At 42.9% G+C, this 115,094-nt stretch overlaps 3 protein-coding genes across 15 annotated transcripts; 1 reads left to right on the top strand and 2 right to left on the bottom strand.

Moving 5' to 3' along the window:
- The first annotated feature begins 13,744 nt into the window (after nt 1-13,744).
- KLRG2 (killer cell lectin like receptor G2) lies at nt 13,745-44,871 on the top strand. 5 transcript variants are annotated; one of them, XR_014016690.1, is made up of 5 exons: nt 13,745-14,603; nt 18,168-18,269; nt 27,133-27,236; nt 27,711-28,428; nt 29,219-29,431. XR_014016690.1 is itself a non-coding variant. In XM_081244478.1 (5 exons), the coding sequence occupies exons 1-5, from the start codon at nt 13,820-13,822 to the stop codon at nt 27,829-27,831; spliced, it is 1,257 nt and encodes a 418-aa protein (XP_081100604.1). In that variant the 5' UTR covers nt 13,745-13,819; the 3' UTR covers nt 27,832-27,962. The 5 variants fall into 5 exon arrangements, 3 of the variants coding, with proteins under 3 accessions (XP_081100604.1, XP_081100602.1, XP_081100603.1); XM_081244478.1 differs by lacking the exon at nt 29,219-29,431 and adding an exon at nt 18,986-19,131 and having other exon boundaries at nt 27,711-27,962; XM_081244476.1 differs by lacking the exons at nt 27,133-27,236; nt 27,711-28,428; nt 29,219-29,431 and adding exons at nt 18,986-19,131; nt 44,773-44,841.
- On the bottom strand, nt 44,695-102,247 carry LOC308622828 (putative RNA-binding protein Luc7-like 2). Of its 9 annotated transcripts, XM_081244479.1 has the most exons (12): nt 101,793-102,247; nt 98,752-98,835; nt 88,892-88,962; nt 87,232-87,326; nt 68,424-68,522; nt 65,595-65,705; nt 61,736-61,879; nt 57,447-57,623; nt 55,711-55,802; nt 53,471-53,500; nt 49,635-49,826; nt 44,695-45,983 (listed from the first exon to the last, which is right to left on the bottom strand). In XM_081244479.1, the coding sequence occupies exons 2-12, from the start codon at nt 98,787-98,789 to the stop codon at nt 45,806-45,808; spliced, it is 1,227 nt and encodes a 408-aa protein (XP_081100605.1). In that variant the 5' UTR covers nt 98,790-98,835; nt 101,793-102,247; the 3' UTR covers nt 44,695-45,805. The 9 variants fall into 9 exon arrangements, with proteins under 9 accessions (XP_081100605.1, XP_081100608.1, XP_081100607.1 ...); XM_081244482.1 differs by lacking the exon at nt 98,752-98,835; XM_081244481.1 differs by lacking the exons at nt 98,752-98,835; nt 101,793-102,247 and adding an exon at nt 91,650-91,738.
- A 6,073-nt stretch (nt 102,248-108,320) lies between these two features.
- Nucleotides 108,321-111,066, bottom strand: FMC1 (formation of mitochondrial complex V assembly factor 1 homolog). Its single transcript, XM_081244488.1, has 2 exons — nt 110,786-111,066; nt 108,321-108,610 (listed from the first exon to the last, which is right to left on the bottom strand). The coding sequence occupies exons 1-2, from the start codon at nt 110,921-110,923 to the stop codon at nt 108,407-108,409; spliced, it is 342 nt and encodes a 113-aa protein (XP_081100614.1). The 5' UTR covers nt 110,924-111,066; the 3' UTR covers nt 108,321-108,406.
- Nucleotides 111,067-115,094: the final 4,028 nt, after the last annotated feature.

The following is a 115,094-nucleotide window of genomic DNA, read 5'->3' as shown; positions in this document are numbered from 1 at the left end:
CCAAAGGATTCACGATGTTTGTATTTAAGACAGAAGCTGGTCCAGCGCCCTCTCTCTCTCTCCATTTTTCCATCTCTCTCTCTCTATTTGTCCAACCTGTCTCCACCACTCTACCCTATGATAAATAGATGACAAATCGATATTAGATAGATACATGCACATCCATAGTACACGGTAGGGAAAGTTCTCAGTCTGAATTATTATAACAGGGACAGCCAGATATCAACTTTTTTAAAAAAATTATTTTATTTTATTTATTTATTTTTGGCTTCGTTGGGTCTTTGTTGCTGCGCACTGGCTTTCTCTAGTTGCAGCGAGCTTCTCGTTGCGGAGCACAGGCTCTAGGCGCGAGGGCTTCAGTAGTTGTGGCTCACGGGCTCCAGAGCTCAGGCTCAGTAGTTGTGGCACATGGGCTTAGTTGCCCTGCAGCACATGGGATCTTCCCGGACCAGGGCTTGAACCCGTGTCCCCTGCACTGGCAGGTGGATTCTTAACCACCGTGCCACCAGGGAAGCCCAATATCAACTTTTACAGAAATAAAAGAAGAAATTTTAGCAAACTGTTTAAACTATTTTCTTAAATAGATTTCCTTCGCAGCCAGAGATCTTCAGTAGCCTCCGCATCCGACATCAGTTCTTCACCAACTGATGAATTTGGCTTTTATTTTGGGGAAAGAAGCCTCTTTTTCTCTACTTGCTTGCATTTTTGCTTTAATGTCTTCTAGCAAGCTGGGGTGTTTCAATGCACATGGACAGCACCTGGGAATATCTGCACCTCACTCTGTGCTGTGACCACCTCTATCCGGCCATCCCTCTCCTTGTACTTGACAGGCTGGCAATCATGTCACACTCATTACCGTGCAGAACTGGGTAGGGTCTGCCCAAATATGCTCGCTGTTTGGAAAGCATCTGCATGACATCACCAAGAGTGAGGCCTAATGAAATCCCCCTCCCCAGCCCAGCCTTCTGCACGGGTGTTAGTGACAGTGTGTCACACTGTCATGTGCTCCTGGTCTCCCTTAAAGGCTGTGGTCTTTACCAGTGTTATTAACCTGGGCCAAGGAAGAACCTCACAAATCCTATTTCTGTGACCATGAGGTGTGCTAACATCAGGCTGGCAGGGAAGAGGCAAGGCCAGGACTTGGAGGCAGCATGTGGAGAATCCCTGGAGTCTCCCTCTTGAGGAGGGTGGGAGTCCCTGGGAAGTCTCAGTGTTTGTGTGAGACCCCTCCTCTTTCTCACATGGAAAGTCCTTGAGTGTCTGGAACCCTTCCAATATCTGAGACAGGTCTCAGGAAGCAGGCCCACCTATGGCTGAAGGTGGCTGAAGGGGCTCAGGGGAGGCAGGTGAGAGGGAGCCATCACAGAGAACAGAATTGAGATGGACCAGGGCCTAGGAGGGCAAGTGACTCCATGCCTCCAACAGGCGACCCCACGCCTCTGACAAGCAGAGGTAGCCAGGTCAGTTCAATCCCGATAGAGCCAAGTCCAGGGCCCGAAAGACAGTCAGGGGATCCCTAATGGGCTGTGGGATTGCTGAGACCTTTCGTCTGACCTTTTGTCCTGAGCGACCTTCGGCTGCCTGCTGGCTCCAGTACCACCATCTAGCCTAGCATCTAGCCCAGCATTCCCACCTGCCTGGGAAGACCAGGCTCTTTGTCCGCACTGAGGTCTGCACTGCCGGGCCTACAGAGGGTAGTTGGGGTCTTACAGGGAGACCCCACATCTTCCTCTGAGATCGGTCACCCACTGGGGCCTGGGCACAGGGTCTAGCAGAGGGTCTCTTGACCAGGGTGTGCATTCAACAGCACAGGCCGTGAGCTGCTCAGCCCCGGGTGCCCCTCCTCTGGACTCTGACGTGAGCAGCTTGAGCGTCCCTGGAGTTGAGCATCTCATCACCACTACTCCTGACATAAAGAGACAAAGCTGATGTGTACGAATAGTGTGATGCGAAGTTAGCCATCTCACCTTCCTATAGACTCATTACCAAAAACGAGAGGTATTTTCTGCTTCTTCCTCTTCAGAGGGCGGTTGGACTTGTTGTCCTGGAAATTGAGGTGTTTCTAGCCCCAGGAGAGAGTTGAGTGCTTTCATTTTTAAAAGCCTAAACTCATAAAATAATCATAACGCAGGAGGTTTAGGATAGAGGAAGACTCCAAGGACTGAGTCCAAAAACAGCCCAAGGATGGAGGAGACTGGGTGGGGACAGGTGTTCCCACAGTGCCAGAGACCTGCCCTGGAGGGACAGGGAGTGGGCAGGACCTCAGGCAGGGGAGGGCATAAGTGGATGCATGTGGAGGCTGGCTCTGAGAGGTGCAGCTCTGGATGGCCGGCCAGGGAGGAGGGAGTCTGTAACACAAAGGCTGGATTTGTCAGGGTTCTTTAGAGAAACAGAACCAACAAGGATATGTGTGTATATATATTTCATATGTATATATTTCCTATTTGTATAATTAGGAGCTGACTCACCCCATTATAGAGGCCAAGCAATCTCATGATGTGTAGTTGGCAGGCTGGAGACTCACTAGAGCTGATGGTGTAGTTCCAGTCGGAAGGCAGGAGAAGACCCAGGTCCCAGCTGCCTGCACCCACATGTGAAGGGTGGGGGTAAGCCTGGTAAAGACCAGCACCTGGAGGCTACATCTGTCTCAGGCAGAAGCAGCAGCCCAATCAGGACCCAAAACGCAAGAATGGGCCTCCTCTTTCAAGGCACCAATAAATCCTGGGGTCCTTGTTTAATCTGCTTGCGAGAGGGGCCCCTGGAAATTGACTCATAGTGAAGTTCTCATGCATCTTCATAAGTGACAGCTTGAATTGGATATAGTATGACTTAGGAAAATAAAGAAAGGTGACATTTCTTGCCCTTGAATGTTGAAAAGCATATTACTACCCATTCTGAATTTTTAGGAGCCCTGTCCATCACAACAGTGATACAGAAATAAGAAAGGAAGTTGATAGGATTCAACTAACAAGTCATTAATCTCTGCAGCTATTACCTAAGGTGAGGGGTTGAATTTTTTTTTAATTTATTATTTATTTATTTATTTATTTATTTATTTATTTATTTATTGGCTGTGCCAGGTCTTAGTTGCAGCACGCAGGGTCTTCGTTACGGCACAAGGATCTTTAGTTGCGGCATGTGGACTAATTAGTTGTGGGATGCGGACTCTTAGTTGTGGCATGCATGCGGGATCTAATTCCCTGACCAGGGATCAAACCCGGGCCCCTACTTTGGGAGCGCAGAGTCTTACCCACTGGACCACCAGGGAAGTCCTGAGGGGTTGAATTTTATAGAATGTGAGACAGAGGTCAAGGATGGTAAGGATTCTGGGTATCAGTTCCCATGTGGGAGGGTATTCCCACACAACCAATCAATTCTCAGACACCAGCTGGTTATTCTACAATTTAGCTCAATTCTGACACTGTCTACCTGGAGATAGTCAGACCCCACAGATTAATGACTGAGTCCCACCAGACTGCCACCACTTCAGGTGTCAATTGAAAGTCCAGGTTGCCACCTGTACTTTTAACCAACTGGCTATACAGCAGAGGTTCCCATGACCCCATCCTTGTGTTGGATTAATTTGCTAGAGCGGCTCACAGGACTCAAGATACCAGTTTACTTACTAGATTACCAGTTTATTATAAAAGGATATAACTCAGGAACAGCCAGGTGGAAGAGATGCATGGGGCAAGGAATATGGGCAGGGGCGGCAGAGCTTCACTTCCATGCCCTTCTCTCTAAGGGCACCACTCTCCCTGCATCTCCACATGTTCACCAACCCAGTTCTCCAGACCCCATCCTTTTGGGTTTTGACGGAGGCTTCATTACACAGACATGACTGATTAAACCATTGCCCATTGGTGACTGATTCAACCTTCTGCTCTTTTCCCGTCCCTGGAGATCAAGGGTGGTACTGAAAATTTCAGCCCTCAGGACTTCCCTGGTGGTCCAGTGGGTAAGACTCCACGCTCCCAATGCAGGGGGCCCGGGTTCGATCCCTGGTAGGAGAACTAGATCCCACCTGCTGCACTAAGAGCCCTCATTCCACAACTAAAAGATCCCACGTGCCGCAACTAAAGAGCCCGCATGCTGCAACGATGATCCTGCATGCTGCAACTAAGACCTGGCGCAGACAAAATAAATAAACAAAAATTTTTTTTAAGTTGAAATTCTTAAAAAAAAAAAAAAGAGCAAAGAAAAGAAAGTTTCAGCCCTCTAGTCACATGGTTGGTTCTCCTGACAAGCAGACCCATCCTTTGGTGTGGTCCAAAAGTCACCTTATAAACATAACAAAAGACACCTTTATTGCTCTCATCACTTAAGAAATTCCAAGGGTTTTAGGAACTATGTGCCAGAAATGGGGACACAGACCAAATATATTTCTTTTTCTTTTTTTTAATAAATTTATTTATTTTTATTTTATTTATTTTATTTTTGGCTGCGTTGGGTCTTCGCTGCCACATGCAGGCTTTCTCTGGTTGCGGCGAGCGGGGGCTACCCTTCCCTGCGCTGTGTGAGCCTCTCATTGTGGTGGCCTCTCCTGTTGTGGAGCACAGGCTCCAGGCGCACAGGCTCCAGCAGCTGTGGCTCACGGGCTTAGTTGCTCCGCGGCATGTGGGATCCTCCAGGGCCAGGGATCAAACCCATGTCCCCTGCACTGGCAGGCGGACTCCCAACCACTGCACCATCAGGGAAGCCCCTATATTTCTTATAAAATGCAATATTGCAGATGGTGTTTCCCCAGACACAGTGATCGAACCTGGAGATCTCTGGGCTCTCGTCTGAAAAACCAGGCTGGTGGGGCTTCCCTGGTGGCACAGTGGTTGGGAATCTGCCTGCTAATGCAGGGGACACGGGTTCGAGCCCTGGTCTGGGAAGATCCCACATGCCGTGGAGCAACTGGGGCCGTGAGCCACAACTACTGAGCCTGCGCATCTGGAGCCTGTGCTCCTCAACAGGAGAGGCCGTGATAGTGAGAGGCCCGCGCGCCGCGATGAAGAGTGGCCCCCACTCGCCGCAACTAGAGAAAGCCCTCGCACAGAAACGAAGACCCAACACAGCCAAAAATAAATTAATAAACTCCTACCCCCAACATCTTAAAAAAAAAAAAAAAAAAACAGGCTGGTGGTCACCAAATCACACATATACCAGAATTCAAGGCTATTCACACATGGTGGGGGAGGTACTGTGGACGTGGCTCCCCGCTCCTGGCTGCAGGGAGCTCCTTGAAGGGAGGAAGCGAAGAATAGGCAGAATAGGAGCTGGAGCCATCAAGATAGATGATGGAGCCCTAGTGATGGGGCCACTCAGACCACAGGAGAATAATAAACTCTAGACCAGGCAGGATCCAGTCTAAGTGGAGGTGAGATGGTTTTCTTTTCTTTTTTAATAAGGTCTTTCCTTTTTTATTATTTATTTATGTATTTGTGTATTTATTTATTTATTTGGCTGCACCGGGTCTTAGATGCGGCTCACGGAATCTTCGTTGCCGTGTGGGGGATCTTTGTTGCAGCATGCAGAATTTTTAGTTGCGGCATGCGGGATCTAGTTCCCTGACCAGGGATCGAACCCGGGCCCCCTGCATTGGGAGCATGGAGTCTTACCCACTGCGCCACCAGGGAAGTCCCGAGATGGTTTTCAATGGTGAGTTTTCACCATGGGCTGAAGGGCTCAGCTGTCTGAGTCCATAAGAGGAAGGTGGGTGGCCAGGACCCATCAAGGCACTGACAGCTGGGCCAAGCTTGAGCATGAGGCTGAGACCTCCAAAGGGTCTCAGTGGGAAACAGGGCAGAAGGCCAGGGAGGCAGAAGAGCCCTGTACTAAGGGGTTAGACAGGGAGGCTGATGAGAGATGAGAGATGTGCCCCAAACTTAGCAGCTACCTGCACAGTAGTGTTGAGGGACCCCTTATCCTTCCCAGCTGGCCCTCTCCACCCTTTGGTTCCGGGCCTCAGTTTTGTTGCAGGAAGGAGAACGCTTTCCAAGGCCCGAGAGTGGGGTCTTTTCTAACACTCGGAAATGAATTGTCCGAGGAGACACACGTGCTGACAAAGCAAGAGACTTTGTTGGGAAGGGGCGCCCGGGTGGAGGGCAGGAGGGTCAGGGAACCCAGGAGGACGGCTCTGCCACGTGGCTCACAGTCTCGGGCTTCATGGTGATGGGATTAGTTTCCAGGTTGTCTCTGGCCAGTCACTCTGACTCGGTCCTTTCTGGTGGCACGCGCAACTGCTCAGCCAAGATGGATTCCAGCGAGGAGGATTCTGGGAGGTTGGTAGGACATGTGGACTGGCGTCTCCTCTCTTCTTTTGAGCTTTCCCGTATTCTTCTGGTTGGTGGTGGCTTGTTAGTTCTGTGTTCCTTACCAGGACCTCCTGTTGTAAGATAACTCATGCAAATTGTTACTGTCTTTGCCTGGCCAGGGCAGGCGGTTTCAGTCAGTGTTTCCCTAACAGTTTGGGAGTGGGGACTGGCAGTGATAGGTTATCACCACCACTGGTGGCGGGTCGCATGGGGCAGGCAGGGGTCCCCTGCATCTCAGGGGACTAGGATGTCTGGTGTGTCTCTATATCAAGCAGTGCTGGAAAAACTTGCCAAATTCTTGTATTTGGGAGACATTTTCTTATGTTCCACTTATTTCTCCATCCCTCTTTTTCCCTGAAAACGACTTTTTCTTTTTTCTGATTATATTAATAGTTACCACCTTTGTCTTGAAATACACATGCTCCAGCTGTTAACATCTTAGCTTAGACTTAACATCCACATTTAGTCAGCCTTCCTAGTTATATACTCTAGGCCTTTGTTTAGAGTTCGCAAGGCCTGCTTTGACTTGGGAGATACCCGGTGCCTGAGGACTTGCTAGGAAACCTCCTCTGCGGTGGGCTGATCTGGCTCAGAGGGGAGGAGGATCCTCCACATTTGGATCCTCCTCACCGAGGTGCTCCTGGGCGCTGGTGTCTTCTCCTTTTGCTGCTCTCAGACTGTGGCTATAGGGGTCCCACGCAGCCTGATGAAGAGTCTTTTACATATAGCAGCGATGTGAGGAGGTGGGTGCTGCTTCTCCTGCTCTCATGTCCCTTTGTTCCGCCCTCGTCTCTTTCTGCCCCTGTCTCCTGTTCCCTGCACTGCTCCCATCCAGGTCTTTCCGGGTGTTGAGCCCCAGACCCAGAGAGATCAGCTGGGTCTGCCCCATGTGTTACTGTATTCATCAGGGCTGTCTATTCACACAGGTCAGTTACTCACAAGCCCCAGTGCACTGCATTCAGTGCACTGCATTGTAGCAGATTCTGGGAGTGGCGCTCCCAGCAGGGGAGGATCTTTGTCTTGACATGCCAGGAGCAAGCAGACGATGACTCAGGGAGCTGTTTTCCTGTCCTGTTATGGCTTCTAAGTCTCCTTGGATGAGCTTGCACGCGTCCAGGTGGAATATTTTCTCACCCCCGTTGCAGCCTTACCCTTACCTGCTCACCTGACTGAAGGCCACCGTTTGTTCCTCCACTGGATTCACGTTTGTCTCTCCTCTAGCTGCAAGTGGATCCTTCACCAAATAACTGAGGCAGAAACAGGATGCCTTGTTGAAAGCTAATGTCTCAGAGAACAACAGGGATAAGATCGGGGTAAGGAGGTAGCTGGAGGAACTTGAAAGCGAGGCCCCGGCTGCTGAGTAACTAGGTCAACTCCTGCACCTTGGCCCCAGCCCTTGACTTGCATATGGACCAGAGACTGGGAAAGAAATCTCCAAGAGCCCAGGGGACGAGGGGACAAGATGTAGGAAACAGGGAGAAAAGACGTGTTTGGCAGTCGCAGATGCATGCCGGCATCGTGAGTCTCCCACTTGGGGGTTCTGTGACCCTGGCAAGTGCCTCAACCTCTCTCACTCTCAGTTGCCTGTAAAGAAGGAATGTTAGTGTCTTCCTCACAGAGTTATTGTGAAGAGTATTTACTCATAACAGCTGAATGCACTGTGTGAAACTTGATTGGATCCTAGTTTGAAAAAAATTGGGGGAATTTAAATACGGTCTCTGTAATATCATCGAGTATGGAGTACTTGTTCATTTCTTGGTGTGAGGATGGTACGGACTTCTGCAGAATACTATATTCGCGGGCTATACACGCTGAAGTATTTAAGGCACAAGTTTCGTGAGGTCTGAAGTACATTCAAATGGTTCAGCAACAAAAAGTACATTAGCATGGAGAGAAAGACAAAGCAAATATGATGAAATGTTAACTGTTGAGTCTAGGTGGAGGGTCTTTAAGTGTTCGCTGTGTGTGCTTTCTATTTTTCTTAATGTTTAAAATTTGTCAGAGAAAAATCCGGGGAGAAAAAGAAGAAATGAGACAAGGTATGTCAAGTACCCCGCACAGCGCCCCATTCGGCAATGCTTATTTCATAAATATTCATAATATGTCACCAGGGTGACATCGGCCAAGAGCCGGGGATGGGCCTGCCAGGTACTGTCCTGGGGTTACAGCAGTGGCTGCCAGAGGGCCGGAGACAAATAGTAAACAACGAAACAAATATGTGAACACGTTGGCCAAAGACAGTGCCAAGTGCTATGAAGACAGTCACAAGTGAGGGACCAGGGACCCGGGGGTGGGAGTGCCACACTCGCTTGGCTGCCCCTGAGCCTCTGAGCAGGTGGAATGTGAGCTGAGGATGGACCGTGCCAGGGAGCTGGCGGTGCAGAGACCTCCCCCCACCACCATCTGTGCATCCAAGGACCCTAGAAGGGCTCAGGATGCCACAGGGGGTGACATCAGCCAAGAGGGCGTGTTTGCTTCCTCTCTAGGAGCAACCAGCCATGGCTCCGTTTATGCTCTTACAACTCCTCAGTTTGCTCAGGTGGCCCGGGTACCATCAGCCTCCTGGAGCAGTGAACTCCAGGAGGGCGTGACAAGGGTGCCTGCTGGGCCACTTCCTGGAACCAACCCGTGATCTGGAACGGGCCTTAGAGGGAAACTCCATGGCCCTCTTCACAGGCCCTGAAACTGGCAAAGACTTCTCAGTAACACAATTAACGAAGTATGTTCAGGGGGCTTCCCTGGTGGCGCAGTGGTTAAGAATCTGCCTGCCAGCGCAGGGGACACCGGTTTGATCTCTGGTCTGGGAAGATCCCTCATGCTACGGAGCAACTAAGCCTGTGCGCCACAACCACTGAGCCTGTGCTCTAGAGCCCACGAGCCACAACTAGTGAGCCCACATGCCACAATTACTGAAGCCCACATGCTCTAGGGCCCACATGCCACAGCTACTGAGCCCGCGTGCTGCAACTCGTGAAGCCCGCACGCCTAGAGCCCGTGCTCCACAACAGGAGAAGCCACCGCAGTGAGAAGCCTGCACACCACAAGAAAGACCCAATGCAGCCAAAAAAAGAAAGGTATGTCCAACCTCATTCATAACTCAAGAAATTCAAGTTGAAATTTCACCCGTCAGATTAGTAAAGACTAAGGAGAATGAAAATATCAAGTCCTGGTGATGCTGTGTGGACGACCCTCTCTCATTCTTCATTTGCTCAGCCTCTTGTGGGTAATCTGGGTCATTTGGGCCCTGTCCATCAAATTTGAAATTGTGACCACCCTTTGGTTCCATTTTAATTAATCTATTCTGAAGATACCATCAAAGAAGTGATTTTTTAAAACAATGTAGAAGGATGGTCACTGAATTATAACTGTAGCATTTGCAGCGCTGCAGGAATTATGTCACGCAGAAAGAAACAACCCAAATGTCCACCAGGAGGAGACTGCTTAAATAAATCATGTATAGGTATGCATTTAATATGAGTGGAGTTTTGGAAACAAAATATATGTACGTATACTAGCAGTCGAGGTCAGTGTATGCGTAGAAACAACATCCAGAAGACTGTATATTGAAATGTTAATAACAGGTCTCTGGGGCATGAAATCCTGGGGACTTTCACTTTCTACAGTGTGTATTTCTGTAATATTTAAATTTTGTATCACAAGCATGTATTGCTGTTGTAAGCAGAAAAAGAAGGATTTTAAAGTAGACAGAAGGAAGAACTGCAGTAGATATTTGTTCTTCTTTCTGGCCAGCCAGGATCTGAACCCACACCTTGAAACGTTTGGGTAATTCACCTGCCTTAGGGTCTCCCACCATAGACATTGTAAGTGGCCTTCCCAGCCCAGGGCCATGTGGCCCTGCCATGGAAGGCAGGATGGAGATTGTGTCAAATTCTGGTCCTTACCTACTCCCTCCACCCCGCAGGGAGCCCCAGGGCGCCGGAGGCAAGCAGTGGTTGGACTTGGGTTTCCTGACACTTGCAATCAGGGTGGTAAATGATGTGCTCACTTAAGGCAAAAAAAGGGAGGAAGTGGAATGATACTCCAGGGCCCCCTGAAATCCACAGAGTTTGAACAAGCATGAAGCCACAGAAACTCCAGGGACCTGAGGAGGGGTCTGTGGGTCTTCTCTCTAGAGAGGTGCCCTACTGGGAGCTGTGACAACTCCCAGCTCCAGGTCTCTCAGGCCACGTGCCAAATTCCTGTGAGGGACAATCTGATTGGCCCAGCTGAGTGGTGGTGAAGGGTCAGGGTAAGCTGTCCCCAGGGCAGGCAGCCATCTGGACTGGTGACACTTGTTTACTAGGGCTGCCGTAACAAAGTACCACAAACCAAGTGGCTTAAACAATAGAAATTTATTGTCTCACAGTTCTGCAGGCTGGAAGTCCAAGATCATGGTATAGTCAGGGTTGAATACTTCTGGGGGCTGTGATGAAGAACCTGTTCCAGGCCTCTCCCCCAGCTCTGGTGGTTTGCCGGCGATCTTTGGCATCCCTTGGCTTGTAGACACATCACCCCGATCTTGGCCTTCATGTTCACAAGGTGTTCTCCCAGTGTGCGTGTCTGTATTCACATCTCCCCTTTCTCATAAGGACACCCGTCGTATCGGATTAGGGGCCCACCCTACTACAGTGTGGCTTCATCTTAACTGATTACCTAATTCCAGATAAGGTCATATTCTGAGGTTCTAGGGGTTAGGACTTCAACATATGAATCTGGGGCAAGGCAGGGTCGGGGGACAAAATCCAACCCATAGCATAGCTGTTATGGTCAAGGTCAGGAGAAAGATCCAGGCTGGAGAGAGTGCTGGCGAGGAGGAAGCTCTGGGAGCAGACTCAAGGAGGAGCAGCTGGGAAGTAAAGGAGACCCAGCGGAGTGTGGGATTAGGAAAACAACAGGGGCTTGAGGAAGAGGCAATGGTTGACAATGTCAAAAGCTTTGAGAGGGCTTCCCTGGTGGCACAGTGGTTGAGAGTCCGCCTGCCGGTGCAGGGGACACAGGTTCGTGCCCCGGTCCGGGAAGATCCCACATGCCGCGGAGCGGCTGGGCCCGTGAGCCATGGCCGCTGAGCTTGCGCGTCCGGAGCCTGTGCTCCGCAACGGGAGAGGCCACAACAGTGAGAGGCCGCGTACCGCAAAAAAAAAAAAAAAAAAAAAAGCTTTGAGAGGTAAAGGAAGCACTGAAGAATGTCTGCTGGATCTGGTGGCATTGGCAAAGAAGATTTGGGCAGACTAGCGGGGGCTGAAACAGACCGTAGTGGTTTAGCAGTGCTTGAGATGTGATGAAATGGAGAGAGCGTGGGGATAATTCTCTCGTTAAAGAAGGCTGGTCGTGTTAAGGAAGAAATAGACAGGGTATTGGCTGGAGGGGGATATGGGGTCCAAGGTGTGTAAAGCTTGATCATGTTGATGGGAAAGAACCAGTTGAAGAAGGAGAGACTAAACAGAGAGGAGATCATCGTGGTGCAGGCTCCCAAGAGAGCACCCTGGCTTTTTACCCACATGCCAGGCACACAGTCGGTGCTCCATAAATACTGGTGAGATGAAAGTGTGACTGCAGACAGGAGGGGGCGGAATGCAGAAAGCAGGTAGGAGGGATGGGCCAGGGCTGCGCCCTGCCGCCCACTTGTCTTGCTGCCCTCGGTCTCTCTGCTCCTGACCCCTCAGCACCAGTGCGCGCCACCAGCTTCCCACAGGCACTGTGGTCTACAGTTCAAATTCAAGATGGAATTTAGATGGCCCTGGGTACCTCTGAGTCTGAGCCCAGCCCAGGGTGGTGGGCTGTGGCCAGGGGAGCCAGGCCTTGGCATCTCCCTCTTAGGGACCGTGACACAGTGATGCACATCATATTTTCCTCACTGACTCACTCTGAGCCAAAACACTTGGAAGATAAGAAGTCTTTGATTTTATAAACTATATATGTGATGATCGTCATCCCAGGCGAAGATATTTAAGCAGGAAAGCCAGTCAGGATGCTCCTCTCTCAGCTCCAGTCCACACTGAAAATGGACAAGCAGCCCATCTCAACAGGGACAGTGGCTGCCTCTGAGAGGTGAAACAGAGGGACAGAAGAGACCTTTCCTTTATATTTTATATACTTTTTGAACTATTTTCTTATTTTTAGTAATCTTTATTAGCCCTAAAAAAATAACTTACTATATGCCATCTCTTTAAAAATTGAATTTTTATGTAAGAATATACAAAAATACCTTGTTTCTAGAAAGTGGAAACACTGCAGATAAGGTTAAGTCTCCTAGACGTTCCCCCTGTCCCCCCCAGACAGTCTACAGCAAAATCCACTAGTAGTATCACTTTGGTATGTATCTATCTTTCCACATCTTTTAAAATGCGTTTTCAGGCATACATATATCCCCACATTAAATATATAGCCTGGGTTTGGTAGAGATTAAACATAAAGTGTTTTCATATAGTGCTTTCTTTCTGCTGGACTTTTTCTCTCAGTTGCTTGTCTTCAGGGAGCATCCTCTGCAGTAGTTTACCTCCCCTCCTAAGATCCTTCCCCTCTACATCCTGCTTCCTTCCTTTCTCTCAGGAGTAGCGAGTCTGTGGTCTTTCCAAATGCTGCTCCCAAGATCACTCCAGCAGAAGTCCCTGGGGTAGAGTTGCCTGATTTGGCAAATAAAAATATAGGAGGCAGGTTAAATTTTAATTTCAGATAATGAATACTTTTAAAATACAAGTATATCCCACGGAGCACTTGGGACGTTCTTATACAAAAAACAAAAAACCTATTTTTTATTTATCTGAAATTCAGATTTAACTGAGTGGTCTGTATTTTATCTGCCAATCCTATCCTGGGGCACTTGTTAAAAACTGGCCTTATCCCCTTATGAGATTCAGTAGGTCTGGGTGGAGTCTGCCAGGAATCTGTATTTTTTTCATGGTATTCAGATTACTGGTCAGGGCTGGGAACCCTGTCCTCCACACCAGGCTGGCAGGGGACCAGGCTTCTCTCCCCGTGAAAATACACATTTTCAAGCTTATTCATTTCTCAGTCTTTATTGAGTTAGCCCAGTAGGAGTCAGGCCTCCAGAGTACATGTCCCTGGGACTTCTGCCTTGGGGGAGTCCTCTAGGTGTGCTGCTCCTTCCCTAACTCTCAAAAATCAGCACAATGGCAGAGGGCTGGAGGGGGAAATGGGTGGGCCAGGGACAAGGAAGAGAGAGGAGTCTGCGCTCTGGGCTCGCCCTTACCCGTCTCCCGGCTCTTTCTGGGTAACCCCTCAGCCAGACCCTTCCGCCCCTCTCTTTTCCTTGCGCCAAGTGAAGGCGAGGCTGGGGGCCCGAGGGGGCGTGGCCAACAGAACCCGAGCCACAGCCAATCCCAGCGGGGTCCTTGGCTGGGAGGAGGAAGTGGGTGTGGCGACGGAGAGGGGCGTGGCTTGACAACTTACAGCGACCCGTCGGAACCAATCCCGGCGGGATTGGTTGGGGCGGCGAAGCTAACTCCCTGGGCCCAGGTGCACCCCGCTCGGCATCTCTCGGCTGCTCCGCGTCTAAAATGGAGGGAGCCCGGGCGGCGTCGGGGGAAGACCAAGCCGGAGCCGAGTTCCCAATGGAGCCCTTGGGAAGCCGAGTCCCGGAGCTGGAGCAGCCCCAGGTCCCCGCGGAAGAAAGACGTCCTGAGAGTCCCGAGAGCAGCCCGAGTCTGGCTCCCGCAGTGAAGGAGGAGGCGGGCGCGGGCCAGGACCTGTCGGGCGGGAAGAAGCTGCCCTCGCCTCGACCCGCGCCCCTGCGGTTGCTGCCACCCAGCCCGGGCTACAGCGCCTTCCGCCGTCAGCAGTCGGCCAGCCCGGAGCTGCCGTCGCCGGGCCCAGCCGCGGCCGAGCAGCCCCGGGACGGCGAGACGCCGGGGGCTGAGCAGATGCTCAGGGCCGCGCCCGGTGAGCCGGCTTGGAACGCCTGGGCTCCCGTGGAACTGCAGGTGGACGTGCGCGTGAAGTCCGTGGGCGCGGCCGGCGGCAGCCGCGCGCCCTCGCCGGCGCCTTCCACGCGTTTCCTCACCGTCCCGGTGCCGGAATCGCCGGCCTTCTCCCGCCACGCCTCCCCAGCGCTCCCGCTCCTGCGGCGGACCCCGTCTCTGGGAGGCACCTGGGGCCGTGGCACGCCGCTGGCCGCAGCCCGGACGGAGCGCGGCCTCGACGCCGAGGGTTGGGCCGGTCCCGCCGAGGGGCGCGCGGAGTCCCCGGGCTCCCCCACGTGCCGCTGCCGCTGCAAGGAGGACGCCGTGCTCCACACCGAGATGGACGGCTACAAGAAGCTGTCCCGGGTCATAAAGCTCATAGGTAAGCGCGCGCCGGCGCAGGGAGCCGCGCTCCCGGGTGGGGGTCGACGAACGTGAGGCCCCCCTGCTACCCACCCAGCGTTGGGCCACTGCGGCGGAGGAAACCCACCCGGCCTCTCTGGCGTAGAGTCGGTAACTTTTGGTCTACGTAATTATAATCCAGCTTGTTGGCAGTAAAAGAATAAAACCGCTATTCTCCCTCCCCGACCCTCCAAGAACTTTCGCGTTCACTCTTAGTGTGCGCAGCGTCTTTGAGAAGTAGAGGTGGAAGGAATTCCAGGCGAGGGGAGGTCTTGCAGCGGTGACGGCGCTGGCGTGGCGTGGCGTGACGGTCTCCCGACTCCTGGCTGCGGCTCGCCGATCTCTCGCAGGCCCAGACTCCTTCTTTCCCTCCCGTATATCGAGGACAAGTTGACCCCTAACACTCATCCGTTCAGCAGCTACTGCTGCTTACTGCGTGGGGACTTCGGGCCAGACTGTGTTAGGGTGTGTGTGAGTTCTTTTGTTGCCGCGTGGGGGTTGGCGACTTGCAGGGAAGAAGAAAGAGCCTGAAAAATACAAAAATCCTGGACAAGGAACCAGAAGGGAGTGGTTGGTGAACTTGAGGGCATGGGAAAGCTTCCTGCAGCAAAAGCCCTGAAAGCTGAGTAGGAGTTGGGTTGGGGGGGTGGTAGCGCGCCTTCTGGCTGGAGGGGCTAGAGGCCTCCCCAGCAGACAGCCTGCTGAAAGCTTGACCAGTTGAGAGGAGACCGGTCAGCTAGACAGGCTCCAAATCCCGAGGGCCTCTATGCCAGGGGTTCTTAGACATGGTAGAGTTCAGGGACTCTGATCACGCAGGAACTTTTGCAGAGTTGGGTGTGAGCACATTTTCTGCATGAGAGGTGTATCGTTTTCTGGTGCTGCTGTAACAAATTGGCACAAGCTGGATCCTCAAATGGAGACTATTCCTCTCTAGGTGTTGGTTCAGAGTCACCTCTTCTGGTCCCCAAGACAAGATCAGGTGTCCCTATTCCATGCTCCCCTGGATTCTGAGGCCCGCGGGGCATGGCAGGTGACAGTCTAGGCTTTCAGTGAATCTTCAGCACCTGGCACTTAAGTACTCTGTAAATCGTTACTCAATGAGTAGCACTAACCTCAGAGTGTAAGCACATGTCAGAGATGCTTAGTCCCCAGCGCCGTCTGGGGAAGGAGAGCAGCAGTTGGATCTCAGCGGTTGTCCAGCCTGCTGCCGCCTGTCACATTGTGCTCAACACGTCAGGTGTGGGAGATGTGAGGAAACGGCTGTCCTGACCCTGCCCTCCAGCAGTCCTCAGTCTGGGCAGGAGAAAACAAAAGCGCCTGGCAGTCTGGGATGGTGCCAGAGGGGTACATTCAGAGGAAGAACGCCTGGAGGAGGTGGAGCTGGGAGAGGTGATGTCCAGCGTGGTCAGGCTCAGCCGGAAGAGCAGAGGCCACCGGCCGAAGTAGATGGACCTGAAGGCAGTGACACAAGCAGGCCTCTCACTGGCAGGAGCCCTCTGAGGCCCTGTGCTGAACTTTGTATTTGGAAGTTTGTATTTTATTTGTTTTATATAAATTTATTTTATTTATTTATTTATTTTTGGCTGCATTGGGTCTTCGTTCCTGTGCGCGGGCTTTCTCTGGTTGCAGCAAGCGGGGGCTACTCTTCGTTGCGGTGCGTGGGCTTATTGCGGTGGCTTCTCTTGTTGTGGAGCACAGGCTCTAGGCGCACAGGCTTCAGTAGTTGTGACACGCAGGCTCCAGTAGTTGTGGCTCGAGGGCTCTAGAGCGCAGGCTCAGTAGTTGTGGCACGGGGGCTCGGTAGTTGTGGCTCGAGGGCTCTAGAGCGCAGGCTCAGTAGTTGTGGCACGGGGGCTCGGTAGTTGTGGCTCGAGGGCTCTAGAGCGCAGGCTCAGTAGTTGTGGCACGGGGGCTCGGTAGTTGTGGCTCGAGGGCTCTACAGCGCAGGCTCAGTAGTTGTGGTGCAGGGGCTTAGTTGCTCTGCAGCATGTGGGATCTTCCCGGACCGGGGCTCGAACCTGTGTTCCCTGCATTGGCAGGAGGATTCTTAACCACTGCGCCACCAGGGAAGTCCCTGTATTTTATTTTTTAAGATGCCCCACTGCCCCAATTGGATAAACTAAGTCCCACAAAACCTGGCTCCACCCCAGCCATGGGGTTTGACTAGGAGGAAGCAGAAGGTGTTTCAGTTGTGGGGTGGGAAAGGTAGTTGAAATGTAGACAATGATGATGGGATGAGCAGTGAAGAAAAGCAGCAGAGGGTGTGACACTGGAGATGTCAATCCCAGACACAAAAAGGAAATTGGGTGGTAGGTATATACAATGTCCGTGGTTTTTTAAATGGAATGACTCTTCAAAATAATGAAATATTTGCCACAGACTAACCTCTGCTGTTTAGGGCTTTGGGAAATATAATGATTGAGTTCTTAGGACCCTCACACTGATTATGTGGCATTCCTGACCCTCATCCCCAAGATTTGGGTGGGTCCTGGGCCCCTTGCAGCAAGGTGTTTGCTCTGATTGATTTCACGCCCGGGTCGTGGCCGAGGTCAAATTCTGAGTGCTCAGTTACTTCAGATAGGTGTGTCTTTCCAGGTGGAAAGCTGCTTATAATTCTGGCTGTGATGAAGCATTTACTATGTTTTACTCCCCAAGTTTTCCCCTCTGACTTCCCTGGTTACTCCATCTACAGGGCAGGATGTGACATCTGAACATGTTCTTTTTTTTTTTTCTGGCCACACAGCACAGCTTGCAGGATCTTGGTTCCCCGACCAGGATCGAACCTGGGCCCCCAGCAGTGGAAGCACAGAGTCCTAACCTCGGGACTGCCAGGGAAGTCCCTGAACATGTTCTATCTCTGAGCCTTTGCACCCTCCTCCCACCTGGAGTGTCCTCCTGCCTTCCTTTCCCCTCCACAGCCTCATTCCCGCCATCTGGTCCCCTAGGTCCTTGGGCGGCTGACAACTCACATCTGTCTAGTGCTCTGAAGCCCAAAAGGCACTCTCTGTGTGAAGCTTCATTAGTGGCTTCCAGTGACCTGGAGAGATAGAAGCGGCAGCTGTGATTCCAATGTGAAAATGAAAAACACCAAGAACACTTGAGGGGCCCGTAGAGTCAGGACTCGAACTTGAATTTGGGGGTCTGTCGAACTCTGAATCTAGCCTTCGTTCCTCTCTTGTGTGGAGTTTGATCTCCTGGTACCTTTGCCTGTCCCGTTAGCTCCCTGAGTGCAGGGCCCCTGCCCCATCCTTGGTGCTATTTGTGCCCTAGGTCTGAAGCACATCAGATGCTCAATAAATGGTTCTTAGCCACATTCTTTCTTGAAGAGAATCTTATGTCTTCTAGCTATTTAAGAAGTGGAATATCTTCTAGCAGTTTTCTCCGAGGTATGAGGTTCGGACCTAAATTGAGTGGTTTATCCTGGTGTCTTGGGCCTGAGGGTGGACGATGAGGTGGGCATGATGATGGTATAGGAGTCAGCATGGTCCTGAGTTGGGACCGTCTCCTAACCTGTGTCTCCTGGTTGTCCCCTCCCCTCCCACAGGGCTGCCCATGTACATGAGGTCCCTGCGCTGGGCCCTGGCAATCATGGCCGTGTTCCTGGCGGTGTCTACGGTGGCCATTGTGGCCCTGGCCTCGAAAGCAGGTATGGCGCCTCCCCATCCCCTCTCCTCCCCTGCTCCCCCAGCAGGGTGTCTAGTCCTTCTAGCTCCTTTGTGAGAATTAGAAAAAGACACGCCCTCCATGCAGATGCAGCGTGAAGACACAGGGCTCGGTGAGCACAGGTAAGGGAGAAGAACCCCTTCCTTCTGTGGACACAGCCTGCGCTTGGAGAGGCCTTGTGCACAAGCTGTGCAGCCTTCCCAGGGCCTGCCCGCCTTGCTCGCCCCTCCAAGGCTTGCCAGTTCCATGCCTCCAGATTTGCCCCCTGATTTTTTTTTTTTTTTACTTTATTTTTGGCTGCATTGGGTCTTCGTTGCTGCATGTGGGCTTTCTCTAGTTGCGGCGAGCAGGGGCTACTCTTCGTTGCAGTGTGTGGGCTTCTCATCGCGGTGGCTTCTCTTGTTGCGGAGCATGGGCTCTAGGCGTGTGGACTTCAGTAGTTGTGGCACGTGGGCTCAGTAGTTGTGGCTCGCGGGCTCTAGAGCACAGGCTCAGTAGTTGTGGCGCACGGGCTTAGTTGCTCCGCGGCATGTGGGATCTTCCTGGCCCAGGGCTCGAACGCGTGTCCCCTGCACTGGCAGGCGGATTCTTAACCACTGCGCCACCAGGGAAGTAACCCCCCCACCCCGATTTTTGAACATCCACACATTCAGCTCTGTACAGTTTACCCTGCCCTCACCGGTGGTCTCTGTGCTGCAGGGGCCAGGTGCCAGCCATGCCCCCAGGGCTGGATGTGGTCCACGGAGCACTGCTACTACCTCTCTGCCGAAGCTGAGGCCTGGGAGGCCAGCCAGGCTTTCTGCTCAGCCCACCATGCTACCCTCCCCCTGCTGAGACACACCCAGGTGAGGAGGAGCGGAGGTGGGCAGGAGAGGGGCGTGGTTATCGTTACAGATTAGATTCTCAGTGCTAGAAGGAGCCTCAAAGATCTAGGCCAACTCTATGTTATAGAAAAAGTCACCAAGGCCTGGAGAAGTAAAGTGACATGCAGGAGGACCAGACGTCAGGTCTCCAAGATGTTCAGTTTGCTCTTCATTCTAAGAAGTGGAAGTGGAGCTGGGAAGGCTGGAGCGGAGATGCTCCCATCCAACCTGGTGACCAAGCACTTAACAGTGAACTCAGGAACAAGTCTGTGCTGGCCGGTCTGTGGGAGAGACACACATGTACTCTCTGAGAGGTAGTCTGGAAAATAAATTACATTTAGTGGGTATTCCAGTCAGGTATTGCTTTAATAATACTGGGTAACAAGTCACCCCAAAAGTCAGTGACTTAAGACAATAAGCATTTCTTTCTTGATCATTGGTCTATGGGAGGACTGTTGATGGACTAATTTGGGCTGGGTTTGGCAGGACAGCTCAGCTTCGGGATGCAGGTTGGCTGGGCTTGGCTTGAGCCTGTGGATTGGGTTTGTGTTTGCTCCATGAATCTCTCGTCCTTCTTCTTGAGAGAAACTCTTTGTAAGAAAAAGGGCAGGAGGGCAAGAACTGAGAACTTCTCATGTCATATGTGCTAACATTCCGTTGGGCAAAGCAAATAACATGGCCAAGCCCAACATCAAAGGGACAGGGTAGTATACTCCATGCCCCACTCCCACCCTGGGGGTGGAGGGGGAGGAGTGAATATTTGCTGAATAATAATCCAGTCAGTGGGTCTGAAAGTGGCTACAAAAAAGGACCTATAAACTGGATCCAGCCCTTGGCTTAGTTTTATCTAACTTAGGGCAGGTGCCAAGAATTTATATTAGCTGTTCTAATATGCATGAAAAAGCACCATTCTTTCGGTCAGTGCCTTAATAAACATTTATTGAGCACCTACACTGCATTTGGCACTGGGGATTCAATGAAGAGCCAGAAGAGCACAGCCTCCACCTTCACATGACTGAGAGCAGTGAGTGAGGCAGAGAGTAATCAAGAAACCACAGAAATAGATGTTTAATTACTATATTGATCTATGCTATGAAGGGAAGGCGCACAATGCTCTGGTTATATATGACAGGAATATGTGATTGAAGGTCAAGGTGGGCAAGGCAGCATGGACCAGAAAGAAAAAAAAAAAAAAACCCGGAAACTAAAAAAAAAGTTCAGGAGATGGACAGACAGCCTCCTGGAATCCTCTGTCTTCTGCTTCAGTCTGGACTGGCTGCTCACTAGGCCTGCTCCCCAGCTATTGTCTTGGAATTTCTTTTTACCTTCATCCTCAGTATACCTTTGCCTCTTTCCTATGTGAGATCCCGTTTCCTAGATTCCATGTCTTTTCTTGGTGAAGCACACCCTCTATAAATTTGCTGGAAAACAGTTGAGATCTTTCATGTCTAAAGATACTTTTATTCTAACCTTTCACTTGATTGATAGCTTGGCTGGGTACAGATTTCTAAGTTGGAAATAGTTTACCTCCAGAATTGTGCAGATTTTGCTCCATTGCCTTCCAGCTTTTAGTCCGACCACTAATAAGTCTCCTTCACGCTGATTCCCAATCCTTTGTATGTGACTCTTACCGGCCCCCCTACCCCAAACTCTGGAAACTTTCAGGGTCTTCACCTTTGTTCTTATTCAGTGTTCTGAAATGTAACAAGAATATTTCTTTGTGGGTCTTTTTCTTCATTTTTATTTCTGCTGCCTTATTTGTAATTTTAGGAACTCTTTTTGGTTCTTCAAATGTTCCTTTTGTATGGTGTCCTGTTCCTGTTTCAGGGATGAAACATCTTCTCTTATCTCACTGTAAATACTAATTATAGTGTTTTGGAAGTTTTCTTCTGCTCCCTGCATTATCTCTGTTTTTATGCAAGTGCTTTTTATTCTGTGCCTTGGCATTTTCCTATACCTTGCCTCTAATATTTGAGCACTTTGGGGCTTCTCAGTACAAATTAGCATGTTTCTCAGCTTCCTCCCGCTCCACCCTTTCCTTGAAAAATCACTAGGCTTTCTTGGGTCTGCTAAGCCAATCAGTGTTGTGCAGCTTCCAAAATTTTGTCGACATTTCTCATCTGCTGTTATCTCCTCCCATTCTTATATCCTTTTTTCCCCCTTATGTTATTATTTAAGGAAGTTCCCCTCTATTCCTGTTTTACTAAGAGTTTTAAGCATGAATGAGTCTAATTTCATTGGATTTTTTTGCATACATTAAGATGGTAATGTCTTTTATGTTTCCTCCTTTAATCTTGTGGTTATTTTTTTTTTTTTAATTCTTGGCCTCTTGTAATAAGGTTTATTTAGCCAAGATTTTTTTCTTCCCAAAATACTTCTGTATTTGAGTTGATAATTTTACTTAAGATTTCTCACATATGAAATCTCATTTCCTGCCCAGTCCTAAAATCAAAGGTATTCCACCCCACACTGCAGGGAAGGCAGTTTCTGTATTTTTCTTTTCTCTGGGAGAGTTCTCATGAAGTGGATATAAAAATCTGCTGGAGAAAATGTTTTACACTGAACATGGATTATTTTATTACCAGGAATAACACGTTTTTCAAAAAACATGGGGAAATGAAAAAGATACAATGTACATTAAAAAAAGTCATGTGTGATCCCAATATGGTAAATATATATGCAAAGAAAACATACTGAAAGGAAGTATATTAATAGCGGTTATCCCTGGAGTCAAGATTACGAGCGATTATTTTCCTTCTTCTTTAAAGCTTTTTTAAATTGTCTAAATGTCCTACAAATAGTATGCACTGTGATTAGGGGGAAATGCTAGAGTAATGGTAGCCCATGGAGGCAAGAGATCAGAATATAATGGTTTCTGCCCAACCCAGCCTGGTTGCATCTACAAAATGAAGGCCAGCGGGAACTTGGTGAGTCCCTAGAGAGTGCCTGGACCCAACGAGGGGGGCGAGCTGGGCAGGGACTTAGCAGCCCATCTCCTGAGTCAGACCCACTGAGCACAGCAAGTGTCATCAGAAAACTGGTGAAGTAAAAGTTCCCTGCCCTCGGGCCTCTCATCAGACGGGTTCAGTCCACCATGACCTCGGATATCGGCTGAACAAATGGCCTCCCTGTGGCTGGGGGTCCTCAAAGAGGGGAGATGAGCTGAACTACCCACATCGCAAACGGAGCTTGAATTCTTGTAAAACTAAGCAAACAGGATCAATCATTTGTAACACAAGCATATATTCAGAAAATATATCACAAAGTTTGGATAAGCTTTTTCCAAAAAGGAACTTCCAAAAAGCCCCTTGCAAAAAAGACCAAAGTGAAGATTTGGGTCTCAGGCAGTTAAAATCCAGAATATGACGACTGTGGAGCTCTGGAGTCCTGCTGAATTCTGGACAAGGGCCAGAAGCTGCAGGAGGTACCAAGGCAGGTATGGGGAAGAGCAGCGGAGGACAGGCTGGCCGCTGGCAGAGGGGCTGGGCTGCTGGCAGAGGCCAGGCTCCACGAGCTGGGATGCAAGACCCCAGGGACACGCCAAGGTGCCAGTAGTACACGCAGCCCCAGGATAGACACGCCTCGTCCTCCCCAAGAGGTTAGAGGAAAGGAGAAGGTTTCAGTGCATCTGTGCCATCAGCCATTAGACTCACCAGCCATTGGTTTAAGATCAGCTGTGTTTTGCAGGGTGGGGGAAGGAGGAAGCTTCCTGAAATGTACACATTGACTGTAAGCCACATTTTGAGTGCAGAAAGATGAAAACACGAATAAATATCATAGGATTCAGAAAATTAAGTAGTTTAAAACATTTAAATATTAGAGCAGAAATGTTTGAAGGCAGAAAGTAGAATGGTGGTTGCCAAGGGGAGGGGGAAATGGGAGTTGTATAGTGGGTGCAAAGTTTCAGTTGGGGAAGATGAAAAAGTTTTGGAGATGGGGGTGGGCGATGGTCACACAACAGTGCGAATGAACCTAGCGCCACTGAATTATACACTTAAAAATGATTGAAATGGTAAATTTTATATGTATATTTTACCACAGTTTTTTACTTTTTTTTTTTTTTTTTTTTGCGGTACGCGGGCCTCTCACCGCTGTGGCCTCTCCCGTTGCAGAGCACAGGCTCCGGACGCACAGGCTCAGCGGCCATGGCTCACGGGCCCAGCCGCTCCGTGGCATGTGGGATCTTCCTGGACCGGGGCATGAACCCGTGTCCCCTGCATCAGCAGGTGGACTCTCAACCCCTGCACCACCAGGGAAGCCCTACCACAGTTTTTTAAAAAGAAATGTATGAAAGCATGGAAAACAATTTACCTTAATTTTAATATGTAAAATATGAAATTTCAGGTAAATTCTGCTCAGGATTACATTCCCCTCCCCCCACGTTGGTGGCAAAGTTGGAGATGCACCAGCTGGAGTAGATGGAGGCCCCAGATGTCTGTGCCATTACGGAGCAGTCCTTTGAGCCATAAATTACACAAGTTTCTAGAATTTACTTATATCTCCAGGCAATGCTTTTCCCACACCATAATTTTTGCTAACAATGGGAACAGGTTAATGGTGTCTGAGCTGCAAGGAAAAAGACGGAATGGAGTGGGTGGAGCTGGGTGGGGACAGGCCATGGCTTCTGTCACCAGGAGGCCCAGAGGGAGAGCCGCATGGCCTGGGGCTAGGACAGAGAGAAGGGAAGGATCACCTTGGCAATGCCAAGCATCAAATGAGGTCACATATGTTGGAGTCAGACACGAAGCTTTGTACACCATCCAACGGACTGGAGGCGCCTCATTTAATGAGTGTGTACTACATGCCCTTAGCTTTGTACAGAAAACATCCCCCCATTTTACAGAGGACCATACTGAAGCTCTGAAAGGTCGGGTAACTTAACTAGGGTCACTTAGCTTGCAAGTCACAGGACCAGAATTTGAATATGGGGTGCCCTAGCCCCAAAGCTCTACTCTGCAGTCATAGCCCCCTTCTCGGCCCTGGGAGGAGCTCCAAGCTCTGGTGTGTCTTCCCGATCAGGCAGCTGATTGCTGCCAGGAGGTCGGGGCTGGCCAGCAGGAGCCCCGAGTCTGCTGCAGCCACGGCAGTGAGATGCTTGGGGCTGCTCTGCCCCCTGACTCACAGCTCAAACCCAGCCCAGGTTCCTTCTCATCCCTTCCAAAGCTCCCACCCAACCCTGCTCAAGGGCCCCAGCCTGTGGAGTCCAGCCAGAGAGGAAGTGACCAGCCCAGGAGAGGCTGTACGTGTGCCTTATGCAGTCTGGTCTTTGGGATTTCAGAAGGGGTAAGGTTGGCACCCTTCAGTCTGGAAGTTCCTTCTGGCTCTTCTCCCAGCTGTTGACCGCCTGATGTTCCCTTGAAGGGGAGGTGGTCTGCACCAACACCTCTGGGAGCAGGGCTGGCCTGACAGCCCGATTGTTACCTGTGGCCCTTACTGGTTATTGGCAGTGACACAGGGGAGGGGGGCCAGTTTTGTTGAGGTGGTCTACTATGTGCTGGGCTGTCATGGTCAATGGTGAATAGGGCAGGCACCCGGTCCTCACCGGGTTCACTGTCTGATACAGGAAACTGACAAGGAAGCAAGCCAGTCAAATGCCGCACACCATGCTCTAAACTGTGCAGGATGTGGCAGCCCAGGGGAGGGGGTCAGAATGGTGTCCCTACAGGAAGTGACCTTTAAACTGAGACCTCAAGGACAAATAGTGTCACCAAGGGGATGGGCATCACTTGCTTTCTAATCCCCAGGGTTAAATATAGAGGTTTTGTCTCTGTCAACATAAACATTTTTCTAGGGAAGAACTGAACATACATCAAATTTATGTCACTTCTCATCACTAATGCGAATGTACGCTGCTCGGCGTGGGCTTGCTGGCATGGTCTGCTTTTTTCCACTTGGCGTGATTTTGTATTTACGTTTTCTTGCATAACTGCATCTTTTGTGTGCTCATCATCTTTAACAGCACTGTAATTTTCCATCATGTTGATATCCCATAATCTGCCTAGTTATTTCCTGACTGCTGAGCATTTGGGTGGTTTCCATTTTTTCTTTATAAATAGCAGTGTGATAATTTTGCAAAAGTTCATTTTCTCCCCTTTATGTTCTTGGATTTCTTTCCCAAAGTGGAATTACCCATCCGAGCAATAGGAACTGTGTTGCCACTCTTCTTTTTTTTTGCGGTACGCGGGCCTCTCACTGTTGTGGTCTCTCTCGTTGCGGAGCACAGGCTCCGGACGCGCAGGCTCGGCGGCCATGGCTCACGGGCCCAGCCGCTCCGCGGCATGTGGGATCCTCCCAGACTGGGGCACGAACCCGTGTCCCCTGCATCGGCAGGCAGACTCTCAACCACTGCGCCACCAGGAAAGCCCGCCACTCTTTTTTTGTAGCACAGATTATGTTCTGGAAAGACTGGGCTGGTGTGGACCACTGTCCCCACCTCTATCTACCAGTCCCCTGCACCAGGACTTACAATATTGAAACATCTTTTTCCAAGTTGAAAATTTTTAAATACAATTTTTTGCTTTAATTTATTGCTAAAAATAACGACGCTGAGGACAATTTTTTTTTTTTAGAAGATGTTGGGGGTAGGAGTTTATTAACTTATTTATTTATTTTTGCTGTGTTGGGTCTTCGTTTCTGTGCCAGGCTTTCTCTAGTTGTGGCAAGCGGGGGCCACTCTTCATCGCGGTGCGCGGGCTTCTCACTATCGTGGCCTCTCTCGTTGCGGAGCACAGGCTTCAGACACGCAGGCTTAGTAGTTGTGGCTCACAGGCCTAGTTGCTCCGCGGCATGTGGGATCCTCCCAGACCAGGGCTCGAACCCGTGTCCCCTGCATTAGCAGGCAGATTCTCAACCACTGCGCCACCAGGGAAGCCCTGAGGATAATTATTTAAAAGAAAAAAGCATCTCCGCTAGCTCTCTAACATACTTGTTTTGCTTTTTGTTGTCCCTTGTGTGTCTGTGCCCATGTGCGTACACATTTTTTCATTCTTATAATCATGCCATAACTTTATTTTTATTTTTTAAAATAAATTTATTTATTTTATTTTTGGCTGCGTTGGGTCTTCGCTGCGTGCGGGCTTTCTCTAGTTGCGGCGAGTGGGGACTACTCTTCGTTGTGGTGTGCGGGCTTCTCATTGCGGTGGCTTCTCTTGTTGTGGAGCACAGGCTCTAGGTGCGCGGGCTTCAGTAGCTGTGGCACACGGGCTCAGTAATTGTGGCTCACGGGCTCTAGAGCGCGGGCTCAGTAGTTGTGGCGCACGGGCTTAGTTGCTCCCCGGCAGGTGGGATCTTCCCGGGCCAGGGATCGAACCCGTGTCTCCTGCATTGGCAGGCGGATTCTTAACCACTGCCCCACCAGGGAAGTCCATGCCACAACTTTAATTCAGCTTTTTCACTTACTATAACCCTTCATGTACTATAACTTTTCCCCATGTTGCCCCAGGGACTTCATACTCACCCTTATTTTGAATGGTCTTCATAAGACTTTCGGAATGAATGCAATGTAGTTTATGCTCTTGCTGGCGATTGTATTGTTGACCATCTGCTCCCTGGCCACCTCTGCAGCCTAATCAACCCTTACACTCTTCTCCTGCCCAGTGAGGCTACTTGCTGTTTGTCACCTGGATTGCTCATGCCCTTCACCCCCTCTTCTCTGAGCTGCCTCGTTTCTCTGTCCGCTCAGTACCCATCGTGAATTGCTCGTGGGGATGGGCGATCACATCCTGTCTCCCCTTGGGGAGGGCTGAGATGGGATTGCCCCCATTTCTGGTCCTCAGTCCTGAGCCCAATGCCTGTCAGCCAGCAAGCATCTAATACAGCTTCCCAATTCCTGGTGTTTTGGGAGAGATGAGTCGCTTCTCTAGCTTGTGGAACTGGGAACTTACAGAAACCTGGGATGGGAGATGGGGTAGGGGTACGGAAGCCCCAGGTGAGCCGAATCAGTGGCCCGAGAAGAATGACCAGCTGTTTTTCTCTCTCTCTCAGGACTTCCTGAGCAGATACCCAGTCACCAAGTACTCCTGGGTGGGGGCCCGACGAGGCCCCCAGGGCTGGCACTGGATCGATGGGACCCCGCTGCCACCCCAGCTGTGAGTGCCCGTGGGCCTGGGTGGGCGGCCCCTCTGTCCCCAACACGCTAGCATTGGGCCCCCAGTATGACCCACGCGATACCACAGCAGGCGCCGAAGGGGCCGGAGGCCTTCCCCTCCACGTGTCGCCAGGTTCACCCCCCTGCACCACCCCCAGCCTAGGATGTCCCTTGGTTTCATTTAGTCCTCATCACCCCGTCCCTTGTTTGGGTCCCACGCATTCACCCAAGAAGGACTGTCACCATGTTCTATGGATAAGGGGAGTGCTGCTCAGAGAGGTTTGGTGGTTTGCCCAGGGCCACACAGCTGACTCCCTGGGGCGAGAGGCGGGCACATCATCGTAACTCCTGCCTCAGAGCTCTTTCCAGACCCCCGGGCTCCATGCAGCGATCCCAGCGGTACCCAGGCAGCGGGCACAAAGGCTGGGAGGGCCCGTCAGCCTGAGTGCCTCCCCTTCCTCTCGCCCTTCCCCAGACTCCCGGAGGAAGACCAGCAAGAGCCGGATCTCGACTGCGGGGGCCTGGAGGGAGGCAAGTTCGTGGCTTCGGACTGTGCCTCCCCCAGACCCTGGGTCTGCGCCAAGGGGACCACGTGACTTGGGTTCTGCCCGCCCTGAGCCTGCTGGGGGAGGCCAGGCTGAGAGCCGGGGCAGCCTCCTCCCGGGACCCAGGCCTCCAGGTCTCCCCGCTCTGCTCAGTGGCCCTGCTTCGGTGAAGCAGGGGGCGGAGTCCTGGCGCAGGGAGATCGCATCCACGGGGAAGGAGACCTTCTGCGGCCCCGCGGCTGAGCACCCATTTGAGTGTCCAGCTGCTGAAGCGGATTTGTTCTGTGCCCTTGTGGGGTTTTTTGGTTTTGGGTTTTTCCTTCTGAGCCTCAGTTTCTCCCTCATTAAAACGGCCACTTCCCATTCTCCCACTTACCTGCCTAGTCACAGGTGTGCACCCTTTCAGGCCTAGAGGGACAAAAAGGATGAACGGTCACAGGTGATCCCAACCTGGCTTCTCATCGAGCCCATGAAGTGAGTCTCCCATTTCGTGGCATTGGGATTTGGCAGCGATGACATCATTGCTACAAAGGCCACTTCCAGGCGTCCGGGCACGCCGACAGCATCCTGAGGGCAGCACGCGAGAAGTGGCCACCCCGGAGGAGAGAGGAAGGAGGATCCTGTCCCCACCCCGGGGGTTGGCAGAGAGTAAGGTTCTTTGCGGTGACTGGCGTGTGGGACTGGCGGGGCGTCCGGCCAGCTGATGCCCAAGGCTGGGAGGACGCAGAGAGGACACACTCCCTCTTGGCCGGCGAAGCCACTGCAAAGCTTGGGGTCCGAGGGAGAAAGGAAGTCAGAAATGTGGGGAGGCGTGAGGCTGGTCTTCCTGCCACAGCTGTGGGGACCCCGGCCTGAAGGTGTCTCCCGCTGGGGTTCAGTGGAGGGCCTCCGGCCTGGAGGGAGTGGCAGCAAGGTGGGGGGCGGGTTCGCTTAGCCTCCAGCCTGGAGAGACTTCCCCAAAGTAGAGGAGACTGACTGTACCTGCCTCTGGTCGTGGTGTCAATCATGTGCAAACCAGCCTTCCTCTTAAAGGCAGACCAGCTGTCTGAGCTCCTCAGACAAACCTTTACTGGTCCGTTTTTTTTTTTTTTTTTTTTGCGGTACGCGGGCCTCTCACTGTTGTGGCCTCTCCTGTTGCGGAGCACAGGCTACGGACGCGCAGGCCCAGCGGCCATGGCTCACGGGCCCAGCCGCTCCGCGGCATGTGGGATCTTCCCGGACCGGGGCACGAACCCGTGTCCCCTGCATCGGCAGGCGGACTCTCAACCACTGCGCCACCAGGGAAGCCTTACTGGTCCATTTGAACTAAGAGCTTGTACAGAGTGTGTGGCTGCCCGGGAGAAAGGGATGGAGAGTCCTAAGAGCACACCTGACAAGCAATAAAAACCTTAGACACACTCTGGTGTTTCTCATGGCTTTCTTCTTATTCCAACTACAGATTAACCCCAGAGCTTGATGACATGTTCAGGTTGAACTCGCTTCAGAGCCCTTCTCGGCGAACGTCCGTGTCTGGTGGTGTCAGGCTGGTTTAACGTCAGCTTCAGGGCCACCGGCTTGGGGCCCTCTGCGCTCGGTGCCGTTTAGAATCACCTGTGGAGCTTAAAAGATCCAGGTGCCCAGCGTGGGTGGCGTGATCCTGGGGCCTGGAAATCAGAGAGTTTTTCAGTTTCAGTTGGTGAGGAAGGGCAGTAAGAGAGTGACCTTTGACCTACCAAAGTAGGAAGCTCCTAGTTACTGTCCAAAGTTGGCAAACCAAGGAATAGCAGCGTGCACTTATTATTTAGAAATATGGTGACAAATACTAGAAGAAATGGCAAAAATCACTTAAAGTGGTTGCCTTAAAACTAATTTGATGCTGACAGAAGTCAGGACAGTAGTTATCTTGGTCTGGGGGAAGGAGTATTAACTGGGCAGGGGTACCAGAGAATATTCAGGGGTGCTGGAATGCTCTAGATCTTGATCTGGGTGGAGCTGGGTACATACATAAAAATTCATCAAGCTACATACCTAAGGTTAAAAAACTTAAATGCCCGTCTCCAAGGAACAGGAGTGAGGTTACCGGAGTAGTGAGGTTTTTCTTCTTTTTTTTTAATATACCGCCTTTAGTACTGTTAACATAAAAACATATTCACTTTTTTTAAATACCCATATTCATGTACTACTTCGATCAAAAGAGAAATTATATTCTTTACAACGTCCAAAATATTCTGATGTGCAGCCTGGTTTGAGAACTGCGAGCTTCAGAAAGCATTCCTGTGACTGCCTTTTCTTATAACCTGTAATTATTTCTTTCACCGAGGTACATTTTCACAAGGTGCAGCCTCACCTCACCTTCAGAGCGTGTCTTTCCCTTTCTACTAAATGGAAGCTGGAAAAGTTACACAGCAGGTTGGTCTGCATGGAATTCCTCTGAGTAATTTTTCTAGTTTCTTTTTCCACCAGGCACTGCCAACTGCTATTGTTTGAAATCCACACTAATAACGTTTCCACCAGTACCAGTTTGTTTTATGGGGCTTTGGAGAACTGCCTCTGATACAGGCTGGCCCAGCAGCTCACGGCGGCCTCTGAGGTTACAGCTGTGGACACCTCGTTTGTGGAAGAGTCACACACCTCATCCTGGGATTGGGCACAGGGAGTGACCCCCAAGTCAGGTTTTTATCAGCTTTTCTGGTGATTCTGATGCAGACAGTCTGCAAACCACATTTTGAGAAACGCTGTCTAAAAGAGCCCATGTTGCCACCAGGAAAAAAAAAAAGTATGTAGATATTTTGTCAACTTCACTGAGGTATATAATTTGCACAGAAGAAAATGCACCCATCTGAAGAGTACATTTTGACAGTGGTTGGCACCCATGTAACCAGAGCCAGTCAAGATGTGGAGTAGTTCCAACACTCCAGACAGTTCCCTCGTGTCCCTTTGTGGTCAATGTTCTCTTCTCCCTGATCTCCAGCCCCAGGCAAATTTGCATTCTGTGTCTACAGATTAACTTTAGCTTGTTCTAGGATTTCACATAATAGAATAGTAATTAAACATACTCTTTTGTGTCTGCTTCTTTAGCTTAGCACAAGGTTTTAAAGACTTGTTCAGGTTGCCCCAGGTATCGGTAGTAGTTCCTTTCTTTGTAGGGACAGATCACAATCTGTTTATCTTCTCTCTAGTCAGTGATAGTGCGGTTGTCTCCAGTTTGGAGCTTTTATGAATACAATGCTGTGGACATTCGAATATCAGTGTGTGTGGATGTAGGCTGTCAATTTTCTTGAGTACCTCAGAGTAGGATTACTGGGTTGTATGGTAAGGATGTGTTTAATTTGTAAGAAAATGCCAAACTATTTTCCAAAGTAGCTGTACCATTTTACAGTCCCGCCAGTAACATACCAGAGTTCCAGTAGCTCCGCATCATCAGCATTTGGTGTTGCCAACCTTTTCACGTTTAGACATTCTAGTGGATGTGCAGTGGTATCTCAGTGTGGTTTTCATTTGCACTTTCTTGACAACCGATGTCAACTTCTTTTCATGTGCTCATGGCCATTCGTACATTTTCTTATGTGATTCTCATACTGATGGTCCAGAGACCATATTTGGAGAACCCTGCCTAAATATGCCCACGAGGACAGAGCATTTTAAAAGTGATGATACAAATGGAAAAATCTAAGATCTCCCCCCAACTTTGTGAAAATTTTCAAAATACAGAGTTGAAAAGAATGACATGACAAACACCCAGCTGCTCTCTACCTAGATCTAACAACTGTTAACATTTTGCCACATTTACTCTATGTCTGTATATACAAAACTGTCAAACCATTTGAAAATGAGTTGCAGACATCAAGACACCTCACCCCTAAATACTTTAGCACGCATCTCCTAAACATAAGAATATTCTTCTACATAGTTGCAATTCTGCCATTACACTGAATAAAATTAAGTTCATATTCAATCTGTGCTCCAACTTTCCTAGTTGCTCCATTAATTTAAACAAAGATCCAGGGGCTCCCCTGGTGGCACAGTGGTTGCGAGTCCGCCTGCCGATGCAGGGGACGCGGGTTCGTGCCCCGGTCCGGGAAGATCCCACATGCCGCGGAGCGGCTGGGCCCGTGAGCCATGGCCGCTGAGCCTGCACGTCCGGAGCCTGTGCTCCACAACGGGAGAGGCCACAACAGTGAGAGGCCCGCGTACGGCAAAAAAAAAAAAAAACAAACAAAGATCCAGTCAGGGTTTAAGCACTGTTAGGGGTTATCACTTCAGTCTCTTTCAACCTGGAACTTCTTTCCTGTAACATGGACTTTTTTTTTTTTTAATAATAGTGTTTATTTATTTTTACTTGTTGACAGTTTGCTTTATTTATTTATTTATGGCTGTGTTGGGTCTTCGTTTCTGTGCGAGGGCTTTCTCTAGTTGTGGCGAGCCGGGGGCCACTCTTCATCACGGTGCGCGGGCCTCTCACTGTCGTGGCCTCTCTTGTTGCGGAGCACAGGCTCCAGACGCGCAGGCTCAGTAATTGTGGCTCACGGGCCCAGTTGCTCCGCGGCATGTGGGATCTTCCCAGACCAGGGCTCGAACCCGTGTCCCCTGCATTGGCAGGCAGATTTTCAACCACTGCGCCACCAGGGAAGCCCTAACATGGACTTTTTGAAGAGACCAGGGCAGCTGTCTTGTAGAGTGACTAACATCCCGAATGTGTCTCATTTCCTGTAAACTGAAATTAGGCTTCGACTCAGTATAAACATTAAAAAATTTTTTGTTGTTGTTGTTGAAGTATAGTTGACTTAAAATGTTGTGTTAATTTCTGCTGTACAGCAATGATTCAATTATACATGTATATACACGTTCTTTTTTACAATATAAACATTTTTGACAGGAGTAGTTTGTGATTCACATTTCATCACCTGATAGAGTTTAACATTGATTTCAAGTAATTTGCACCAAACTTTCTCAAAAAAAAAATTCAGGGAGCTAAAACGTGTAACTCATATATCCAAATTTGGATAAATATGGGGATTTCCTCTGTTATTCTCAGCTTTAGAGATAGTATAAAAGTAAAATAAGACTATATAAAAAGGTTTTAGAAATGATACAGTTCATTTGCGCCTTTGTTGTTCCCTCCTGGGACATACCATTCACAACGTTATGCCAGGAACAGCCTCAGGCTCAGGAGCAAAGAGATGTTGGGCAACTTTGTCGTGACCTTGATTAGTCGCTTGGCTTCGTTCTGTTCCCTCCGTAAACTGGGTGTGATAGGACACAGCTCTCACCAGTTCCACAGTGATGCACAAATCAGATGAGATCAGGTGGGTCAATGTATGTCAGTAATTCACTGCACGTTTGTTGAAAATCAGTTGTGTTTCCGTGCCAGCTTTGTGGGAGGATGCAGAGAACAAGGGCCATTCCCAGCACTTGGCCTGGCTGCCGGCACGAGGGTGTGTGTTCAGGCAAAGGAATCACTGGGGATATTGGGGGTTCTCCCTTATCTGCTCCGACCTCCTGCCCTCACTGTGGAGCAGCCGTGTGGTCTGACAGTGACCCCAGTTTGGGGGTGGAGGTGAGCAGGGATAACTTGGGAGGCAGACCTGACACATCTAAGCCAAACATGCAGGTGGTGCAGTCCCAGTCCCCTGGCCATTGTTTGGTTCTGGAGCCCAGGCCTAAGCCAGTTAGGGATGTCACTAACTCTGTTCCAAGTGAGGACACAACTCAACTGGGCCACAGATGTGAGAAAAGCTTGCCTTGCTCTTTACAGACACAGAATGCAATGGTATTGAAATGGTGCGTGATGATGAGTCAAATCCATTCCACCTGCCTCCGGTAATTGAGGCTGTTTTAACACTTTCATGTCCCCCAAGCAGCACGTAGCCTGAACAACAAGATGTTTTGCCCGAGTTACTGTCCAGGAACTTGGAGTCTCAGCTGAGCCGGTTAAGGCTGGATGGGATCACCCACCCTCCAGCGGGCACACAAGGATGTCAGCTCTGTGACCTTTCACATGTGCAGAAGCCTGTAGCTTAGTTACGCCTGCGCAGAAGGATGATTCCTGCACCTGTTTCCAATCACCTTTCCCCACAAGCCCCACCCCTCACGCGCCCTGCTTCTTTATTTGCCATCCTATAAATACCCTGAGCCACTCGCTTTCCCAGAGGCAAATTTGAGATCTGAGGTTTGTTCCCTTCTCCCCCCTCTCCCCCCTCTCCCCCCTCTCCCCCCTCTCCCCCCTCTCCCCCCTCTCCCCCCTCTCCCCCCTCTCCCCTCTCCTCTTTCTCTCTCTCTCTCTCTCTCCCTCCCTCCCTCCCTCCCTCCCTCCCCTCTCTCTCCCTCCCCTCTCCCTCCCCTCTCCCTCCCCTCTCTCTCTCCCCCTCTCTCCCCCTCTCTCCCTCCTCTCTCCCTCCTCTCTCCCTCCTCTCTCTCTCTCACCCCCTCTCTCTCCCCCCGCCTCTCTTTCCCCTCTCTCTCTCCACTCTCCCCTCTGTGCTGGAATAAACCCACACTTTGCTCCAAACCTTGGCGTCTCAGCGTTTGGCTTGCTGTGCGACGGGCAGGATCAACCTGGTTCGGTAAAGTTTGGCGAGCCAGGCAGGAGGGGAAGTCCAGATGGACCTTTTGCTTGGGGCTCGTTGGCCCCTTGCCGGTACACAGAGCATGTGGACAGGTCTAAGCAGCTGCCTGCTCCATTTGCTCCACGACCGTCCCCAAATTTCCCCTGCCAAGTGCCACCGACGTTTCATTTTGCAGCAGACGGTTTTGGGTTTAGAAGACGTCTTGTGGGTGAGTAACTGCGTTAAAGATATCCAACTGTGCTTAAATTGTCCGATAATCCTGACCAGATCCTGGACTGGGGGCCTGCCCACCTGGAGGGATTCGGGCAGACAGTATAAAAGGTTACAGGTGCTGAGGTACTCTACCTATGTTACAGGCCCGGGGTTCTTGTTGCTGGTCTTGTGTTGGTCTTGTTTGTGTCCGTCTGTGTCTGATTGTTTCCATTGTTAAGCATTGACTGCTGGGGATTGAGCTTGGTGATGGTAGCAAGGACCCTTAGAAAGATTTCATTATTGTGACCACCTGGAAGCAAAGCCCCTTCAAAATGGGAAAGGTTAATTCAGTTCCCCCTTGCAGCCCTCTAGGCTGTATTTTCCAAAGTTGGGAAACTTTTAGTTATGAGTCCATGGAAAAGAAAGTGATGGTATTTTTTGGTAACACTGCATGGCCATAATATCCTTTAGTCTCCTGAGCAAAATGGCCTGTAAGTGGATCCTGAATTTACAATATAATTCTGCAACTAGATTCATTTTGTAAATGAGAAAAGACATGGGATGAAGTACCTTAGATACAATGATTGTATCAGAATAAACCTAGGCAGAGAAGATGTAAGGTTATGGTCCAAGAGGAAAGGAAGGCAAGGAAACCTGTTTTGCTTAATCCAATTTAAAAGGAGTATGATTTGCCCTTGACCCCTATGTCATGGGGGCTGTTGCTCTTTCGTTTCCACTGTCTGAGCCACAGGCTCCAGCTTGGGCCCCACTGGTCTCTGAGGGTCGAGAAATAGTGATCTCCCCTTCCTCATACCTGCTGCTGGATTTAGCCAGGGAGCTACCCAAACTCAGGTGGGGCAATATCCATCAAGGCAAGTCCCCACTGGGGGTGTGAATGCTGAGACTGGGCAGCCGATGGGGTTGATCTGGGTCCACTCCCACTTTCAACTTCAGATTGATTTAATTGTAAGAACACTATGCCAACTTACAGAGATGACCCAAAGAGAATGGAAATACCTTTTCTCATCAATTGTTTTTTTTTTTAAACTGCAAACCTGACCTGGGCAGATGTTCAGAATTTATTAAATACCCTTCTCACTTCAGAAAACATAGAATGGTGCTGGATAAAGCTTGGGAGGAGGCAGATGTGCTTCATGTAGACACCCCTGGCAGGCGGTAGGGGATGCTGGCAGCGTGGCTATATAAACAGGGAATCCTAAGTGGGATGTGAATGTTGGGGACAGGCCAAACCTCGAGTATTATTGAGATTGTATTCTTGCGGGATTTCAAAGAGGGATGCCCAAAGAAGCTTTAATAAAGTACAGGAGGTAAAAGGGAACCCAAATGAGGCTCTTTCAGAATTTCTAGTATGGGTCTCTAAAGCTTAGAGGCATTATACAGATACAGACTCTGAGGCCCCAGAGAATTTAAATATGGTTAGTATGACTTTCATGGGTCAGGTGTCTCCCGCCCCCCCACGCCTCCCCTGCCCCGCCAATATAGAGAAGAAACAGAAGGTGCTCTTGGAATGCCTAGTCTCTACCTGGTGAGATTGCCTTCAGTTTCTAATGGCAGGGACCAGGCTCAGGAGAAAAGGGAACAAGAGAATGAAACAACAGGCCACTCTGCTGGCGGCTGCCTTACACAGGGAAGAGCTGCACCAAGTTGAGGACCCTACGAGGGTCTTGGCAAAAGGTCGGAGGTCCCGAGTTTCTACTCGAACTGGGCGATCAATAGTGGGGTTTCCACCACTGTGCATATTGCAAACAGGAGGGACCCTGGAAAAGAGACTGTGCCATCCTAAGGAAGACTCTGGAAGAAGGTAAACAAGTGGCACATCAGATGGCTGAGCTAAGTGAGAATGATAGGGACCCAGGGGCTCCCCTAAATCCTGCCAAGTCCATCAATATCTCGCATACAGAACCCCACATGACTAGGACAGTAAGAAATCAAGTTTTGGACTTTCTGATCCATACAGGGGTCACTTACTGTTTTATTATTATATTTGGCTGCACTGGGTCTTCGTTGCTGTGCGTGGGCTTTCTCTAGATGTGGTGAGCCGGGGCTACTCTTCGTTGCAGTGCGCGGGCCTCTCGTTGCGGTGGTTTCTCTTGCTGCAGAGCACGGGCTCTAGGCGCATGGGCTTCAGTAGTTGCAGCACGCAGGCTCTGGAGCGCAGGCTCAGTAGTTGTGGCACAGGCAGGGGCTTAGTTGCTCTGGAGCGCAGGCTCAGTAGTTGTGGCACAGGCAGGGGTTTAGTTGCTCTGCAACACGTGGGATCTTCCCGGACCAGGGATCGAACCCATGTCCACTGTATTGGCAGGTGGATTCTTAACTGCTGTGCCACAAGGGAAGTCCCCCACTTCCTCTGTTTTAAATATCCAGCTTTCTAAACTTTCTTTTGCGACTGTGTTTGTAACTGAGGTGTCTGGAGAAAACTTGCAAAAGCCTGGTCCCCAGCTGCTAGACTGTCAGATGGGGAAGCATCATCTGGAGCAGCTTCCTATGTTGTTGTTGTTGTTGTTGTTTTGGTCGCACGATTTGTAGGATCTTAGTTCCCCAATCAGGGATTGAACCCTGGCCCTTGACAGTGAAAGAGCCACAGATCTAACCTCTGGACCACCAGGGAATTTCCTGAAGCTGCTTTCTATACGAGACTTACTAAATACCAGAGTTATCTTTGCACCTGGACAAATGGCCATGAAAGTACCACCAGAGCAGGCTTGCGCGTTGCAGGCTTTATTGCTCCAACCCCCAAAAGAATAGCCTGCAGCCATTCCCAAAGGGACACTGCAGAAGGTGATTTAAAACTTTGCCCAAAACATTTGGAGCAATCCGGGCAAAAGATTTGAAGGAACTTCAACTAAACGAGGAAGCCCTGCTCCAGTATGTGGATGATCTTTGATTGCTAGTAAGACAAAGGACATCTCAGACCAAAATACAGTTTTGGCTATGAACTTGTTGGTCGAACGAGGCTATAAGGTGTCCAAGAAAAAGGCATAGACTTCTCAGCCCTCTATTTCACATTTGGATTTTGAACTCTCACAGGGACAGAGAGCCTTGCTCCCTGATGGAAGGGAAGCTGCAGTCAGGGTTGCAGTTCCTACTACCAGGAGACAATTACAGGATCCTGGGAATGGCTGGGTTCTGCTGCATTTGTACCCCCAACTTTGGACTTGTAGCAAAACCCCTCTAGGGAGCTTTTAAAGGAGGAGATGATGAACCTCTAGGCTGAAATCTTGAAAGGATAAACATCCAGACGGCCAGCTCAGTCCTCAATGGCCTGGACCTTCTGAGGAACGTGGCGGGAAATAGAGACTGTGCTGTGGAAGGGAAACCGCACCCCAGATCATCATCCAAACCTCAGCTGGTTCCGCACTCCTGACACTGAGTTCCCCGAGTGCGCAAGTGAACCCCTAGGCGATCTCAAGTAGTGAGTAAGAAAATAAGGTGAACAAGACTGCTGCAGTTAAGTAAAATTTGGTTAAGTAAAATTCTTCAGAAGGCAAGTTACTTAAATAACGTGTTAGGTTACCAGAATGATTTCTTTTGTCTCCTCTGTGTTTATGACCTCCCAGGCTTGGAAGGACAATTCAATGATTAGGTTTTCTCAGACTTTGGCAAAAGCAGGTAATCTCTCTACCTGTTGCATATGTCACCCAAAACCTTTCTCTGTATTTCATGATGCTGACCCCCTTGGTTATGCCTGTCATCAATTTTTCAACCACCCCTACCTTCAGTGATACTTAGGATAAAAAGCCCTCAGATGTAACATCAGGTTAGGCTAAGCAGCAGAATTTCCCGTCCTCTGTTTTTTGACTTAGCTGAGAGTTGGTCCTCTCCTCGTGTCCTCAGATAAAACCATGCTGGGTGTCTTCCCCCTTCAAGAGTCCACTTGGTCAGGATATTGCAGCAATCGTACTTACTTTTCCCAGCCCATGTGCCTTCCATATTTAATATCTAAGTGTTTCAGCCGAACTGGTAACGATCGAGACACTCTAATAGGTAAAGGTAAGTCACAGATCCCTGGCTTGATGTGGGAAGTTGATCAGTATGTCTGGCATTCTGTGTGCTCCCCACCCCTGCGAAGGTACATCTCTTTGGCTTTGATTACCAACCTCGGGCCTGTGAATGCTGTGACAGGTGGCACATAGGTGCCCTTTGCTTATTGGGATCAAAATGTTAACTTGGTCAGGAACAAGAGAATATTTTCAAAGGAGCACTAAACGGTGTCATTACTCAAGTCCTTGTTAGGTCTACACGCCGTATCAGCAGGAAATATCCAGGGCGGGCACTGCCATTCTTCCCTCAAGATTGAGGAATGAGGGAGTTGCCGGGTGGTCCTGTGGTTAAGAAAACGCGATTCCACTGCAGGGGAGGAGGGTTCCATCCCTGTTTGGGGAACTAAGATCCCACACACTCAGTGCGGCCAATAAAAATAGAACTTTAAAATTTTTTAATGCTTTATTTTTTTTAAGTTATAAAAAAAGATGGAGGAATGATCACAAGATTTGGGAGACTGAAACGGTGCCTGAGGATTAATCAAATCCACTTCACCTGCCTTCACTGATCAAGGTTGTTTTAATACTTGCATGTCTTCTAAGAGGCCCGTAGCCTGAACAATAAGATGTGTGCGTGAGTTATTTCCCAGGAACTTGGACTCTCAACTGCATCTAGTGCAGCTGAGCCGGTTAAGGCTGGTTAGGACCGCCCACCCTCCAGCTGAGCATGCGTGGGTGCCTGCTCGGTGACTTTCCCAAACTACAGAGGCTTATAGCTTAGTTACGCCTGCGCAGAATGATTCCCGCACCTTCTCCCAATCACCTTTCCCCACACGCCACGCACCTCACGCCACCCCGTTATTTTTTTTTATTGAAGTATAGTTGATTTTACAATGTTGTGTTAATTACTGCGGGACAGCAGTGATTAAGTTATACATATATTTTTTATATTCTTTTCCATTATGATTTATCATCCAATATTGAATATAGTCCTCTGTGCTATAGAGTAGGACCTTGTTGTTTATTCATTCTCTATATAAAAGCTTACGGGGAATTCCCTGGAGGTCCAGTGGTTGGGACACGGTGCTTCCACTGCAGGGGACCTGGGTTCGATGCCTGGTCGGGGAACCAAGATCCCAAAAGCCATGTAGCACAACCAAAAAGAAAAACCAAACAGAAAGCTCACATCTCCGCAGCCCAACCTCCCGCTCAATCCCTCCCCCAACCCACTCCCCCCGGCAACCACAAGTGTGTTCTATGTCCGTGCTTCTGTTTCATAAATAGGTTCATTTGTGTCATATTTTAGATTCCACACATATGGTATTTGTCTTTCTGTGACTTAATATGATAATCTCTAGTTGCATCCATGTTGCTGCAAATCGCATTATTTTATTCTTTTTTATGGCTGAGTAATATTCCATTGTATGTACATACCACATCTTTATCCATTCATGGACACTTAGGTTGTTTCCATGTCTTGGCTATTGTGAATAGTGCTGCTATGAACATAGAGGTGCATGTAGTTATTGAATTAGTTTTGTCTGGATATATGCCCAGGAGTGGGATTGCTGGATCATATGGTAATTTTATTTTTAGTTTTCTAAGGAACCTCCGTACTGCTTTCCACAGTGGCTGCAACAGCTTACATTCCCACAACAGTGTAGGAGGCTATTCTTTTCTCCACACTTTTCTGCAGCAGTTGTTATTTGTAGACTTTTTAATGATGGCCATTTTGACTGGTGTGATGTGATACTTCATTATAGTTTTGATTTGCATTTCTCTAATAATTAGCAATGTTGAGAATCTTTTCATGTGCCTGTTGGCCATCCGTATGTCTCCTTTGGATAAATGTCTATTTAGGTCTTCTGCGCATTTTTCGATTGGGTTGTTTGCTGTTGAGTTGTATGACTTGTATAATTTGGAAATTAAACCCTTGTCGGTCACATTGTTTGCAAGTATTTTCTCCCATTCTGTAGGTTGTCTTTTCGTTTTGCTTATGGTTTCCTTTGCTGTGCAAGAGCTTGTAAGTTTCACTAGGTCCCATTTGTTTATTTTGGGGTTTATTGCTATTGCCTTGGGATACCTAAAAAAAGATATTGGTAGGGTTTATGTCCGAGAATATTTTGCCTATGTTCTCTTCTAGGAGTTTTATGGTATCGTGTCTTGTTTAAGTCATTAAGCCATTTTGAGTTTATTTTTGTGTAATGGTGAGAGGGTGTGTTCTAACCTCTTTGATTTACATGTGGCTGTCCAGTTTTCCTAACACCACTTGTTGAGGAGACTGTCTTTTTCCCATTGTATATTCTTGCCTCCTTTGATGAAGATTAATTGACCTTAGGTGTTTGGGTTTATTTCTGGGCTCTATTCTGTACCATTGATCCATGTCTGCTCTTGTGCCAATACCACACTGTTTTGATTACTGTAGCTTTGTAGTAGTGTCTAAAGTCTGGGAGGGTTATGCCTCCTGCTTTTTTTTCTTCAGGATTGCTTTGGCAATTCTTGGTCTTTTAATGGTTCCATATGAGTTTTAGGATTATTTGTTCTAGTTCTGTGAAAGATGTTATGGGTAATTTGATAGGGATAGCATTAAGTCTGCAGAATGCTTTGGGTAGTATGGCCATTTTAACAATATTAATTTTTCCAATCCAAGAGCAGGCCACCCTGCTTCTTTATTCATCATCCCATCACTACCCTGAGAGTCCCTTGCCTTCGGGGAGGCAGGCTTGAGATCGGTTCTCCCATCTCCTACCTCGGCTAACTTGCGAAGACATCCTCTCTTGGCCTCAAACCTTGGAATCTCAGCGTTTCAGTTCCCTGAATGTCAGGCAAGATGAACCTGGTTTGGTAAGTTTCTCTTCATCTGGATATCCGGCTCTGTGCTAACCTGAGAATGAAGCTGTCACATGGAACTCAAATCACGTGAGCCAACAGACCCTCCCTTGTGTAAGGCTGTTTGAGTTGGATCTTCTGTTCCAAGCACCCAACAGTATCCAGGTAAAGGAGTGCGTTGTGCTTGGGACCCTAGGAGCCTCTCCCAAAGCATTATCTGCAGATTCTGGTGCTGGCACTTCCTAGATGGCCTCACCTTGCTGGGTCCTTGATTGAGAGCCCAGTTCTGTGCGTCTGAATGCCTTGCCTTCAGCCAGAACCCTGCCATGCTGGCATGTAGTTTGGTCTGACCCTAGGTTTGCTTGTAGACCCAAAACCTCTGACATCCTGGTTTCTGCTGGTACCTGGAGAACATGTAGGTACACCTCACAGTTTTGAAACATCTGCTAACCCCAGTACCTCACAGAGCCCTGCTCACCTGTGGCCCCAGCACCACTCTACTGGTAGTCCCATGCCTAGCCCCCCGCCGTCTGCCTCTGCCATCAAACCCCTGTTCTCAGCCCTCTCCTGCCTTTCCCAACTCTGCTGAAGGTGAGATTTTTTTTCTTTTCAAATTGCAACAGGCAATGAAAAGAAAGAACAACTTAGTATTTATTGCATTATTTATACCCTGGGAAAATCTGAATACCAGTAGTCAAGGTATAATGAATAATGGATGTAAAACAACTTTTTTCCAGATAGGAAAAAGACAAGAAAATTTCCCCCAAAATATCAGTAGAGCATATTGTGCTGGAGCAAGGTTCTGAATTCTCAGCTGCACCAGACCTAAACCTAAGAGATGCGAGGATGGTTTGGGGGTAGGGGAGGCATGCAGGAAGCGCAGGGCAGCAGCTAATTACCAACTGAGGGGTATGTTTCAATGGCTTAACAATCTGCATAGCTGTACCTGTTCTTAGTTGAGTATCTACCTTAAATGTGCATACTTTTATTAAGTTATGTAATATTTACTTGGATCTTTAATGTTAAACCCTGTAAGTACTTACGATTTTAGACTATCTCCAACATTTGTTTATAAAAACTTACAATGATGGGCTGTTACCTAACACTACCCTTTTGAAAAGGTACCATACTGAATGACAAATTACATTTGCCACAATGAATGACAAATTACTACCTTGAATGACAGAACTGTAATGCATGCTGGGCTCTGGCTCAAAGGGCTGATGATGAAAGCTGTTACGAAATTGTATATGAAAGTAGGCTCTTAAAATGGAACTTGGAGGGTAAAAATACCAGGAACTTGATAAATCAACCCTAAAACTAAGGTTTAACTTTTTATCAGAAAGGTAAGAAAGTCTTACTGGGAAAAAACAAGTCTCCTTACAAATGGAGGGTTTTTTCTTTTGAGTTGATACTGTTGATACAGCTCAGCAATGCAGCTTTGGGGAAAATGCTTGCTGACAGTAAAATGAGGGTCTTAAATAAAATTAAATCTTTTTGTTGTTGTTGTTTTTTAAATTTTTGGCTGTGTTGGGTCTTTGTTGCTGCGTGCAGCCTTCCTCTAGTTTTGGCGAGCGGGGGCTACTGTTCGTTGCAGTGCACAGGGTTCTCCTTGTGGTGGCTTCTCTTGTTGCGGTGCACAGGCTCTAAGCCTGTGGGCTTCAGTAGTTGTGGCAGGTGGGCTCAGTAGTTGTGGCGCACAGGCTCAGTAGTTGTGGCGCACGGGCTTAGCTGCTCCTCAGCACGTGGGATCTTCCCGGACCAGGAATCAAACCTGTGTCCCCTGCACTGGCAGGCCAATTGTTATCCACTGCGCCACCGTAAGTCCCTAAAATGAGGGTCTTATTGAAGGAAAATACTTAGCATAACATCCCCCGAGGATCAAATGTTCTTGTAAATATGACTAAACTTTCTCTAAAGATAACAAAAAAATACCAAATGGTGTATGAGAGAGACTTTAGGGTTATTCTAACTCAGAATGGTTACCCCAGCTCAAGGATGCCTATCAAAAATGTACAATGGGCTTCCCTGGTGGCGCAGTGGTTGAGAATCTGCCTGCCAATGCAGGGGACAGGGGTTTGAGCCCTGGTCTGGGAAGATCCCACATGCCGCGGAGCAACTAGCCCCCTGAGCCACAAATACTGAGCCTGTGCGTCTGGAGCCTGTGCTCCGCAACGAGAGGCCGCGATAGTGAGAGGCCCGTGCACCGCGATGAGGAGTGGCCCCCACTTGCCGCAACTAGAGAAAGCCCTCGCACAGAAACGAAGAGCCAACACAGCCATAAATAAATAAATAAATTTAAAAAAAAAAAAATGTACATTTACTGTGAAGTCCAAATACTAGCGGTGGGACTTCCCTAGTGGCGCAGTGGTTAAGAATCCACCTGCCAGTGCAGGGGACACGGGTTGGAGCCCTGCTCCAGGAATGTCCCACATGCTGCAAAGCAAGTAAGCCCGTGTGCCACAACTCCTGAGCTCTAGAGCCCACGAGCCACAACTACTGAAGCCTGCATGCCTAGAGCCTGTGCTCTGCAACAAGAGAAGCCACTGCAATGAGAAGCCTGTGCAATGCAACGAAGACCCAATGCAGCCCAATAAATAAATAAAATAAATTAAAAACAAACACTAGCAGTATCTAAGCCACAGAATTGTTCTAAAAGGATCTTTTAAAATGGGGTTATTCAGTCCAGGAACACGCAGGTGAGGTGATCGGCCATGGGGCCCAGCCCCTGGATGATGACGATGTCCTTCACGGGCTACTGCTGACCTGTTTGTTGGTGGCCACTTAGATATGTGGTGTTTAACTCCACATATATCACCATGACGGGTCAGGTTCCAGACAGCCTTCCTTGCACCTGCCAGCTTAACCTTTTGGACCTCACTCCACACCCTAAGGTACTAAGTCTAAAGTGCTTTTAAGGATTGAAGAGAACAGCACAGACCACTAGGAACAAAGTAGATAACAAACAATTTCTGAGCAACCAAAAATAAATGGGTACTGATGCAGCTGGGTCTCAGATAAAACTTTGTATGAACTGAATGCGTGGAACCAAATATGGCAGGAAAACCTCATTTAATGAGGCACAACTTGGTAAACTGGGAACTTGAGGTCTGTCCCCTTTAGATGTAAATCTGATGTCACTTAAAATGATTAGTTTCAGTTTCTGAGGCTTACATTCCTGTCACAACAAATTTGTTAAACATACGGAACTAAAGATAGAAATTTAACTATACTCACTCACAGACCCTTATTTCATTATATTCTCGTTTTTCCAGAATTGCAAGTTTTAACTACTGTTTAAACATGAGTGGGTATATAGCTTTTCAATGCAGAAATTGTTAGTCTCATTACACTGGTTACACCATGTTTTTATTTCAATTTGCTCAATGTGAAGAAAAACAAAACAAACTCAATTTCTTCTGCAGGTCTGGTCCTTCTCTACAGCGGTTGTTACAGACAGTCCTGAAGTAGCTGGAATATAGCCAGCAAGGGCCCAGGTGGAGCAACAATTCATCTTGAATGTGTAAGTATATATTTATTTCCTTTGGTGCCTTGCACAGTAAGGCACTATTAGTAACAGAATAGAAATGGCCACAGCAAGTAGTTCTAGGGACAATTTACTAGACAAGTTACAGTTTAATGATGGTGGTGGTGATTTTCATTTTATTATTTTTTACAATAAGGGTGTAATCTTTATACTCCACACACACAAAATAAAACAAGAAGTGCTTATGAAAGAGTCCCTGCCCCCACCCCCCATCTCAAAACATCCTGAACGTAGCTATTCAATAGAACAGAAAAATCAAGACATGTTTGATTTCAAAATTTCAATAAAAAAGCAAAGCATGTAATGCAACAGCTGTTCAACTTCCCACTCTAAAATAGGCACCGTTAGACAAACAAAACTCCCAGTATTTTAAACTTCTCCAGCACACATTCCAGTATAAATGTTGTGAACTGTAATCAGCTAGTAATTAATAATGGGAATAGAACCTCAGAACAGAAGTTATATTGCTTCCCTGCACCCCTTTCTCTTACAGTTAGAGGGTAGAGGTATCAGGGGATACAGAGTCAAAGGAAAAAGGATTAAAAAGAAATTCCCAAAGTTGCTGTTTTTTGGACGAGAAAGGAAGACAGCATTTTACAAATGTTCAAAAAATCCCAAGGCAAGTAACAAAATTCATTCACTATCACTCCTACTAGAAAGAATAAAGACATCAGCATCTTATTATATAAAACTGTACTTTCAGAAGTGTATTACAAGTTCACCAGAAACTATGGATGTAGTTTTAGGCTTCATCAAAGAAAACAAGTTCAAATCAAGTTAGATGCTATACACCTAGCCTAGCTGGATCGGTGTCTGGAACTGCTCACTGTGTCACCCTGAACAGCTGTAAACTAAACAATAGTATGTAACTCCAGAGGAAGCTTAAGGATTGAGGATATGTACACAGCTAATTATATCTCCCCTGCTTCGCGCTCTTCAGAGCTCCTCCTGTCTTCTGATCTGCCATTAGCGCTCTCATAGGACCGCTTCTTATCTTTTCGATCTCTGTCACGAGGTGATCTGTCTCTTGAATTCCTGTCTCTGTCACGTGATGCTAAGTCTTGTTCTCTGAATCTCTCTTTTGAGGATCTGAAAAATATTAATTTGAGGAGCAAAATGTGTTGGGAAACCCAAAATCCAAATGAAAGAATCGGATAAATATTAAGGTACTGATTAGCTGAAGATATACAGAATGCATCCAAGAAAAGAGCACTACTGTATTTGATAAGGGTACTAAAACAAAGAGATGGGTGAAGACAAATAGCTAAGGGTCAAAAACCATAAGCCAAAATGATTTACAGGACATTCTCATTATCTTAGAGGCAACCCTAAAGCTTCTCCAGTTCATAGCAAACATATTTAATATAAAAATAATATATAGACAATACCTTAAAGATGTTATCCAGTATTTTAAGAATATATAATAGAATGCAGATTCCCAATCAGATGGAAATCAGTGGCTTAGGACAGGGGGTCAGGAACCCTTTTCTCTTTGCTGTCTGCCCAGAGGGATAAATATTTTAGGTGTTGCAGGTCATGTGAGTGTGGTATACTCTTCCTTTTCTTTTTGTCAACCCCTTAACAATATAAAAACCATCATCCATAGCTCCCTGGCTGTATAAAAACAGGCTGTGGAGCCACATTTGGCCTGCAGGCAACAGTCTGCCAACACTCAGGTAAGAGAACTACTCAATGATATGGCTTTAAGCAACCATTTATTATTTTAAAACTCTGCTTTATTCCTGCTGAGTTAGCTCATTCAACCGACAGAAAAAAATCCGAAGACAGAGAAAGATGATCACACTGTAATAAATCTTGATTAACTGTAACTGTTTAATACCACCTTTCCATTCCCATACCCAAGTCAAGAAGAAAGGTAATAAGCTCATACCAGAGATTCAATCAAAAGGACACCCAAAGGACATTAGGGGATCAGAATTAATATGGAATCTTCAACACCTTCAACATCTAGAATAAATCAGTAACATATTACATTTATTTGGTTCTTCACAGGTGACACGGTACTTTTACATAATTCTCTCACTTAACCCACGTTCAGAATTAGGATCTGAGGTCTGATTAAGTAATACTTTCAACTTCTAAGGCAGGGGAAAAAGTACTACCCTACTACCCAGTTTTAGAAATACATTTAAAAAGGATTAAACCGAAAAGGTTGAAAGATTAAATGTCAATTTCTGGCATTCTACTTAATTAAGGTTTTAATAAGCTTAATTTAAAAATAATGTGTTAATTCATACAGTGCACATTCCTATCCATGTCTTTGTAGGAATGGAATATGAAGAGAGACGATTGAGATGATGCCTAAGAATAAGGACACGCATTGCCGGTAAGTCCCAGAGAAATAATAACAAACTGTTAAGTATCAACTAGTATTTTGCCAGAGATTACAGTGTCCTTATTACAGAAGCAGTTTTCACTCAGTATTTCACTCAAACTACCAATAACCCTGATGAAGCAAGCACCCTTCTACTAAGTAGATAAAGAAAGACAGGAGGGGTAATTAGATAATTTGGCCAACGCCACTTTCATCCAAGTAGTCTGACTCTGAAGTCTGCACTGTATGTGTCTGAACACAGCAGGCAGCAGAAAAATGCAAACGGTCCTCATTTACCAAGGGTAACTGTTACCCGGAAAGGCCACAAGCAGAATCTACTTATATTGGAGACCAGTATCTCACAGTTGGAGCAGGAGAACGGCAAGTTATAAAAGACCTTTAACTGGGGCTTACCTTGAAATTTAAACTCAACTACTATGTAGCAATAACTTGATATTCTCTTTTATACAGTAACTGTAGACTGTAGTAATTGTCTGCTAATTTTTGGCAAAAAAACAAAATATTGCTTTGAAAAAGTAATTTGAGTATCAAGATTAGAAGTGCTCTTGGGAACAGAAAGAATTTTACAAAAATAACCCTCTTTATTAACAACATGCTGAAAATACTAGATGAGGGGTGTCAGGTGGTATGGTGGAGAAATTTCCTATGTATCTTCATTAACAGAGGAAACATTAGGGACTAGGTCCCAGAAGAGGAGACTTCATGCCCATCTCTCCATCCCTACCACCAAAAACGACATTTAAGAGTTCAGAGACATCAGAAAAAAATGACAGGTAGCCAAGTTGACAAGAGAAATTATCTAGACCTACCAGCCAGCAAAATGATTCTTAAAATTTACAGTGCAGGTAAGATTCCTGAAGAATTGTTTTAAATGTATTTTTCTGGACACTGTACTGTGTGCCTAGTTTTAAGAATGAGATAAGTGGCCTAGAATCACACCATGCGGAGCTCTGCCCTCATAAATTCCCTGCTCATTCTCTGCATTTGCCTATAATACCCAGAATATTTTTCCTACCTGGTTTTACCAATCGGATTATACCCACTCTAGGTTTTAGGCTATTCCATGAAGCCATTTTTTATTACTCTGGTACTTCCCTCATCTAAACTCCTGTATTATTTACTCCGATATCCAGTTTAGCACTTTGTTAGTGCTCATTATTGTCAAAGATGTTATTAGTCCTGTGTCCTAACTCACTTGAATAAAGCTGCTCAACTACATTACACTTATTTTTTTAATACAGTAGAAAGTATACAATTATTACTGATTTAAAGTCACCTGAAGAACTACATGGTTTTCTAAGAGAGTGGAACTTAAATGTTCTCACCAAAAACAATAAAAATATATGTGAGGTGACGGAGGTGTTAACTAACTAGACGGAAGGAATCCTTTCACAAGGTATGTGGAGAGCAAATGACCACAATGCGCACTTCACGTGTCTTACAACTTACTTTGTCAATTATGCCTCAGTAAAGCTGGGGGTGGGGGAGGGAACCTACTTGGAACAAGGCAAGAATATACGGAATAAATAAAAGAGCCTATTATATCCAACGCAGTTTGTGAGCAGTTTGGGGGAATGGCTAGCTGAGGGGGGAAAAAAAATCTGCAGAAAGCTGCTAAAAATTTATCACGGACTTTATGTGGAGTAATCCATAGAAAACTTAAGATTAACAAACAGATACTAGGCACTCAAAAAATGTTTCTGTTCCATAGAAATGACCTGGCTTAAGGGCCATAATGGGACCTGAGAAGTTCGGGGAGCTTGGTCTATACAGACCATGAGTGCTTAAGGCTCCACCACATTCTAATCCTTTGTCCTGATTAGATATTCAAGTCCTTAAAACATACCTCACCCTGGGTCTGCTCTCCTTGCACGTTTTGGATTTTCATGCCAATGACGTCTAACTTCCTTTAAAATTCTGAACCTGCCCTGCCCAACTAACTGTATATAACAATGCATATCTATAGTGCAGAATAAACAAGAATATACTGAATGTGTCTGCTCTGAAAAAGTACACCAGCTCAAAGAAGTTTAGAAAACAGTAAGCCAGACAACTCTTAATGAAAGGACTTCTCAGAGTCCCTAATTCACCAATACATACTGGAAAAGCTCTAACAGTATTGGTACCTAAAATTATTTGCCCATAAAGTACTTTTTCCCAAGATACACTAAGCAGAGAAAAGCAATAACCTCTGCACATATTGGTTCCAATTTCTTACTCTTGCTCATAAGTATATTCTTTCTGAACTACCCATATAATCAGGAAAAAAATGTTATACACTCACACACAAATGTGTACAAATTAGCAGATGCCAAGTTCAAACCACTAGTATTCCAAGTCTAAACCGTAAAGGTAGTTCCATATCCTCCTATGGACCTCAGTACCTCCTCCTGGATCGCTCTCTGCTCCTGTCTCTAGAACTGTGCCCACTTCTCTGGTGGCTGCGGCTGCGACTACGGCTGCTGGAGCGGGACCTGTGGCGATGGCGTTTCTCCCGGGATTTGGATCGAGTTCTCCTTTTCCGTTCCCGTGACATGGAGCGAGACCTATGTCTGCGATGCTCTCTGGACCTGGATCTACAAAAGATATTTAGTTTTTAGCTTTGTTGGCACTACATTTCTCATTTACTAAAGCCTCCTCTTTAAAAAGAAACTATCCCTCAGTAGCCTTACTTAATGCCAATACTATTTCAAATCAGCTAAATCTATGCTAAAATGAATTGCTGGTATATTAATAAGTACATACTAGAATTTTGAAATAAAAATTAAACATTAGTTCTCAGAGGTCAATCAGTGTTGTATAAATTTACATCAGGAATATTTTTTATGAAGGGAACAATCTGTAACACTACTACATGCCAGGGATTGTATTATCTAGATGCTTTACGGACAATTTCATTTAAACTTCTAAGATTTTTAGTACACTTTAGAAACAAAGTATGTACCTGATGAACATGGACAGAAAGGAGGAGACACATGAGAAAGAATATTGTTTAGGATAAAGTTACTAACTTGCTGAATTGGAAAGGTTATATGACCACTGAAATAAGTTTAAATGCCCACAATGCGCCTTGTCAGTGTAATCAAAACAGTTAAGACAGTTCTCTATTCAAGTATTACATAATTTATTTGGGAGAAAAAAATTAACATGCATAAATCATTTTAGAGAACTTTAACTGCAAAAAAAAAAAGTATTTACTTTTTTTTTGTAGGTGTACAGAGAAGGAAAAACACTTCTGTAGCCTCCACTGGGTCACAAAACTAACTTGTGTATTGTGTCTGCGGCCAGGATGGGGATGGCATATATAGAGGACGTAAAACATTTGAGGGAAAACAACGGGGAAGAAAGGTATGAATTTTGTTAACAGCCACTTTAAAAGTGATGGAAACATTCTAAACTGGATTGTGACAGCTGTACAAATTTACTGAAAATCATTAACCAAGCACACTTAAATGGGTAAACTTACGGTATGGTGTGTAAGTTAAACCTCAGTAAAGCTCTTTTAAAAATTAAGTCACTTTAAAGAATGAGGTAAAGAATGAGGTATTTAATCAAATTATGAGAAGAGTAAGTTCAAAAGCACATTATTCAGATGATGTAATTTACAAATTGAGTTTATTTTCAAATGATTATCTTGTTAACGTTTAAAACTATTCAGCTTATATCAACATTATATTCAAAGAAAGGACATATTGTGGACCTAGTATCAACCACAGCTGAATAGAGTACTTTCACGATTAAATATTTCTGAAAAGAAACAGAGGGAAAAGATAAAATTCATTCCATACAAGTTTTTATCAAATGATATTTTCTTTTATCACTCACTTTGAGCTATTATAACAAATTATTTCTCCCAACGTGTAATTTCATTTTACTAGATTAGACAATAATCGTCTAGTAAAACCATTTACTGGGTGTCTACTGCACTGCTCTAGGTACTGGGGAGACTGAGCAGCAAATAAAGTCCTTAACCTCAGGGAGCTTATACTCCGGAAAGAGGCCTACACAGATACGCAGGCAGTAAATAAAGATAGGTCAGGGAATAAAGAAATGATATATTAAGAAGGGTAAAAATGCAGAACGAAACGAGGTGGTCATCTTTTGTACCAAATAGGCAGGAAAGGCTTTTCTTATAAAATCCCGTTTAAGCAGAGATGAAATGAAGTAAGGAAATCAGCTAATCAGCCAGCTCAGAGAAGACTGCTTCAGGTAGGGGGAACATGGGTGCAAAGGCCCTGAAGTGAGAGAAAGTTCAACATGTCAAAAGAATAGAAGAAACCCTTTTGGCTGCAATGAAATTAGCAAGGCAGAGTAATATTAAGAGTCTAACAAGCAGGATGACCAAGTACTTTGTCATTCAAACCAGGATGGTCTCAATATTAAATTATACAGAGGGAAAGGGGGAGCTATTAATAAATATGCTGAGACAAGAAATAAACTGTAACTACCCTAGGGCACACTGATCACTCTATAAAGCCATGGTGAGGATTTCAACTTTTCCTAGGAATGAAATAGAATTACCTTTAGAGGGTTTGAAGACAGGGCTGATAGGATCTATTTCACTTTTTAAACAATTCATTCTGGCCGATATGTAAAAAACAGACTGAGGCGAAGGAAAGTGGACAACAGAAACAGAAATTAAGAAATTGCTTAAGAGGCTATTGTAAATAGTGAGGTAAGAAGTGGCTTGGACTAGAGTAGTAGAAATTAAATTTCTGGCCTGAATATCTAAAGATGTTTTATGTACAAAGAGTTTAAATCTCTCTTCAACGAAGGGAGAAGCTTGCATTAACCAACCGGTAAAAAAAGAACAGTATCATCATTTAATATTTCTACTTCTCATCCTGGATTGAAAAACTCAACAACAATACAAATTAGCTGACACAACTGGTCCTGTTTAATGCCTTAGTTTTTTTAGTGTTTTAAGCAGAAATACCACTGAAAGATGCTAAAAAGTAGTTAAGGGACATCTAATAGAAACAAGGTTTTTCTTTCATAACAAATGCTCTAGTTTACAGGGAAAAAGTTCTTGGGAAACAGTTACTCTTCAGTCAAGAATACTCAGAAGGTTTCAAAAAAGAAGATGTGATTTGAATAAGGAATGGTAGGATTTGAAAAAAATGAGAAAGGGCATTCTGCGTAGGCATGGACTCATGAGAAAGGGTCAGGGGACTTCCCTGGTGATGCAGTGGTTAAGAATCCGCCTGCCAATGCAGGGGACACGGGTTCGAGCCCTGGCCTGGGAAGATCCCACATGCTGCCGAGCAACTAAGCCCTGCGCCACAGCCACTGAGCCTGTGCCCAAGAGCCACAACTACTGAGCCTGCGTGCCACAACTAACTACTGAAGCCCACACGCCTAGAGCCCGTGCTTGGCAACAAAGAGAAGCCACCGCGATGAGAAGCCTGCGCACCACAACGAAGAGTAGCCCGCACGCAGCAATGAAGACCCAAGCCAGCCAAAAATAAAATAAATTTATTTTTAAAAAAAGAAAGAAAGGCTCAGGACAGGAATGAGAGAACAGCAAGTGAAGAACTAAGAAGGATGAAGTGCACCGTGTTTCCTCACCTTAGAAAGAGAAAAATTGTCAGAAACTAGTAAAAACTGTATTAAAAAAAGAAGCTTCAAAAAGCCCACATATATTAGTGCCAAAGGTCAAAACAAAGTGTTATCTTGTCCTCTTCCTAGTTAAAGGGGCATTTTAAAAATGCCCCTTTAAAGCTTTTTGGGATCACTGTACAAGGGGAGAAGTAATAAACTCAACTCAAAGTCTAGATTGGGTGCAAACTAAACATTTTCATTTCCCCCTTAATTAACTCACCATGGATTCCCTCATTCAAAATGTATCCAACTATTTATTTATATTTTGAACAGGTACAACCTCTCAAGGTGTTTCTTAGATATACCACCCAAATTGATTTTTAAAAATAAATCCCATCACATGTTTACTCTGAGCTTCTAAAGAAGATTTTAATAAAATAGTCTGAAATATTTTTAGCTTTGTCTATAACTCCAGGGCACTTTGATTTTACTCTGATAAAACTAAATTGTAGCTCATGAGTATCTTCTGACCAACTTCTCAAATGACACTGCTCAAATGTGAGCTACAAAAGAATTAAGAGTACTAATTAATTCTCATTCATTTTAAGAAAGATATTTAATCTATAAAAAACTACCTTTGGAAAACACGGCTTCACAACTTATCTTGTATAATACCTACCTTTTAGGATTCTTGCTATGTGATCGAGACCTAAAAAAAAAAATCTATTTTTAGAAAAGTAACTATAAAGAAGGAAGAAAAGGTACAATGTACTGTTAAAATTACATCCTCACTTCTAATTTTTATATTAATTTTATAAATATAAGGCTTGTATGTACGTACACAAATTTTTCCAAAAGGCACCACAAACTTTACAGACTTCCCCACTTCGGCATACCCCTTAACTAGGCTACCTGGCTCTAAAAAAAAGAATATGCTCCTAGAAGACTAAAACAACACAACTCACTAAATCTCCAAAAACCACCTCCCAACCTGGAAAAAATTCTTTGTTATTTGTATCTCTGTCATTTCTTCTTTCCTTCAGGGAACAGAATAAAATTTCTAATCTGTGAGACAATACTTTGTAATTATCACCTCATACTATAATCCCTAGAACACTGAATTCAATCGTACAATGTTTCTTAATATGACATACAATACTCATATAAAGTACTCTTCATATTTCCTAGCACACAATTAAAGCTCAACAGGCAGTAATAGCTAATATTACGGTTACTGGGAAGTCACAGGGGGGTTTTGGTGGAGAATATATACCATGGTTGCAGCATGACTTCGGATTCAGCCTGATGTAAGTAAATCTTAACTGTTTCCATCACTCACTATCTGTGTGGCCTGGGCAGATTACGTATCTTCCCTCAGCTTAGTCTGTCATTTGCAAAAGAGGGATAGTAATAAAAATTTCACAGGGGGCTTTCAAGTATTCGATGAATATAGGTAAATTCTTAGTGCAGTGGCTGACACATAATAAGCATCAAGTGGCAGTAATTTTTCTCATTATCCTTTTAAATACCATAGTTGGAATCCCATTTTGTGTGTCATTTTGTACTTACTAGTAATTTCCTCATCTTCCATACTTAGGTCCTCGAGTTCACAGATAGATAGTTTAAAACAAATTTTTTTTAACATTTTATAACCAATCCAATGTTACAGGCAATTTGCCATCTGTCGTTAAAGGAGTAAGATGTGCTGTACTGTCTCATTATCTTTACATTATGTGAAAATGTCGTCCTGCCAAGAAGTCTGTTTCCCGTTTGACTATCACCTTGGTTGAACAGTTTATACTAGTGGCACTACATTCTGTTGAATTTTAACTTAAACTGAGATTTCAAATACCATTCATATTGTCTTAAATATTACAATACTGGGCAATATTCCCACAGAAACTTAGTATACACCAAAGAGAACGGAGACAAAGCTCTGAGGTAAAATGTACCAGTAAATGAAGAACATATGTATCAACGGAAGAATGGCAGCAGTTCCTCTCAACAGGAACATGTCCATATGTAGCTTTGTGTTGCTTTGTCATTACAGGGCAAAAAGATTACCTGTTACAAGCCATGTACCACAAATGAAGTCAGTTTAAATGTCTTGAAATAGACTGAGTGTAACACCATCAAAGCCTGGAAGAAGCTGACATAACCTAGTCCTGTATTATCAAAGATTTTAATTAATTGAGGGACATCTGCTGAAGAGAAGGTATTTAAATTTCAGAGATACGTAATACAATTAAGGGAACACTATTAAGTTAGAACTACAGGTAAATGTTTTGTGGCATACTCCTCCATCTGAAAATTGCTGAATTTATAAACATGATGCCACACAACTTGCTGCCAATGGGTAAAAGTGACCCAGAACATGTAAACATTCTAAATATGAAGAATACGAATTTATCAACTAATATGTCAATATAAAAAGAATTGTGTTTAGCTATTAATAAATGAATAAGAATTTTAACAGTTTATAGCTCCTAAATTGAAGAAATACAGAATCAAAGTACAATGTAAAATAATCAATGAAAGAAGCAGACAAAAAAATACCCAAACCTTCTATCCACAAGTATATATCATAAAATAGTTCCATGCCAGCCTGGTACAAAGCTAGCCCATTATGAAAATCAGAGGGCTAGGAAAGGGCCTTGTTATAAATCTTACTAAACATACAGATGTGAAGCAATCTTTATTCCCTCTTCCATACATTTTGAAGGAAATCGCCTTAACTTAAACAGCCATAAGTTAACATACTTGAATAAACATTATTTCACACGGTAATATTTTTAAGAGTAAACAAATTTCTCATGTCCAGATTTATTAACATCTACAACCTTGCATAATCACATCTCTTTTTAGAACCAGGGATGTTCAACTTCAGATACTTGGACTACTCAATTAATTACTCCATACCTCCTCAGCTTCTCCCTTTCTTCTCTCTCCCTTTCTTCTCTTCTTTTCAGGCGTTCCTGGTTTCTTTTCTCCTGCTTCTCAGCTACAACTCTCTTAAAAAAACAATGACAGTTCAAATAATACTAAATGAGAAGCACTATTTACTGGGCCCATTCTTAGTGAGCATTATCCTAAACTTTACCATATCTAACATTAAAAAGTTTTTAATAAGAATTCATTTTGAAATTTTGCCAGGTATAATCATTAAGTGATTAAGACTTACAAGTCTGGTTTCCAAACGCTTTCCCCCCTTCCATATAAAATTTCATGTTTCTCCATGACTTCTGAATATTTCAAAGTCACTTTCACGAGATTTTTCTCCTCTTAACATCTTCTAAATTCTAAACTCTTTAAAGATTTCCAATATAGAAATGTCTTCTGTTGACTTCTAGTTACAATCCTGAGGCTGCTGCTTTTAAAAAGTACCAGTGAAATGCTAAACAGTTCTGTTGCTAGGTCTGTATTTGCAAAGGTTCCCAATTAGGTACCATTTTTGAGTTTTAACTTCAAGCCAAACAATCATTTGCTATAGTAAACTCTTTTTGTAATTTCAAAACCTTTACCCAGGGCTTCCCTGGTGGTGAAGTGGTTGAGAGTCCGCCTGCCGATGCAGGGGACGCAGGTTCATGCCCCAGTCCGGGAAGATCCCACATGCCGCGGAGCGGCTGGGCCCGTGAGCCATGGCCACTGAGCCTGCGCGTCCGGAGGCTGTGCTCCGCAATGGGAGAGGCCACAGCAGTGAGAGGCCCGCATACCGCAAAAAAAAAAAAAAAAAAAAAACCTTTACCCAAGGTCATCCTAGCTACTCCAAATACTGGGACGAGCTCACAGTTAACTACAAATATAGAGACGTGTCTAGGTGATTCTGATTCCACATTATTTTAAATGTCAAACTATGGATCCTGGGTTAATTTCAGTGATAACTGCACAAAAAGTCACTTCCCAGTGTTTCCCATCTTTGAGACAGTCCTCAATTCATGACAAAATGTTACAGTGCCACCATTTTTTTAAAAAACTAGCCACATCAGATTGTCGAAAAGTAAATTGATCCTTTCCACTGACTCTGCTTATGTTCACCTCTTTAGAAATATCCTTTTTTTTGGTTTGCTCATCTTCTCAGAACTCAGCAGACGAGTAAGAGCTGTGTTGCCTTTCTCACAACAGCCTATATATTTAAGCAACAGTGACTGTCCTTTTTTTAAAAAAATAGGTTTCTAAGTCCTTTCTGAAATGGGGGCAAAAGCATAAAACTAGGGGTCCTACAAGTTTGCTATTTAGTGAACTGCAAAATATTTCAAATAAATATTGTATCATTTTTTCAATCTTCCTTTAAAGTAAATATCATATTAAATTACTATTCGTTTTATTAAAAAAAGAAAGTATCACTGGAAATTTTAGGCATTATTTTAGAACCCAGTTTGCAAGGTTCCTCCCTAATTCAACATCTTATCCAAGACAAAATAGTACCTCCTCCCAGAATAAGAAGATTTTAAAAGTCTGTTTCTCAGATATCATCCATTAAACAAGCTACATTTCCACTTACAATCCTACACTATTCAGTATGAATTGTTAACAGAATCACAGTTAAGAATAGTCTAGAATCAGTCAAGAATACTACACAAAAAGACAACTTACACAGATCAAAAGAATGAGTGACTATATTGGATAAAGTGAGGGGTATTAATTTACCAATGTACCTTTAATTCTTCAAGCTTCTCTCTTATTTCAATAAATCCCAGGTGCAGTTTACCCCCAAAATGATCAGCCAGTCGTCTGTCATTATCATGAAGACCTAAATAGGCAGAGCAAACTTCACAGACTCGAAGTTTCTGCTGCTGGAAACTGGAAGCTGGCATAGAATTCCGATAAACTTCCTAAAAAAAGTGACAGAAACAATGTTCATATAAACCGCATTAAAATCATACAATTACACAAAATACACTATGTTTATACCAAAAATGTTTCTAATGAACACACAAAAGCATGACTATTTTGTCACGAATATTATAGATTCCCCATTACCCCGATCCTCTGTCCTGGGGACTTCTCCACTGGAAATGAAAGATCAGAGCCTCTTTGGTCAAGAAATACCATAACAGTAACATGATACAACTTTCTTAAAAGGTTTTCTCAATGTTCTGTTTTCTGTAATTTTCGTTAAAAATGAGATGTAGCAACCCCAAAAGTATACATCAGTGAAGGATCAAGGAAGAAGCGTCGCCCATGCTTGGGGAAAAGGAATGCATGTCTTCCTTACTATTACAGCTTCCTTCCACGGCCTTCTTGCCCACATATCATTTTCCCCCCTATGTAAATGCAGAGAGGGCATACAAATGATAAGACTTCCCATCAAACAGAGTAGCTCTAAAGACAAAGATGAAAGGTGTCTTACGGAGATTGAGATGTCTTGTACTCAAATCATTTTATTAAGCTCATTAATGAAATAATAAGTATTAGTGGATTTGCACATCCACTCTACTCTTTTCCCTTATTAACAGAATTCTGATTTTTGCTTGAGGCGGCAGCATGGCCAGCTAAAAACATTACGTTTCCAAGCTTCCATGTAGCTTTTGCTAAGGAGATATAAGTGGACACCGCTTGACAGAATCTACAGGAAAATTCTTTAAAAAGGAGTCAACAGATTCAGATGAAAATCATCAACAGCTGCTATAACCTGTGGATCAAGACGCAATGAAAAACAGAATACTTACAATGTCAATACCAAGACACTTATTAATTACAAAAGGGAAACACAGTAACTTCACAGTGGAAAAATAGGTAACATCACCAGAAATGAACAAACCACTAACACATGCCTTTTGATAAGGCTGTAACATTATTTCAGTGGTATTCCTCTCAAAAATCTAATGAGAAAGAAATATTAGACAAATCCAAAGTGAAGGACATTTTACAGAATAACTAGCCTATACTTTTCAAAACTGTCAAGATCATGTAAGACAAAGACTGAGGTACCAGATTATATTAGACTCGAGAAACATAACTAAATGCGATACGTGATCCTGGACTGGATCTTAAAAAAATTTTTCTTTTCTGAAAACATTATTGGGACAGCTGGCAAAAACTGAACAAAGTCTTCAGATTAATTAATAGTACTGTATCAATGTTACCTCTTAATTCAGATAATTGTACTGTGGTTATATAATAAAATATCCTTGTTTTTAAGAAATACACACTGAAGTATCTAGGGATAAAGAGGCAGCATATTTATAACTTATTGTCAAACAGTTAAAATACACAAACACACACACACACACTCATGTAGAAAGAAAATGATAAAGCAAATGTGGTAAAATGTTGAAGAGTCTGGGTGAAGGATAGGGGAATTCTTCACACGATGTTTTAACTTTTCTTAAAATATTTCAAAATAAAAAAATTTAAAAAAGGAAAACTGAAAACACAACACACAAGATGAGTCAACTCAACCTTTGTGCCTTGTTATTCCTCCTCTTTCTACTTACGTACAGAGGAAAGGCTTTAGGCTTAGTGGCCATAGTGCTACCACAAACTGATAAGCATAAAGATGAATCCACATAGTAAGGATGGCTGAACTTAAAGCTAGAAGTAGCCTGTATGCTAGATGGCATCATGGAGCTACTGTACCAGCCCCAGGCTTCCTAACCTCAAGTATTTATTAAATGAGAAAAACAAAACCCTTCTTTGGTTCAGTCATTGTAAGTTAAGTTTCCTATTACGTACAGTTGAACACAATCTGTAATAGGAAAGTAAACATTTTAATGCACTGTCCTAAGTAAAAATCAACTGATAATACATAACAGGCTAACAATATTGAGCTACTGGGTAATACTAGTAAATCACCAAGTGTATATACATGAAGTTTTATGAAAACTCCAATATATGGAAGGAAAGTAATAATGATTGCTGGCTTCATTACCCAAGAGTCTTCTGGGGAAATAAACTAGCTATAAAATACTTTGTGCATTTTAAAATTCATAGTATTTATTTTCTGGATTGATATTAATTACATTTAAAGAAATCCTAATATTAAGACATTAAGACTATCTAGAATGGCTACTTGGTATATCTTTTCCCAGCCTAGAACCTTTAATCTGTGTCTCTGTATTTAGAGTGGGTTTCTTGTAGCTAGTATATAGCTAAGTCTTGTGGGGGTTTTTTGTTGTTGTTTTATCTTGTTTTAAATCTAGTCTCACAATCTCTGCTTTTTAATTGGACTGTTGAGACCATTTACATTTAATGTAATTATTGGTACACTGGGTTTAAGTCTACCATCCCACTATTTACTTTCTATACGTCCAATCTGTTGTTTGTTCCTTTTCTCCTGCCTTTCTTTTGGATTAAGTATTTTTTAGGATTCCATTTTATTGCTACTATTAGTTATAACTCTTTTCTCCCCTCCAGTGGTTTCTCTAGGGTTTACAGTACACAACTTCAACTTATGAAGAAAGCTGGAGAGTCTTTTATTAACGTTAAGATAAAGGAGATTTCAAAACAAGGGACATTAACAGGGACAGAGAAGGACATGTCAAAATAATAAAGGGTTAAATTAATCAAAAGACACAACACTCCTAGATGTCTATTAGCCTAATAAAAGAGCTTCAAAATAAAACAAAAACTGACAAAATGAAAAGCATAAATAAATCCACAACTTATAGAGACTTCAACACTCCTCTCACAGGCAGAAAACTCAATAGGATACAGAAGACTTGAAAAAATCTATTAACTATCTTGACTCAATTGACATTTATAGAACACTCCATTTAACAAGGCAGAATATCATTCTTCTCAAGTACAGATGGAATGTTCACCAAGACAGAACATATGCAGGGCCACAAAACAAGTACTGACATATTTAAGAAAACTGAAATCACACTCATGTTCTCTGACCACAACAGAATTGAATTAAAATCATTAACAGAAAAAATCTGAAAAAAACAAACAAAAAACAAATCCAAATATGTAAAAACTAAACACATGCCTTCAAAACCCACAAGTCAAAAAAGAAATCACAAAGCAATATTAGCAAATATTTAGAAATGAATGAAAATAAAAACACAACATATAAAAATCTGTTTCATACCTTCTAAGCTACCATCGTGCTTAGAAGAAAACTTACAGCATTAAATGGTCTAAAATCAATGATCTAAGGAGTGTGGGGAGGGAGGATTGGGAGCTTGGGATTAGCAGGTGCAAACTAGTATATATAGGATGCATAAACAACAAGGTCCTACTGTAGAGCACAGGGAACTGTATTCAATATCCTGTGATAAAACAGAACGGAAAAGAATACATATGTATAACTGAGTCACTTTGCTACAGAGCAGAAATTAACACAACATTGTAAATAAACTATACTTCAATAAAATTAAAAAATAGACCAATTATCTAAGCTTCTGCCTTAAAATGCTAGATAATAAGAAAAAATTAAACCCAGGTGTGATACAGTTAGGAACAACAGAGACTGTGGTAAAGGGGAGAGTACACTTTCATCCAAAGGCATTCGATTTTCTAAAAAATATCAGGGGGGCCAAACAAAATAGAACTTTGTCTTCAGAATATCAGATTTTGATCTGTGCTGTGGAGGAAGAATGAGAGGAGGCTCCCAATGTGTTAGCAGACTGTACTAAGTAAGAAGGGAGAATACTATAGTTGCATGGGCCATGAAGTAGGGGGTAGGGTATCATAGTGACCATGTATATAAAGACTGCATGTGTGTAGACTGTGTGTGAGACTGTTGTGTATGACTAGCTAGTTTAGTTAATTTCATTTACTAGTTAAAAATTTCAACAGATCAATGACTCTAAATTCCAAAGCAACCACTAATTTTGATATACAACCCATTAGTATGACACAAACTAGTTAAATATTTTTAAACTGGCTTAAATTTCCTTTAATAGTAATAATTTTTCAATAATTTCTAGTCAAATATATGTTCTTTAGGAAGTACAGATACTAAGGCTCTATAAACTAGCATAAAGAATTTAGTTACCTCTGCTTCTCTTTTCTTTGCCCGTGCTTTCTCTACTTCATCCATTACTTTCTGGGATTCTTCCACATTCCCTTCAGCTCCTAGCTGTTCCACCTTAGCCAACAATTTACCGATTTCTTCATTTAACTCATGAACACGTTCTGCCTGGAGAGAATCAAAAAAGATCATGAATAAAAAGCAGAATGTACCAAAGTTCAAAATATTGCATAAAAAGACATAAGTTATCTAAGGCAATTCTGAGCATATCATAAATGAACTGGTGGGACATCAAGATGTTTTGAGCCTGCCTGCCTTTACTTCAGTGAATTCAGGGATACAATTGATCTCAATGTATCTATTACTTCTCAACCTCTGCTTTGGCAGTGCATTCCAAGTATAAAATACACTTTCGTACACAATTTGGCTCTCTGTACCTTTCCAAACTATCTCTTTCTGTTCTCCAACTTCACAACAAATCTACACTTATATTTAGTTTCCCAAACTTACCCTGTTGTTTTCTTCCTGTGACTTTGCACGTACTGCTCCCTCTTACTGCGATGTCGTCCATTACCTCCCTTACCTGCCTAGTGTATGTCTGTCTATTCAGTAAGATTCAACTCAAGAGTCTATTATGTGAAGCACTGGTGAACAATCAATCACCACACCTTACCCTCACTTAAGACACTTAAGCAGAGAGGGCAATACCCTCCTTTGTGCCATCTTTGTATCTTCTATGACCATTACTTTTATATATATCACACCACTTTAAAGATATCTGTATACCATTTTTGTATTTCCAATGCCCAAGAAATAGCATACGCTCAAACATGAGTAAAAGAAATGAACTGGAGGATATTCTTTAAAGCAAAGATATGGCTTTAGAGTCCAACTGCCAGACCAATTAACAGCCATGCAATTTTGGCCATAGTACGTAACCTGAATCTACTTCCTCATCTGAGAAGTATGGATAATCTCACAAAGTTGTGAGAAATGAGAAAATGTGCCTGTACATGCATGCAGCACATTACTGATATTCAGTATACAAGCATGGCACCCTTCTCTCTTAGTCCATGTCTTTCCATTACGATTAATTCTTGCCTTGCATTTTGATATGCCTCCTCCTCACCACCACCATCATCGTGGGAATCTAGTTCATTCTTAATTGTTTTAACAGCACATGATAACATAAACACAGTCTTTACTTTGGCTACAAAATAAGTACTCAGCCTGTGTGTCCAATAATATTAGTATAGAAGTTTTTGTTTTCGCCTTTGGCTGCACTGGGTCTTAGTTGTGGCGTGCGGGCTCAGTCACTGCAGCACGTGGGCTTAGTTGCCCCGTGGCACGTGGGATCTTAGTTCCCTCACCAGGGATCAAACCCGTGTCCCCTGCATTGGAAGAAGGATTCTTAACCACTGGACCACCGGGCAAGTCCTGCAAAGAAGGTTTTGATTTGAAATGGACATCCAGTCCCAACAAAGTAGTGTGCCAGTAATCTTTACTTCTTAAATTTACCTCAATCCAATATATTTGTCCCTCAAAGAAATCCTCAACTCTGTTATCATTATCCTACCACTTTTAACAAAACGATATTTTCTGTAAATACCTGCCACAGAATGACGACATTAATGACCAAAACCCTTCACCCTTCCTGCATCTGTGCCCTTTGCTACGTAACTGAGTACCATCATACGCTGACTCTGAACCTGGCCATGTAACTGGCTTTGGTTAACAGGATGGTAGCAGGTATGACATAAGGGAAGGCTTAAAAAGTGCTTGTATGACTGGGCTTGATACTTTTGCACCTCTGCCACCACCATGGGAACATGGCCAGGCTAGCCTTCTAGGCCATAGTTCAGCAGCCTCCAGCCGACTGGAAGACATGTGAGTGAGCCCAGCTGAGACAGGAATGACTGCCCAGTCAAGTTCAGCCTAAGTCACTGATTATAGACTCATGGGCTACATAAATATTTAATGTTTTAAGTTTTGAGGTAGTCTGTTAAACAGCATTTTTGTGGTGATAGATAACCAATACAATACTGTATAAATCAATACAGCTGGGGTCTAGCCAACACCTGTGGATCTCTTTCAACCATGAGAAATGAGATTCCTTGTACTTTAGGATGCCCATCTTTACAGTCCCCATCTTAAGGGAACTTTCCAGAAAAAGTTGGATAAAAATAACCCTCTCCTCAAACAAAGGAATCCATTTCCCTTTGTACACACATATATGAGCACTACATGTCACCTAAACTCTACTGAGTAACTTTGTCTCCATTCTGCGTTTTCATAAAATGTGCCAGACTATACTGAATGGTACAAAATACTATAAAGTAGTAAGTCAAACCAACAAAGGTCAATATGTGGACTTTGAATTCTGATTCAACAAACCAACTCTACACAGGAAAAATGAACACATTCTGGATATTGGGTAATTTTTAAAAATTGTTACCTTTATGGATGTAATTTTGTGGTTATGTTTAAGAGGTGAAATGATATGATGTCTAGGATTTGCTTTTAAAATAATGAAACAATAGCACAAGACTGATGGCTTTGAATCCACTGGGGTTCACTGTACTTTTTTCTATTTACTTTTTGCATATAAGTATTCAACAAAACATTTTTAAGAGGTAGTGAGTAGAGTAGAACATCTGAAGAATACTCAAAACTCAACATTAAAAAAATGAGCCATCCATTTGGAAAATGGGCATAAGACATACACAAACATTTCACTGAAGAGGTTATACCAAAGAGGTTATACAGTTGGCAAATAAGCACGTGAAAAAAATGTTCAGCATCATTAGTCGTTAGGGAAATGCAAACTGAAACTGCAGTGAGATATCACCACACACCTTTCAGAATGATTAAAATGAAACACAGTGGCACTTCCCTGGCGGTCCAGTGGTTAAGACTCCACACTCCCAATGCAGGGGGCACGGGTTTGATCCCTGGTCGGGGAACTAAAATCCCACATGCCACACCACACGGCCAAAAAAAGAAACATAGCGACACCATCAAACGCTGGCATGGATGTGGAGAAACTGGATCACTAACACACTGCTGGCAGGAATGTAAAATGGTACAGCCACTCTAGAAAAAAGTTTGGCACTTGCTTTCAAAACTAAAAGTATATTTACTAAATGATCCAATAACTGTATCCTTGGGCATTTATCCCAGAGAAATGAAAATGTATGTTCATACAAAAATCTGTAGGTAAAGACTTACTGCAGCTTTATTGGTATTAGCCAATAACCGAAATGTCCTTCCCAAATGTCCTTCAATATGTGAATGATTAACCTGTGGTATATACATACCATGGAATACTCAAAAATAAAAAGGAATGAACTACTGATGAACAACCTGTATGAATAGTAAGGAAGTTGTGTTGAGTGAAAAAAGCCAATCTCAAAAGGATACATACTGCATGATTCCACTTACATAATATTCAATGATATTACATAATTATAGAGATGGAAAATAGATTAGTGGTGGCCAGGGGCTAGTGGGGAATGGGTGTGGCTCTAAAGGGGTAACACAAGGGAGTATGTGGTGATGCTACACAGTTAAGTAACTTAATTATGGTGGTAGTTACCCAAGTAACACATGATGAAACTGCATAGAGCTATACACACATATGCCTGTCTGGTGAAATCTGAATTAAATGTAAGGATTGGCCCAATACCAATTTATTGGCTTATGATACTGTACTGTAGTTGCGTAAGATGTTAACCTAGGGGAGGCTAAAGGAAGAGTATGTAAAATTTCCCTATATATGTCTTTGCAATCTCCTATGAATGTAATTATTTCAAAATAAAAAGTTAAAACAAAAGTAGTGAGGTAAAACTATACTTTGTATTAATGAAATGATTGAAAATCTTACCTTTGCTGCAACTTCAGCACTGATCTCTTCCTGAGTTTCTGCTAATCTTTTCTTAGCCACTTCTGTTCTTCGATCACAATCTGCAATGAATGACTGCAGATGATCCATAGCCTACAAAGTTTAATTAAAAGACAATTACTGCAAGAAAAATCCACCTTATTCATAAATATCTTTACTCACAAATTACACTTTATTATTTAAAATGCTACCATGGGAATAAAAAAATAACAAAACTGGGTTCAGTTACAAATTGAACACACTATTCATCATCTATCAAATTGACAAAGAATAGACATAAATAATTCCCAGGAAAGGTAAGGCTATAAGGAAACTGCCACTCTCATGCTCTGCTGAAGGAAGCACAAACTAGCACAGCCTTTATAAAAAGGCACCATGGTTATCAAAAGCTTTAAAAATGACCCCTGACTTAGTAATTTTACTTCTAGAAATCTATTTTAAGAAAGTAATCAAAGGTATATGGAGGCATTAATATTCAAAGATGTTCTTCACAGTGTTATTTTTAATGGTGAAAAGTTGTAAATACCCTAAATATCCAGGTTAACACTTGGAAAATTTAATCCTCAACCATTTAAAAAAGGTGTTAGTAGAACACGTTAAGGATATAAGAAAATGGTCATGATTTATTTGTAAATAAAAAGTTACAAAACGTTAAATGCAGCAAAATCCCATTTTTGTAAAATAAAGTAGCAGAGAAAAAAATGGAAGAGCATACATTAAATGTTAACAGTAATTATTTCTGACTATACAGATAATTTTTAATAATGTTTTCATGTGCTTTTCAAATTTTTCACAATGAAAATGTTACAATCAGGAAAACTTGCCCTCTTCTCAAAGAATAAACCACTGAGAATTTTAGCAGTGTCTACACTGCAAAAATCCAGGTCAATATTTATATAAAAGACACTTATCAGGCATATATTAATATATCTATAATTAAATAATAATTCATTTAAAAGTAACTTTAAAGATTTATTCTCAAACCAACCGATTTAGACTTTCATAGCTTACTGTAGAGAAATACAGCTAATTCAAAACACAAATGTTTAAAAATATAAATTTATTCAACACATATCAAATTCTAAAAATGGTTGATTAACCCATGAATTTCATGAAAGTGCAAAATAAAACCTTTTATCTGTGATGAGAAAGAAACAGCTATTTAATTCTTTTAGTTTAAATTTTATCTTTAAAAAAAGATGAATTAATCCATAAATAGTGTTGGGTCAACTAAGGAGCTATCTGGAAAAAGGGAGATCTATACCTCAATTCCTTATAACAGAATAATTTAAGATGGATCACAGATTCAAATATATAAAACAAAGCCATAAAAATTCCAGAAGAAATCATGAGAGAGAATTCTCATCACATCAGGATAGGGAAGGCCTTTTGAATTAATCGAATAGATTTTTAAAAGATTAATAAATTGGACAACTATACAAAGATTTTGCAAGACTCACAACTACCAAAAAAGAAATAGGAAAAAATTGCAATGTATTATCTGAGAAAAGGGACTAATTTTCATTATCTGTAAAGAGTCAGTGCAAATCAATTAGAAAAATACTAACATCCAAGATTAGCAAATAGCACCCACCCCCTGCAAAATGTACACTGACAGTTCAATGAAAAGGAAATAAAAATAGATCTTAAATCTATAAAATTTTTTCAAACTCACTCATAAGAGAAATGCAAATTAAAATTACACTATATTTCACATTTCGTCTATCAAAGCTACATAGAAATCTTGACGGCACACTCTGTGGCCTCTGGGAAATAGATAATTTCATACATACTGGTGGGAGTATAAACTGATAATTCTCATGGAGGAAACCAGGCAAAACTGGCCTTTGACTCAGTTATTCTATTTCTAGAAATTTAATCTGTAGATACTTGATATGTAAAAACAATTTATTACGATACCATAATAGAAGAAGACTGAAAACACCATACCCCTACATCTACATGGTGGTGAATTTCTGCTGTATTTTATATGCCCAGTGTATATTAAATCATAACACAATCACTTTAAGGTGTTTCCCTGACTGCTCCAGCCCCATATTAAATTATGTTTACATAGATGACTTCATTTCCGTTAGCAGAAATTCTTGGAAGTTCAAAAAAGTAGATCAGGGGGCCTATTTACTACTTTATCTCCCAAACCAAATGAAACATCTACTACCTCATTGATAAAACATATAAGGTTTATGGTCATCAGTATGTTTTATGTAATGCTGATTGGTACGTTTTCTATAAAAAAAAAAAAACTCCCAATTATTCTCATGTTTGTATAAAAAAAAAATAAAGTCAAGAGTTTGAGCCCTTTAGATACCTAAATTGTACCTTCTATTTCCTCTAATATTTCTTCTATTAGTTTTACATAAAAAAACATTGTCCTTAATATCCTCCCTCTCTCTACATATATATTTACAAATACAAAAGTAAATACGAATGTAAAAATTCAGTAATTAAAGGGCTGTATATACACTAGAAATTAGTTGTTTACATTTGCTTAAGACGGTATTTCCTTAATCACAACTACCTTAATTGGGAAGAATATGCTTAATTTTCAAAAGAATATATGACACGCACAACTTTCACACATTTTCTTAAAATACCCAGTTTCACCTATTTTTAAAAAATATTGTTAGTCAAGAAAGTACATCATCTTACTTAATTTAGTACTACCCTTCATATATATAATCACAAAAAAGATAATTTGCTAAGAGCCTTTTCCCACTAAGAGATATGAATCCATATTCAAAATATTTTACTGCAAAATATAATCTAACTTGTTGAAGCAAAATGACATACATCGAGTTCAAAGAAAAAATCTTGTTCTTTGGATGCGATTTCATAATCTGCTCTTAAAGCCAGGTCATGGACTTTCAGACATTCTCCAAGATCCATTCTCTGGGTGGGGGGAGAAAAAAGACACATATTATTAAAACAGAAAATGTATTTTTTCAAAAATTCATTAACAACCACAATTCTCTTCAGAATAATGATTAAGTCATACAGATGTTTATTTATGGACTTTCAAATTACAAAATTTCACCGACAGGTATAAAACTTGGTGCCTGCATGAAAAGACCCGCATGAATTCTGTCTACCGATATTCTTTGAATAACATTCTAATTTTCAAATAAAGATGGAGTCCTCAAACAATAGACTGGTAATCTTGATATGGATTCCAGACAAGACTCCAGGTGAACTAGTAAAGAGATAATTTATTAAAACCCAATATAACTTCACAAAGAATAAGTATCTAGCCCCACTCTGATAAGCATATGTCAGAGAAATAAAATAAATACCAAGTAGATATTTATTTCAATAAGGAATCTACTAGGATCCTTCTACTTGAAATTCCAATTAGATATTATTTTACCCAATTAGAGGCTTCTCTCACATCTGAGACAAAAATTTCTAAAATTCTGTCCACTTTTACATGTATCTGGGCAACTGATAAGATCTTTCATGAAATCCTTTTGGAAGCATACTGAACAGAAAAAAATGGGCTAGATGTAAAGATAATTACAGATGTGATTAAAGGTGATCAGAGCAAAGCAGAGATTTTCCAACTGGAGGTATACTATCCCACCACGGGAATGTCACAGAATCTCTGGAAAGTTGGTGAAAGTGAATACAATAATTCAAAAAGGTACAGTAAATATTCCTTTTGTTTTTGTTACACAAATTATGCACAAAGTAAAACTACAACAAAACATTGCAGCAGTAAAGTCATCCTTCAACCGGCAGCTGAGTACCTAACTTGTGCCAAGCACTATGCCAGGTGCTAGGGACATAGCACCAAGTGACAAAAGATACAGTCTCCAACCTCATGGAGCTGACATTCTACAAGAGGGGAAGCAAATAATAAACCATACTTGTGTCGCTGAACAAAGTTAAGTGATCTAATAAAATAGTAATGCTCCCATTACTATGAGAGGCTACTTGGGATGAGGTAGCCAGAGAAGCCCTTTCGGAAGAGGATACATTTAAAATGGATCTAAAAAGTGAGAGGAAGCACACTAACCTTAGGAAAAGCCAAGAAAAGAGTGTTCGAGGTTTACAGAAGATTTAGAAAGCAGATCTTTAAGAAAATATATGCCAGCGTTACTCAGAGGGAAGTTTCTAGTAGCAGGGAACAGGACTCGAGTATCTACAGCACATAGGTCTGGGCCTTAGCTTTGTATATACTATCTAAAAATGACTTTGCCTATTTGACATAGTTGCCAACCACCTGGACTTGTGTATAACAAAGGATATGATTATCAATTCTGTACAATATCCCAAGCTAAAAAGGATGGTGAATTCACTGGATTAAGATTCAAAAATATTGATATACCAGATAAAATTTAGTATGAAGAAATAAATATGAAGTCCTACAGTTACATCTAAGAAGTCAAACTTACAAATAACTAGGTTATGAGCAAAAAATCTGACAAATTGAAAAACTTACTAGTCAAAAGTAAGGGTTACAGTGTGGCACGACTGAGATCAATTTATGTGATACAAAATTAACTTAGAGAATACAGTATGAGCAAAGTTGAGAAGTCTCCTATTGAAGGCTGGTTTTAAAAGCAAACCCCTCTCCTCCAAAACACACATTGTTGTGTGCTAACACATTTCAAAAGTGATATGAATAAACAAGATAAAGTGTCTCAAAACAAAGCTATACGAAACAGCCAGAGAACGGATGTAATTAGGTGGAGAAGAATTAAGATGTGAAAAGTCAACTGAAGAACTTTTCAACATGAAGCAGAAACAGACTGTATTATGGTCCCAAGGGACTCCAGAGAGTTAGGCCTTAGTCCACTCAATATAAGAAAATAACTTTCTAATAATCAGAGCTTTCCAAAGGTGGAATAAGCTTTCTTGAGAGTTAGTTGAGTTGCCAGGTAACTGAGAGATTCAAATACACTTTAGACAACCATTTCTCTAGGGTAGTGAATAAAGAATTCAACCATCAGGGGGGCTTCCCTGGTGGCGCAGTTGTTGAGAGTCCGCCTGCCGATGCAGGGGACACGGGTTCGTGCCCCGGTCCAGGAAGATCCCACATGCCGCGGAGCAGCTAGGCCCGTGAGCCATGGCTGCTGAGCCTGCGCGTCCGGAGCCTGTGCTCCGCAACAGGAGAGGCCGCGGCAGTGAGAGGCCCGCGTCGCAAAAAAAAAAAAAGAATTCAACCATCAGATAACTTTTATTCTTTCCTCCAACTCTGAGATCTTATGACTCTCTTTAAAAAAAAGTTTCTCAATAAAACTATATTACCTCAGTTCTTAATTATGTAAAGGAATGAATGGGAAAATATAAATAGACAATGTCCTCAAAGTTATCCTTTTCAGAAATAATAAGGAATATTCACCACCATTATAAAAGTCCTCATCACACTAATGGTCTAAAGTGTCAGTGCTGCTGAGGATGCTGAGATTTTCCAGGCCCCACTGCTTACTCTCATTCATTAGTCCCTGGATTAACAAACTAAGGAGTTTTCCAGTGATAAGAAACAGCAACTGAAACTTTCTATAGATGTGTAGAAATTCAAAGCTGCTTATTAGGCAACATTTATTAAGAAAAAGCTGTAGAAAAACATTTAACACTCTTTATAAAAAACATGCAGGAGGGCTTCCCTGGTGGCGCAGTGGTTGAGAGTCTACCTGCCAATGCGGGGGACACGGGTTCGTGCCCTGGTCCGGGAGGATCCCACGTGCCGCGGAGCGGCTGGGCCCGTGAGCCATGGCCGCTGAGCCTGCGCGTCCGGAGCCTGTGCTCCGCAACAGGAGAGGCCGCGGCAGTGAGAGGCCCGCGTACCGCAAAAAAAAAAAAAAAAAAAACATGCAGGAAAATAAGACGGGAATGAAAGTTAATGGCAAAAAGAATGGTGTTACCCCCTTTGTTACACCAGCCTGTTGATTTCTTAATAATAATATCCTAACATTAATCATTCCAACAATCCTATTTGCATATATTTCCACAGCTATAGTTGTTCATGCTATGCTTATTTCATAAAATGTTAAGACGTCATAATTGGAAATGCCTTTGATCCTGTGCAGCAGTTCTCAACCTGGACCCGGGGAGCTTTTAAATAATATCAGTGGAAGCTTCTGAAAACAGGCCCAAGCCCAACCCTCCAAAAACTGAATTGTAAAAGCCTCCCCCAGAAGTTTTTAACGTACAGTATTGTGAACCACTCACTGATCCAGTTTTATTCCCATTCCACAAAGGAACTGAAGGCCAGAAAGGCTGACTTCTTCCGGGTACTTATTAGGAAATTTGGTTAGCAGATTTCTAGTCTAACACCCCTTCCACTTTATTATGCTAGTTCCAATTATTCCAGTACTAACTTATCTTTTAATATTTTTAGTTGACATCCATCCCCCGTAACATCTAAAAAAGCTCTGCACACAGCAGATATTCAAAGCAGCCGTCTACTGCCTTTCCTTCAGTTATCTCCCTTATTTTTATCCTCTCCGTAACTATATTTCCAATCTGTTTTCAAAAACATAAATTGCCTCACTGTGTTTAACCTAAACATGTCTGTCGTCCACCCATACTATCCTTTGGCAAGGAACTCCAGGCTTTCCCCAGTCTATCTTTACATCTACGTCACACAACCAACCAAAAGAAGAAAAGCAACTACATGGGTCAAGAACAAAACGAACACCAAAACATACCCAATCATATCCCTGTAGCAGAGGTGGGATTTTGAGGACAGAAGTAGAGCTGGGGGTAATATATGCCTTGGGGGGGGGTTTACAGAAGGGAAAATAGGAGCTCCAAAAGGATAAGGATGTTTTTCTATTTTATCCACTATGTCCCTGGGCCTGCATACAGGTACACAAGAATGCTTAAATAAATATTTAATATTTGTTGAATGAACCAAGCTAGGAAAAGAGAGCAGAGAAGAACACTGGCACAGGGGGCCCTGGACTTAACGAGCAAGGCTGGTCAAGATGCACCCCAGGACAAAACTGGTCTGAGCTCTGGAGGGGAGGGTCTTCTCAGCCTCTCCCTGGATTATCTTCTTTGTTGGAACTGCCTTCCCCCTGAGGTGTTTTGAGCTCTTCTTCTCTGTTCTTTCCTCTGTGCTCCTCTCCTCCAGGAGGAAAACTTAACTGGGCTTTTCACTGTGCTAGGCTATAAGCCTCTGCAGCTTTAGTCTTGTCTAGCTCACCAAAGTAGATCTGGGGGCCAAAGCTGTAGGAGCTCGAAGAGCCTAGTTATAATGAAGACACACCCACCGCCCCCCGCAACAGCCTCAGTGCTTATTTCTTCACGGACCCAGCAGAACAGTAGTGTAGCAAGGCAAATTTTCAGAATTCTAGATACTAGTCATCTATTTTCCTCTGTCTGTAACATCATCACTAACCACTTATTCTGGCATCATGTCATACACGTGAAGAGTACTTAAAATAAAAAACAAGCCAAAATAAACTCAACAATTACCTGCCACTGTGAAAGTGAGTGAAGGGGAAGTATGCCGATGTTAATGCTCTCCGTGACCCTAGTCATCTAATTAAAAAGCCACCAGAGGGAACCATGATAGAACCACACCATGACTAAGCATGGACCAATTCTCAAAAGCCAAATCAAACCTGACTTCACCACTGATAGTGCAATAGTGCTTTGAACACTAAGTGCACAGGTATTTCCTGCTGTTACTGCTTCTCTTTTGAAATAGGTGAGCTTCAAACTGGACAAAATAAAATGTTTGGTTATTTATTTTAACTTCAAGTAACTATTTATGATAAAAGCCACAGGAAGAATTTTAAATTTTTTAATTTAACAATTAATTTACTTCAAATTCTTTCTGCAAATTTATTCTTGGTATTTCAATTAATGGACATCTAAATTCTTAGATTGGAAAAATGCTTATTTTTAATTGGATAAATTCAGTTCTGCATTTTGTCCTTTCCATCCTAAATCCATTTCCTCCATGAAGTTTTGACCAAATAACTATACCTAATTCTGATAACAGAATTCTCTTATAACCTCCCAACATTTTATATTATGTTTTACTACTTAATAAAGTTGACTCTGTTAAGTACTTTTTAACTGTTCTTTTGAAGTTCCAAAGGTGACTGTTATCTCCTCAAATGGACCCTAAGCATCATGAGGAAAATGGTTTATTTCTCTTATTTTTCCCTCCTACACAGAAGATCAGGTTTGCACAACCCATGACTTAACCATTAAATAAACTTGACAATCTGACTAAGGAATTCTACTTCTAGGAACTTGAGGAAACAAGTAAGTACACAAAGATAAATGAACAATGAAGTTTAACAAATGGTGTTTCTGATTCTTAAAATTAGAAACATTTTAAGAGCCCAGCAAAAGGGGTTTGATTAAATGAATTATGGAATAGCCATATAATAGATTACATAGCCATTAGAAACAATGTTCTTGATACTAAGTGGAGAAAAGAGAAGATGGCAAAGAAAGACATATAATAAAATGCCATTTTTGTAACTTCCAATACAGACATTGCTGTGAGGTTGAAGATTTTGTTTGAATTTTTTGACAGTTGTTGAATTAAATGTAATGAGCATATGTTATTCTTACAAGCAGAAAAATCAATGAAGCCACTCCAATTTTGGAGAAAAAAATTTAAGGAACAGAAGCACGTGGAAATTGAACATCAAAATCAACAAAATATTACGGTAGTGCAAATCAAAGGGTTAACTTAACTAATGGCAGTTAATATGTTAATGAATATATCACTGATAGAAACGTGACACAGTAACAGCCCCAAGTATCTGCAAATATTTTTGCTTTGTTATATGTTAGTACATTTGCTCAGTTCTGTGAGCTATATCCTAAAGGGAATTACAAAAAGGTATGAGAATATAAATTCGTGCTATCAAGGAATTTATATCCTCAATGAAAAAAACAAGACATTGGGCTTCCCTGGTGGCGCAGTGGTTGAGAGTCCGCCTGCCGATGCAGGGGACGCGGGTTCATGCCCCGGTCCGGGAAGATCCCACATGCCGCGGAGCGGCTGGGCCCGTGAGCCATGGCTGCTGAGCCCACGCGTCGGGAGCCTGTGCTCCGCAACGGGAGAGGCCACAACAATGAGAGGCCCGCGTACGGCAAAAAAAAAGAAAAAACAAGATATTAAACTAAAGCAACAGCAACAAATGTAAATAAAGATGTACATACAAGGATTTCATTGCCATACTGCAAACCAAAACCAAAACCAATTAACATATTAATAGTCACTGGGTAAGTAATTTAGGGAATGGCCAGGTTGGGAAATAGTACATTGGCATTTAAAAAATGTAGACCACTAATATGCAAGCTTCTCGAAGACAGGTGAGAAAAATTCAAAGATTCCATTTGTTAGAACACAGACACACATGCATGCACACACACTTGTAAATGTACAGAAAGGACAGTGGAAGATGTACACTGAATTCTTAATAGGGTTTAGTCCTGGGAAGGGCGGGGATGATGAATAATGGGAAATATTCATGTTTTATGCTTTCTTCTCTTATACTCGAAGATTATATTGCCAAAATAATAAACAAAGTAAGACAGAGTAGGCACTGACCAACTCAGAAAATATCCCTTTACCTCTCATTATTCATGTAACTGAGAAATTCACTTAATTTCTCAGGACTTCTCTTTTCTCAAGTACTTCAGAACTGCTATATGGATCAAATTACAGACTGACTAGATTTTGGAAGATTTTGAATGTGAATCAACACATGCAGAACTTACTCTGGACGAAGAGAAGAATGCAAGAATGCTCGACTACTTGGAAAGAAATATGACATGATAAAATCTGTTTCAGAAGCATTAACACCACACTACTGGTTGGACTAACATCCTTGTCAGACAGCAAGGAATATATAAGAATAGACAGCAATATTGGTAAAGCACTAAAAGGAATATATACATATACCAGATGGAGAAAAAGTGAAACAAAACCATGACAGCAGGACAGAGAGCACAGGAAATACAAACCCCTAGCCTAGCATTTGAACCATTCCATATACTGTTCCAATGCCAATGCTATTTTCAAAATAAAACAAATCATCTACACTGTGACCTTCACTTCTTACATCTTCACTTTCCTCCTCCTCACATTTATAAAATCTCTCTTCCATCCATGGTCAGTCCCTGCTTCAAGACCCAGCTCAAGAGGTTTGCCTGGTGGTGCAGTGGTTAAGAATCCGCCTGCCAGTGCAGGAGACACAGGTTTGAGCCCTGGTCCGGGAAGATCCCCATGCCGCGGAGCAACAAAGCCCGTGCGCCACAACTACTGAGCCTGCACTCTAGAGCCCGCGAGCCACAACTACTGAAGCCCGCATGCCTAGAGCCCGTGCTCCGCAACAAGAGAAGCCACCACAATGAGAAGCCCGCGCACCGCAAGGAGGAGTAGCCCCCGCTCGCAGCAACAAAGACCCAATGCAGCCAAACAGAAAAAAATTTGTATATATTAAAAAAAAGACCCAGCTTAAGAACAAGAGAAAGCCTAGTATACTATGGAAGAAGCCTTGAAATAACAAAACCTGGATATGAGTTTCAGTTATGCCACTATTGTCTTAAAACAAAAATTAAGGTTTTTCTTTCCTAATTCCAATCCTGTCACTCAAAACTAACAAGTCAAACATGAGTGGTGGGTGAAGAGGAATGGGGCACACTGCGCATGCACAAAGTAGTTCCTGCTTTTCTACTACTTCCCAACTTCTTAACTGCCCATTCTCATTTGAATGTTCTTCCTCCTAGTTCAGTTTTTCCTGAGTGGATAAAGAAAAATAAAGCTCTTCTACCTTTTCTTAATGTATGTTTTGGGGAAGAATATAGTAGGAAATACCTTCTTATCCATTTCTAATCCTAGATATGCAAAGATAGCTAGATAAAATTAAAACAAATGGCCTTGCCCCACAAAGACTATTCTAATTGAGGAGACAAAGAACATATATAAATAAGACAAAACAAGGGCACACTCGGTAGTATGGAGGGCAGGTGCTACACGGGGGTTCAGAGGAATTGTGTGTAGTAAGCCAGGCAGGATTTAAGTTTGTACAGAAAGGTTATTCCAGGCAGAGTAATGGAGATAGGCAAAAATGAGCATGCTGGGCAAGGAAAGTAGTGAGACAACAGTGAATAAATCAGTCTGGTCCAAACAGAGGACCAAACTGATTTATTCATTCAAGGGAGAGACCTACTAAAGATTTTAGATTTGTGACCATATAAATAATAGGGAACCACCAAAAGTTTCTGTGTGGAGGCAACATATGATAAATTCATTTCCACTCAGGAATGACTGGCTTCTTTTCTTCACATTTAGATCTCTTCAAATGTCATTTCATCAAAAAAAGTTTGTCTCCACTCACTCAGTCAGTGTAGCCCCTTGCCCACTGTCTCAGACTTAACCATGCATTTTTGTCATAACACTTAACATCACGCCTGAAATCACATTATTTCTTTTCACACTTGGTTGTGAAAGAACATTAGAATGTAAGCCCCCATCACTAAAACAGAAACCCCTGTCCACTTCTGTATCCCCAGCACTGCACATGGCACATAGTAGGTCCTCAATAAGTATTTAATAAATGAATGAATGCTGATCTCAGCAATTAGCAACACTCTCAGAGAGATAAAAAAAAATAAATCACTTCTTGAAGGGTATTTTTTGGTTAACTTTTACTTTTTCCATTTAGCCCTCATTAATCTGATACCTCTTATTTGCCCTTTTCTATTTCTTGCTCTGCTTAATTCCATTATTACCTAAATTCCATTACTGCAAACGATGTTATAATAAATACCAAAAAGGGGGGACACATAAAAACCTACCTGAATTTGGATATTTTACAAATTACATTATCCAATACATCAACATATATGCTTATATTTTTTGACCCTGTAGACCAAGAACGTCTATGGGGTAATATATATTCAAGATGTTTTATTCAATATAGGTCAGAGTAAAACACCAAATGCTTTAAAAAGTTCCCTTCATGAGTAACTATCATCAAATTATTGCGTTGGCCAAAAAGTTCGTTCAGGTTTTTCTGTAAGATCTTACTGGAAAACCCTAACGATCTTAAAGAAAAACCCAAACAAACTCTTTGGCCAACCCAACAGAAAGGATTATACTAAGTCATTTGATCTTGCCACCTGCACATCAAGACAGAATGCATCACATTAAAAAAAAATATTTCCAGTGATAAGACAATCCATGACTTTGCTTGATGTTTGTGGTTAATCACCTGTATAATAAAAATATGTGGGCTTCCCTGGTGGTGCAGTGGTTGAGAGTCCGCCTGCCAATGAAGGGGACACGGGTTCATGCCCCGGTCCGGGAAGATCCCACATGCCGTGGAGCGGCTAGGCCCCGTGAGCCATGGCCGCTGAGCCTGCGTGTCCGGAGCCTGTGCTCCGCAACGGGAGAGGCCACAACAGTGACAGGCCCGCGTACCACCAAAAAAAAAAAAAAAAAAAAAGTTTCAAGTTTTTGGTTTTTACCATATGTTTGCTCTGTGTTCACTGTCTACATCTTCCAAATGATGCATTTATAACTCTATCCCACCTTTCTCAATGAATAGTCTCAGAGAACACACTAGTTTCTTCAGATTTGTTAAAATGCAGTTTATAAAACTGTGCCTATCTCCAAAAAAGATCTAGAGAGTTCAGGGACTACTAAGTGATGATTCCTGGTTCTTAGGTAATAAGCATTTATTGAGAATCACTGTACAAAAAAAACAAATGTGTGGGAATTCCCTGCCGGTCCAGTGATTAGGACTCTGCACTCTCACTGCCGAGGGCCCAGGTTCAATCCCTGGTTGGAGAACCCACAAGCTGCCATGGCGTGGCCAAAAAAAAAAAAAAGAGAGAGAAATAAATGTGACAGTGAAACATGTTGACAAAGTATCAGGCTATGAAAAACAACCTGCTTGAACAATGACTGCCAGACCTCATTGTGCTTTGCTTAGAAGTTACTGGTCTTTGCTACTTTATAATGTTTCAAGAGTCATTCTAAACGACGGGTCCAAGATTTAAGATCCACTTCAAAAAACAAAAGGGGGTTTCCCTGGTGGCACAGTGGTTAAGAATCCACCTGCCAATGCAGGGGAGACAGGTTCAAGCCCTGGTCCGGGAAGATCCCACATGCCGCGGTGCAACTAAGCCCGTGCGCCACAACTACTGAAGCCCGCGTGCCTAGAGCCTGTGCTCTGCAACAAGAGAAGCCACCGCAATGAGAAGCCCGCACACCGCAACAAAGAGTAGCCCCCGCTCGCCACAACTAGAGAAAGCGCACATTCAGCAACACAGACCCAACGCAGCCAAAACAAAACAAAAAACAAAAAAAAACCCAAAAGAAACAGCCGGATGGAGGACATACGTAATTATAAATGAAATAAGGTAGCTGTGTGTAAAATATTTACTGAAGCTGGCATACAGGTACATGAAGTTCATTACACAACAACTCTACTTTTATTTATAGTTGAAATTTTCTATAAATGAAGTTTAAAAAGACTCCTCAAACTGATTCAATATTACAGAATAAAAATTAGAGTAAAATTAACTTGTATTTGATCTACAAAGACTGGACATCAGCACAACAGTTCATCTTATTTACATGTATGTACATTTGTATTTAACCATTAATCGAAGTCACAGACAAACATGCTGACCAACCTCAATTAGAGACAGACTAAACTAGAACAAGATTCTAGAACACATGGTCTCTGGGTCCCCTTAAAAAAATCATTTCCGTAAGCCTGAAGTATATTAACTTATTTTAAGAATATGAAATTAATGACTGTAAGATTATTCTCAATAACAGAAAAAGGTTATTTCCCAAGGACAGAATTACCCCAAGTTGAACAGCTCAGGGTATTCATGTGCCAATTTGCCAACAATACTCCAAATTATATACAGGACTGGGTTTTTAAAGTTTAACAGTAAAGCTCTAATTATTCACTGGGAAGCTCTTAATACGCCTCTGATTTCCTAAGCACCAAATGTATTTTTGGTTTACTGCTTGTTAAAGGAATGCGTATTTTTGTAAGAAACCGAGAATAAAACATAAGCAGCAAATGTAATTAATATAAGGACACTTCAAAATCCAAATGTGGTAAAAACCTGGGCTATCTGGCAGTTTTGCAAATTTGGAAGCTCTAGAAATTGGCGGTCATAGAAATTAAAAAAAAAAATTCAAGCCAGTCATCTGGGCCAATGTTTTGTTTTCTTTTTTTATTTTGGCCATGCCATGGCAGCTTGTGGGATCTCAGTTCCCTGAACAGGGATTAAATTAAACCTGGGCCACAGCAGTCAAAGTGCCGAATCCTAACCACTAGACCACCTGGGCTAATGTTAAAAACAGTTGTTTAAAAACGCCTAAGCATCCCAAAACAAACCCTTTCCGGAGAAGAGGTTATGAGTTTAAACTGTCTAGAGACTAATTTTTTCACATCTGCATGTGAAACCACTGCTGTCATGTTTTGATAAGCAACTCAATATCAAGATACTCTCCAAGGGACTTCCCTGGTGGCACAGTGGTTAAGAATCCACCTGCCAGTGCAGGGGATATGGGTTCAATCCCTGGTCCGGGAAGATCCCACATGCCACGGAGCAACTAAGCCCGTGCGCCACAACTACTGAGCCTGCTCTCTAGAGCCCACGAGCCACAACTACTGAAGCCTGTGTGCCTAGAGCCCATGCTCCGCAACAAGAGAAGCCACCGCAACGAGAAGCCCGCGCACCACAACGAAGAGTAGCCCCTGCTCGCCGCAACTGAAGCCCGCACACAGCAATGAAGACCCAACACAGCCATAAATAAATAAATAATTAAAATTAAAAAAAAAAAAGATACTCTCCAGCTCCTTATCTGTTAGAAGGTAACACTTTTTCCACAGTCATTAATTTTTGACTCAAAGTTAGTTTTTGGAACATTTATTTCACTTTCTACTTCTGGGTGATTGATTATTCATTTAACACAATGGAGGGACACCGTTCTAGATGCTGGGATATAGCAGTGAACAAAATGTCCTTGCCCTTACTATGAAACTTACATTCTACTGAGTGGCTGAGAAAATTCTGTGCAGGTTTAGTTCTTATCACTTATTCTGCTTCTCTAAACTTTCATGGCTCCTTTAAATTTGTACTATCAAAGAGACTTCAGCAGTTTTAAAGTTCAGGTTTGTAGGTATCCAAGGAATTGATTATAACCAGGCCTTAAAAGAAAGTGTTAGAGAAGCAATAAAGGAGTTTCAATTAATAAAAACTTCATTTTGGATAAAACCCAGAACCTACTGGGGACACCGTAAAATCAACTCAGTTAGGATTTTTGACAACCAATAAATACTCCCATCCAGGGCTTCCCTGGTGACGCCGTGGTTGAGAGTCCGCCTTCCGATGCAGGGGACACGGGTTCGTGCCCCGGTCCGGGAAGATCCCACATGCCGCGGAGTGGCTGGGCCCGTGAGCCATGGCCACTGAGCCTGCACGTCCGGAGCCTGTGCTCCACAACGGGAGAGGCCACAGTGGTGAGAGGCCCGCGTACCGCAAAAAAAAAAAAAAATACTCCCATCCAATCACTTCAAAAGGCAGATAAAATTTTACTATATTCCTGTCCCTAAGTATTTCTCAAGATCAGCTTTTCTTAAATTCTATTTCAGAGGTGCAGACTCTCTTTATAAAAACAAAATGTCATGGAAAAATCCCTGTATTTAAAATGTGTAAAAATTACCATCAAAATAGCAAAGACTGGCCTGTCCCCAGGTCCTCAGTGAATGAGGTACCTCTAAGGACATTTCAGAAACATCTTAAAGTCACTGTCTTAGGTAACTGTGTTATCTAAAAAAACTAACAACACAACAAAAAACATTTAAAGAAGTATTCAGATTAAAATAACCCTAAGATTCCTGTGTGCTATAATATACTGTGATTCTTTGTGAGACATCTGACAAAGACAATTTCTCTGAACCTTAATTTTTCTATCTATATAAAATGATGGCCAGGGCTTCCCTGGTGGTGCAGTGGTTGAGAGTCCGCCTGCCAATGCAGGGGACACAGGTTCGTGCCCTGGTCTGGGAAGATCCCATGTGCCGCAAAGCGGCTAGGCCCGTGAGCCACGGCCGCTGAGCCTGCACGTCCGGAGCCTGTGCTCCGCAACGGGAGAGGCCACAACAGTAAGAGGCCTGTGTACCGCAAAAAATAAAAAATAAAAATAAAAATGATGGCCATAGTAACGTGGATGGACCCAGAGACTGTCACAGAGTAAAGTAAGTCAGAAAGAGAAAAATAAATACTGTATGCTAACACATATATATATGAAATCTAAAAAAAAAAAAAAAATTGGTTCTGAAGAACGTAGGGGTAGGACAGGAATAAAGACACAGACACAGAGAATGGACTTGAGAACACAGGGAGGGGGAAGGGTAAGCTGGGACGAAGTGCGAGAGTGGCATGGACTTAAATATACTACCAATTGTGAAACAGATAGCCAGTGGGAAGCAGCTGCATAGCACAGGGAGATCGGCTCAGTGCTTTGTGACCACCTAGAGGGATGGGACAGGGAGGGTGGGAGGGAGACACAAGAGGGAAGAGATATGCGGATGTATGTATATGTATAGCTGATTCACTTTATTATAAAGCAGAAACTAACACACCATTGTAAAGCAATTATACTCCAATAAAGATGTTAAAAAAAAAAATGATGGCCTTACACTAGAAGACATGATGGCCTGTCAACACTAAAATTATACTATGATGAAGGCTATAAGAATTAGTAGTGGCGGGCTTCCCTGGTGGCGCAGTGGTTGAGAGTCCGCCTGCTGATGCAGGGGTCACGGGTTCGTGCCCCGGTCCGAGAAGATCCCACATGCTGCGGAGCGGCTAGGCCCGTGAGCCATGGCCGCTGAGCCTGCGAGTCTGGAGCCTGTGCTCCGCAACGGGAGAAGCCACAACAGTGAGAGGCCCGCGTACCGCAAAAAAAAAAAAAAAAAAAGATTTAGTAGCAGCCACTTCTGAATTTAGGATAGATGCATTATGAGAATATACATTTCCATCTCTGCAGATCTTAATCTCAAGTTTCTGCTTTAGATTTAATGCCTTCTGTAAATTATTACAATCACATATCCTTTTCCTAGATCACTAGGAACCAGATGGAAAGATTTTTTTTTAAGCACTTCAATATACTTATCTTTCCTTACGGAATATATGTGCCAGAAATAATGTGGTTCATTTTTTTAGGTGGGGGAGGGGAGGACACCTGTACTTAGGTTTTTTGTTTTGTCTAAATCTGAAAGGCGATGCTGTCTACTTTCTGCGTGGTAAATAGAAGAGGGAGAAAACTAATTGTTCCAAAGGAGAAGAGTGAGACTAAAACAAAAAATTCTAGATGAACAGAAAAATAATCCATGCCTTTGAAATACAAAAACTTCCTAATTATAGAAATATTCATGCTTCTTATAAAAACCATAATCTAAAGATACATATACACACAATTATTTTGATTCTCTGTTCTACATTTTACCTCCTCTAATTAATTTGTTAGCTTAAGAGTCAGTTATAGCAGAATAACCTACATGGGAAAAGAATGGATATACATATAACTGAATCATTTTGCTGTATACCTGAAACTAACACAACATTGTAAATCAACTATACTCCAATATAAAATTTTTTTCAAAAAAGTTATACCAGAGTACTAAGGAATGGTAAAATGTTACAGGGGCATTTTCATCAAGCTGAATTCCAGGAACTTCCCTAGTGGCACAGTGGTTGGGAATCCACCTGCCGATGCAGGGGACAAGGGTTCTATCCCTGGTCCGGGAAGATCCCACATGCCACGGAGCAACTAAGCCCGTGCACCACAACTACTGAGCCCATGAGCCACAACTATTGAAGCCTGCACGCCTAGAGCCCATGCTCTGCAACAAGAGAAGCCACCGCAATGAGAAGCCTGCACACCACAATGAAGAGTAGCCCCCACTCACCACAACTAGAGAAAGCCTGCAAGCAGCAATGAAGACCCAACGCAGCCAAACATAAATAAATAAAAATAAATAAATTTATTTTTTAAAAAAGCTGAATTCCAAACATATCCCATACTGTCAGTTATGAGTATATTTTTAGAAACGATACTATTCATCTCCAAGTGCTTGGTATAAAGTTCAACCTTTTTTTGCTTCCCTGGTGGCACAGTGGTTGAGAGTCCGCCTGCCGATGCAGGGGACACGGGTTCGTGCCCCGGTCCGGGAAGATCCCACATGCTGCGGAGCGGCTGGGCCCGTGAGCCATGGCCGCTGGGCCTGCGTGTGCAGAGCCTGTGCTCCGCAATGGGAGAGGCCACAACAGTGAGAGACCCGCGTACCGCAAAAAAAAAAAAAAAAAAAAAAAAAAAAAGTTCAACCTTTTTATAATAATAATAATAAGCCAAAGAATATATTTCCGTGTATTCTGCTAAATAATCTAGAATATTGATGAGTCATATTCTGATGGAAATGACAGATCTGAGGAACAAGGTCTAGAAAACTAAAGGGCAACCTTCAGTTACACAACAAAGAAAAAGCATTATAAAAACAGTTCCAATTTAGTTCTTTTCATCCTTGATCTAAGGTCAAAAAAAAAAGCATCTTCAACACACAGAAGTGTGAACTATTAGATTCTGTGCCAGAACAGCGTGTGTTCTACAGAGACTGGATGCTAAAGAAGTCTGAGCTCTGTAATTACAAACCATTTGTACATAGGATAAACTGTTATAAATAGCCCTTTTTAGTAATAAGGGTCATGAGAAAGTCACTCTGTGGATGATTTCAAGTTCTCAAGGACATCACTCTGTGACAACTTTGGACTCTTACAGAGTCCTAGAGCCAGCCCTTAAAACTCTGCTTAAGAGGTTCACAACCACTTAACCCCATCCTTACATATGACAATCTCTTGCCTATTAAGCTGACAAAAAGGAGATATTTCTCATAGAGTTTCCCTGGCAAGTGCCTTTCCAAGGGCTTTCCTTAACTGTTTTTCATGTGATCCAAGACACCATCGATTTTAAGCCTCATCATTAAATTCTGTACTATAAGAAAAATGTTACAAATTAAAATAGTGTTTTTCTATCATCAATTTTAAGATGCATATTTCAGAGATATTAAAATTTGAAAAAATGTGCTTCTTACAAATCCACCAGCAAGAATTTTATAAGAAGGAAAGTCCAAGACCAACACTAATCCTTTTTATTTAACATGATGAAGGATTAAGTATTACCTACAGAGTAAAAAACATGTTGAATAAAACTACAGCTCAGAAAATTTGGGTTTGGTTCCAGTTTTACCTTAAATCAATACAACTAAATGATTCTGAATAAATCACTTTACTGTCATTAAGGCTAACTATGGAACATATACCCAACCGAATTATTTTGAGAAATAAGCGAATGTGACTGCATTGTATACATTATAAAATGTAAAAGCACAATTGTGATGTCAGATTTTTTTCATTATTATTAATGCCATACCTGAAGAATATAATAATATGTCAAAGTCTTGCTATGGCTGGTTTTAAAGTACTAAAAATTTAAATTCTGACATTTTATCAATTAATCTTATCCTCAAAATTCATTTGAAGTGATAATTTAGCCTTAAATATCATTAAATGTTAAATTTAATAATAAATGTGAAGAATCAAATAATACTACGGATAATTACTAATATTATAGATTTCAACTGTATTATAGCAGAGTAGAAAATACTTTAATTATGGAAATTCTAAAGAGCAGATATGAGGGTTAATTATCTGTCACAGTCCTAATTCAAGTGCTCAGAAACTGGATGTCTTCCCTTTTAATATTATACTTTAAAAATTTTAGGTATTACATATATATATATATATATATATATATATATATATATATATATTTTTTTTTTTTTTTTTTTTTTTTTTTTTTTTTTTGCGGTACGCGGGCCTCTCACTGCTGTGGCCTCTCCCGTTGTGGAGCACAGGCTCCGGACGCGCAGGCTCAGCGGCCACGGCTCACGGGCCTAGCCGCTCCGCGGCATGTGGGATCTTCCCGGACCGGGGCATGAACCCGCGTCCCCTGCATCAGCAGGCGGACTCTCAACCACTGCACCACTAGGGAAGCCCAAGCCCCATATTTTTTTAATGTTAGCTCTTCTATTCCTTTTAACATAATATAGTTTCGATGGTCTTTCCTATTGGAAAAAGTGGTGTTTTCTATCAAAAATGCCTTGATACTTATGTATTTGGGGTATTTAACTCCTCCTATCAGGAAGAAACCACCCTTTAAGACTCTGAGCTTCCACTGCAGGGTGCACGGGTTCCATGCCTGGTCAGGGAACTAAGATCCCGCATGCCACGTGGTACGGCCAAAAAAAAAAAAAAGAAGAAACCACTAATTTAGACATCTTTAATTAAGGGAACTCATTGCTTCTGCAAATGGAAGTTTGAAATCTTTTCTTCATTTCAGACAAATAACAAAGTCAGCTAAACGTTTAGGCCCTACCAGCCCTCCTCTGCTATCCTTGTGAATGGAGGCTCTTGAAAGTGAGTTATTTCAATCAAACCCAAAAGCCAGGGAATCAAATCCTCTGTCCCGGGCTTCCCTGGTGGCGCAGTGGTTGAGAGTCCGCCTGCCAATGCAGGGGACACGGGTTCGTGCCCGGGTTCGTGCCCGGGTCCGGGAAGATACCACATGCCGCGGAGCGGCTGGGCCCGTGAGCCATGGCCGCCGAGCCTGCGCATCTGGAGCCTGTGCTCCGCAACGGGAGAGGCCAGAACAGTGAGAGGCCCGCGTACCGCAAAAAAAAAAAAAAAAAAAAAAAAAAAAATCCTCTGTCCCATTTAAATAGGTCCATCCTCATGTGATTTATCTACCAAATTAAAATGATGCTCTAAGATTAACCAACATCACTAGATATAGAACTTAAATTAAGTGAGCTTTACATCATTAGGAGTAAGCAATAGAAGTGGATTTTAACCGACAACACTACTCGCAAATATTAAGTTGTGTAAATTTAAGTATTTACCAGTATATTTTCCCCACAATGATTTCCACATTCAAATGTGCACAAACCTTAATAAAAATGTATACTGTTTTGGATGAAAGTCTACTCTGCTCAACAGTGAAGTAAACAATTTAAAAAAGCATTTATAGGGCTTCCCTGGTGGCGCAGTGGTTGAAAGTCCGCCTGCCGATGCAGGGGACATGGGTTCGTGACCCCGTCTGGGAAGATCCCACGTGCCGCGGAGCGGCTAGGCCCGTGAGCCATGGCCACTGAGCCTGCGTGTCCAGAGCCTGTGCTCCGCAATGGGAGAGGCCACAACAGTGAGAAATCATTTATATTATTTCTAAACTGAAAGTGCACCTGCTGTATAATAACTGCCTCTATGTTCCAAATAAGAAATGCTTTTTAAAAGCTTGCTCTGAAGAATGGAAAAAATTATAAAGTAAAACACAGCAATCATTTTTGTGAGGAATCCAATTATTGCAGATCTAAATTATCAACCTGAATATAAGGGATGCAAATTGCTGCGCTAACAAGTGTTTTTAAAAAAATCACTGCATGATAATGTGACACAAAATTAAGACTTTATCAAGTAGTTTGTTTTCGTAGTATACCAATAACAAAAAATAGATTTAACAAACACGTACAGTTCCAGACAGGACATCATGGGGGCAACAATTCAGAAGGTGACTCTTGCATACTCTGTCATCACTGAATTTGATTCTTTGACGAGTAGTATCTCCTGTAATAGAGGAAAGTTAATAACATTCAAGGTTAGACAACTGGAAAATATTTATTTTCTGAGAGCCCTACCATCACTAGCTCTTTATGTGTGGCTATACACACACACACATTTATAAATCAGCTCAAGAGGGGTTAGTTTTTATATAATATCCTACAGAAAAACTATTTTAGACAACATGCAGTTGCAGTATGTGTACTGCACATGTAATTCAAATAGTCAAAGTGGGAAAGCAATGCATTCTGTTAAACAGAGTACTTCAGAAAAGCATAGCATGTAGAGCAGGAATGGACCTTAAAGATTATCGAGTCCAACTCCTTCATACTGCAGATGAGGAAACTGAGGCCCCAAGAGGTTAAATGACTTGCAGCAGACCCACTAGGAGAATTTCTACTGGTATACAATGTTCCCTACTTGACACTAGGCACTGATTTATATTTTAATTATTTACATTAATTGAAAAACATAAAAAGTAATCTTGCAAACATTGCATACACACTGCGAATCCCCACTGAACCCCAGACGCCATTTCTTCCACTATTTTGTTCCAGCTGAAGTGTCTCCCTTTTGCTGCTGGGAGGAGTTAGAGAGGGTAGAATAACGTGTTTAAGAGCGTACAAACCTGGAAGAAGGACTTACACACCAGTCAAACAAAGGCATACTGCCTAAATGAAATGTTAACTTTAATGCCTCCAAAGGTCCCACACCTCCACGTTTTATGTAGTCTGTGCTATATATGGCCAAACTGGGTATAGTTAAATTCATTCTGTCTTCATTTAACATAATACACCTCCTAAGCAACAGAAGCACCCAACGTGCTAATCAAATATGCCTATCTACTCAAAACTTTAAAGAATCTAAGAAAAAGAAAGGTAACTATATTAACAATATAGATGTTAGTTACAATTTTTTTGCTTAGAATCTCTTTGGGGGGGGGACTCTTAAGGACATTTCCTCTAAGTAAAATGATAAGCCCTAGGAAATGAAAGTGTTTTATTTTTAGCCTTAAACTGATATCATTGATGAATGAAAACCTACTGGTGAATTACTGAAGCGAGAACTGTTGGTACCAAAATAGATTTTAAACACCACTGAACTAAAAACTTTCATCTAGGAAGTGATTCAATTATCTAAATTAATTTGTTTTTTACATGTGAATAACAAAAAAGGTTAAAACTTTACCCCTTTCACATGGTCTTATTTTGAAGAGCTTAACTCAAACTAAATACTATCATTTTTAGGCGGGGTAAGATTTTGTTCAAATTGTTTTAACTTGGTTAAAAAGACTTAAAGTAACATATTAATTTATAACCAGGTTTATAAAATTTTAAGAATAGGAATTTATAGCTAAAATGATTGCTTCAGAGCAGTTCAACAATAGGTTTTCTAGAGGCTAGTCTCTAGTTAAAGTAGGTTATTTTTGACACCACAATTTGGAATAATTAATTTAGTGTTCACGCCTGCTACTATAATAAAGGTTATTTTAATGGTCCTTTTTTCCTTTTAAACACAACTGCTTTTGTTCCACATTCATTAACACATCTGAAAAGTTAGTGATAACTCACGGCTCGGCGAATGCGGGGCCTTTCTGACACTCCCTTGCAGACTGAAGTAGGCAGGCATAGATACATTGAACCTTTACAAATAAAACAAGGGGCCAGATTGTTCAGTCTGTATAGAATAGACTCTGCCAGCAATTTCAATATAGCATCTAGAAGTACATGTTGACTGTCAAGATTCTTGTATATGAAAACAAAAGTGAACAAAATCAGGGTTTTTTGTTTTGTTTTGTTTTAAAATACTGACTTAACAAGTGTAACCCTAGAGAAGAATATGACTGATCACAGGTAAAAGTCCAAGGCTGGAGCTCTGTAAAGTGGTCCTTGGGCAAACTGGGGTTTTGAAAAATGTTTTTTTATAAAGTATATTTCATCAAGACTTTGGTGAGGGCCTTAAGCTCATGTCAGAATGGTACTCTGATGAGCTCACACCAGAATGGTGTGTGTGTGTCTCGCATGTACCCAAATTATGCTAAGAAATTTAAAGATAATATAAATTTTTGAAGAAAAAAAAACTTACATATCTAGAAGTCTCCCTGCTACAAGTTTCTAAGTTTTTCAGTAATGCAACAGCAGTATTGTTTCAGTGCTTTGTCAAACTAATGGCTCAAGAATATGACAAGCCAGGCCTTAGACTACAATCAAGATTCTCAGAAGTTTTACTAGTCAAACATTTCCTCTGAAATCATGACATAAGTCTAATATTAAGACATATGTGTCTTGAAGACACTGCTATCAGATAAAATGAGAACAATTCCAAATATGAATTAAGCAAAACTATCCCTGAGGACCTTTAAGTGTCAGTTTCTATAAACGCTAAAAAGTATTTTTAAATAACTCCTCACTACATACGAATGGTTGCTCTATAAACATTCGATAACTGCAGCAAACACAATAAATACAGCTATCAAATATCAGCCTGTACAGTAATCTTTGTAACAATGAAGTAATAAAATTCCTAATAATTTGAGATACAGAAATACCCTGAGAGGGACTAGCAACTGAACATGCTTATTGATGTTCTTTAAATTTTACTTGAGAGACTTTTAAGGTTAACATTTTAAAATAATTTGCCCATATTACCATACAGTATTTAATAAATGTATTTGATTGGGCTTAAGCCATTTAAGTATCATCTGGCTAAACCAACAAAGAATTTTAAAATAAAAATACTAGTAATATAAACTGTCAATATATCTGGCCCAAACCATGTTTTTCAAAAGAAACTAGGTAAAACAGCACCCACTAAAAAACAAAGGGGGGGGGGGAACTATAAGTAATAAGGAACAAATATGAACCAAATCTCCTTATAATACAAGGAATTACTTTATTAATTCAATGTACTTTATCTTTGGGTTTTCTGGGTATATATTCATTATAAAAATAACCTAAGTTAAAAGAACAATTGCTCTGTTACACTAATATTGGATCCAAATAATAGAATCAAGCCCAATACTGAACATATCCTCTGTGCTAGGCAATGGAATTACAAAGAGGCATTTAAGACAAGCTCTCTACCCTAAAGGAGCCCCTCATTTTCCTAGAGAAACAGGATATTTAAATGCAGTAACAAGTAATAACAAAAGGAAGCATGATCCAAGTGCCAGATGAATGTTTGTAATGGATGAAATACTACCAAATAGTAGTACTTCAGGAATTCTAAGACTAGAATGACCACCAAGGACTGAAGAGGTTAGAGAAGGCTTCATGCAATGAGTAGAAGCCATTATTTGAAGGAAAGACAGGACTTAGACCAAAGGAAAGGGGAAAGAAGAGCATTCCAAACTGGCGGTAATACCTTTGACAAAGCTTATAGAGGCAGTAAGGTTTGGGAAACAGTAAGTAAGTCGTATCTGGCTTTGGCAAATGGCTTCATGTAGGGGAACAGCAAAGCTGGGGCAAGAATAATATTTTTAGGGTAAAATCTGATTTAATTTTTTCTGCACCCAGATTTTAAATGTGTAAACAAAGAAAAAAGTTTAAAAATAATGGGGCGGAGATAAGACCAAGTTATTTGAGTTCACAACAAAATGCCCTATCCATAAAAACATGGCAGGCTCTCTTCTCTATGACCTCCGTAATACTAATTAATTAGGCTTTGTACATAACTATAATGATGAGATTTGAGATTAAAAACTTGATTTAGAACTTTGAAAGGAAAAGTGTTCTTCATCTGAATGGAAGCATCAAAATTTCTATTAATGCTTTTTCTACCAAGCAAGTACCTTCAGAGTAACAACTCTCTTAACCTCTGTTGTCCAACCCCTTCATGAGTTTCATGAATCATAACCTATATTTGAGAACACCTGAGTCATAGGTATACAATAAAAACTGGAATAAATATTATTCCTCTTAAGGTCTTTCAGTCACGTTAACAGAGCCCGAGGTGCTACTGAGGCAGTTTCGCTGGGGGAATATGGACAACCCACTCTAAAAAGAAGGCTTCTGTCCAAACTACTCAAATATTGCTATTCTCAAAATCCCCTTCAATCTGTAGGGAGGGAAAGATAAACCCACTGTAAATCCCAACACTGCCATTTTATGGTCCTGCCCTTTCTGAAACAGACTTGAACTGTAGTAGCAACACTTAAAAATCTTAGCCTAGACGGTATCTGACATCATTTTACATGGTGCATGCTATTTTCCCACTATCCACCCCCTCCCTTCCAGCGCCAACCACCCTCTCCCTCCCATACAAACAATAAATCAAATCAACTTTCATAGATTAAGGTGCTATTTTAAAAACATCAAAATTTTACTTTACCCATTCTCTCCGATGCTCCCTGTATTTTTTTAAGCTGTGAGTGGATGACCATGCTATGTGATCAACAACTGTGAAGGCTAAGCAAAAGTGAACTGAGTTTAGTATTGTAATTTCAAAAGAACCTTAAACTTTGTAATATTTGACATATATAATGGTATGCAGAATCCTTATTTTACCGCATTTTATCAGGCATTAATGGCAAGCAATTTATAAAAACAACTAATTAGTATTTCTTTTGTACAGAATCAGCTAAGAGCTTAGCTTAGAGAAAACAGAGAAGAGAAAACTCAACAGCACACAAAGCAAATGGAAGCATCCTAGTTTATAAATGGGGCCAGAAGAGGAAAAGCTCTCCCACATTCTCCAATGGGACAACCAAAGCCCTCCCCACAGGCATACTTGTTAGGGGCCACGTGTCACTGTTGGCTTGGGACAGAGCAGGCACATTCCTCTGAAATAAATTCCATACCCTTTCAGTGAAAGGAAAGCCAGAGCTAGAAAGAGAGGTGTATAAGCTTAAAGTTTCTCATCTCCCTGTGCCCTCAAATCTTCACATGTTCCACCTTCTTATTACCATTTCTTACAACATAAGCTAGGACTCCACATAATAATGTGGGAACTATATAAAGACAATTTCTAGTCTAGTAACAGAGCAGGAAGAGACCTGTCCTGTACAGTAAACACGTCTTCATATGGACAAGTAAACCCCTATGTCTTCACATGGAACCAAGATAAAAGCTACTGCTTCACCGTAACTATTATAGTAAAGAACAAATTTGATCATTTTTACACACTCCTCCAACAGTCTCACCAAATCCACCAACATCTCCCACCTACCTTTGTTGTTCCTTTAGAATTTAGCCTAAAGCTCACCTATAAGAACCCTTTTGTAATAACCTTAAAAGAAAAAACTCTTATTACTCCATGTTACCTTGTTAATACACTCAATTTAATTCATTGTATATTTATATAGTACAAAGTATAGGGTTTATTTTATGAAAAGATTCACTACCATGTCTTAACATTATATGATTACGGATGCTTTGAAAACATTTAATAGGACTTGATACATGTCAAACTTTTCAGAAATACATTTATTACATTAGGAAAGAAAAAATACTCAGCCAAAGATGGCAGCGGGAAAAACTAATTAAGGCATTCTCCCTTCCAAATGTAGTATCAAGTCATTCTTTCTAACAGAACTTATAAAATCATACTGAGTATTAGTAGAGGCTTTCCTTTCCCCCAGAAAATGCAAAAAATAAGGGTACTGAAAGGCCATCCCTCTTAATTCTTTCGTATGGTCCTACAGGTTTATCATTACAAACAGGTACCAATATCACCCCCACCATAATCGCCATGACAAGCCCCACATTTTAAAAATGCAATGCCCACTGCAGAAGAAATTTCCAAGACAAGTTCATTCTTGCTGAATATGACCAAAGATTAATAATGCTAAAATAATTTTTTAAATCTATCGGCCTACTTGTCTATGAAAATCCATATAAAAAAATAATAAGGAATGAGACTGGGAAACAGCCTTGGTAACAGGACAAAAAGCTTACTCAGCGTCTTTAAGAGCTAACAGAATGGTGAAGGAAATGTGCAGAAAGAAATACTGAAGTAGCTACATTCCAAGGGCTCTATTCCACCCCTGCCACAACCCTACCTTCCCTCATTATACAAGCACACAGAATCTTGGTCACTGGCAGGGCTCAATGCCATCACATTTCTGCCAGGGGGATATATGCTTTAGGAAATCAACATATTCCTCCTCTTAGATTTAAAACACACATTAGAAAAGCCTGAATAAACAGTTACCCACAAATTTAGTCCTAAAAGTGGATTATATGCAATAATTTGTTTTATGGTATATGTCACAAAGGGAAGTCAGTCATTAAAAAGTTGCAGCCTGCTAAATTTCATATTTTGATACTTACTTGCAGAGCTGCAATTCTGATACAATAACACTCGTACTCTGGATATCTGGTGCCCTCTATCATCCAGAACTTTTTATACACAAATTAGAAGTAACGAAAGCTATCTCTGGCTATGAGGAAATAGCTGAAAAGAACCAAAGAAAAAGTAATTGGCTGATTTCTCTGTGAAGAGACAAGTTCTCCATAGTTGATGATAGCTATAAATGCTAAGCAGAGCCTCCCCAAATCTAAAACTAATGAAGAAATAAAAAGGAAAAATAAATGAGAATATCAAAGGACAGAGGCGACAGACAACTCAATGATAAAGGAAGTTAAAATGAAAAACAGAGATTACCATGAAGGAGACTGAGCCTTACAACTACTGGAACAACAGAACAGGAAAACCGTTACATATTCACAAGAATTGCCTTTGGGGGAAAGGACTGAAACTGTGAAGGAGAACATGAGGGACTTCATTTGTAACAAACACTTTACTTAATGAACAAATAACATTTGTTCTCCTATAGGTGTTTGGTGGTCTTTTATATATTTTTTAAACTTTTTTCAAAATTAGACACCTATATGCAATCAGTATCACAGAATTTATCACTTAAAAATAAACGTAACTGTTCATGTGCAATCTTCACTCCCTACTAGACTTTCAGTCCCTCAAGAATTAGAGTTCTATGTCACTACTTTATTGCAGAGTCAAACGACAACAGAAGTACGTCCATAATCTCTAAGAAAAAGCAAAAAAAAAAAAACGGAAGCAACTCAGCAACCTAGGGATATTCAGGTTCTAGTCCCATCAACAATTACTACACCCTAAAACACACCGGCCAGTATCAGAACACCATGTCTGGGGAAGTATTCCCTCTAATACTATGAGGCAAATTAAATCATTTGATTTTTTTCATACCAGAATTTCTCAAAATTCTAAAATCTGAGGTGAATCAACTGTTTTTCTAGTAAGCATGCCTTGCTGGTTCCGGTCCATAATGCAGAATCACAGCACTTCCCCCCAGTTTCTAGTCCAGGGGTTTTCTTTGGTAATCAGCTTTTCTCACAGCCAGCACCTTTCACAATCCCACTGTGGAAGAAGTTGGTGAAATCCTGCAGAATTGCTGACCACCATGCACCAAAACATTAATGGAAAGGTAAGATGAAGCTAAATATGTAATTTCATCCTAGAAGTCTAGATGGACCTCTCTGGGGACTTCTATATCTCTCCATCTCATGGGTGTGTATTTCTGTCTATTTCTAAGGAAAAGTCATTTCTACCCAGTGGTTTAGGTATATATAGTTCAAGCAGCTTTCCTTCCGTATGAGCAACTAATAACAGTATTTCCTAAAGTATAGGATTTGGACAAAAAATAATTTTAGATGTTATATGATTTCACCAACATGACATTTTAAACACCTCTCAATCACTAGTGATTATTTATCATGATTAAGGCAAGAAAAAAGTTTCCACTTGGTGCTTAGTATGTACTTAATACATCTAATGAGTTCTAATTTTTAGCACAGGGTACGTGACAACAGACTCTAGTTATCTCATAACACCATGTTGTTTTCATTGTATTTATTTTTCTGGTGACATAAACTTTCATTTTAAAATTAGTTTAAATTTTCAGAAAGTGAGTTGACAAAAAAATTAAACAAAAAGAAAACAGGGTAAAAATAGTACAGGTGATATATGTGATTTACATTTGGGAAACACTTATCCAGAACAGAGTTTCTCAAACTTTTAATGTGTATCAGAGTCACATGAAAGGCTTCTTAAAACACAAATTGCTGGCCCCCATCCCCAGAACTTCTGATTTGGTAGGCCTGGGGTGGTATGTCCAAGAAGATGTGTTTCTAACAAGTTTCCAGGTGATGCTAAGGTTGCTGATCTGGGCACCACATTTTTGATAAACACTGATCTAGAACAATGGTCAAAAAGCTTTTTCTTAAAGGGCCAGATAGCAAATATTTTAAGCTTACCAGCTATATATCTCTGTTGCAACTACCCAACTCTGCTGTTGTAAGGCAAAGCAGCTACAGACAATATACACACAAATGGGCATGATTGTGTTCCAACAAAGCTTTATTTACAAAAAGCAGGTGGGCCATAGTGCCAACCCTGATCTAAAACACACCCTCAAGTAACTGAAAAGGGTATACTGTATATCATAGTAGTAGGACAGAATATAGAAGCAGCTGAACACCAAGGTGTATATATACTGTAGATACTATCCAATAAATATCCAACCTATTTTATTGAAAGGCAAAGCTTTGGAGAGTTCAACTCTGAAAGAGAAAACTGATGTCAGCAGAAACCTGAGGTCTCAAGAAAATAAAAACAATTTACCATGCATTCAGGAGACATGACAAAAGATTCAGCAAGGGCAGCTGGTTAAATTCTTTTCATGTTGAATCACAGAGGTCAACATCATTGCACATGGTTCACAACTAAATTAGAACATAAGGATCAGTATCTAGTAAGAGTATTTTAAGAAAAAAGTTCTAAGACTCCTTTCTCTAGGCCATGTTAAATAGAAAAATATAACATTTATTCAGCTGATTGAGTTACATGTTTCTAATGGCTTTGACTTTTCAGTCATAAGTTACTCAGTTAAAACAAAAACACTAAGCTGTAGCCAATTTCAGAGTTTTTACAAACTACTTTTCTCTCTATCCTCAATAATCTTACAAAACTGATTAACTGATCTATTTTGGCCTTGCCTTCTAATTTCTATCCCAGCAGCTGCTAGTGTATGAGATCTTAAACTGAAAAGGAACAGAATGACTTTTTTGCAGATGCTGAACCCATAAGATTCCTGTCATAAACTTACACTCCCTCCCACTCCCTCATTCTTTCTCCCCAAAATGTTCTAACTTTCCTCATCTTCACAGTCTACAACTTCTTAGTAGACTGACTATTAAGTTGGGTAGTACAATCAATTATGTGTCCTCAATGAATATACTAACATTTCAAGCACCTTTCTGGAATTCCATTCTTGAGGAGTACCTGCCTCATTTATCTAGCCTTGGCCACACTTATTGTTTTAAGCCCTCTGCCTATCTTTGCAACCCCAAACTTGCCTGAACCCTTAGGAACTTCAAGCTTTAATGTTGATATGAACCACCTGGTACTGAAACCCTCACTAAACCTCACCCCCATCCATGACACCTGCTTGCCCTTGACTTCTTGCTACCCATCTTGAACATATAGCTCACTACCATTTATCCTTATATGACATCTTACCCAAACCAAATCAAAGTATTTACTTGCTGCTTATAAAGCTTATGGACTGACAGACAAAATGATTTTTCTTTGCTTTTAATTTATTTTTTTACCCGAAGCAAAAGAATGTCTCAGAAGCATAGATTTACTTGAGAAGAGCTAAACAACTGTAGAGAATCCAAGAACAATGCGAAGTTGTAAGTAGTGATATTATTATCACCTGGGCTGTTCTGGAGACAAATATCTTTCAGAGTTCAAAGTGAGTTAAAGTTTTTTTAAATGGATTCACTATGTGGGTGTTAACAGAGTTTTCAGTGTTTTGGCATGCCTGGACCTCTGATAAAATCAAATATTTATTAAAACTCTGTTTAAGTTTATGTTTAACTACTTAACCTTATGTTTGCTAAAATTTCTTATAATGTTAAAGAATTTACAAGCTCTAGAGTTAGATATAGCCATTATTTCAAAAAATGTATATTTGCACATTAAAGGCTATGCCTCCTTCACTTAAAATGAACAATCCAAGTGGAATAGAAGAATGACTTACAACTGACCAAGAAATAAATATGATTCATTATGTTAATGAGAGAAAATGAAAAGAAAATGCTCTCAGTGTTGATGACAAGTCAAGGAACACAGATTACAGTAAAGATGATTTTACGAAAAAAATCCACTGAAAAAACGCTACTTCAATCGTTGATTCAATAATTTATGCTGCAGAAAGGCAGCGAGGTCATACTGTCCTATAGGTTCAACAGTTATGTATCACTAAACTTGTACTAGGTACAAGTAAATGATTTTCTGAACCGTATTTTCCTGGGTATCTCCTAGGATGCATATCCTTTTAATTTTACATCCCATAAACTACAACTACCATATATATAAGTGATCAGCAAAAATATTAAATTATGATTAATGTACTCTATTAACTGAGCAAGACCATCATATGGTCAGAAGGATTACCAGAAAAAATAGCTAAAATTATCTGAAAGCTTCAACTTCCCCTAAATATTCCCTAACCATAATGGACAACTAATGATGCTATAAAATTCTAATCTATAATCTGAATTCCATTAGTCTACTGGTTGTTTTTGAGGGCAGATGCCATTTCTGGCCTGGTGTAACCTTTACGAGATGGTCTCTGTTCCCATTTAAGGGTTATAAGCAATTAAGAGGTATTTAATCCCCAAAACTACCTTCTGTAACTTCTTTAGTTGCTAAACTTAGGATATAATCTAAATTCACACCCTCAATTTTGTTTAATTCCTATCCCTGGAACCTTGCAAGGCCTTTCTGGGGTCAGGGCCAGAGACTTCTCATAACTAAACTGTACTTGTTGGCAGAAGGGCTTTAGCTAAGGGACATCCTTCCAATTAAACCAACACAACAAAAATAAGTACAGTCTGTGTGAGGACACTAGGTTCCTCCAACCATCACACAGACAATTCAGCTGAACTGCTGCTTGACTCTCCTGTGCTGCTCCTCCCTGCTTTCAAATGGAGTATGTTCGGGGAAGACAACTTGCCCCTCTCCCTTCTATTAATGCTAACAACTAAAACAAAGGTAATTATAAAATTTAATGTATCTTAAACTTCAGACAAAATAAGATACTAATTTATATCTACTTATGGTCCCTTCCTTTTAAAAAACTTAAAATATACTTATTTTTCAACATTTTTTAGGATAACATAGGAAATTACTTGGCTTCTCATTTAACAAATTATAGATTTAACTTGAGGCAAAAAAGGTTAAGTGACTTACCCAAGGTTACAATTAGAGGTACAGCTGGGGCTAGAAACCAGGTCTCCTGAGTCTCAGCCCAGTGCTCTTTTCCTTAGCCCATGATGCCTTATCAGAAAAATCCAAATACAGTCAGACCCCCAGTTACATGGGTATGAGTTACACTGATTCACATATACAAACTTTATATAGTGTGACCAATGTTTCAACTCACGCGGTACCCTGCTTCCATTTATGCAGTATGCCAGGCATCGGCACGATTTTCAGTGGCACACAGGCGGTTGCCACCACCAGGGCCCTAGGCAAAATTGCAAAGAAGGCAAAGTTTGTCTTTGGCCCTCCCACCTCCCTTATGCATTCCTCTCCCACCTCCTGGTCAGCCCCCTGCCCAGCCTCCCAGCACCATCATGCTGCCCTCTGGTTGTCCAAAGCCTCCCACTTCCACCACTCACCCAGGACTGTCCTTTCTGGGAGTGCCCAAGGATCCAAAATTACCTCTCCATTTCCCTACTAAAATTCCTATTTCTGAGAATTTCAGTAAAATTTAGGTAATCTACATGATTAACTGACTTAAGTAATTCAAAGTAAGTTACATTTAACAGACTTAAATCTCCAAGGAGTTTAAAAAGGAACTAATTAAAAATTCTAATTTGGGGGAGGGGAAGAGGAAATAAATTTTTCATTAGGGGGGCAAAGAAGGTAAAAGAGAAAGTACTCTGGGCCTCCTGTGCCACTTCAGATTCCCTCACAGGCAGGACACTAAGAGTTGAGGGGGTGGTTACTGCCACCCTGACAAAATGACAGTGTTGCTTTATAGTCAGTCTCTGGGATTTAAAAAAAAAAAAAAAATTGGACACAGCTGCTTTGAATACCCTCCTACCTACCTTTTCCATCTCTCTCCCACCTCTTGGATCCCCATTTCCACCTCTTAGTACCAAAGATACCCAACAGCATTCCCTGTAAGCTGTTCCTATGTCCAATACAAAGCTTCCCATTATATGGTTTCTAATATATGGTTTCAAATTACATGAGTTATTCAGGAAGGTATTCACGTCCCCCTATCCCTGGATAACTTCAAGTTGACTGTATGCTAAAAAAAAAAAAAAAAAAATCCTAATTATTTAAAGGTCCTGAATCATAAGATGAAGTATGTAAACTCATTAAACTCTCTGGTAAGAAGGAAAAGAATACTCTGATTCTTGTCTTATATACATCAAAGAACTAATTTGGGTATCTAAAAAAAATTCAATTCTTTTCCTTGAAAGTAGTATGTTTCTTACTTCTGGCCCAACACAGCAGTGAAAATCCAGTCATTTCAGCTAAATAATATCGTGGACTTGTAAACATGGGTTCATTGGTAAATTCTCTTAGTCTGGAGGCAAAAAAAAAAAAAAAAAAATCCAGTAACAGATACATAAAAATATAAATTTATTTGTATACAAAGCAGAGTGGATTTTTAAGAAACCCAAGCTTCTGCTGATTACACACATAGGAAAAAATATATATGTACGTATATGTGTGTATGTGTGTGTGTATATATATATACGTATACACATATATATATACACACACACACACATTTTAATTCAGCTTTGCAATATTAGATTGGCTGCCTAGTTTGGAAATTTATCAGGTGATAGTAGTTACTTTGATCCAACTACCCTCCCAGTAAATTAGGAAATTCAATCCATGAAGAAGGTACCCAAAATGGTACCCATCTAGGATTAAAAGGATCATGTAAAGTATGTCTTAAATGAAATGATTTCTGTAATTTTACTACAAAGATTATTCTGTTAGCTAAGATCCTGGATTAAGTCCCTTCTCAATACCATATGTTATAAAAAAACATTCTTATCTAAAAGTGAAAAATGGTAACTGATAAAAGTTTCTCCAGTGGCATTTGTAATTAACGTTAACTTTCAAGGGTTTACTACACAAATGAAATTCATTTCCTTCCCAATCTTGCCTCCTCTCTACACAATCACAAGTAGGTTTGCGATCTACACCTATTTTTCTATACGTTCTACGAAAATAAGTTCCAAATGTGGGTATTTATTACAACTGAACTATGAACACTGAAAAACCATGCAAAGTATACACTGCTAAAACATCTGAATTCGATAAAATGTTTTACTCACATATTTTGCTGCAGAGCATTCAAGGAAATTATAATAGCGACTGCTAAAAAGTTGAGTGTGCCTTTTCTCTTACGTCAAGCAATTTAAATAACTTGTCAAAAAAAGCATTTCTTTAATGGTTAAGAAACTATTTGCCTAAACAAGCAACATACAAAAATGAGCAAGTACTGGCTTTGTCTTTAAGAGAAAAAGTAGTGAACTAGACCCTTCCTCCATATTAGCATGGATTTGAGTCGAATATCAAAGAGTACATTACTAATTATCACCACCAAAAAAGCATCAGCGTTTCATCTTAACTAGAAATTCTCTATGACAAAAAGATATCCAGCCATTAGTGGTTTTCTATACAAGCTCTAACCTAAGCGCCTAAAAAGATCGTTGTTTCCCCTCAATTCTACTTTACTGGGCACCACATTTTCAAAATGGTTCTATTCGGGGCACAAGCAAGGTTTGTCAATATTTACTGAACAAAGCCTCTATTAAATTGTCTAACAAAATGGAGGTCTCTCGGAAAAAAACAGGCCGTAACATCCTTCTTTTCACAAAATGGGCCAAACACACCCGCTTCAAGAAACCATGGTTTGGGTCAGATTTTCCCATAAGAATGGTTGTTTCATCCCTGGGACTGGATTCCTAGTAAAGGTTTTCTCCGGACCCAGATAAGGGGGTGGATGATGGGGGCCAGTTCTCCCTGGATACTCTGGAAGGCGGCGACGAGGACTGATCCCAAAGCTCTGGGTTAAGGAATTAGTTCAGGGGGCGGAGGCTTTAGCGGTCCGCAGGTACCTAATCAGCGACAAAACAGGCCGCCCGCCTACGCAAAAGAGACGTGGGCTCTCCCGTCCCAGCCAAGTCAACACTCAAGGCTCAAACTCTCCTTGCGGCCTCCAGGCCCCGCCTGGCCCCATTGGCAGCAATTCCCGCCAATCCGCTCGGTCGCCGCCCCCCAGGCCCGCCTGCCAAGCCCTGATTGGATGGGACGGGAGCCGGGACCTCGTGTTACCAATCTGGGAGCCCCTTACTCAGCCACACACACAAGCCCAGGTGCGCCCGCGGAGACCCTTCCCTCGCCTTCCCCATCCCTTCCCCCACCCCCAGGGCACTGGCAGAGACTTACCGTCCCGGGAGGTGCCCATCAACTGGTCCAGCATCGCGCGCATCTGGGCCTGCGCCGACATGGCGGCGGCGTAGCGGGCGGACGGACGGGGGTGGGGCGCAGACCGGGCCCTCTCGGGCGGGGAGACAAGGGGAAGGGGTGGGGGAAGGTGAGACGCTGTCTCGGTTGCCGCCGCTGCCTCGAGGCGTGCGGAAAGGGAGCTGGAGGGGTTGCAGGAGAGTCCGGGCTGCGCTCCTCACGACGACGCGTACGTGGAAGGCAGCAGCCCCCGAAAGCGACCCTCGTTCCCTCACTCTCCGTCGGGTTCCTGGGACAGAAGCAATACCGGCTAACCAAGCTCTCGTCTCCAACACTGCCACCCGCCAGAAGACGTTAGCCCCCCCTTCAAGCTCTGACGCCGCTCGCCGCCACCGTCGCCGCGACGTGAGCGCGCACGCTCCTCGCGCTTAGTCGTTTCCCGCGGGGGCTCCACCAACTAGCGTCCAACTGTATTTGCTCCGCCCGCCCCGTGCGGGAGGGGTTCCACCCTAACGGCTCTCGGGCGCGTGCACGCGGGCCTCTCCCGCCCCAGCCCTCCAGATCTCGCGAGACTCTGGTGCCTCAACGGACCCTAGAGCCGGATCCGCCCCGGGCGCGAAAACCTCACGCTCAGGGCTCTAGGTCCGCTAGGGCCGCGTTGCACGCTGTGCTGGCGAGCCAGCCCCAAGCTAGCCAGTGTGCCAGAGGGTTAGCCCGAGTCGAAAGTAAGTAGAGACCATACCCGTCGTTTCGATGGAGGTTAGCAGTCATAGGAACTAATACGGGCGTATTCCTGACGAATATTCATTGACCAATTAACTCGTTTTCAAGGGCCCACCTGAAAATCGTGTAGACTCGACTCCTTTCTCACTGCTGCCCGACCCTCTACAGAAGGAGCCCTGGAGATCTGACAGCTGGGTCATCTTCCTTAATCTATGCAAGGAGGCTTGAAGCACCCCCAACTGGAATAAATCAGGTTCAGGAAATAACGCCGGAAATTACTGCACTACGAAACAGGCCAGCTACCCCATTCGGATTTGTCATTGTTACTTATATATATAGCAGGAAGCTGTTAGTCTAAATTAGAAGCTATAAAAGTTAAGCAGTATTCTAACAAAGGAAAGGAGGTCATCTTGTAGATAATTTTTTTCCTGCTTGAGAGCTAAATTTGAACGATAAGACCTTTTCAGTGTAGCAGCAGCCCTGGCAACAGAAAAGCAAGCCTGTGGGTTCTTAGCTTGCCATCACCCTGCATTCCAGACGTAGGTCGACCGATTACTAACTGTGGGACCTTCAGCGATTTATTTCTTAATCTCATGTCTAATGAAGATACATACCTTATAGCACTGTTGTGAGGACTAAATGAGCTAGCAGAAAATCCTAGCCCAGAGCCTTGCCCTGAGGTTTTAACTTTTTTTGTAAAATATTAATTCCTGAAGATGAGACATAGGTACTTTGCAAGGAAATAATGGTAAACTTTTTTGTTTCATTAAGATTTTATATACAGTGTCTTGGAACTTATAATTTAATATCAACATCAGTAAAAAATTTATGTGAAATAACAATCATAGTCCCAAGATCCTCTTTTTCTTTTTGGCCGCACTGTGCTGCTTGAGGGATCTTAGTTCCCTGGCCAGGGATGGCACCTGTGCCCTGCCAGTGAAAGCACCGAGTCCTAATCACTGGACCACCAGGGAATTCCCCCAAGATCCCTTTAAATGCATACTGGGCCAACAGAAATCTTAGAATCATCCTAGTGTTTATAACTGACCAGATAGTTTCCCACCAGTTATTCAGAGAACTGAAAATTCAAATAACTCCAATACTTGGAATATCATCCTTTGAAAACTATTTACAATAAAAGAAAAATTTACAAATTAATATGTCTGAGAGGAATGCACTATTACATATACAATACCCTTAGGAGGAAAATACACTAAAATGTTGAAATGTTATGTGTCAGTGAAGAGATTTTAGTTCTCATCCCTCTCTTACTTTCTACCTTTCTGGTTGCTTACATTTTGGATGTATCTCTTATTTTAAAACATTTTTTTCAATAGTCTGATATTCACTGTCTTTTAATTGAAGCATTTAATCATTCATATTCATGTAATTACACATGTGCTTGAGTTTAAAGCTCTTATTTTGTCTATTTGTCTCACCTGTTTTATGTTTAATTTTCTCTCCTTTCTTGTCTGCCTTTTTTTTTTTTTTGGCGGTACGTGGGCCTCTCACTGTTGTGGCCTCTCCCGTTGCGGAGCACAGGCTCCGGACACGCAGGCCCAGCGGCCACGACTCACGGGCCCAGCCGCTCCGCGGCACGCGGGACCCTCCCGGACCGGGGCACGAACCCGCGCCCCCCGCCATCGGCAGGCAGATTCCCAACCACTGAGCCACTAGGGAAGCCCGATGCACTGAATTTGAGATGCCTTTGAGTCCCCTAAGTGGTGTTGTCTGGCCGCTGGACGGGTCTATAGCTTGGCAGGGGGGCCTGGACTGGAGTTAGCCTGTTGATTAAAGCCTTGGAATGGAGGTGATCACCCAGGGAAAGCATGTGGAGTGTGAGATAAGGACCTAGGTCTGAACATGAGGAACACCAACATATAAGCGATACACAGAAGAGGAAACTGAAGACAAATGGCTAGACTGAAAGAAGAAAGCAGAAAATGATCATGAAAGCCAAGAGAAAAGGAAGGGTTAACAGTGGCAAATACTCCCTAGGGGTCAGCAAGATAAGGAATGATCCATTGGGTTTAGTGGCATGAAGGTCATTTGTAAATTTGCAAGGCAGTTCTAATAGAGGGCGAAAAACCTGACTGCAGTGGATTAAGAATGAATGGGGACTTCCCTGGTGGCGCAGTGGTTGAGAGTCTGCCTGCCGAGTCAGGGGACACGGGTTCGTGCCCCGGTCTGGGAAGATCCCACATGCCGCGGAGCGGCTGGGCCCGTGAGTCGTGGCCGCTGAGCTTGCGCGTCCGGAGCCTGTGCTCTGCAACCGGAGAGGCTCCGGAGAGGCCGCGGCAGTGAGAGGCCCGCGTACCTCAAAAAAAAAAAAAAAAAAAAAAAGAATGAATGGTCATGAAAAATGCAGAAAATGGGTACATGAAACAACATGGATTATTAACCTCAAAATCTGTATGCTGAGCAAAAGAAGCCAACTCAAAAGAGTAAATACTATATGACTGCATTTGGATGAAATACTTGAACAGGCCAAACTAATCTATGGTTACAGCAAGCAGTCAGTGGTTGTCTGGGACCAGGTGTGGGGAAGGAGGTTGTCTGCAAATGGACACAAGGGAACTTTTGGGGGGCAATGAAAATGTTCTGTAGCTTTATTGGTGTGGTTATTACACAGATGCATTCATTTATCATTATTCATTGACCTGTATATTTATTACATGTACATTATACCTCAATATAACTCATTTTATAAGTTTAAAAAATGTGGGGACTTCCCTGGCATTCCAGTGGTTAAGACTTTGCCTTCCAGGATGACTAATAAGAAAATAAATAAATAAATAAATAAATAAATAAACAAACAAACATTAAAAAAAAAAAAAAAGACTTTGCCTTCCAATGCAGGGGCTGAGGGTTCTATCCCTGGTCGGGGAGTTAAGATCCCACATGCCTTGCGGCCAAAAAAAACAAAACATAAAACAGAAGCAATATTGTAACAAATTCAATAAAGACTTTTTAAAAAATGTAGAAAATGAAAATTCATTCAATTCACTGAACAAATTCATTCAATTCATTGAATACAATTTGTTTGCGAAGAGGAATGAGTTAGAAGATAGGAGCTGAAAAGATATTTGAGTTAAAGCTAAGTACAACTGATCCTTGAACAACATGTGTTTGAACTGTGCTCGTCCACTTATACGTGGATTTTTTTCAATAATAAATACCAAAGTACTACCCGACCCGCAGTTGGTTGAATCTGCAGATGCAGAACCGTGGAGGGCAGACTATAAATTAAACTCAAGAGTTTTGACTCTGTGGAGGATTGGTGCCCTTAATCCCCCAAACTGCTCAAGGGTCAACTATAGTTGTTTTTAGATGGAAGAGCCTTGAGCATATTTAAATACTAATAGAATTCAGTGAGAGGAAGCAGCTGAAGTTAAAGGACAGTCAGAAGAGACAGCAAAGGAATGTGATAAAGCATGTACCACATCAAAAACTACAGTGAGTTAACACAGTGCCAAAACCTCAGGAGTCCCTCCTTTTAGGACATTCCCAGTATAGAAAGTTTATCACTAATACAGTTCATATCCCAGAGTCAACCTAATTCTGGATGGTAAGACCATTGATAGGAGGTCCAGGTTATTATATAAGGACAGAAATGGCCTGAGCAAATCATTTAAACCATGGGAAATAAGTTGTCTGTATTTCAGAAGACTGGTGGCAACAGGGCTTAGAGGAAGGGTTCATGATGAAAGAATAAGGGTGTGGTGGTTTAAGATGAAAACAAGTTTTTCTTTTTTGTCAGGCACTTAGGTACTGTGCAAATGTTTTATGTAAACATTATTCTCACTTATTACAACCACCTTGTTGGCATTCTCATTCTACAGAAGAGGGAACAAGCTCAGGGCAACTAACCTACCCAAGACCACACAGCTGGTAAATTATAAAGATGGGATTAAAGCCTAGGTCTATATGACTTCAAGCCCATAAGTATTTCTTACCCTTTTAGGCAATTCTGCCTCAAATCTCTTTCTTTAAAAATGTTACGGGAGGGCTTCCCTGGTGGTGCAGTGGTTGAGAGTCCACCTGCCGATGCAGGGCAGGCGGGTTCGTGCCCCGGTCTGGGAGGATCCCATATGCCGCGGAGCGGCTGGGCCCGTGAGCCATGGCCGCTGAGCCCGCGCGTCCGGAGCCTGTGCTCCGCAACGGGAGAGGCCACAGCGGTGAGACGCCCGCGTACCGCAAAAAAAAAAAAAAAAAAAAAATGTTACGGGAATTCCCTGGCAGTCCAGTGGTTAGGACTCGGCGCTTTAACTGCTGTGGCCCGGGTTCAATCCCTATTCGGGGAACTAAGATCCCACAAGCTGCTCGGCTCGGCCAGAAAAACAAAGTTATTTGTTATATACACAATATTTTAACTAAAGGAATCAAAACATCAATCTATCCTAATCCTTTTGCTTTCTTCATCTTAGCAAAGTAAAACATCTTCAGATAATAATATACCCATGTCCATGAAATAACACAGGGGGAAATAGTATGTTAAACATTTTTATTTTTTTGATCTGTTCAATTGAACAAATGCTTGTTTTGACCTCTTAATACTATTATTCTACTGTTAATCTCTTAGAAGAGATGATGTTTTGAAGTGCTTGGAGTATTTGTTCAGATTGTTCTCCTAGTGAGTAGAACTGAGCCTTGCATTCAAAACACTGATTGAATAATTGTCTATGTAAGTCGCTGTGGAAGATGCTTTATAGACTACAAAAATGAATGAGACACCATCCTTACTCTAAAGAAGCTGACAGTCCAGGGAAAAAGAGATTATATGTCTACAATTATAATACCAGAAGAAACTGACATATACCACAAAGGGGGCACAGATAAAGAACTATTGTTAGTTCACAGAGAATTTTTATTTGTCGAATTCAGGACTTTAGAGGCAAGGGGCCCATTGAGGAGTCTAGTTTAATAGTTCAGCCAAAAGATTTCCAGTGCTTGAACTAGGACGGAGACAGTGATGCTAACAGTTCTTGCAGAAGCAGAACTTACTGACTGGATGTGGAGAGTGAGGAGAAAGAGAAATACAGAATGAAGCCCAAGTGCACTACGGAGCCCTTCTCGACTTGGTCAGCCAAGTGCGCTATGGAGCCCTTCACCCTGAGACAGAATTCAGGAGGAAGAGCAATCTGACATGGAGGGTAGAAGGCAGAAGCGGAGCGGTCGGTGTGCTCATTCCACTGCCCTCTCCCTGGCCTTCCTGCAGCCTGCAGATGAGTGGGGGCCGTGTTCTTATACCTAAGGGTCAACTCCATCAGGCTTGGGAGATAACAGCTCCCCACTGTCTTGTGGACCTTAATTCAACCCAAATCTTTACAAATATCCCTTCATTAACTCTCCTCAGTAACCCTGTATGAGTGTGCCATCTGTTTCCTACCAGGACCTTAACATCGTATTTGTGTACTTTTAGATAAAAGGTATATATGTATAATTGTTTGTTTATGCATAGGAAACATCTAGAAAGATGCACACCAAACTGTCAGTAATCGTTACCACCTGGTAATGGGGTTGGGAGAGGGGAGGGAGGGACAAGGGAAAAGGTAAGAGGGCTTTATTTTATATGTCTGTACCATTTGAATTCCTTAATAGGCTGTATTACTTTCTAAATTAAAAAGAAAACTGAAGAGTTTTAAAAGTAAATCAAGAACATCAAGCAGCCTAGTGTAAGAACTTCAGAAAATTCAGAGAGTAAAGATGAAACCTCCCTAAGAAAACCTCAGTCAACAAAATTTCAGAGAAATTCAGTCAACAAAATTTCAGAGAAAACCCCTAAACTTAAAAAAAAATTTAATGATAAATACATATTGATAGAAATTATTAAATTCTTGTATGAAGGCAGCATCCAAGGAATCTCTCCATTTTCATGGCTCCCAGCCCTTCCCTCCAGGCTGTTGGGGCAACTTGAGACCCACTAAACCAGCCGACTCCTCCACTGAGCGCTCACCCTTGCCATGAAATTCCTGGTGAAGGGCCACATGTTCTCGGATGCTGCGCAGAAGGCAGAGATAGGTGGCAGCTTGGAAATGAAGCTCATGCTGGGCTCTGCACAACTTCTCACTGGTGACCTGGAGAAGTAGCAAGGTCAGATATTCCATTAACAGCCCAGCTGCAGATACAGGTCCACAGAGAAAGATTTATTAAACAAGCATTCTCTAGAATGAAAGTAATTGCAGAGGACATACAAACATGTGTTTGTGTATACTTAATAACATATATAAAAGCACTCTGTACATATATAGAGGCACTCTGTAACTGTTGATGATTAGGAAAGCTGGCACCTGTTAATCAAAGAGGAATTTTACAAGGAGTTTCACTGAAGCATTTCCTCGTGTCCTCAAATTTTAGTACTGGAACAAAGTTTATCTCTTGGTTCAACACCCTCATTAACGAATGAGGGAACTAAAGCCCAGAGAGGCTCTATGGTTGGTTAATGGCAGAGATGGGGAAAATAGTCAGGTCACTGATCATTAATGTCACCTAAGGAATAAAATACAGAACTTTCTCTCCTTCAAACAAATGAAGGGCTGCTTTATTTTATGTGACTGTGGACTTTGGTTAATATGGCATATGCCTTTCATTTCAATGAAAATTAAAAACTTATTTTTCTGAAAAATACCTTTGTCCTCACCAGTAACAAAATGAAGGTTTTATAAATAAAAGTAATATGCATATGTTCATACTACTTAATTATACTCGCTCTCACAATTTACTTATTCATCTGAAAAATCTGTATTCTGATGACCTTTAGAAGCTGGAAATTCCATATCCATTCCAAAGTGACTACAAACTTTGTTTTTTCTTCATCATAATTAACTTCCAGATTAAATTAGTACACAGACTTTAAATTAGCCTCAGACTTTTATGTTCTGAGGCTGTGAGAAAGGGGCAGGAAAGGTAAGACAAAGATGTGTACATCGGGCTTCCCTGGTGGCGCAATGGTTGGGGGTCCGCCTGCCAATGCAGGGGACACGGGTTCGTGCCCCGATCCCGGAGGATCCCGCATGCCGCGGAGCGGCTGGGCCCGCGAGCCATGGCCGCGGAGCCTGTGTGTCCGGAGCCTGTGCTCCGCAGCGGGAGAGGCCACGGCAGTGAGAGGCCCGCGTACCGCAAAAAAAAAAAAAAAAGATGTGTGCATAGCCTCAAATGACTTAAGGAGCCCTTAAGCTTCTTAAGCTTCTTAAAAGACAGCACCCATGTGGCTCTTATTCGTCGTTCTCAGCCAAGTTCCTAACAGTCCCTAATATTGTGACCTTTTAAAAATTAGTTGAAGTTTAGTTCTAACATTTTGCATTATAACTTCCATGGCTCAGAAAATCAAGACTTAGGATGATGGTTCTCCCCTTTCCCACACTGCTCAAAAGACGCTAAGTTTCCTTTGCTAAAGCCCAAGCTGACTCTCCAATTTATTATTTCTGAGAAAGGCTGCAACTTCTTTCCAAGCCAGATCAGGAACTCTATAAAGTCAGCAATTAAATGGAAGACTTTTATTTGGGAACCAAGTAACCTAGAGCCTAGTTGTTCCTATACATGTGCTTGTACAAGTCAACCGTCCCCGAGCCTCAGTTGCCCCTTTTGAAGAAAGAAACTATCTTCCATCCGATCTTGCCTAAGGGGTAGGAGTGCGGATTTCACAAAGGGATTTTCCAAGGATGATGGCCTCCCATATGTACATATTTATCTACTACAGGCGGAAAAACTGTTGTCTGGTCACATAGCACGTTAATGTTGTAACTCACAGTACCACCTCATTAGAGGTTTCTAGTTCAGCTCTGCAAGGCACCATTCCCTGAAGCGGCGTAGTCCTGCTCTTCAAGAAGCGCCCAATATTCCTCTCTGCATCAAAAACTGGTTCTCAGAATAGCTCTCCTCCGGAAAAGTCAGTGTTGGGTAGATGCTGTGGCCTGTGACCCTACACTCTCCACCAAGGACATCTTTTTTCTTGTCCCTCTCTATTTCCGCCATTTCACTTCCCTCTGACTTTCCCCTCCACACAGGCCAAAGACAGCCAATGAAATCCTCAGGGACGGCTCCACCCCAGGATGACTCTGCCTTCCCGCCGGTCCTCGGTTAGTCCCCGAGCTCAGGCCTTAGAGCAGGGCCTAGGGCCTGGATCTGTTTGGAGGGAACCAGAGCCTCAGAAATGAGGACTAAGGCCAGGCGCGCTCCACCCTGCCCAGACCCGACTCTCCCTCCCTTCCCGGGAAAGGGACGCTGGAGCCCCCGGACACGGGCTTCCGTACCCGATGTGCACGGAAAGCCTTCACGAGGTACCGATAGGCCGCGGTGTGGCGATAGGGTCGGCCTGTAGCCGCGTTCAAGTAGCGCAACTCTCGGAGAAGGCCTCGCCAAGTGCGCAGCGGTGACCCCAAGGCCGCCATTTTCCCGTCGTCCGAGCCTGGTGGGGGACGGCGCCCTACGCCCTTCTTACTCCCTCACCAGCCCCTGCTCAGCTGCTTAATGGTACGGTCGGAACCAGACTGCCGGCTCCCCCTATCGACTGCAGGACAGTGGAATGTCTCACTTCCCTTCTTTGCGGAGCGTTATTAATCGAACATCGAGCGGCGTCCTAAGGTGTTAAGACAAAAGCAAACGAAAGCCGAGTGTAACTGAAGAGCCGGAGAAAGGCCGGGCGAGGGAAAAGAAGGTCCTAGTTCCTTTCCTGACTGCGTCATTTCAGACGCCATTCGCTGACAGACCGCTGACTCTGGAGAAAATGAGGGCATGTTGGAAGTGGGTGTCAATTTGAAATAGAAAACTTTGAGAAGATTTTATGTCTAGAGGGGATGTCAAAGTTCAACGTACTGCCTTAGCAGAGATCTTAATGGGGTTACGGCTCAGAAGAAGGAAATGGGAGTATGTTGATTCTCGCAAACTGTAGCCTCACACCTAGAAAAACCACGCATACACTTTCCATCTCTAAAGAGTAAAATTAAGTTAGCATTTTTCGCTATAATTGTTTAAGAAGGGGGAAAGGCAAAAAGTTTTATTTTAAAGGCAAAAGTACAACCACCCCAGATGGGACTCGAACCCACAATCCCTGGCTTAGGAGGCCAATGCCTTATCCATTAGGCCACTGGGGCTTCGGTGGATAACGTGGTCAAACAACGTATTCAATTTTTTTCCTCCTTAGTACGTCATCGTCAATTCAGTTTCTTTTTAACCTATCCTAGGAAACGACACTTAGTACCATTAATGAGGTGCGAGGCATGCTGGGAGTTGTAGTTAAGAGAACAAATATCCGCCTCACAGCTCCAAAGGTTTTACCCTCGAAGCAGCACCGATGCGCCGGACGGAGATCGGGCACGCGCACGGTTTTGCGTACGCGTTACCTACGCGGTAGCTCCCGCGCCTGCGCAAAAGCGCGCATACGATGTCGCGGAGCCGAGCTCGCTGGGCACGCTAAGCCGGATCTCCCAGATTCGCCCGCTGAGCTTGTGCTTCGTTGGGTTTTCACCGGAAACAGCCGGCCCCTTCCGGTGTTGCGGCTTTCCGGACTTGGCTTGGCTGCATCCTGCCATTAGGTGGCGTGCGTGGCGGTCATTTTGTTTCCGGTTGAAACACAGGCCATTTCCGCAGAGCAAGTGGCCAGTTAGAAACGTTTATCTTGCCTTCTGAATTGGCAGGTTAGTGGTAAACATGGGACAGCGGAGAATTAGAATTAGTTAATTCACTAGGAATTAGTTAATTAGAAACAATTAGGAGCTAATTTTCTGTTTCTTTTCCTATTTGAATAAATTGGACAAGCCACTTCTGAGTCTCAGCAGACTAACCCCTTGCTTAAAATCTCGCAGTGGCTCCCCGTTGCCCGTAAGATAAATTTCAGACCACTGGACCCTACCTAAATTGACCCTTGCCTGTGTCTTAACTTTCATCTCCTCTCACCCTCTGCTCAGTGTAGCCGAACTTCTCTGTCTTCCTCTCCACATTTTAAAAATAGATTTATTTAATTAATTTTATTTGTTTTTGGCTGCATTGGGTCTTTGTTGCTGCATGCGGGCTTTCTCTAGTTGTGGCGAGTGGAGACTACTTTTCGTTGCGGTGCTCGGGCTTTCATTGCGGTGGCTTTTCTTGTTGTGGAGCACGGGCTCTAGGCACGCGGGCTTCAGTAGTTGTGGCTCGCGGGCTCAGTAGTTGTGGCTCGCAGGCTCTAGAGTGCAGGCTCAGTAGTTGTGGCTCGCGGGCTCTAGAGCGCAGGCTCAGTAGTTGTGGCACACGGGCTTAGTTGCTCTGCAGCATGTGGGATCTTCCAGGACCAGGCAAGCCCCCCTCTCCACATCTTGTGTTATTCCCTTTGCCTGAATCTTAACCATTCGCATTAATATTCTTATTTACCTTTTGGGCTTCAAGTTTCTTGGGAAGTCTAGGTCAGACACTTCTCCAGGCCCTTATGGACAGCATGGCAAAGTTAAAATGATTCACTTCACCTCCTGTGGGCTCCTCTAGATTCTCTATGTAATCTTACCTTTTACGAGCTATATCACCTGTGTCTCAGCTTCATCATCTTCCTCACAAGCCAAGATGCAACTGCGCAGACTCCGGACTCCCCATTCTCATGGGGCTCTCTTCATAGGTCCCTCTCAGGGTTCACCAGCTCTAGCTATGCCAACTTTGATCAATTTTTCACGTGGGCTGCAATCCTGACACTTCCAGAATCAACTCAAGAGTAAACCAGTATGACTTCATGTGAATGAATTGATCTCTCCCTGTCACACTCATAAAATATTCATTTTATCACCCTGTAATTCACAAGTGTCTGATTTTTAAAAGGCAAATATGCAGGGGGTTAAGAAGAATGCTGTCAGCTATTTTCCCCTTAGTAGAAATTTGTTTATCCAACTTTCTAAGATGTAGCAAATTTAAGCCAGCTCTGAGGAAGTGGGAGAATTAATTGGAAGTAGATTTTCAGTAACTGTTGATATGGTAAGGGGCAATAAGACATAATTCTGAGTTCCTTTTTACTGAACTGCAGAGAGACTCTTTTCTTCCATTTTTACACTAAAGCAAGAGTAAATAGATAATCATAAAATGTTAGCTCTATGTAGCCACTAGTCACCAAATATGGCCCCCCAAGATCTTCCCCTTTCATACATATGATGCTTCTTACATCAAGAGGTGAAGCTTATTACTCATCCTGCTCACCTCTCCCACACTTGTAAGCCAGCTTAGGCTGGCTTTGTGACCAGATTTAACTAATAAATAGAATGTTCTGGGAATTCTCGGGAGCCCCAGGCCTTAAAACTGGCAACTTTCACAATCTGCTTCTTATCTAGCTACTATGCTGTGAAAACCCCACGGCCCATGAAGAGTCCTGAGATACGCCAAGCTGACCTCTCAGCTGACAGCATGAATTATCATGTTCAGTGAGCCATCTTAAGTGTCCCAATCCAGTGGCACCCCCAAATGACTACAGTCTCAACCAGTGTCATATGGAGCAGAGAACTGCCCAGCTAAACCCAGTCAACCCAAAGAAACATTAAAGATAATAAAATGGCTGTCTGTGAACAAATGCCACTAAATTTTAGAATTACTGTGTGTCAACAGAAAACCAAATCAGTCTAAAAAAGTTCTTAGAGACAATTTAGCCAAACTTCATAATTTTGCAACTTTGGAAAATCTTTATATTCCTAGTGCAGGGCTACATTCCCAAAGCCCTACAGCAGAGAGCAGGCAGGTAAACAAGAGTGAATCAGGCAGGTGGGTTCCTACCTCCTGCACAGGAGCTAGACTTTTCAGCTCAATCTAGTTGCAAGTAGGAATGTGGTTACAGTGTTGCCAGAGCTTCTGATTTTTCAAGAGAAGTTGTAAATCCAGAATTTTTATGCAATGCCCCTTTAAGTGTTAGCAATCAGTTAAAAACAATACTGTCTGTCAAACAAAACACCTCTGTTGACCTTATATAACCTAGGGTTGCCAGGGTTCAAACTATGTCCTGGGGCACTTCACAGGCAACTCCCACTGGACCCTCACCACAATCCTATAAGGTAGTACTCGGATTTTACCTACTTAGAAATGTGGGAACAAGCTCAGGACAGTTTCTCGGTTTAGCCAACTTTACTAACTGCTCAGTGATAAGGCTGGTATTTGACCTCAGGCAATCTAACTCCAAAGCCTATTTTTTAAACTTAAAAAAAATGTTTATAGCAGAAAAGGGATTTTTATTAAAAACATACTGGGTGATTCTCAGAACTTCCTGGTAAGGCTAGACAGTAGGCTTAGAAGCGACACAGGCAAGAAACCTCACCTAAAAGTCTGTCCCAGATCTGGTCCAGTGAAAACACCAGCAGGCACAGTCGCTGCGGTTGCAGTGCTAACACAGTGACACTGGACAGGGGCTGGACAATGGCATCAAAGCTGTTGCTCCAGGACACTGGCAGTAGCTGGCTCTTCTGCTTCCACTTGTGCCAGAATAGATTAAGTCATTACCTAAGAGTCAGAGTTCTGGGCTGAGTACTTCTAATGAGCATGGCCTGGGTTATGTTCCCATGTTGTTCGGGGGAGGCTGGGAAAGCAAATATTTTGTCATTCGATGAATTTTTATTAAGCATCTGC

This window comes from Mesoplodon bidens (genome assembly GCF_964165515.1).
Source record: "Mesoplodon bidens genome assembly, chromosome: 9".
Classification (NCBI taxonomy): domain Eukaryota; kingdom Metazoa; phylum Chordata; class Mammalia; order Artiodactyla; family Ziphiidae; genus Mesoplodon; species Mesoplodon bidens.
This window is presented reverse-complemented; position numbering and strand designations above follow the sequence as displayed.

Bases quoted from the DNA above. Each gene is read 5' to 3' on its own strand.
- LOC308622828 (XM_081244479.1), bottom strand. From the start codon at position 98,789: ATGCCTGGCATACTGCATAAATGGAAGCAGGGTACCGC. The intron at 68,523-87,231 runs GTACGTGTTTGT...CCCCCCACCCAG, and splicing joins ATGATGTCCTGTCTGGAACT to AGAATGGATCTTGGAGAATG. The intron at 49,827-53,470 runs GTAGGTATTATA...TATCTTTTGTAG, and splicing joins CATAGCAAGAATCCTAAAAG to ATCCAGGTCCAGAGAGCATC.
- KLRG2 (XM_081244478.1), top strand. From the start codon at position 13,820: ATGGAGGGAGCCCGGGCGGCGTCGGGGGAAGACCAAGCCGGAGCCGAG. The intron at 14,604-18,167 runs GTAAGCGCGCGC...CCCCTCCCACAG, and splicing joins CCGGGTCATAAAGCTCATAG to GGCTGCCCATGTACATGAGG. The intron at 18,270-18,985 runs GTATGGCGCCTC...TCTGTGCTGCAG, and splicing joins GGCCCTGGCCTCGAAAGCAG to GGGCCAGGTGCCAGCCATGC.
- FMC1 (XM_081244488.1), bottom strand. From the start codon at position 110,923: ATGGCGGCCTTGGGGTCACCGCTGCGCACTTGGCGAGGCCTTCTCCGA. The intron at 108,611-110,785 runs GTACGGAAGCCC...CTACTTCTCCAG, and splicing joins AGGCTTTCCGTGCACATCGG to GTCACCAGTGAGAAGTTGTG.